We start from the raw sequence: 144,179 nt of genomic DNA, 5'->3' as shown, positions 1-144,179 counted from the left end.
TGTACGGGACTTAGTTGAGTCCACACCTAAAATCTATTTAAATTAGATTTAGTTGCAAAACTTTAGGGATAAATCTAGATTTTAGGGGTGTTGAGTTATTTAAGGATATTTGAGTCTAAATTGGTTTAATTAATTTGTATAAATTCTCAGGCCTCAAAGGCGTTGAGAGGGAGTCAATAGAGAGGATTCTTTTGAGATTGGTTAGAGTTAGTGTGTGGCTTAGAGTGGAGTGTGAATGTAGTTTTTGTTTTGACGGTGATCTATTCTTATGTAATTAAGCTAAAAGCCGAGACTCTGTTTATGAATGTTTCATGCACAATTTATAAAGATTTCGTGAGGATTGATGCATGTTTTTCTGTGTAATTAATGGAATTGGCTGCGATCTATGTGTAATTTTATTGTAAACTGTAGAATTCCCGTGTTTATTTTAAGTCTGTCACTGTCGACTATTGTGAACTGAAAGAATTTTTAATGAAAATAAAGGGGAAGGAAAGATTTCACGGAATCCACTTAGTGGAATCTTTTGAACAGATTTAAAAGTATATCGGTTGTTTTGTATGGCATATTGGGTCTGGCAAGAGAATCGTATCAGATTGAAATGAAGTTCATAAATTGCATTTCATGTCAATTGGATGTATTACATATCACATCGCGCCGGAGAACCGTTCCATGTCATTGCATATGTCAATGGAACGGATGCGAAAAGTTTATTGAACTGATTTGAATTGAGATCGGGTCTGGATAATATCGCATAATTGACGGGAATGCGATTTTCAACCACAACGATTGGCGATCTCTGATTATATCGGATCGAAGCAGCGGAAATTTGTATTGCATCGGAGTTGAGTGGATCGGTAGAACCACCGATATTTATAAAATTGGTTGTATAAGTTTTGAAACCCATATATGTGGACTGATGTGGAATGTATATAATTTTCTGTATGGTTGTATTAGGTGTTGCAGCGGGATTGTTAAAGGTGTCGATGGTTGGAGAACCCATTGGAACTACCGATGTGTGAATTGATCTGGGCGTTGCATCAAGTCAGATCTGTAGAAACTGTAATGCATTACATTGTTAGTGATTGTTCGATTAAAATGAAGGAAGCAGATCTGATCAAATGCAGAGTAAGAGGGTAGAAAGGCAGAGTTGAACCAGTGGCATGAGACTGGTTTGCAGTGTTAAAATGTAGAGAGAACAGAATTGGGTTCGTGTGATATAAATGCCAAGATGCCTGCAGTAAGGTGCAGATTGAAGCTGGAGAGTTGAAGCGGAGAAAGGCGTTCAATTATGAGGCAGATTCTGAAATTGGATTGAATCCCCAATGACGCATAGGAAGTGCTGTTGAATTCATTCTGAGAAATGTTAATGGTATGAAAATTTGCCAGGTATTGAAGATTTGATTTGGGCATTTACTGAGATGCATTCTATATGCATTAGAGAAATTGTGATTCTGGGTTTGGCAGGGTAGCCTGCCATCATTTTGGTATCAGAGCGAGAAAGTTGCCTGGTTGAATTTGCAATTATGTATGTTGTATGTGGGTTTTGATTACAGGAACGAGCTTGTACGCTGGTGTTTTTCGGATTGAAGAGCGCACATTAGTTGAGCGCAGAAGCGTTGTCGAGCTGCAGGTGAATTGTGAAACAGCTTTAGAAATCGATCTGCAGGTTGAAGAAGGGCGTAATAAGGAGCTGAGTAGAATATCGATCTATAAAATATTGATTCTGGTTGTGAAAACGTTGGCGGGTTCGGCTTTCAAGTAGATTTTTATACCATTGTAATTGCAGAACATTGCTCAGACTTGGAAACAGTGCAAGAGGTTAATCCATTCGATGAATTGGGTTATTGCCAGACATGATAAATAATGCAGATGTCGAATTCTCTAATTGCCGGAATGATGTTTTGCAGAAGTGTTACAGATTCAACGGAGGAAGACAGATCGATTTACCTAAATCGATGTTAATTTGTGTTAAATTCCCTACACAAGGAGTCAAGCACATAGAGGAAGCACTGGTGAATTCATATGGAGTAAGAATGCAGAAGTTTCATTAGAGATCGATGAGTTTGCTTTGAAGGAGCAGGTGATATTATAGCAATTGATCATTAGTATTTTATTCTGCGTTAACCTCTGTTTGTAAGCGATGAAATTAATGGTGAAGCACAGAGAGTTAAGTTTGTTAAAGAGGAAACAGATTCTCCGCGTGTAAGAAGTTGGAACAGAATGTGCAGAGGCAGAGGCATAATTAATGTGCTGGTAAGTCGTGGTTAATGATTCGGCTTTTGAATAAATCTGAATTTTATATAATTACCATAGCAAGAGAACTGGGAGTTAAATGGTAAAGGCGTTTAGTTAAAAGGCGGAGTTTGGAGACCAAATCGAATCGAGGATGCAGAACAAAGGTGAAGTGTGAAAGCGTTGACCGAACTTGCTTAAAGTGGGGGCGCATTATGGATTTGCACAAGTGTTGGATAAAAGCCCCATTTTGTTTAACATATTTGTATTTATTGTAGCCAGGCAATGATTGCATTGAATGGGATCGGTTTGAAATAAATCGAGTTCTGAAATCAGACTGAGCATCAAGCGTTCCGCTGAGTTTAGAAGGATGCAAGAGAAGAAAGTAGCAATGAAACTGATTCATAGGTTTATTTATGAGGAGCTGAAGTATGAAGCCTGCGTTATAAGGAGAAGGCGCAATATGAATTGCGTCTATTCGGTTGATATGTATTGCAATTTGTAGCAAGAGGTTGTCAGAGATTGGTTTGAAAACAAACAGAAGCCAAGCGCAGGAGTTGAACTTATGGGAAGGATTACTGAGAAGTGGATTAAATGAATTCCATACGTGAACAGATGCAGTTCACAAAGGAGGGGAAGATGACTGTTGATAGTCATTTTCAGAAATTTGATGAAAAGTACGAGTGGGAGAAGGCCGAAATAGCAATTCAGCTTGAATTGTTAATGGAGCTGTTGTAGGAAAATGTGAGAAACCAGACACATGGTTGGACCATGAGAAAGAAGGTAAAGTGGCAGAAGTTGCACGCAAGAAGAGAAAAGCAGGTAAACATACAGTTGATGGAGGAGCCGAGGAAGCTCGAGCAGATATTGAGTTGCAAAGAACTCAGAGAGGCTGAGTTGAAAATGGATGTTTCCATTTGTGGCCCGGAACATGGCAAAATTCTGGGTGAAGAGATCAATGAGGAAGATCTCATGGACTATTGGGATAGTTCATAAACATTTGAAGAGGTAATGACGAGAGAAATAGGTAAGGCTATGAAGCCTTGTAAATTTTCTCATAGTTCATGTATGTTTGCAGGATGTGCGACAGATGGTGAGCAGTCTGATGGAACTGTCACAAAGGAAAATGAAGTTCTTGAGGTAAATTCTGGTAGAGGATTCCTTTCAGAGAAGGAATGTGATGATTGGTCAACAAAAAATGAAGGTATGGAAAGTTGTGTAAAATTTTCGAGTTCTACTCCAGTTGAGATTGTTCAGTTGTATCGGAAGTTAGATCTTCAGAGGAGAGAGTTGGAAAAGTAGAGGATCTATGTGCAGGGAAAGTTGCTGAAAGACAAAGAACAGGGAAATATTTTCCAAACAGATGATGTGAAAGAGGGACTAACTGATAGTCTCGCAGAGGAATTGAATCAGCATACTGATGTGTTGATGGATGAGGGAATTTCAGAGCATCATACTGAAATGTTGCCAGCAACAGAAAAAGAGGCACTAAAGCCTTATGTTTTTTATTCTAACAATTGTTTTGTGAATGCAGGTATTGGTACTGAAGAACATTTGACTCAGTTGAGCAGTCAAATGAAGGGAGAAGAAGTTCTCTATTCTAGAAGACAAGAGGGTGAGGATGATTGGGTGGCAGTCAGAACAAAAACAAGCATAGAAGCAAGAAGTCAGCAAGTGACAGTACAGATAGAGAGAGTAAAAACTGAGCAAGCCGTCTTAGCTCAGAAAACGGCAAGAAATCAACAGCCGAGAGATTTATTGGACCGAGAAATTGAAAGCATCAGAAGACTGATGATGAAGTTGTCTCAGAGTCAGCAAACAGCAGCAAGAAAGCAGAAGAATTTAAGCAAGAGAAAGAAAGCAAAAGATTGTGAAAGCATAGCTAGTGGGGAAATGTAGCATAAAATGTGGAAACTTGGAGAAAAACAATAGACAGAAGCAGTGACAAGTGGAAAGTTACAGCACAAGATATGGGATCTAGGAAAAAACAGATCTGAACACATGATCAGGCGATCATGATTAATTTCCACCTTGGGAGTCTGATGCAGGAGCATCAAGGCCAATTTTCATTTTTTTCAATATGTAATAAGGGGGGTGTGACATTTTAATTGTTTTATTAATTAATTTTTTATTTTCAAATAAAATAGGAGATAAATTATAAAAGTGAGGATTTTGTAAATATTCTTCTACTAATTAAAAGGATATGAGAGAAAATAGAATTAGGTAGAAATTTTAGGAAGTAGAAATGCTATGTACGGGACTTAGTTGAGTCCACACCTAAAATCTATTTAAATTAGATTTAGTTGCAAAACTTTAGGGATAAATCTAGATTTTAGGGGTGTTGAGTTATTTAAGGAGATTTGAGTCTAAATTGGTTTAATTAATTTGTATAAATTCTCAAGCCTCAAAGGCGTTGTGGGAGAGTTAGTAGAGAGGATTCTTTTAGATTGGTTAGAGTTAGTGTGTGGCTTAGAGTGGAGCGAAAAGCTCAGAGTGGAGTGTGAATGTAGTTTTTGATTTGACGGTGATCTATTCTTATGTAATTAAGCTAAAATCCGAGACTCTGTTTATGAATGTTTCATGCACAATTTATAAAGATTTCGTGAGGATTTATGCATGTTTTTATGTGTAATTAATGGAATTGGCTGCGATCTATGTGTAATTTTATTGTAAACTGTAGAATTCCCGTGTTTATTGTAAGTCTGTCACTGTCGACTATTGTGAACTGAAAGAATTTTTAATGCAAATAAAGGGGAAGGAAAGATTTCGCGGAATCCACTTAGTGGAATCTTTTGAACGGATTTAAAAGCATATCAGTTGTTTTGTATGGCATATTGGGTCTGGCGAGACCATCGCATCAGATTGAAATGAAGTTCATTAATCTCATTTCATGTCAATTGGATGTATTACATATCACATCGCGCCGGAGAACCGTTCCATATCATTGCATATGTCAATGGAACGGATGCGAAAAGTTTATTGAACTGATTTGAATTGAGATCGGGTCTGGATAATATCGCATCACTGACGGGAATGCGACTTTCAACCACAGCGATTGGCGATCTCTGATTGTATCGGATCGGAGCAGCGGAAATTTGTATTGCATCGGAGTTGAGTGGATCGGTAGAACCACCGATATTTATAAAATTGGTTGTATAAGTTTTGAAACCCATATATGTGGACTGATGCGGAATGTATATAATTTTCGGTATGGTTGTATTAGGTGTTGCAGCGGGATTGTTAAAGGTGTCGATGGTTGGAGAACCCATTGGAACTACCGATGTGTGAATTGATCCGGGCGTTGCATCATGTCAGATTTATAGAAACTGTAATGCATTAAATTGTTAGTGATTGTTCAATTCAAATGAAGGAAGCAGATCTGATCCAATGCAGAAAAGAGGGTAGAAAGGCAGAATTGAACCAGTGGCATGAGACTAGTTTGCAGTGTTAAAATGCAAAGAGAACAGAATTGGGTTCATGTGATATAAATTCCAAGATGCCTGCAGTAAGGTGAAGATTGAAGCTGGAGAGTTGAAGTGGAGAAAGGCGTTCAATTATGAGGCGGATTCTGAAATTGGATTGAATCCCCAATGATGCACAGGAAGCACTGTTGAATTCATTCTGAGAAATGTTAGTGGTATGAAAATTTGCCAGGTATTGAAGATTTGATTTGGGCATTTACTGAGATGCATTCTATATGCATTAGAGAAATTGTGATTCTGGGTTTGGCGGGGTAGCTGCCATCATTTTCCCAGTCCATAACATAGCCATGAATTGCAACCTCCATTAATGGGACCATATCTATAGAGAATTTAGCAGAATCATGGACTCCAAAGAGTCTGCACATCATTGCACCAGCATAACAATAAGGAGATGCCAATGAATCTACCGAGTACATACCCGATGTTTCGTGTTTGTGCTTAGTCAGAAAATGCCTCCATTCTTTGATAGGGTCAGATTCAATGTCGTTCTCCTCGGTGAAAGCCTCCAAAAACGCTTTGTTATACCGCTTCTCCAACTGAGGTTAATGGTACATTTGTTTAAGATCCTCTGCTCTAAACAACCTGAACACTTTTCCATCAGCTGTAGAGAATGTCCTGTCTGTGGTCGCAATGCTTCCAACAATCCACTTGACCACATCATTATAGGGCAAAACCTTGGCACGCACTGCTATTCTATGTGGATATAAGCAGGCCGATTCCTTCAGAGTATTCTCTGATTTGCTTGTGGAATCTGTTGTATCTTCTTCTTCGAGTTCTTTAGGCTCCTCCACTTCTAGCAAATTGTAGATACTCTCCAAGGATGCTTTTCCTAAGCCGAGGCAGGTGGTACCTGATATCAAACCTTTCTTATTTGGTTCTGGTTCTTTGACTACATCAAGGGCCTTGGTTTTCTTCAACTTCTTTCCCATTTTCTCTGGATTCATCAGCTCAAAGTAGCTTTGCATAGACAATGAAAAATGTAACAAAGAAATATACCCACTCAAAACTAATATGAAATGAAAAGAGTTATGGTAATTCACATATGATAAACCAAATGTAATTAAGTATTACCACAGTTGAAATCCTCGAAGGATTCACCCTTAACTGCAAAATTAATGACCTCCATAATCGCCAATCGTAGGTAATAAATGTAATAATTATCCATCATATCGCACATATGCTTGATGGTCCTTTATAAAATATCTTTTGATCTTCCCGATCAGCGATCAACGATAAATCGCAAATCGCAATCGGGAGGTTCATCGGTGAGGCTTAATGCTTTGGGCTGATAGCCCTAGCTGCGATAAAGGTAAGGAATATAATAAGGCAGAGGAATAATCAGCGGATCATTTGATTTATTGCTTTTTTGTTTATTATTCCCTTTAATATTTACGACCACTAATAATACCTTTTGACAGTCACTTCTTGAAACACGCGCCTTACTTTATGATATCATAATTGGGAATTCGAAAGGGCTTTTGCTATGTCTCATGTGATATGTGTGATCGCAGATTTCGATTACTTATCAGATCGGAGGTTTAGTATAGACCTTCTGGGATGCATCCTTCTTTAACTTTGCGATATGCGATCTCCGATCGCATTATCGCATCGGAGATTTGCTTATGAGGGATTTTCAAAGAAGGATATATCATATTATATCATATTTTAACAAAAGGTTTCGGATATTAGTTCTATCGGGTCAGACCTTTTGAAAAGGATTTCCATGTGTTATATAATTAAATCGAGGCATGTGATTATTATTGAATCATTGAATTCAACTAAGTCTTAAAAAGGGCCCTATTTCTATTTAAAGTTTTTTGATAAAAATTTAGAAATGGGGGGGTTGTTGTACAACACAACAAAACCCTTAACTGCTCTCTTTGTTAGGATATTCTGACACATAGGAAATAGTTAAGTACAACTTGGTTAGGTATAGAGTTAGGTATAGAGTTAGTGTGTTTCTTTACCTTGTACATTTTGTAACTTACAATCCGACGGTCACGATATGTAGTGATCTGACGGTTCATTCTCTCCTCAGTATTACCGACACTTGATCTGTGGCTTGACACCCAATTGGTCGATGATTTCTATTTAAAGCGCATGGAGGGTAATTTGTAGGGTAATCCGTCTATGAGAGAAGCTTATGTAAATTTTCATTCTTTTATTAATAAACTGCCTGAAGTGGCCGCGTTGGCTCAGGCCGTGGACTGTTTCCCTCTTTGAGGGTTTTAACCACGTCAAAAATATTGGTGTATTGATCTGTGATCTGGTTGTGAGCGGTGTCCTTTGGTATTCTGTCTGAGGAACTTACCCTGTAAATTCCTACATGGTATCAGAGCTATTTGAGGGTCGCATCCATTGGTGATCCAAATCTGAAGTCGGTAGAACTGCATTCGACTGCCGCTTCGTAGATCTATTGCGTCTGAATGCTTTCGGGCCGAGAGGACTACTCTGTTGTGTTGGGAGCATCTGTTCCAGTGAGGAACCCCTTTCTTTTCATGCGAAAAGGTTTCCGGTAGCCCTAGCTGCGTCATTTTTAAGATCTGGAGGTATACAATGTTTATTTGCAGTTTACAGTTATTTTCTCTCTGTATATTTCGGTTTCGGTTTATTTAGCCTTTTTTATTACCGGATCTATACCTTTCATTTCTGCGTATGCTCTTTTCCCTGCAACTCTGTGCGATCTGGGCAAATCAGAAACAGAAAGGAAGGATTTTTCTCATGCATATGCTCTTTTCCCTGCGCCTTAGTGTGATCTCGGAAAATCAGAAACATTGAGAAAAATATTTAGTTTCTGGCTAAAGCTAACTTTGAGCCCACAAGGTTCATTTTTGAAAATATTTAGTTTTTCGGCTAAAGCTAACTTTGAGCCGTAAGGTTCGTTTTCTTTGCATGTCCGTGTTGGGTTTTGTGTTTTTTGTTTTGTAGGGAAAAAGAGCTTTCTCAAAGCAAGCATGCAACCCAAAGCATCACCCCCCCCTCTCTCTCAAATTTTTTTTATAGCTCAATTGGTTCAAAGCTATTTTAAGAGAGTAGAGGTCTTGGGTTCAAGTCTCCATTTTGTGGGCGCAGACTTTTTTCATTTCCGCACATTCCCGCACTTCATCGGCAACTTCATCAACTTTTTTCAAAAATCCATAACTTCTTCATCCGGAAACCGTTTTTTTTAAACCAGCCTAATTTTTCGAGATCTATCCATTGGAACACTTAGTTTCAGCATCTTTAGCTTCAGTTTCCGTTGAAATGGAAAGTCAATACCAAGTTACCCTTGACAACACCAACTACTTCCAATGGTTGTCCTACATTGAGGATTTACTTAGAAGTAAAGGTCTCTACAGAATAGCCTCAGGCCAAGAAAAGAAACCGAAGGATGAAGATAAGGCTGCTAAATGGGAAAATAGGCAAGATCAAGCACGTGGATTGATAGGGATGTCTATTTCTCCAGATCTTAGATTCCATTGCAGAACTTGATACTCCTGATGAAACAATGAAACAAATCAATAAAGTTTTGGGATTAAAAATGAACTTAGAGCCCATCAACTTGAAAATGAGTTGCTTACATTAGACCCTAATAATTTTTCTTGCATTGAATATTTCTTGTCCAAGTTCAAGACCCTTAGATATCTCTTGGAAGGTGTTAAAGTTAAGAAAGAAGATAGTAACCTTATCTATTCCATTCTTACTAAGTTGGGACCAGCCTACTCTGTGTTTGTTTCCACCTTCCATTCGACAAGAGAAGCCTTCATTTCTCAAGGAACAGACTACAAGTCCCCTTCCTTTGACTCTTTTTGTGATTCTTTAATAAGATAACAAGAAAAACTCTTACACCTTGGTCTTCTAAATCTTGGAAACTCTTCCAAGAAAGCGTTAGCCGCCCAGCAGCAACCAAATTCAAAGAATCCTAAGAAGTCATATCCTAAAAAGAATGGTCCTAAACCAAACAAGGGTCCTAAGCAATCTCAGCCTCAAAATGAAAAATCATTTCAACAAAATGATAAGACAAATAAAAACAAATGGAAGAAGACTGATAGACATTGCAACTTTTGTAATCGAGATGGCCACTTAGAATCCAAATGCTTTAAGAAGATGGAAGCCTTGGAAGCAGTGATGAAGAAACATAACATCCATTTGGAGCAATCTTCAACTTCAACTTCATCTTTAGGAGTGGCACTTTCTACATGTGGTTGTCAAGCATCTCGGTCTGGCTATGCACTAAATGTATCTTCTTCTTCTCATTCTCATGAGTGGCTCATTGATTCTGGATCTTCTTATCACATGGCCAAAAACAAAGCCATGTTTTCATCTTTAAATGATTATAACACCAAAAATATATATGTTGGTGATGATAGATCTCTTATTGTTGTAGGGACTGGAACTGTTCATCTAGACAATGGTCAGTTTAATGATGTATTATGTGTTCCAACCTTATCCTGCAACCTTCTATCTATATATCAGATAACTCATTCAGGTGAAGGTAAAATCGTTGAATTTTCACCTCATGATGTTGTAATCAAGGACCTAAGAGATCCTAAAAAGATTTTAGCTACTGGCATTGCTGATGATTCTACAAGGTTGTATAAGTTTCACAACTTTGGGTCATCAAATCTTCCCTCAGTATTTGTTGCTCATAACGATGAAGTGAGCAAACTTTGGCATGAGTGATTTGGTCGCTTAAACTATCGCTCCGTTCAGCATCTATGTAAAGAAAAAATGGTGACAGGTCTTCCTATGGTATCTTGCAGAGATGGTGTTTGTTCCGGATGTGTACTCGGAAAACATCATCGGGATAGTTTTGAAAAATGTGCCTCTTGGCACGCCTCAGCCCCTTTACAGCTTGTGCATAGTGATTTATGTGGTGCACTTCCAGTTGTGTCATTCTCTGGCTGCAAGTATTTCTTAACTTTCATTGATGATTTCTCCAGATGCACTTGGGTATACTTTTTAAAACTCAAGAGTGAAGTATTTAACACATTTTTGGCCTTCAAGGCCTTTGTTGAAAAACAATCTGGACATCAAATTCTTAAGCTAAGATCTGATAATGGCGAAGAATATGTTAAAAACACATTCATCAAATTTTGCACTGAGAATGGAATTCAAATGCAACATACTGTTCCATATACTCCACAACAAAATGGTGTAGCTGAAAGGAAGAATCGCACCTTAAAGGAAATGGCTAATTGTATGCTACAATCTAAAGGACTTGGTCTTAGTTTTTGGGCAGAAGCAATTAACTGTGCAAATTACATAATAAATTGCACTCCTACTAAGGCTTTAAAGAATATCACTCCAGAAGAAGCATGGAGCTCAATCAAACCAGATGTAAGTCACTTTCGTGATTTTGGAAGTGAAGCGTGGGCCCATATTCCAGATGAAAGGCATAAAGCTTTAGAACCTAAGAATGAAAAATGTACTTTTGTTGGATATTCTGAAGATGTCAAAGGCTATAGACTTATTCCATTTAAGTCCAAAAATGTTATCATTAGAAGAGATGTAAAATTTGATGAAAATATATCGGCCTGCGAGCCTAGTCCGGCGGATGTGCCACCTCTCCCTATCTCTTCTACTTTTGAAAACATTTCTTCTTCAGATGATGAAAGTGAGGATGAAAATCCTCCCCCACCATCTCAGGATCCTCCTTCAGCTCCTCAGCTTCCAAAATGGGTTCATGCTACTCGAGATGCAGCAGGTGATCTTGCCGGTGATCCTACAGATCAGTGACGCACACGTTCTCAGTTTGACAGAGCCTCTTCTTTACTGGCTCAAGCTACAATAAATTATGATCCTGACACCTTTGCAGAAGCTTCAGGCCATCCAGATTGGGAAGCAGCTATGAATGAAGAATATCATTCATTATTGGCAAATGATACATGAGATCTTGTTCCTCTACCAAAGGGACGAAAACTTGTTAGATGCAAATGGGTTTACAGAACCAAGTATGGACCAGATGGGAAAGTTGATAAACATAAAGCTTGTCTTGTTGCTAAAGGTTTTTCATAGGTTGAAGGCATTGACTACACTGAAACCTTCTCCCCTGTTGCCAAAATTAACTCTATCCGCCTTGTTCTTTCCCTTGCTGCCTCGTTCAAATGGGAAGTCCATCAGATGGATGTTAAATCTGCCTTCTTGCATGGGGACTTGCATGAAGAAATCTACATGGAACAACCCATTGGCTTCATAAAAACAGACTCTAGCCTTGTATGTTGGCTTAAGAAATCCCTTTATGGTCTCAAGTAAGCTCCTCGAGCTTGGTATGCCAAAATGGATAGCTTTCTTTTAGAATCTGGCTTTTCTAGGTGTCATTCTGACAATACTATCTACACCAAGAAAGTGGACAAGTCTCTTATCATTCTTGTTCTTTATGTTGATGATCTTATCCTTACTGGTAGTGATCCCAACCTTATAAACCATGTGAAGTCCAGCCTTAAAAAGAAATTTGAAATGCAAACTTAGGACACTTACATTATTTCCTCGGTCTTCAAGTCTTGCAATCCAAGGAGGGTATTTCCCTTTCCCAGTCCAAGTATGCCTGTGATATTCTACACCATTTTCACATGGAAGACTATAAGCCATCCCCTTCTCCCTTTCAGTTTGGAGTCAAACTTTCAGTCACTTGTACTTCTCCTGAAGTTGATGCTACCTTATACCGTCAACTTGTAGGAAAACTTCTGTATCTAACCCATACTCGACCTGACCTTTCCTTTTCCATTGGCCTTGTTGCTCGGTTTATGCAAAACCCACGTGAAAGTCATTGGAAAGCAGCTAAAAGAATACTTCATTATGTTCGAGGTACAGTTCAGTTTGGGATTCATTACAGTGCCGAAGCATCTCCTCTATTGGTTGGCTTCACTGATTCCGATTGGGCTGGTGACCCTGATGATCGGAAGTCTACTGCCAGTTATGTGTTCACTCTTGGTTCAGGACCTATTACATGGGCTTGCAAGAAACAAGGTGCCATTTCTCTTTCATCAGCAAAAGCAGAGTATCGTGGTGCCGTAGAAGCTAGTAAGGAAGCCTTGTGGCTTCGTCAGATCCTATCAGAGTTTGGCTTTCAGCAGCAGCATCCGACTACACTTTGGTGTGATAATCAAAGTGCCATTCAACTATGCAAAGATCCAGTCCAACATCATCACAGCAAACACATTGAACTGCACATGCACTTCATCAAAAAGCTCATTCACGACCATGTTCTTGAAGTGCAATATTGTTCAACAGATGATCAAGTTGCAGACATCTTCATAAAGGCTCTCACAGAGGGGAAGTTCACTAAACTTCGATTTATGGTTGGAGTTTATGAAGTTGTCACTAAGGGGGGATAGGCTCTAGTGCCTCCTTCCTTCTCCTATTGTGTCATATCTGTAAATCCTTCAATCCTATCCCAAGTTGTTCTTAAGGGGGGATGTTAGGATATTCCGACACATAGGAAATAGTTAAGTACAACTTGGTCTAGTATAGAGTTAGGTATAGAGTTAGGTAAAGTGTATTTCTTTACCTTGTACATTTTGTAACTTACAATCCGACGGTCATGATATGTAATGATCCGACGGTTCATTCTCTCCTCGGTATTATCGACACTTGATCCATGGCTTGACACCCGATTGGTCCATGATTTCTATTTAAAGCGCATGGAGGGTCATTTGTAGGGTAATCCGTCTATGAGAGAAGCTTATTTAAATTTTCATTCTTTTATTAATACATTTCCTGAAGTGGCCGCGTTGTCTCAGGCTGTGGACTATTTCCCTCTTTGAGGGTTTTAACCACATCAAAAATACTGGTGTATTGATCTGCGATTTGGTTGTGAGCGGTGTCCTTTGGTGTTCTGTCTGAGGAACTTACCCTGTAAATTCCTACACTCTCACCCTGAGTGAAGCCCTTTCACCCATCTGTCTTAAAGATCTGAAAAACACTATGCTCTCTTGTCGTTGGAACATTCCCTTTAGAGAGTTAATCTGGTTTTGCTTCCTTATTGTTTGACTCCATAGCCCAATGGTCTAAAATAAATCATACTATCCATTTGTCTAAGTGATCCCACCACCCAATCTCAAATAAAAATCAAAACCCCTTGAACAATCATAACTAGCCTAAAAGCATCTTAACTAAAACCAAGTTAAATTTGAAAGAGATAGCCCTCTCTGAGCATCAGGAAGGCTAGGTCCTGATCTCCAAAAGCGGTTTGTGGTTATCTCTATTATTTCCTTCTTTTGTTAATTTTTCAAAGGAAATTTTGGAGTGATAACACAAGGATTCAGTTGATCGATAGATCACTCATGATGAGCAGAGTCGTGGCAGAGAGTGACATAGCTTGCTCTTGGGATGACACATGGGGGTTCACAGAGGGTTTCATCATATGGGGAGGCATACATTCTCTATTGTTGCACAGGTTCAGAGCTAGATTTGGATGGGTAGGCCTTGGTGCTATGGAGATGCCTAGGCAGGATTTGTCTCACCTCTTTCAGTATTCCACCATCGAGTTCCAGGAGAGCTGGATACTGTTTGTGCATGATGGGGACTATGACATAGTCAGAGTAGTGTAGCATTAGCATGGTGGCACCACTCTGGGACTAGTAGGGAACTGGGGCATCACAACTCTTCACAACTCAATAACCTTTAGGGATGCGCCAGTTACTGCAGGGGAAGATCTTACATATCTTCCATTGGGCTTTAGCAAGTCACTGATGGAGAAAGGGACTTCTGGTACTTTCACCGGGCAGGATAGTGAGTGGAGTGAGGGGAGCTTCATGTTGACAGGATGGCCTGGGATCCTGGTATTGAAGTTTTCTTTCATACCAAGATAGTGCTAAGGTTAGGGATGATTCAGTCACACATCTGGGACCTTGGCACATGTTACAATGATAGGGGGAGCAACAGTTAGAGAGGATGTTGGTTCAGGCATTGCTTAAGGACAAGCAATCTTTGGAGCATTGGAAGAACTTGCCAGATGAGGATGCCACTTGCGAGGGTGAGCACATATTGGAGCACCCAACTTTGAGGTTGCTTGAGGGCAAGCAACATTTGGGAGGGGAGGACTGTCATGTCCCTTCTCAAACACATTTGTAACAGGGTGCTGCTACACAATTTTTCACAATTTTGGCTAAGGAAGAGAACCCACCATTTTCGACTTAGGGACTTAGGAGGCAACTCGACTTAATTTGGTTGCTAGTGGAATGTGGGGGCCACCCACATGGGAATTCGAATTGGACCATTCGAATAGCTTGGAGGGAAAGTCGAATAGGTGGATGGAGGGGCCCACATGAGGCAAGGGAGGCCCAAGGAGTTATAAGGAGGGAGCAACTCTCATTTTGGGATTCATTCATACATCTTGCAAAAAAAATCACTTGACTGTTCACTCTACTATTTAGCTGAATCAAATGGGTGTTTAGCCACGAATCTCTCAAGCGAGAGATTCAACCTCTACTTTGGGGGACCATCCATGCCCACCTTAGAGAGGCAGTTCTACAATGATTTCAGGAGTTCTGGGGCAATGACATAGCACCACCAACCAGAGTGGAGAAAGGAGCGCATATTTCTGGGTAGCCAGGAAACATGCAAAGGGAGATTGAGGAAAGCATAGATCTAATTTCTTGTTCGGGAGCTGGGGAGATGAGGTAGCAGCATTAGGCCAACATTCTTGCTGGGTTTTACAGCCAGTTAAGCCAACATTCTAGCAATTCAAACTACTGGGCTGGGGGACAACACAGAGGCCACACAACATATTTTTGTGGTACTTGGGAGTAATTGAGTTGGGCCAAGAGATCATCCGAGGAGTCAGTGATTGGATAAAATGGGTGAACTCAACATTTTGGAGAAGTTTTCAGGTGGATTTACAGGCAGTTTCCAGCAAGTCGAAATTTTAGCATTTTCCTCAAGGAATTTAATTACAAAAGTATCATTTGCATTTTTAACAGGTATAGCCTCTACCCATTTGGTAAAATAGTCTTAGAATCCATCTATTTTGATTACTTGAATGTGGATGAATCTCCCCAATGAATTCCAACCCCCATTATAGAAAAGGTGCCTGAACCAATACTAGAACAAGAGGGAGTGTTGACAACTTCTATTTCCCTGCAAATATCTGACATTTGCTACAACTTCTAACTCTTACTCCAACTTCTTTAAATAGTGTGGGCCAGTAGAAACCTACTTTTAAAATTTTGGAATCAGTTTCTCTCCAGGCATAGTGTCCACCACAAAACCCCGCATGGAACTGATCTATAATTCCCTATGTTTCATTTTCAGTGAAACACGACATAAGGATATTGATAGGATCTTTCTAGAATAGATTAGCATTGATAATATAATATTTAACTGATAATACTCCTTCCTTGGAGATATTATTCCCTAGTAATTTCCCTTCCTTTATGGCAAATAAAGACTTCTTTTGATTTATGGATATTCCATATTCTTTGCGCCTGTAAAAAACCTTACTCAAATGTTTTAAATTATTTTCATCAGAATCGGAGAAAACAATTAAATCATCTAGATAAATGATAGTGAATTCAGATGTCTTACCAACAAATTCTAGATAAAAGGCTCTCTGTAAAGTGGCTCCAGTGTTTTTCAGTTCAAATGGCATCCTGGCATACATGAATGTACCCCAAGGAGTAGTAAAAGTAGTTTTTTCTTGGTCAGCTTGATTCACCATAATCTGGTTGTAACCAGAAAATCCATCTAGCATAGAAATCCTATTTGCACCTGAAACCTTCTGAAGTATATGATCCATTTTGGGCAATGGGTAGGTATCCTTTAAAGATGATTTGTTCATGTTTCTGTAGTCTACACATAACCCAATTACACCATTTTTCTTCCTAACAGGAACTAGGTTAGCCACCCAGTCAGAATACCTCAAAGGTACTATGATATGAGCATCGAGCAGCTTTTTAACTTCTTTCGCAACGGTTGGAAGAAGTATTGGATTGATTCTTCTTAATTTTTGTTGGAAGGGTTTTGCCTCTAGTTTTAAATGAATTTTGTGCTCAATCAAATATGTATCATAATTTTTTAATTCATTATAAGACTAGGAAAAAATATCTTTGTAATTTTTAAGAAGATTCAAGTATTTCGTTTTAACATCCAAAGGCAAAGATGATGATATTTTAACATTTCTAACTTCATCTAAAGTCCCAATATTGCACTCTTCAATTTCTTCTTCGGGTGAATTAGATAAGGGGTTTTTGGAGACATCATTATTATCAAATAGTTTTCCCAATGGAACTAATCCTTTGGGAATAAAATTATTAGATAACTTAATGACATCATGATTAAGAATTGTAGGACTAGATGAAGTGTATGGGCTTTGTTGATTTGATTCTTGGACATCTTTTTGATCTTCTTCAATTTGCATATTTGAAAATTCATCAATGACTTGAAGGAAAGATTTTAACTGCTCATCATCCTCAAAAGTATGCCAATGTTTAAGGTTAGTGATAATTGATGGTCTGTACTTGACTTGAATCTGATGTTCCAGTAATATTGGCTCAGGGATTTTGAAAGAGTTTGCTGAAACAACAAGTGAACCAACATGAACTTTCTTGTCCTTGGGTATAGCAATTATGTTAAATACTTGAAAGCAATTTTCAGTTGTACCCCAAACTTCATTTTTGTAAGATCTAAGTCTTGGGTGCTTTTTTTGACACAGGTTTCTAACTTGCTTGACTATTGGTTTAGAATCAGAAAAGACACTCAAGTTTTGAACCTTTAGACGCTTAGCTAGTTCAAGACCAAGAAGAAAAGCCTCATACTCAACCACATTATTGGTGACTTTAAATTCAGGTTTACATGATTGAGTAATATTTTCTTTATTTGGTGAGATTAAAAAAATCCCTGCTCCTACTCCTTCATTTGATCAAGATCCATCAAAATAAAGTTTCCAGATATTTGATTTACAATTTTAGGTTTGGAAACTGTATTTTCGATGGTAAGTTGAGTGTTTGATGAATTTTGAAATGATAACTGAAAGAAACCAAAATCCTGATCTACTGTGTAGATGGGGTGATTTTTAGCTTGATCAGACCTGCAAATAGTTTAGAGGAATCTAACTTCCCCATATAACCTTAAATGTTCACCTCCATAGATTGGAATAGTAGCAAAAGACATGTCCATCTAAAGTGATCTTCCAAGTTTAGCATAGCATGATCTAGACATAAGCATGCCAAACTTGGCAAGAATATCAGTGACAACTATGTCTAAGACTACACTCTTAACACGTATTTGGGCTAAGTTCACAACTAGGTCTTTGATCAGTCCTAGGCATGGTACTTTCTTTGAATCAAAGGTGTAGAGATCATGGTAGGAATGAATAACTTCTAACTAGAGCTGGTCCATAATTACCTTTGGCATAAGATTATGAGAAGCTCTAGAGTCCAACATGAAGTTATATAAGATAAAATCATGGACCTTTAAAGTTACGTAAAAAGGTGGAACAAATTTCATCAATCATGTTAGAACTAGGGCCAAAAACTATTGAGGGTTTTTCATCTTGTAAACTAATAATATCTCCCTCAGAATCTATACTAGAGTATTGTATCCATTTAGACACTTGATTTTTATAACTAGGGTTCTTGGAAAGTTCAGCTAAAGGGATAGGAATCTTGACTCTTTCCAATTCTTTCTCAATATTAAAAGTTGTCAAAATGGTTTTATCAAATCAAAAGGTTTCAGTAGATAACTCTATAGTTTGAGGTGTTGGAGTTTTTGTTTGGATAGATTTTATTGTAGGTTCAATTATAGTTGTAGATTTTGGAGGTCTACCTGGGCCTGATCTACATCTTAGATCATATCTCTTATTTAACTATGCAGTCAAAAATTCAAAAAATGCTTGATATTTGGAAATTTGAGCATCTCCTTGCTCTTGTTCGAAAGACTAAGGGGAAGATGCAGGCACTACAACAATTTGTACTACTGAAGAATCAACATTATTGATGTCTTCAGTAATTAAAGGCCCTGCATCATGAGGTCGTTGATCATCAATCAACAATGGTGGTTGGATGTTTTTATCAGAACCTGGTCTCTGAAGGATCTGCATTTCAGGAGCTCTTCGAAATTGAGTTTGAGCTTGAGGCCTAACAGCAGTCTGCTGGGTAGTTCTAGGTTGTGATTCAATTTTAGAAATCATATTAGAAAGGTTTCTAAGTAAAGATGTGATTTGGAAGAAGATGAGTCATCAATCCTAGATTTTATTTTTCTTTCTTCTTTCTCTATTTTAGCTTTAAGTTTGCTAGAATAAGACCTATTAGCTTCAACCTCAATAGCTATCGTTTGCATATATTCTAATGTATGAGATAGTATTTCTCCCTTAATGACTGCAAAGTCATCTTCAAATGCTTTGGAAAATCTAACTTTTGCAGTTGCTACTGGTGGCTTACAATTAGGAGGAATTTTATGATAGAATTTATTAAATCTCTTGATAAATTCAGTCACTGGTTCACCAGGTTTTCTCTTCAATTCTTCAAATTCAGTGAGAAATTAGACAAGGTCCTTCTTTACCCCCCATTGATTTTTAAAGATAGTTATAATCTCATTCCATGTTCTAATAGAGGCAAGTGTAAGTTTTCTAAACCAAATCCTAACATTTCCTTCTAAGGATTTCACAAATAATCTCATATAAACATTCTCATGTTCTATGTTCATGTTATCTGCAAAATCTAAGAAAGCTACTAAATGATCTTCTGCTGGAGGACCAGTTTCACCATTGAATCTTGGTAAATGATTTAGATATCGATCAAGAAAATTTGCCAAGTTTTGAGGAAGTAATAAAGCGGCATATCTTGCTTGTAAAATGGGTTGAAAATCCATAGTGGAAGGTGGAGTCTAGGGTGATTGAGTAGATGATGAAGAAGAAGAGGATGAAGATGAAGGTGAAGGAGAATCGGGAGGAGTATTAGTGTGTGGAGGAGAGAAAGAAGGAGGGGACCTCCTTAAGGATTTCAAAGGGGTTTTAATAACCAACTTCTAAACTCCTGATGGAAAGTCTTCCTTATTTTCAAACAAAGGATTTGAATACACAGAGAATGTCTCTTCAAGATTAGTAGAAGTTGATGGAATAGAATAAGTAGTTGGAGAGATGAAATTTGTAGGCTTGAATTCAGGTAAATGTAAAACCAATTCTTCCTCAGATGAAGGTGATTTTATAGGAATGGATGGCACTTGATATGACTCAAGTGAATGGATTAAAAACGCTGATGGAAGATCTACTCCTTTTGAATGGAGTTCAGAAACCCTAGGAGGTAGTTCAATCAATCAGGATTAGATGGAACAAATGAAAAAGGATCTACAAATGATATATCTTTAGAGTGTTGCGATAGGTCACTGGTTTAAATCTTCGTGGGTGCTTATATATATATATCTATCTATATATATATATATATATATATATATATATATATATATATATATATATATATATATATCTTTAGAGTGTAATGTTGAAGAATAAGAAGAGGTTTGAAGTCTTCTCATTAAAGAGGCTCCCCTAATAAGTCTCTTTGGATCTGGTAGAGGGATAACAATCTTAGAATCAGAGCATGATCTAGTATGCTTAAAAGGAGCTAGCCTGAAAAAGTGGAATTTCCAAGTGAAAGATTTTAACCTATATCTAATCCTGTATTCACCTTAAAGGAAAAGATAAAAAAAAAATTCTCCCAGGGAAAATAAATATTTCAATCCTTGGCTCCCCGGAAACGACGCCAATCTAATGTTGTCCTTTGAGATAACTCTAGGTCAATTAGTTATGACAAAGAATCAATAATATTTTGTTGTTTTGAATTATTGGATGATCGGTGAACAATTTATAAACAAGTTCTTTAAACTCAGATAGATTTACAAGTAAAATAAAAGGTTGTTCTTTAATTGCACATAGTTAATTTGATTTTAATGAGGTGGAAAAGTAGAGCATAAAGAAGAATAATTCATTGAATATTCAAACTGAATACTTAACAAACTATGAGAAGAGTTTAATAAAACGGTGTTTTCTTAATCAAAAAAATATAATTAAATTGTTACAGATAGGTGGGATAATTTATAATTAAAGAGGAACTTACAATAACAAACAGTTCTGTAAATTATTCTCCTATTATAAACAAAACTTCACAAGGGATTCAAAATAAGACTAAAACTTAATCAGATTTTGCCCAGATTACTGTAAAGACTTAATTTATATGAAGAAAACATAATGAATGAATAACATGAAATAGAACTCACTAAGAAATAGACCATATGAGATAAATCCAGAATCCTTTATTATTCCAAAAATATGCTCTGGCTTAGTACAAATCTGCTTGATAGCTTGTTCAAGGGTTCAACCCATAATAACTCAAAGGAGGAGTTATTTATAAAAAAAAATTGAAAAATATCTACGATCTGTTGGAACAACATAGCAAAATAGGAAAAAATTACAAAAATAGGACAACATTGTAGGAACCGATAAACCATTGAAGATGTGGCTCTATCTTTTGGGAATTTGTTGATGATTTGGCCTGAAAAAGCTAATGAGTTTTCATACTGTTAGGATCAGAAATTACTCAATGGTATCACACAATTGATCCCATCTTTCTTCACTTGGGGTTTCCAAATTCACCATCTTTCTAAATATTTCAAGCACTTCTGTGTACCTCTTGAAAGTTGGCTTGTTAAGGAACAGATGTCTAATTTCATGCTTGATGGTCAAATCAAACTCCAAGGCTTCCATAAAGGCCTTCCCTATTATATTTCCTTTGATTCCTGTAAACTTGGCTCTATCCACTGCAATAGTATACAATTTCTTGCAATAATATTCTAATTTGATCAATTTATCATTTAGAGCTAATAATCCTAGTAGTCCTTTCCCATTTAAAATATTAAATTTTAAATGAAACCTTTGGATACCAATATCCGGGGTTTGACATTTTGTTTCTAGTTGGTTAATCAAATTCTTCTTTTGTCATACCTTCTTAATATCTAAGATGGTAGTTGTTCTGTCAGAAGTATTTATCTCTTCCAGTCCTTCTCTGCTTTTTGAATTTAGAACCTTTATCATATCTATGACTTTTGTTGGCTTGGTCTTCAAAGCTTCTTTCTGTTCTTCTATTTATGCTTTGCATCTGGTAATGAGTTCTTGTTGCTCAAAATTATTTGTATGGATTTCCATACATCTGTCATAGATTGGCTGATGTGTGTCCAAATATTTTCCTTGGCTTGGGCCAAAGTACCTACCATTAGGGACTCACTTTCCAACTTCTGGATCTTAAGTTCTAGTCTATGGGACTTCTGCATATCCTCTACATACAAAGTATCATTCTTGACTTTATGAGATTCTAAATTTTGGAATTTTTGCAGTAACTTCTCATTTTCTTGTTTCTGTGTGGCTAATTCTTGTGATAATTTTGTTGGATCAGCTGTTGTTGATGTAGACTTAATGATGTTTATGATGAACTAGGTTTTGTACCAGAAACTTCTATTGGGACTATTGTGACTGGAACCATAGGACGTTGTGTTGCTTCTTTCTCCTTTAGTAACTCTTCAACATGCTCTTTCATTTTCTTTAGTTGTATATTTTTCTCAATGATAATCTTAAGCATTTCCTCCTTTTGTTGTTCATTTTCTACTATGTCCTTAGTTAGAGGATATTCTGTAGAGGGAAGCTTTGACTATTTCTTTAATGCAGCAATGTCTGCATCTTTATTTTTGAGGACTAAACCTGCAGCTTTGGCATCTTTTGGATGATATCCTACTTTAATCACTAAGTCCTCCAGTGCCTTTACTTTGTTATCTTTGGCTAATGAAGAAATATTTTCTATCTTGAGCTAAGACTGAACATTGGATAGGGCAGGCCTAATTTTGGAAAGAGACATAGATGTAGTTGTCATGGTGGAAAAAAACATCTCACCAGTCTATTTGTGCATATCCATCTAGTCAATTGGAAGGATTTTCTTGGCATCAAATGAAAATAGAGTCTTTTTATAATATGATGGAGACTTAGGAAATGGGATTTGGTCTTGCAAGAAATCCATCTACATTCTGCCTTTCTCACTGTCGAAAGAAGAAAGAAGCCTACGCTGGGAAGTTGATGTTTGTTTCTAGAATTGGATGTTTACGTTAGACTTCAAAGTCTTATTCTTCTGTTTAATCTCAAGGAACCTTGAGAATATGTTCTGATCATCCGAGGAACTAGTTCTTGTGGACCGAATGATTTCTAGAGGTTCCCTAGAAGGTGAAGCTATAGGAGGAGTTCTTGGAACACTAGCTCCTGCTGATGTAGAATCTTCTAGATCTCTGAGATCAATTATTACTATTTGATTTTATTCTGTTGATGGTGTCAAGCCAATCTTTGGCTTCTTCTGTTGTAAAATGAATCCTTTCATAATCTCTTTCAGAAGATAATGTCTCCTCTCTCACCCTTTTCTATTGCTTGCTCTGAGCAACTGGATTTTGTTCATTGTGGGTGGATAAAACATATTCATCCGCCTCTTGAAGTGTCCCATCAGCCCACTTCTCTTGATTCGTGAACTTTTCTATTTCTAGTCTTGGAGTATGATTATAGGGAGTCATTTTTAATTCAACTCTCAAGGAAGAAATTATACCAAAAGGGTCATAAGATGACGTAAATATATGCTGGGAATTCATTTTCTTTAACAATGTATCAGCCTCAACACCAGCTGATCTAGTGTTGCAAATGAATGATATAATCATTGACTTGATTTTAAATTGATCTTTCCTTTTTCCTCACATAAAGTGCAGGTCGTCCATGTTGATAATCTGCCTAATATATTCCAGAGAAAAGATTCTCATAGGAACATACTTGGGCAGCTTATATGGTGCAAGCTCGCAACCATATGTTATAGCTCCAAATCTCACCCTTGATATTTGTGATGCTGCATTTATGGCCTAGGGCGACCCCTCCTTCTAGACTTGATCCAAATACTTAAAAATTAGTGTTTTATTCCTTGTACGCGACATTGCCCTGAGATAAACGCGTGTGTACACGGCTTAGTGTATACCCAACCCACGTATATGTCTTAAAACACTTAAAAAATTAAATCTCATTAATTTCAGGCGAAGATCATGGGTTTTACCTGTTGATTACCTATTAGTGCTCATGGCCCCAACCATTCCCAATGAATTCACAACTAAAAAAATAATTTGGGAGAAGTATAAAAAGGCTTCAATGGGAAGGCCTTAAGGGGGAGAGAAGAGAGATAATTACTCTGCTGAGATTATCCCTGATCAAGTCTAAAAATCCCTGTGCTTCTAGCACTTCCCCCACTACAGGAAACCCTTGTTTCCTTGAGTTTTGATGTCATTTCACTAGTTGATATATCCTTGTGTGAGTCATGGAAGGAGCCTTTTGAAGACTTGGGATTGGATGGACCCAGAGGACGGTTCCACTTGGAGCCAGCGAGAGGAAGATTCAGGTGATATCATTCCTTGTTTTGTTTTAGTTATCTGCAATATGCATATGAAGTTATTGGTATGGTTTACATATGAATAATTGTTTCAATGTATAATTAACCATCTTTCAATATGTTATGAAGTTGATTTCTATATGATACTTTGTCCATTTATTGCTATGCTTCTTTGAATTGGTTGTTTTTCAGGTTCAAGGATCGAGAGGAACTCCAAGAGGGTTTGAACCCTGGCTAGATCTACCCGAACAAAGGACCCCCAGGTGCACATCTCTTTGCATAGTTTTCCTATTTAAGTATCATGTCTGCATGGAATTCTTGTCTTTTACTGTAGATAACTCCTTGCTCTGCTAGGGTGTTGACCCAAAAACCTAGGGGACTTAGTCCCTCAATAGAATTGGCGACTCCACTGGGGACAACAATACTGTTGTTCCTAGTTTGGGTTAATTTAAGCCAATCAGGGTTCAATCATTGGTGTTCTTGCTGTAACTGATTTGTATGTTCCTGTAGGAACTCAGACTTTAAGTCTAAGCAGTTTCTTCAGATCTCTTTTTTGTTTTTTCTTGTGAACTGTCATACACGCAGTTTTGTTAGGTTACAGTAGCATATGTACGCAAGTTTCCCCATATGAACCTGCGTATACGCAGGTTTCTTTGGGCTGAATTGTGTATACATGAAATTATGTATTGACACAGTCACGTATACCCTAATTTTCCAAGATTTTTTCAAGTCTTTCTGTCTCAGAAGATTTGTTTGCTGGTTTGAGTATTTCCTAAGCAGTCAGTTTTTGTTTTCAGTCCTTGGTTTTGCAGCAAGTTTACGGTTTTGAATTCTCTCCTGTTGTGGAAAGTTTTGGTCTTGTTTTGTTTTGTTGTAAGTGTCATCATTTGTGTTTGAGCACATGAGATTTCTTTCTGAGAATCTTGGTTGTTCTTTCCTTCCAGAGCAGAAATATTGGTTTCAATCTTTGTGATCTTCTTGCTTTGTGTCAAAACTGCATCTTGTGGCCATTTTCCTTTCTCGCTTTTTGAAAGTTGTTGATTGACGATTTTGAAAGTTGTCTTTCTTGGTCTTTTGATCATTGTCACCAATCTCTTTTTGTTGCTTTTTGGTCATTTGGGGCATCTTGAAATACCTATTTCGTTGATTTTTCACCCATATTGAGTTGATAACAGGAAAAGTGTTTTTGTTGCCTATTTTTCGGTCTTAAAGTCTTCAATAGTATTTGGAACGCTTTTGAAAAGTTGTGTTTTTACTTTTTTGAAAAAAAAAATTCTTAAAAACTTGGTTTTTTCTTTCTTTTGCCTTGTTTTGATTTGGTTTCTTTTTGTGAGTGAGAGTGCATTTTGTTTGTCTTAAGATTTGCTTTTAGTGTTTGTACAAAAATTAGTATTAGGAACTTATATTCTATCTGAACATCTAAGGTGGCTAATTAGAAGCGATAAACAATTTGCTTTCATTCTTTGATTTAGAGTAATCTTAGCTTTCTTGCATCTTCATTACACCGTGCATTAGGATAGTTTTGCATTGTTAATGCATTAGTAATCTTTTTAGTTTTTGCATATGTGAAGTGTGTTGCAAGAAAAGAAAAGAAAAAGTTTTTGCTCTATCAAAGTTTCGTAGAACCCAAGTAGAAGTTTCTTTTCATTGAAAGAAAAATTATTGCATTCATGTAGTTACTTTTTCTTTGTTTTTGGTTGAGTCATACACACATCATCAGTTTCACTTCCGTATTGTCCCTTTGACTTAAAAAGAACAGCCCTTAAAAACAAGCGCTAAATAAAATATACTAGAACTTTTTTTATATTTTCAATTTAGACACACCAACAAATTTTAGGATATTTAGGGCCTTGGATTAGGTGAGTGGAGAGAAAACTCTCCAAGGCCACTTTAAACTGTCAAACATAGAAGTCTAAATAAAGAGTCAAAATCCAATAGTGTTAGGGAGACCAAGAAAGCTCTGGATCTGGGAGTTAAGCACGAGGGTTTTTGAAGATAAGGAAGAGAGATACCCCCTCTCCTACTTGTCGGATCTTACCTCAAGACTATTCCGCCTGGCTTCTAACATGAGTTGGTAACCTTAGTTGCTTATCCTAGGGATCTACATGGGTGGCTGTGGATGGGAATCCCGTGGCACCTGAGGTTGAGGTTGTATCACTCTCAACAGTACTTTTGGAGGGCACCCTTGCGAAGCTCGGGGGCTTGCACTAGCACAAGCTATTGTTTGGAGGTCAGGGTAACTTCCTATGATACCTTCGTTGGTAGGCCTAGGCTGTCATTATCCCAGACTATCTTTGGAAGGCCCCTACTTCACTTTCTTGTATTTTGGTGTCCAGTCCTCATCACCCGGAGCGGAAATAGTTGAAAGTTGTTTAAGTGGCTGACTTCTTTTAGGGACTTTATAGTTGAGTGCTCTTTGCTCCTTGTATATAGTTGGCTTTAGGTATTTTTGTCTAGTCACCTTTTAGACTTGGTATTTGAGTGACTGACTTACCACTCCGCCGATCTTGAAAGGCTTTTGGTTGTTCTTTCGAAAGTTGTGGAGTTGCCTCCTCAAGGGAAAAGGTTTTTATTGTGTGTATATCTTCCTTGAAAAGTTATTTCTACATTTCCATAAGGCAAGGGTCTATGAATCAATTAGATATGGCTTATATTCCTATGGAAACCAGCCAAGGCACCCTCCCAAAAGGTGATCCTTGTGATTTTTCTTTCTTTGAAAATGTTGGTACTCCCTTGATGGCCACCTTGAATATTCTTGGATTGAATGTTGGACTACCAGTGTGGCTATGGTCCACTCTGAATATTCCAAATGCTCTTGAAGCTTCTAAATTGAATTCTTTATTCAAGGGCATTGCATGGATGTTAATTGTTCATCTTCTTTCAAAGAGAAATCTAGCATTCCTTTTTCTCCTCCTTCTTGTAATAAGAAATATAAAAAGAGGAGAAAGAGGAAGACGAAGAAGAAGAATAATTCTATCCATTCATCATCAACCTTTGCTAGTCATGTTGGAGATCAGCCTTTAGCCACTGCAAGTCATGTTGGGGGCATAAATCTAGTCACTGCAAGTCATACTATCAAAGAGTCATCAACCTCTGCTAGTCATGTTGAAGATGAGTTGTCAGTCGCTGCAACTCATGCTGGGGGCACGAGTCTAGTCATTACAAGTCATACTAGCAAGTCATCATCAACCTCTGCTAGTCATGTTGGAGATCAGCCTTTAGCCACTGCAAGTCATGCTGGGGCATAAATCTAGTCACTGCAAGTCATACTAGCAAAGAGTCACCGACCTCTGCAAGTCATGTTCAGGACTCTCCGCAAACCACTGCTAGACATGTTGGTGGAATGGAGGTTGATAAGAAACTTGGATGTAGAAGTTTTAAACCTAAGTTCCCTTGTAAGATATTCAAGGGAGACCATCTTACTCATTTATGCCCTAGTATTCCAGAGGTACAAAGGATATGGTCCGAGTCTGAAAGTTCTTCTACTCCTGGATCTGATATGGTTTCTCAACAATCCCATCAACCATTGTTTGATAATGTGGTAGAGCCAGTGCAATCTCTAGTTGATTGCACTCCTCTTTTGGGGGGTGAAGTGCCTAACAAAAGAGTCTTTTTGATCTCTAGTATAGAGTCTTTTGGTATAGGGTGAATTCTGGCTTCTTCAGATGTTCCCCCTCCAAGTTCTAGGAGTGTCTCCTTTGATTGGGATAATCTTGTCGAGCCTCATCTTCCTTCTGCTACACCTTTCCAAATAAAGGTCAAGGTTAATTCCACAAATGTCTATCAATGTATGGTGGATGAAGGATCCTCTGCAAGTATTATATCCTCTTTGACTTGGAAAGCTTTGGGTTCCCCAAAGTTGTTGACAGCTTAGAGTCAGTTGTTAGCCTATGATAGAAGACCTGGTGAATCTATGGGTGTTCTTCCTCAATTGCCTATTACTTTAGGTGGGAAGACTGTCTTAATCGATATGTTGCTGGTTGATAGCCCTTTAGACTTTAATATGCTACTTGGGTGTGATTATGTCTATGCTACAAATGTTGTGGTGTCTTCACTCTTTAGAGTGATGTGCTTTCCTCGTAAAGGGAATATGGTCACTATTGATCAGCTTACATCTAATAATCACCACCCTAATTCGACCTTACTGTAGAATACCCCTTGGTTTGTTCCAAGTGTTCAAGTAGACTATACCCCGCCACGGGTGAATTATGTGGCATTGAATCCTCAATATTCAATCGCTTCTCAGAAGGATCCTTTGAATTATTACTCTCCTTCTTGGGACTTGGTCCCAACTGTTGACCGAGAGATTCTTCCTATAGGGACATGGGACCCATTAATTCCCTCTTTTGATCCTTGTAGTCCTCATGATTTCTCGGAACTTGATTTGCCTTCACAGGAGGAACTCTTTGAAGCCATGAGTTTTGACTACCAAAGGAGTCCTTGGCCTGAGCCCTACAAGTGGTTTGTCCAGAAGAACTATTATGCGTAAGCCGCAAGGTTGCGTGGTTCCCTGTACCATATTGTATATATAAGGTATGCATTTTCAAGTTTTGTTTTCTATAACACAAGATTTTATATGAAGTTTATATGTGGGATGTATTAACTTCTTGTCTAGTGTTCCTATTTATGTTTACAGAACTTGGAAGATTTCTCCTTTGGAAATTTTTATGGTTGGTCCGTTCTGACAGGTATTGGTTCTCGAAACTGGCATATAGGTTAGGTTTTTCCACCTGCATTGTGCACTTATCAGTTTCCTTTCCCATTTTGGCCTTAGGATCGACCCCACCAAGTTATGGTGCGGAACCTTCTCATTGCTTAGAAGTATCATGACTTGTGTGGTAGAGCCTACCTTATCATGGGTGCCCTAGTTAGTACCTTGTTGTCACTTGGCACTCATGCCGATTGTTTTTTCCCTAGGCTTGGGAGTCCTCTTTAGTCCCGCCATGACTTATGCGCTAAAGACTCATTCCTCTTTGCTTCTTCTCTTCGTTCTAGCCTTATACCCTAGAGGCTCCTTTTTTTTGAGTTGTACTACTACATTGCATTTTAACCATTTGCACCTTTTGGCCTTGAGTCGACTTCACTTGGACTCGTGTTTAAGCCACTTTTTGACCATGTCTTCTGAAAAAATCAAACTTGCAATCCGTAGCTTCTGCAACTTGACACACCTTCAAACCCATGGAAGGAACATCCCTTTGGGTTTCCTTGACCAGTTTTGCCTCCCTGCATTGAGCATAGGAATGTTCCCGTCCCAGGAACTAGATCATCTATTTCACTGAAACTTGTTCTTTCCACTGTACTATAGCATTCTTTTATTATTTTCCAGCTTAATAAAAAAGAAAAAAAAATTATATATTCCAAAAAAGAATGGGAACGGGACAATATTTCCATTTATTGTTGGTAGCTAGAGTCGTGTCGCCCTTGAACAAAGCACTCAAACAAAGTGTCTCTTCCTTTTGAGTGGGATCTAGCTTGGCTTAGGTATGCCGTAACCTTGTTATTTCAATCCTCCTTCGATTGGTTATCTCTTCCAATCATATGGAGAGTTCATTCATACCTCCGGCGTGACAAGCTTATACAAAGTTATCATATGCTGCCACAAAGTCATCATTTGAGTCGTGCTTTTGTTCAAGGGAAGTAAGCCTGAGTTGTCCTCTCTGCGGTGTCTCTTGACCTATTTTTCACTCGGCCATCCTTGGTTGTCAGTGTCTTGTCTATCATCAGATCAGTTATATTGGTCCTTTACTCATGCTGGTTTGATAATGTCTTCATTGAATTCTTGTTGGCGGTTCTTGTCCTTATTGACGACGACATCTTTCTCTGAGGATAGGCCTAGAGTTGCACCCTGACCCTATTTTCATTATTGATAGGTCACCTTGTGCTCAACATCGATCAGTATCATGGGTCTTTGACTGAGTGGTTTCCCTTGTGTTCGACGTCAGCTTACATTATCACACATTGGGATTCGTGCAATACCTTGGTTTCCATTTGACCCTATTGGTGGATACCTCACCTCTGTGTCAGCTTTCATTATTGATTGGTTCAGAGGGTTTCTGTCATGCGCTAGCTACATCTTTTGTACGCCGAAAACGTGCTTCGGTTAGGTTACTACATCTTTTTGGTCCAATTCCTTCCACATTATTGGCATACGTGTTACACTCGCGCTAGATTGATGAAGGATGCCTTAATGCCTTCCTTCTAGCAAATCTTTCCCTATCGAATACGACCCATTGCTTTAGGGCAAAGGTCTAGAGTCCATTTGGCAATACCTTGGGCTTTGTAGTCATCAGTAGCAGATCTTTCGCTATCGACAATGGGAAACCATCATTGTCTCCTAATTGATAGATTCTTACAGGTGTTCGACTTCAGCTCATTTATTTGCACTTGTTAAATTGTACTGGGTACCTTGATTCTCATTATCATTATCGGTGAGTAGTCTCGTGTTTGTTAATGGTATACATCAATGACCAGTAATAAAACGATTTCTCACATGGTCGACTTCAGATCATTTATTCCCATTGTGTAAAAATGTACCACGGCGGTCGGTGAAGACCTCAGGTTGCATAAGCATTCTTTGGTTCACTTGACAGTTGCTCATGTTGCTGCTAGTTGACACTATTCCACATTATATGTTGCAGTCCTTCACAACAACATCTTATATGCTGGCATCCGAGTTGCGATGTAGTACCATATTATTCCATCATGTTCATTTGGTACTATCGGGATCATTTTTTGACATCAGTGATCAGCTCCATCCTTCAGCTTCATTGATCATCATCTTATATGTGACATTCAGACATGTACTTGTTCGATCGTGATCAAATGATCCATTATGTACTTTCAATTCCTTATACTTGTATACACAGTGGATCCACTTGTACTTTATATGCGGACATGCTTTACTTTCTCTGAGCATGGGTATGCCTACCTCAGATAATGTTTCTTTCTGATCTCCTTTTCTGGCTTGGCAGGCTGAAATCTGGTGAAGTCCTTCTCAGTTTTTGACAGGTTTCCTTTCCATGTACTTAATACATTTCAGCCATCATGTACCCCTTCTAACCTCATATAATGGGTGCATCTTCTATAGCTCCAAATCTCATCGTTGATATTTGTGATGCTGCATTTATGGCCTAGGGCAACCCCTCCTTCCAGACTTGATCCAAATACTTAAAAAACAGTTTTTTATTCCCTGTACGTGACATTTCCCTGAGCTAAACGCACGTGTACGCGGGTCAGTGTATACCCAACCCACGTATATGTCTTAAAACACTTAAAAAAATTAAATCTCCTTAATTTCGAGTGGAGATCACAGGTTTTACCTAATGATTACCTATTAGTGCCTGTGGCCCAGGGAAAATTTTAAGACCCCCCCCTAAATTTATAAATATAATGAATGGGCGAATCTCCATGGTATAGAGGAAAAATGGAAGGCGATTTTATCAATAATATAATATGTATATATAATTTTTTGGCGAATCTCTCACCAGGTATGGCAAATATTTTACTCAATTATAAAATCTTGTAAGACCTTGGCGAGTCTTTCACTAAATAATAAAACTTTGTAAAGTCCTAGTGAATCTTAGCATAGGCTACAAGCTGGTTTAATTCCCCCATTTAAATAGGCTACATTCCAGGTGAATACCATGGGTCAATACCATGTGCCATTTTTATTTTTATTAATTCTAATATTAGGGTTAATAATGGTTTTTTGCATGGTATTAATAACAATCTAGTCCATGGTATTTGTCCCATAGTATTTTGGCCATAGGTTTCACCTAAATATAACCCATTTTTTGAGTGTTCGTAAATATAAGGTGACTTATGGAGTAAATATAAAAAAATGTTTTATTTGTTTACCATACCTCTCGTTTATTTATATTTTTATTAATTTACCATACCTCTTTTACAAATATGGTATTTGGCCCATAGGATTCACTTAAATAAAACCTCTTTCTTGAGCCTTCATAAATAGAATGAGGGTTATGGACTAAATATAAAAAGAGGTTTTATTTATTTACGATACGTCTAGTTTATTTATATTTTTATTTATTTACCATACCTTTTGAGTAAGTATAAAAAGACGTTTTATTTATTTACCTTACCTCCACTTTACTTATATTTTTATTTGTTTACACCCTTACATGTATATAAGGTGACTTATGGAGTAAATACAAAAAATGTTTTATTTATTTACCATACCTCTCATTTATTTATATTTTTATTAATTTACCATACCTATTTTATATATATGGTATTTGGCCCATAGGATTCACTTAAATAAAACCTATTCTTGAAAATGGGCGAATGGATTCACTTAAATAAAACCTATTCTTGAAAATGGGCGAATGGAAGGTTGTAAGTCCTAATTTCAAGGGCTAAATTTACCTTTTTTACCCTCTCCCTTAAAATAAGGTGGGCTATTTGAGGTGATTTGTAAAAATGTACTATGATACAAAATATTCGCCCACTAAAAATTTAAAACCCCTTAATTTCGCCAAAGGGTGAACATTCGCCCCTAAAATTATCCTTGCTGTGGCCCCAACTGTTCCCAATGAATCCCCAACTAAAAAACTACTTTGGGAGAAGTATAAAAAGGCTTCAATGGGAAGGCCTTAAGGGGGAGAGAAGATACATAATTACTTTGTTGAGATTATCCCTGATCAAGTCTGAAGATCCCTGTGCTTCCAGCACTTCCCCCACTACAGGAAACCCTTGTTTCCTTGAGTTTTGATGTCATTTCACTAGTTGAGATATCCTTGTGTGAGTCATGGAAGGAGCCTTTTGAAGACTTGGGATTGGACGGACCCAGAGGACGGTTCCGCTTGGAGCCAGCAAGAGGAAGATTTAGGTGATATCATTCCTTGCTTTGTTTTAGTTATCTGCAATAAAGAAACATTTGTATTTTTCCGAAAATCAATCTTCTTTATGCATATGATGTTGTTGTTAGTTTACATATGAATAATTGTTTCAATGTATAATTAACCATATTTCAATATGTTATGAAGTTGATTTCTATATGATACTTTGTCCGTATATTGCTATGCTTCCTTGAATTGGTTGTTTTGTAGGTCAAGGATCGAGAGGAACTCCAAGAGGGTTTGAAACCTGGTTGGATCTTGTTATGCTTCTTAACCTGCAAAGCGAGACCCAGACACAGAAATAGCGAAGAAAAGATACCGAGACATAAAATATGCGAAGAAAATATACCCAGAGCACAGAATAGCAAAGATTTTATTATCCAGAGAGAAATGTTCACAGGCCTCTTCGAGGGGGCAACCTCCAATAGAGCAGAGCTCGATTACAAAACAAGACACAATCTCCTCGCAGGGAGTCTCTATCCTTTATATATGCAATATCTATCTAATACTACCGCCCATTTGCAACTAACTGTGGTCCCGTCATTAACTGCGGGTTAACCACTTACAATTATTAATATGGGCTTTATTGACTCTAACTAATACTACCGCCCATTTGCAACTAACTGTGGTCCCGACATTAACTACGGGTTAACCACTTACAATTATTAATATGGGCTTTATTGACTCTTGACTATGACGTGATCCCATGACATAAATAAGGGGGTTAGGGTGGGACACTAACATGCCCTCCCCCTTAAGACTAGCCTTGTCCTCAAGGCTGAAGCTGCGGAAACTGCTGAAGAATAGCAGCTGGTTCCCAAGTTGCATCTTCCGGCGAGGTGTCTTTCCATTTGACGAGGACTTCCTTAATCACGCGGCCACGCAGGTGCTTGTCTCGTGTGTCTAGAACCTGTTCAGGTTGAAGCCATATTGATCCTTCTTCATCCAATTCCGGTAGACTGGTTTGAATACGGAAATTGTTCCCAATCACTTTCTTGAGGCACGATACATGGAAAACTGGATGGATTTTTGCTGTAGGTGGCAAAGCCAGCTTGTACGCCACTTCTCCAATGCGCTGAAGTACTTGATATGGTCCGTAGAATTTTGGAGAGAGCTTTTGACAGCCCTTGTCTTTGAGTGAGGTCTGCTTATATGGTTGCAGCTTCAAGAAGACCTGATCCCCTTCTTGAAATTGGCGCTCTGAGCGATGTTGGTCAGCCTATTGCTTCATACGGTTCTGAGCTTGATGAAGATTCTCGTGCAAGTGTGCCAACATGGTTGCACGGTGTTGTAAGAGTTGATCCACTGCTTGTACTTTGGAGCACCCCGTTAGGTAAGAAGTAGGGGACGGCGGAAGTTGTCCATAGACTGCTTCATAGGGAGTCATTTTGGTGGTGGCATGATAGTTGGTGTTGTACCACCATTCCGCCAGAGGTAGCCACTGTGCCCAAAGGTGTTGTTTTTCTGAAGTGAAACACCTAAGGTAGGTTTCTAGACATTTGTTGACTGCTTCGGTTTGACCATCTGTTTGTGGATGATATGAGGTACTGAGTTTGAGTTGCGTGCCTTGTATTCTGAAGAGCTCCTGCCAAAAATTACTAGTGAAGATTGGGTCACGGTCGGACACAATCGAAGTGGGCATGCCGTGCAATTTGAAGATTTGATCCATGAAGGTTTGAGCAACCAAAGTAGGTGTGAATGGTTGGGGTAGAGCGCAAAAATGAGCATACTTCGATAGTCGGTCTACGACCACCATGATGACTGATTTGTTCCCCGACTTTGGAAGACCTGTAATGAAATCCATGGAGACCTCCATCCAAATTGATGCCGGAATGGGCAATGGTTGTAATGTGCCTGGTGTGTTGACTGTTTCTCCCTTGTGGCGTTGACAGACGTCACATTCTGCTACAAAAGTAAGGATGTCCTGTTTCATACCAGTCCAAAAAAATGATCGTCTGGTGCGAGCATATGTCTTCTGAAAGCCCGAATGTCCTGCAATGGGGGAGGAGTGCAATTCTGCCAAAATGCGACTTTTGAGGGTGGAGGTTGGTGATATGACGACTCTGTCCTTGTAGCAAAGAATATCATTCTGCCACGAGTAGCCTTTGCTAGAATTAGGATCTGCCTGTAATTGAGAAATGAGTTGGGAGAGCTCAGGATGCGAAAACCATTCCCCGCGAGCCTCTTCAATCCAGTCTGGAATGGGGAGGGATATTGCGAGCAGAGTACTTTCCTCCTCAAATTGGCGTGACAATGCATCTGCTACCTTGTTGTCTTTCCCTTTCTTGTAAATGATCTCATAATCATAACCCAGCATTTTGGCTAACCATTTATTTTGTTGAGGGGAGGATAGGCGTTGCTCCAAAAAATATTTGAGACTGTGATGATCTGTGCGGATTTGGAAACGTCGCCCCAACAAGTAAGGTCGCCAGGTCTCCACTGCATGTAAGATGGCCATCATTTCCTTCTCATAGGTAGATTGGCCCAAGTTCTTCCCACTTAGTTGTTGGCTGGTGAAGGCCAATGGTCGCCCTTCCTGCATTAATACTGCTCCAATACCTGTTCCCGAAGCATCAAATTCGATGACAAATGTTTTGGTGAAGTCCGGTAGTGCTAAGACCGGAGTGGAACACATAGCGGTTTTGAGAGCGGTAAATGCCTGTTGTGCCTCGTCGTTCCAGAAGAATGAATTTTTCTTGAGAAGTTGCGTCAGGGGCTTTGCTATGCGGCCATAGTTGCGGACAAATTTACGATAATAGCCTGTGAGACCCAAAAATCCTCTCAAGCTTTTCAAGGTCTTAGGTTGAGGCCATTCTTGCATTGCCTGAATCTTTTTGGGATCAACCTTGACACCTTCACGGCCCACAATGTGGCCTAAATACTCAACTTCTTCCTTGCCAAACGCACACTTAGACATTTTGACAAATAATTTATGCTTGTAGAGCAGTTGCAAGAGGATATCCACATGCTTAAGATGTGCCGCCCAAGTGTCACTATAGATGAGGATGTCATCGAAGAAGACTAGGACAAATTTTCTGAGATATGGTTTGAGGAGGTGATTCATAAGGCTCTGAAAAGTGGAGGGGGCATTACAGAGACCAAATGGCATGACCAAGAACTCATAATGGCCTTCATGAGTTCTGAAAGCTGTCTTGGGAATGTCCACTTCCTTCATGCGGATTTGGTGGTAGCCTGAGCGAAGATCCAATTTAGTGAAGAATTGAGCCCCATTGAGTTCGTCCAGCAAATCGTCAACCACTGGGATGGGAAATTTATCTTTGACTGTTAACTTATTGAGGGCCCTGAAGTCTGGACACATCCGCCACTCCCCATCTTTCTTGAGGACCATGACGACTGGAGATGAGTAAGGACTAATACTGGGACGAATGACACCTGCTTCCAACAATTCCTTGATGATTTTTTCTATTTCATTCTTTTGGGTGAACGGATGTCTGTATGGCCGCACATTTGGGGGTTGGACCCCTGGGACCAATGTGATGCTATGATCATGTTCCCCTCGCGAAGGTGGAAGTTCATGAGGTTTGTCAAAGACCGTCCGATGTTTATTCAAAATTTGTTGCATCTCAGGATGAATTGGCGCAGACATGGTATCTACTACCTGGATGGAATTAAATTGAGCTACTACTCCATGATGGCCCTTTTTTAACAATTTTTCCATACGATGCGAGCTTATGATAGAAGGGGCTCCTGCTTGTAGCCCACGGAGGGTATGTGTGTAGTCGTTCTGCTTAAAACTCATATATAACTCCTGGAAATCCATTGTGATTGGCCCAAGAGTGCGGAGCCATTCCGCCCCTAGGACAATGTCGCAACCCCCCATGTGTATTGCAAACATGTGGGTTTTCAATTGATAATCCCCCATTTGAATTTTGACATTTTCACAGCGACCTTCACATTTCATTGTGCCTCCATCTGCAATCTGGACTTGGAAGTTAGAAACTGCTCGTACATAACAATGCGCTGCTTCAGCGATCTTTTGGTGGATGAAATTATGGGTACTTCCACTATCAATCAAAACTATTACTGGCCTATGTTTAATAAAACCCCTGATTTTAAGAGTTTGAGGGGAAGAGATTCCAGCCAATGCATGCAGCGAAATCATTGGTTCATCAGATACCATCTCCTGTTGGTTATCTTCTTCGGTTGCCTCTGGTTCCTCAAGTGGTGGATCGTCCTCGGCGGAGCTGTATTCAGTGGCATCGATTTGAAAAAACTTGTGCTCTTTGCATTTATGACCCGGGGAGTATTTTTCATCACAGTAGTAACATAGTCCTTGCCTCCTTCTTTCGGCCATTTCTGCAGGTGACACCTTTTGAATCTTGAGTGTTTGGGTCATATTGGGAGCCTGTGAGGGACGACCTTTAGCGGCAAAGTTGAGGCGGCTGGATTGAGCTGCTAATGCCCGTTCCACCTTACGGGCTATCTGGCAAGCCTCGTTCCATGTGGGGGGGTGGTGGAGTATAACCTGAGCTTTGATGGCTTCTTTAAGACCGCTGATAAAGCATTCCATGTAGAATTCATCTGTGAGAGCCTTAGTGCGGAATGCTAAGGCTTCAAAAGCGGTAATATATTCATCCACTGTACCCGTCTGTCGGAGCTTAGTCAGACGCCCCAAGAAAGAGTCTTCCTGTTCAAAGCGATTTTGTAGAGCTTTGGTAAATTGGCCCCAACTCTAAAATTGTCCATTGCATCGCTGATACCATTCCTTCCATTCCCATCGTTCACTGTCCAAGTACATGGTGCCCACCATAAGCTTAGACCCCTCATCTACGATATGATTCAATTGAAAATACTGCTCCATTTGTGCTAGCCATGCTGACGTGTGAGACCCGTCAAATTTATGCATATCCAACTTGGGAGGTCTCTGATTGGGTGGTGGGTGGGTGTGCCATATGTGAGGAGAGTGGCTAGATTCCCCCTCAGGGTAGTCATGGCCCTTATACTCCTCCTCGTGGGCTGGCATCTTGCCCTTGTCTGTTAAGAGGCCCTCTAATCCTTTGAGAAGAGTTTGCATCTGTGCCATCGTAGAGTTGATGAGGTGCACCTCTTCTTCTAGTTTGTCCATCCTTTCAGCGGCCATTGCTTGAGCGCGAGTTTCTACCATACACTCGGCTGACGAAAATTTGGGACCGCCGAAATTTTTTTACTAAGAATTGAATGGTACCACCTTGCTCAGCTCGTCGTCCTGATTCTGATGGGCTAGGTCACCAATAAACACCCCGGCAGATCCCAGACTCTTTTTTTTTTTTTTTTTTTTTTTTTTTTTTGGAAAACTCCGAACGGAGTTTTACTCCTTTCTGATCAATACTGCAGTCACCAAATCCTCAAAATGTCAATGCCACCAAAAGTCTTGCGAAAATCATATGCAGGTACAGGAACCCTTCGCAACTACTCCGATCTGATAGATCTGAGATATCTGAATGGTGGAACACTGCTGCTGCTGATCTGAAATATCCGATCTGGTGGATCTAAGAGATCTGAATGGTTGAACAACTGCCTCTCCTGACTGGAATAGATGATGTGTGATCCCCCAATAGAAAAGGGAACTATGGTCTTGGGGAGTGTCAGGTGCTACAGATCGCAATATACATAAGGGTCTGACAGTAGTACTCGGCCCAATGTTTCAGGGCTCTAACTAAGGAGGATCGACCGTACCCTTAGCCGTACAACCCGACTACCCTATCGTACGGGCGAGTAATCTCTCCGAGTGCTGTTCTCGGTGTACTGTAGCAACAAGACGGCCGAAGTTTTATCTATGGCGAGGTTTCAAGGGAGCTAGGGGGCTTCCTATATACCCAGAGGGTACGTGGAAGACAGTCCGTGCGCGGTTCTGTCTAATCCGCTACTACTCGAAGGGGTACCCACAGGGGTTACAAGGGAGTCCAACAGATGTGACCACCTCTTGTATTTCCTGCGTGCATGCCTCCCCAAATCCGCAGGTTTATGCGCTTAACGACAGATCCCATGGTTTAAAGACGCCGGAACACGTCTCTAGCCTAAAAAAATTTTGCTAAAATTTGGAGATCCCACCGAGCCCTGGAAAGTGCTCTGATACCACTTGTTATGCTTCTTAACCTGCAAAGCGAGACCCAGACACAGAAATAGCGAAGAAAAGATACTGAGACATAAAATATGCGAAGAAAATATACCCAGAGCACAGAATAGCAAAGATTTTATTATCCAGAGAGAAATGTTCACAGGCCTCTTCGAGGGGGCAACCTCCAATAGAGCAGAGCTCGATTACAAAACAAGACACAATCTCCTCGCAGGGAGTCTCTATCCTTTATATATGCAATATCTATCTAATACTACTGCCCATTTGCAACTAACTGTGGTCCCGTCATTAACTGCGGGTTAACCACTTACAATTATTAATATGGGCTTTATTGACTCTAACTAATACTACCGCCCATTTGCAACTAACTGTGGTCCCGACATTAACTGCGGGTTAACCACTTACAATTATTAATATGGGCTTTATTGACTCTTGACTATGACGTGATCCCATGACATAAATAAGGGGGTTAGGGTGGGACCCTAACAGATCTACTCGAACGAAGGACCCCCAGGTGCACATCTCTTTGCATAGTTTGCTTATTTAAGTATCATGTCTGCATGGAATGCTTGTCTTTTACTGTAGATAACCCCTTGCTCTGCTAGGGTGTTGACCCAAAACCCTAGGGGACTTAGTCTCTCAACACCATATACCCTTATCTCTGTATAGTTCTAGTATAAATACCAATCACCAGTTTTAGTCTACTCACTTAAGTGTAAAATCCTCTTTATTTCATCTCCAATCCTTGCCTCTATCTTACCGTTGAGAAGTTGTGCCACTAGTTGTGTGAATGTATCCATAAAATCTGAGAATGAAGAGCTTGTGGAAGTTGACCTGACTATTTTGGTCTAATGAATCACTAATTTATTCACTCCTTGTTCATCCTGTTTGCTGAGCTTGATGGGAAAAATATATCCCTACTGAAAAAGTAACATGTGGACAATTACAGAGTTGTAGTTGAACACTCCCTATATAGTGAGATTCATGAATTGTTTATGTATATTATCATCTAGGAACTGACTGTAATTATACATGAATTTTGGTTGTTGATCTTTGTTGAAGATGGAAACGAATCCAAGGATGGGTTCATCAACGAACTGATGATATGGATAACCTAACAAGTAGGAAAGCAGAGAAATATAATTCCTGGAGGCTTTAGGAAATATGGAAGATGGGTAGGGTGGGTTCCTTTTTGGTAATTGTGAATCCTCAGGCAAAAATATCTCAAAGATTTGGACTCTCTGTGGAAAGATTAGCTTATGGTACAGATCCATAAGTGTTTCTTGTGGAAAATGGCTGAGAGGGTCTAATTGAGGAATTAGGATCATATGGTTAATGATTTCAGCAGAGATGGTGATCCGAATCTCTCCATTCTGAGCCACCACTGCTCTTTTTACGGGGTCATATATGGCTTAGCACCAAATAATCAAGTCAGGGAAATCATGTGTTTTTGGGAAGTTGAAGAAAGGCAACAATGATTCCTAGAATCTGATTGGGTCTTGTTGGTCAAGGTATTTTTTTTTAGCCATAGGTGCAGTTCCTGGAAGTTGAACTTATACTTGGCATCTACAATCTTGAAAAGGGAGTTAGCGAGGGGAACATGGTCAAGATCGACCAGGGTGGTGTTACCAGCACTTTCTTTCATATTCTACTTTTTAGATTTCCCTTTTGGGGCCATGCGATAGATAGAAGAATGAGATGTAAGATGGTTATCATCTGAACGGATAGTAGGTACATTGTTTGACTCTGCTGACAGATTGATCAAATGGCAAGAGGTTTTGTACAAGGAAACTGTTTCACCGACAACCAACAGTAAAGATTCAAACTAAAGTTAAAAAGAGATGGGTTTAGGTTTATTTATAGCATGCAGGGTTTGGCTAATGGTTTATTTTATGACCGTAGCGACTTTAACGTTTTAGGAGCAGAGCTATAACGGACGAATATAAAGAATGGGTATGACATCTTGGCAATGCATATGTGAGGTGGCAGCATATATGTGAGGTGGTGGTGTTTGATTGGTCAAGGGATAACGGTTAAAGTGCGGGATGGAGAACCATTGGCAGAAGAAAACCATTGGTGGATTTCAGAGAGGGTAGCAAATGGTTTGTGGTTTTGAGCGGTGGGGGAGTTGTGAGATTGTGATATGTAAGGTTGGGGCACCTTCCATTAGAACCACGTTTTGGACCTCCACCCCCCACGTTAATAGGAAATGGTTGAGGTGTGTGTGAAGTTTCTCCGTGCCGTTGATCTGGGCAAGGAGTAAATCCATCATTCGATGATGCGCGTTTTTATTTAAAGCTGAGAGTATGTTTTGTTGACTAATGACTTTGGCCTAAACAAATATATGCACCATATAACATAAATTTTAATGTCAAAAGATTTATAACAAATATTAATACCTTTAAAGGGAAATTAATCATCAATTAGTAAAAATTTAACATTTCTGGTGTGGTGCATTTAAACAAGTAGCCTTTGAATTTATTCTTTTTGAAACCAAATCTTTTATTTTCTTTTATTTGCCTAACATTTTTTGTTTTATTTTTTCTCCATTCTTTAGGGAAACTAACTCCTAACATTTTATTTGATATGGATATATATAAGATGTACAACTATCCTAACATCTTTTTATTTTTTTCTTTTTCATTCATATCCTAACTTAAAATTTTGAATTCATTTTTGACAAATATAGTAACTTATCAAAACCAAATAATGTTACAACAAGAAAGACCCTTGAAATTTTTCATCCTGATGAAGTTGGAAAGCCTAGGAACAAGAAATTCAACCAGGGAAAATGGAGGTGATGTACACGATTCTGATTCACATGTTAATATGGATGTTTCTTCTCATTGTGAACTGAATTTGTCTATATATTTTGAACCAAATTCCTTCAAAGAAGTATCTTCTCATGATGAATGGAAAGAAGAGACGCAAAAATAATATGACTCCTTGATAAATAATGGCACTTGGAATCTGGTTGACCCTCCATTAGGAACCAAACCAATTAGATGCAAGTAGTTCTACAAGAACTTGTACAAAGCTAATGGCTCACTTGACAAGCACAAAGCTAGGATTGTGGCAAATGGTTTTGCATAGAAGGAAGGCGTCAACTATGAGGAGACTTTCCCCCCACAACAAAATGGGCTACCATCCAAATACTCTTTTCCTTGGCAGCTTAGAATGGTTGGAAAGTCCATCAAATGGATGTAAAAACTACTTTCTTGAATGGTCCAGATATTGGAAAGAGAATATTTTTATATCCTAGCCAGAAGGATTTGTTGTGAAGGGCCAAGAACACAAGGTATGCAAGCTTTTGAAATCATTTTTGGCCTCAAGAAAGCACTATGAGCCGGGTATGAAAAGTTAACTCAGCATCTTCTGAAACTCAACTTCAAACATTATGATCTTGGTGATGCAACTTTGTTTGTCAAGAAAGTTGGAAAAGTAGTTGTATATCTAGTGGTGTATGTAGATGATATTTTTATGACAGAGAACAATGAGAGTAACATTGCATCCATAAAGAAGGAATTGATGAAATATTTTGAAATGAATGATGTGGGCTATGTTCACTACTGTCTTGGTATTGAAGTAACTCAACATCCAAAGTTTATATTCATCTCTTAGAAGAAGTACATTGGAGATATTTTGAATAGGTTTGGCATGGCTCAGTAAATATTTTGACTACTCCAATGGAACAAAACTTGAAGCTCACATCCATTCAAGGAAAAGAATTTGAGGATGCAACAAAGTATAGACAACTTATAGGAAGTCTCAACTACCTGACTACTACTAGACCAAACATTTCATTTTTTGTTGAATCCTCTCCACGTTTATGCAAAAGCCTTGTGAGGGACATTTATCTTCTGCAAAAAGAGTTCTAAATTACTTGAAGGGAACTCAAGGCTTTGGACTCAAGTATACACAGGTGGGTGACTTCAACTTGATTGGATACTCTGGTTCAAACTTCGATGGAGATAAAGAAACTGGGGTATCCACTTTAAGATATGCTATAAGTCTTGGATCAGGAGTTGCCTCCTAGAGGTCACACAAACAATCAGCTCTAGCAGATTCCACAATAGAGGAATAATATGTGGCAACAATTGAAGCAACAAAGGAAATTGTGTGGCTTAGGAAAATTGGAAGATTTGCAGGTGAAACAAGCTCATTCAAATCCACTCATGATTAACAACACTTCTACAATAAAGTTGGCCAAGAACCCAAAGTTCCATGATCAAACAAAACACATCAATAGAAAATACAATTTGATTCAACATCATGTTAAGGCCAAGACAATCCATCTACGTCATTGTTCCACAAATGAGCAGATTGTAGACATCTTCACCAAAGCGCTTGGACTCACCAACATCCCTTCAGATTAAGGGGGGAATGTTGACACCTAATCCTTGGGATTAGTAAATTTATGTAAATAATGTAAATAGAAAATAAGGAGATTAGGAATATGAAGAGACACTTGGAGGTGAAGCCCAAGAGTCTCTCCCTCCATGTATATATCCATGAGCAATCTTAATGAAGAAACACAATTCGCATTGTGGAGTTACCTCTCGGTCTAACATCATTGTTCACAACAATCTCTTCGATCCCACACTTGCCAAATTTTAGAAAATTCCTAGCAACCTAGCCTCATCCAGGCCTCTTGAACTGTGCATTGTGCATCCTCAACGCTCAAGTAGTGACCTTGTCTCTTGACACTGTGCAATGCGCAGTCTCTACCTCCCAAAAATTTGCATTTCACAACCTCAATGCTCAAGCCTAGGATTGTGTATTTCGCAACCTCAATTCCAAAGCCAAAAAATGTGCATTTCACAACCTCATTGCTCAAGCCCAGAACTACACAATCATGCCTTCCAGCTAGGCCTAAACTATGCATTACCTAGTCTCTAGCCTCAAAGCTCATCCTTGAGCTCCTGAACTACGCAATTGCAAAATGGCCCAGTCTCTCTTATCTCCCAAAACTGCACAGTGTGCTCTCCCAGTGCTCATCCCCTCAGCCTGTCACACTGATCTCTATAATTTCACAGTTTTCTCTCTCAGCCTAGTATGAACTACGCAATATGTAGTATCAAGGCTCAAGGCTCCCATTGACTTCTTGAAATGCGCAACTTCACAGTCACTGAGCCCTTTTCCCAGCTTCCATCCAATTCCATCTTAGTTAATGGATCAATATGCATAATCTTGGACTAGGGGGTTTTCAAATTGATGTCATCTCTTCATGATTAAATTGAAAAAACAAGTACCTTATCATGCCATAGAAAGATGATGAAGAGGGAGAAGTGGAGAAGGAGGACATACTAGAATACACACATAGATTAGAAGAGATAAGATGATCATTAGATGAGAGGATGAAGGAACACCAAACTATAACAAAATATGAAGATCAAGATCACATGGAAGACTCCTCATCTTCAAGTCATGAGGAGGAGGAGGAAGAAGAAAATGTACCATATTTTCAAGAAGACACAAAGAAAAAGGCATCAAGAAGGACAGCTTGGCACTATCACATCATCATGTAGTCCATGTCATCAGTGTCATGTCGTTTCCTATCACAAGTCACCATATGCCACATCATTATTGTGGATTATGTAATTACCTATTCAAAGTGTATTGTAAAGTGGAAGTCCAAAGGACAAATTTAGAATATGAAGAGTCATGTAAATTCGAAAAGTCATAAGAAGTCAAACAGTCATGAGGGTGGTTGAATAGTCACAAGGAAGGTGAATAATCACCTCTTAGTTATATATACACCCTCATTGTATGAGAAAAAGGACTTTTCACCTTGGCTCCTCTTGCAAGGAATTAGTGATCCAAAATGGATTCAGCATAGCCTCCAAATCAAAAGTCTTCAAATACAGGTGAAATTGGAATCATGTTGAAGTGCTTGTTAATACAAAGCCAACGGTGCAAACAGTGTGTAAATCCGAGTTCAGATGAAGAAATTAGAGCCAATCAAGGATTAGGTCAAAAAGGCAATGCCTATATCAGTAGGAAATGTGGCAACCTGGGAAAGAGTCATAGGTTTTTGATGATGTTAGCACAGAAGGTGATGTGGCAGTTTGCGATTGGTTCATACCACAGGCAATGGGATCAGCGAACAAGAGTGGAGATCATCCAATCAAAGGAGATCAACGCATATCACGTCGAAATATGCAAACAAGTTATCCTAGAAAAAGGATGCGATAAAGTTATGCAAAAGACGTTAAACTCATTTGAGTTCAGGCAAAGAAGTGGTAAGTGGTTTATTGCATGCCTTCAAGATAGGAAATGGTTTTCCAAAAATCTGTGTGATTCCACTCAACTATCGACATGTAGCATCTCGAAATTGCTTTCTCGCGTGCCTTTGAAGAATTAGCAGACGTGCTAGTTGGAGCACGAGACCACGCAACAGCCGTCGGATCCCTCAATACAGATCAACGGTGTAATATCTGGAGTAGTTGATGAGTGGGATGTGATAGCCGTCATATTGTTTGATCTCGAGATCAGCACCAATAAAAGGCCAGACAGTCGGGGTCCACCCCACACCCACCAGTCCTTTGGCTTATAGTATGTTTCTATTATAAATGTATTATTCCGGATTTATGGCAATTTCTAACTGTATGTGGTATATAAATACCATAACAGAAAATTTGATAGGAGAGTGTGTTGTGAACCATTCCAAGGGGTCTGGAGGTCAGAGTGACCAAGTACGTTCAAGTGTATACTCATTTCGACTCGAAGATTCGAGCTGAACACAGCGGTGAGATCCTTTTTCATGTTTGAGACTCTGTTTTTGAGCTCACACCTATAATAACTATTTGAAGACATAATAAAGAGGTTAGCACTAGAAGCTAAAGGACCAAGAGACACAGCCAGGAAGTCTAGTGAACTCCTTTATCAATTTTGGTTGTGTTGATGTGTTTGATTTTGTTTTTATAATTGTTTAAGTTTTTATGTTATTTGCAATCTTATCGATCCATTGCACTAAGTAGCATAAGCAACTTCACACAGTCTATATTATCTTTTTCAATTTTGGATCAAGTGGTATCAGAGCTTAAGGTTTTTAAGGTTTGACAAGTTTGTGTGGAGATTTGAATGCTTACTAGGTTGAAGCTCAGACGAGGTGAAGGTGAACTTTCTGAGGTGAATCCAGAGATTGGAAGGGTCTTTTCACGAAGAAGGATGGCAGATGAGACTCCACTTGGGTCAGAATCCTAGTTCTTGGATAGTTTCATGACGATACGTGAAATGGTGGAAGAGATGTATAATGAGTTTAGAAAGGGAAAAGGTGAAGGAACTTCATCACCTAGACCATACAAAGGAGCAGAGGAACCTTTTCTCTTTTCCCCTCCAGATAAAGAGGATAAAGAAGATAAAGGAAAAGGAGGAATGCTTCCTCCACCATCTCCTCCATCATCACCATAATCATCATCATCATCGTCTTCTTCTCATAATAGTAGTTCTTCTAAGAAGAAGAAAAAGAAAGCCTCTTTGATCAAATTAGATGTAAAATTTGATTTGCCAATTTATGATGGAGAAATTAATGCTAAAAATCTTGATATTTGGATAAGGCAAATTGATGTATATTACAGGGTGAAGAAAGTTGATTCAAAAAGGAAGAAGATCCAGCTGGCTAGCCTTCGACTTGGAGGAACCACACTTGTGTGGTGGGAAGTCAAGACACAAGCAAATCTCCAAAAGCATGGTAAAATCATTTCAACTTGGAATGAATTTGTTTCTGCAATTAAAAAGAAATTTTATCCTTTGGCTTATATGCAACAAGAAATGATGAGTTGGAAAACACTACGTCAATTGAAGGGTCAAAGTGTTCAGAGTTATACTTAGGAATTCCGTAAGAGAGTGTTGAAGCATATCATTGGACTCACCAGAGACATTGCTAAAATATATAGGTGGTCTTCATAGTTATTTGAAGCATACTATACTTATGTTTAATCCCACTAGCTTAGATGATGTATCAATTCAAGCAACTCATCTAGAGGCTAGAGGTAAAAATGTAACCCCAGATGTTGGGAAATCATCCAAATCTATTGAGAACAAGAATAAATGCAAGAAGAAACTGTAATGGAAGGAGAGGACAAAAAACATGGTGAAGAAGGATAAACCTTCATGCACTCATTGTAAGAAGGAAGGACACGATGAGGCACACTGCTAGTCTTTGCATCCAGAATTGAAGCCTAAGAATTTCGGGATTAAAGAAAGAATGTTGCTTCTATTCAAAAGGACTTGGGATCAGACTCAGGTGACGAAACAACGGTTACAGATATAGGTATAAAAGGTTATCATCTCTAGAGAATGCAGAGATAAAGAAGCAGGTATAGGAATTGCTCGATAAACGGTTTATTCGACCAAGCACATCACTATGTGGATCACCTATTGTGTTAGTGTGAAAGAAAGACGGTTCATGGAGAATGTGAATTGATTTTAGAGCACTAAATAAAATCAAAATAAAGAATCATTATCCTCTTCCTCGTATTGATGATTTATTAGATCAGTTAAAAGATGTAGTTTACTTCTCTAAATTAGACTTGCAAAACGACTACCATCAGATCATAGTTGCAGAACAAGATGTATGGAAAACTGCTTTCAAGACAATGCAAGGACTTTATGAACAGTTGGTTATGCCTTTTGGCTTAACTAACACTCCTGCTACGTTTATGTGAGTCATGAATGATGAATTTAGACCATTTATTGATGATTTTGTAATAGTCTATTTAGATGATATTCTTGTTTTTAGTAGGACATGGGATGAACATGTAAAGCATGTAAAAAAAAATTTAGAAGTTTTAAAAAGAGAAAATCTCTATGTGCAACTGTCAAAATGTGAATTTTGTAGAACATCTTTGAATTATTTGGGTTATATTGTAAGGGGTGGTGAATTGAAGATAGATCCCTCTAAGGTCGAAGTCATTGTAAAGTGGCCAAAACCCAATATTGCTATAGAAGTTATAAGTTTCTTAGGGGCAACACAATATTGGAGAAAGTTTATTGCTAACTTTTCTTTGATTGAAGCTCTTTTACATGCTTTGACAAGTGTGAAACAAGTGTTTCAGTGGGGAGGAAAACAACAGAAAGCCTTCGACACATTGAAATAAAGGATAAGTACAGCGCCAGTACTAGCACTGCCAGATCTTCAACATCCATTTGAGATTGAGATAGATGCAAGTGAATATGCCATGGGGGCAATGTTGATGCAGCATAGAAAGCCTATATGCTTTCATTTTGAGACATTTACATCAGCAATAGTTAAATCCTACATATGATAAAGAAATGTATGCATTAGTTCAGAGTGTTAAAAAGTGGAAACATTACATAATGGGTAAAGAAACAATCATACATACAGATCATCAACCACTTCAATATTTACACTCACAAAATAAATTGCAACAATCAAGACATTATAGGTGAATGGGTTTTCTACAACAATTTCATCTTGTTATTAGATATAAGAAGGGCATACATAATAAGGTTGCAGACATGTTATCAAGACCACTTATAAATGCATCCACAATACTTAAGCATAATTCAGTAATTCATGAAAGTTACATTAAACAAAATGCTCAAGACACATATTTTAAGGATTTACATGCAACTTTAAGTCATGGAAAGAAGGTAGAAGAGTTGGATTATTACATAAAGCACAAACTCTTATATCATTTGGGAAAGTTATGCATTCCACAAACTGAAAGAGTTAACATAATTCGAGAAGCACATACTTCTCTCATATCAGGTCATTTTGGTGTAAGTAAAACAGTTGCACAATTACAAAGGTTCTGTTATTGGCCACGAATGAATGAGAAAGCTTCTAGATATATCAAAGGATGTACTATGTGTGCTATAGGAAAGCCAAGTAATAGAAAATTAGGCGTGTATACTCCACTTCCAATTCCTTCTCGTCCTTCAGAAACTGTTTCCATGGATTTTGTTGGGGGATTGCCAAAGTCTAGAAAGGGTCATGATTATTTGTATGTAGTTGTGGATAGGTTCAGTAATATGTGTATTTTGATACCATGTAATAAACAGGTCACAGCTGAACAAACTGCAAAGTTATTCTTTCAAAATGTATGGGTTCATTTTGGGTTACCCACTTCTATTGTATTTGATCGAGATTCTCGATTTGTTGGGAAATTTTGGTCAAGTCTATGGGAGTTAATTGACACAAGGTTAAAGAAGAGCACGACATTTCATCCACAAACAGATGGTCAGACAGAAGTGGTCAACAGGACAATGATATAGTTGCTTCGAGGATATTGTAGCAAGCATCCCAAACTTTGGGATGAGCATTTTTGTTATGTTTAGCATGCTTACAATCATGAAAAACATTCTTCTACTCAGAGATCTCCTTTTGAGACTTGTTTTGGTTTTCTACCAAAGTCTCCCTTAGATTTTGTCTTTGGTAAAGACATAGCATTTGATGGACATAGTGATGTGGACAAAGCAACCAAGTTCATTGAACAAATCCAGGAAATTCATTAGGCAGTATAGGAACAGCTGGAAAGAAGCCAATCAAAGTATAAGGCATGACATGACAAGCATCGAGATGAGCATAGTTTTCAGGTTGGTGATCAAATCTAGTTGTACATCAGAAAAGAAAGACTACAAGGGGAAGGTGAAAAGTTGAAACCAATTAGATATGGTCCTTTCAAAATACTTGATAAAATTGGTGAAAATGCTTTCCACCTTGATCTACTAGCTTATATGCAAATCTATTCAGTCGTTAATGTTGAAAACTTGAGGTTGTATGAGCATTCATTGATTGAAGATCCTGAAGAGCAAGGTCAGCTACCTTCCATTGAGGATTTGTTGCCCGAGTATCTCAATGAGTTACAGGAGGACAAAGTTCTTGACAAGAGGATAAGAACTTCGTGATGGGGGAATGTTGAGCATCTTTGAGTTGGACTCAAAGGTACAAATCCAAGTAAGGCACGATGGATAGAGATTGGAAAAGTGAAGGAACTTTATCCTCACTTTCTCGATAGCTAAAACCAACTTTTGGTGGACCAAAAGCTTCCAGTGGAGAATAGTGATCCAAAATGGATTTAGCATAACCTCCATATCAAAAGTCATCAAATACAGGTGAAAGTAGAATCATGTTGAAGTGCTTGTTAATACGAAGGTAATGGTGAAAAAAGTGTGTAAATCCGAGTTCAGATGATGAAATTAGAGCCAATTAAAGATTAGGTCAAAAAGTCAATGCCTACGTCAGTAGGACATGTGGCAACCCGGGAAAGAGTCACAGATTCTTGATGATGTCAGTGCAGAAGGTGATGTGGCAGTTTGTGATTGGTTCATACCACAAGCGATGGGATCAGCAAACAAGAGCGGAGATCGACGCATATCACGTTGAAACATGCAGACAGGTTATCCTAAAAATCGAACGCGATAAAGTTATGCAAAATAATCTAAACTCCTTTGAGTTAGGGAAAAGAAGTGGTAAGTGGTTTATCACGTGCCTTCAAGAAAGGAAATGGTTTTCCAAAAATTTGCGCGATTCCACTCAGCGGTCGACACGTAGCATCCTGAAACCGTTTTCTCGCGTGCCTTCAAAGAATTAGCAAACGTGCTAGTTGGAGTGCGAGACCGCGCGACAAACATCGGATCCCTCTGTAGGAATTTACAGGGTAAGTTCCTCAGAAAGAATACCAAAAGGACACCGCTCACAACCAGATCACAAATCAATACACCAGTATTTTTGACGTGGTTAAAACCCTCAAAGTGCAAGGAGGGAAACAGTCCACGACCTGTCCCAACGTGGGTACTACAGGCAATTTATTAATCAAAGAATGAAAATTTACATAAGCTTTTCTCATGCACGGATTACCCGAACAATGACCCTCCATGCGCTTTAAATAGAACTCATGGACCAATCGGGTGTCAAGCCACGGATCAAGTGTCGGTAATACCGAGGTGAGAGTGAACCGTCGGATCACTACATATCGTGACCGTCGGATTGTAAGTTACAAAATGTACAACGGTAAAGAAACACACTTTACCTAACTCTAACCTAACTCTATACTAGACCAAGTTGTACTTAACTATATCCTATGTGTCGGAATATCCTAACATCCCCCCTTAAGAACAACTTGGGATAGGATTGAAGGATTTACAAATATGACACAATAGGAGAAGGAAGGAGGCACTAGAGCCTATCCCCCCTTAGTGACAACTTCCTGAACTCCAAGCATATATCGAAGTTTAGTGAACTTCGCCTCTGTGAGAGCCTTTGTGAAGATGTCTGCAACCTGATCATCTGTTGGACAATATTGCACTTCAAGAACATGGTCATGAATGAGCTTTCTGATGAAGTGCATGTGTAATTCAATGTGTTTGCTGCGCTGATGCTGGACTGGATCTTTGCATAGCTGAATGGCACTTTGATTATCACACCAAAGTGTGGTTGGATGCTGCTGCTCAAAGCCAAACTCTGATAGGATCTGACGAAGCCACAAGGCTTCCTTACTAGCTTCCACGGCACCACGATACTCTGCTTCTGCTGACGAAAGAGAAATGGCAGCCTGTTTCTTACAAGCCCATGTAATAGGTCCTGAACCAAGAGTGAAGACATAACCGGCAGTAGACTTCCGATCATCAGGGTCACCAGCCCAATCAGAATCAGTGAAACCAACTAATAGAGGAGCTGCTTTGGCACTGTAATGAATCCCAAATTGTACTATACCTCGAACATAACGAAGTATTCTTTTAGCTGCTTTCCAATGACTTTCACGGGGGTTTTGCATAAAACGAGCAACAAGGCCAACAACAAAGGAAAGATCAGGACGAGTATGGGTTAAATACAAGAGTTTTCCGACAAGTTGACGGTATAAGGTAGCATCAACTTCAGGAGAAGTACAAGAGACTGAAAGTTTGACTCCAGACTGAAAGGGAGAAGGGGCTGGCTTACAGTCTTCCATGTGAAAATGACGAAGAATATCACAAGCATACTTGGACTGGGAAAGGAAAATACCCTCCTGGGATTGCAAGACTTGAAGGCCGAGAAAATAGTGTAGGTGTCCTAAGTCTGTCATTTCAAATTTCTTTTTAAGGCTGGACTTCACATGGTTTATAAGGTTGGGATCACTACCAGTAAGAATAAGATCATCAACATAAAGAACAAGGATGATAAGAGAGTTGCCCACTTTCTTGGTGTAGACAGTATTGTCAGAATGACACCTAGAAAAGCCAGATTCTAAAAGAAAGCTATCCATTTTGGCATACCAAGCCCGAGGAGCTTGCTTGAGGCCATAAAGGGATTTCTTAAGTCGACAAACAAGGCTGGAGTTTGTTTGTATGAAGCCAATGGGTTGTTCCATATAGATTTCTTCCTGCAAGTCCCCATGCAAGAAGGCAGATTTAACATCCATCTGATGGACTTCCCATTTTAAAGAGGCAGCAAGGGAAAGAACAAGGCGGATAGAGTTCATTTTGGCAACAGGGGAGAAGGTTTCAGTGTAGTCAATGCCTTCAACCTGTGAAAAGCCCTTAGCAACGAGACGAGCTTTATGTTTATCAACTTTCCCATCTGGTCCATACTTGGTTCTGTAAACCCATTTACATCTAACAAGTTTGCGTCCCTTTGGTAGAGGAACAAGATCCCATGTATCATTTGTCATCAATGAATGATATTCTTCATTCATAGCTGCTTCCCAATGTGGATGGCCTGAAGCTTCTGCAAAAGTGTCAGGATCATGATTTACTGGAGCTTGAGCCAGTAAAGAAGAGGCTCTTTCAAACTGAGAACGTGTACGTCCCTGATCTGTAGGATCACCGGCAAGATCACCTGCTGCATCCCGAGTAGCACGGACCCATCTTGGAAGTTGAGGATCCTGAGAAGGTGGGGGAGGATTATCATCCTCGCTTTCATCATCTGAAGAAGAAATTTTTTCAAAAGTAGAAGAGATAGGAAGAGGTGGCACATCCGCCGGACTAGGCTCGCAGGCCGATTTATTTTCATCAAATTTTACATCTCTTCTAATGATAACATTTTTGGACTTAAATGGAATAAGTCTATAACCTTTTACATCTTCAGAATATCCAACAAAAGTACATTTCTCACTCTTAGGTTCTAAAGCTTTATGCTTTTCATCTGGAATATGGGCCCATGCTTCACTTCCAAACACACGAAAGTGACTTACATCTGGTTTAATGGAACTCCAAGCTTCTTCTGGAGTGATATTCTCTAGAACCTTAGTAGGAGTGCGATTGATTATATAATTTGCACAATTAATTGCTTCGGCCCAAAAACTAAGACTGAGTCCTTTAGATTGCAGCATACAATTAGCCATTTCCTTTAAGGTGCGATTTTTCCTTTCAGCTACACCATTTTGTTGTGGAGTGTATGGAACAGTATGTTGCATTTGAATTCCATTTTCGGTGCAAAAGTTGATGAATGTGTTTTTAACATATTCTCCACCATTATCAGTTCTTAGCTTAAGAATTTGATGTCCAGATTGTTTTTCAACAAAGGCTTTGAAGGCCAAAAAAGTGTTAAATACTTCGCTCTTGAGTTTTAAGAAGTATACCCAAGTGCGTCTGGAGAAATCATCAATGAAAGTTAAGAAGTACTTGCAGCCAGAGAATGAAGCAACAAGAAGAGGACCACATAAATCACTGTGCACAAGCTGTAAAGGGGCTGAGGCGTGCCAAGAGGCACGTTTGTCAAAACTGTCCCGATGATGTTTTCCGAGTACACATCCGGAACAAACACCATCTCTGCAAGATACCATAGGAAGACCTGTCACCATATTTTCTTTACATAGATGCTGAAGGGAGCGATAGTTTAAGTGACCAAATCGCTCATGCCAAAGTTTGCTCACTTCATCATTATGAGCAACAAATACTGAGGGAAGATTTGATGACCCAAAGTTGTGAAACTTATACAACCTTTTGGAATCATCAGCAAGACCAGTAGCTAGAATCTGTTTAGGATCTTTTAGATCCTTGATTATAACATCATGAGGTGAAAATTCAACAATTTTACCTTCACCTGAATGAGTTATCTGATAGACAGATAGAAGGTTGCAGGATAAGGTTGGAACACATAATACATCATTAAACTGACCATTGTCTAGATGAACAGTTCCAGTCCCTACAACATTAAGAGATCTATCATCACCAATATATATATTTTTGATGTTACAATCATTTAAAGAAGAAAACATGGCTTGGTTTTTGGCCATGTGATAAGAGGCTCCAGAATCAATGAGCCACTCATGAGAATGAGAAGAAGAAGAAGATACATTTAATGCATAACCAGACTGAGATGATTGACAACGACATGCAGAAAGTGCCATTCCGGAAGTTGAAGTTGAAGTAGGCTCCACATGGATGTTATGTTTCTTCATTGCGGCTTCCAAGGCTTCCATCTTCTTAAAGCATTTAGATTCTAAGTGGCCATCTCGATTACAAAAGTTACAATGTCTATCAGTCTTCTTCCATTTGTTTTTATTGGTCTTATCATTTTGCTGAAATGATCTTTCATTTTGAGGCTGAGATGGTTTAGGACCATTCTTTTGAGGATATGACTTCTTAGGATTCTTTGAATTTGGTTGCTGCTGGGCGGCTAACGCTTTCGCGGAAGAGTTTCCAAGATTAAGAAGACCAAGGTGTAAGAGTTTTTCTTGTTCTCTTATTAAGGAATCACAAAAGGAGTCAAAGGAAGGGGCCTTGTAGTCTTTTCCTTGACAAATGAAAGCTTCCCTTGTAGAATGGAAAGTGGAAACAAATACAGAGTAGGCTGGTCCCAACTTAGTAAGGATGGAATAAATAAGGTTACCATCTTCTTTCTTAACTTTAACACCTTCCAAGAGATATCTAAGGGTCTTGAATTTGGACAAGAAATCTTCAATGCAAGAAAAATTATTAGGATCCAAAGTAAGCAACTCATTTTCAAGTTGATGGGCTCTAATTTCATTTTTAATCCCAAAAACTTTAGCGAGTTTTTCTAATGCTTCATGAGGAGTCTCAAGTTCTGCAATGTGGAATCTAAGATCAGGAGAAATAGACATCCCTATCAAACCATGTGCTTGATCTTGTCTATTTTCCCATTTTGCAGCCTTGTCTTCATCTTTTGGTTTCTTCTCTTGGTCTGTGGCTATTCTGAAGAGACCTTTACTTCTAAGTAAATCTTCCATGTAGGCTACCCATTGGAAGTAGTTAGTGTTGTCAAGAATGACTTGGCATGGACTTTCCATTTAAAAAAAAAAAACTGAAGCTGAAGATGCTGAAAGTAAGTGTTCCAATGGATAGATCTCGAAAAAATAGGCGGTTTTAAAAAAAACGGCTCTGAAAAAGGCTTCCGGATGAAGAAGTTATGGCTTTTTTGAAAAAAATTGTTGACGTTGCCGGCAAAGTGCGCGAATGTGCGGGAATGAAAAAAAAATCCACCCCCACAAAATGGAGACTTGAACCCAAGACCTCTACTCTCTTAAAATAGCTTTGAACCAATTGATCTATACAAAAAATGAGAGAGAGAGAGAGAGAGAGGGGGGGGGGGGGGCTTGGTTTGCGTGCTTGCCTTGAGAAGGCTCTTTTTCCCTACAAAACACAAAACACAAAACCCAACACGAATATGCAAAGAAAAAAGAACCTTGTGGCTCAAAGTTAGCTTTAGCCAAAAAACTAGAAATTTTAAAAAAAATCTCAAAGTTAGCTTTAGCCGAAAAACTAAATATTTTTCTCAATGTTTCTGATTTTCCGAGATCACACTAAGGTGCAGGGAAAAGAGCATACGCATGAGAAAAATCCTTCCTTTCTGTTTCTGATTTGCCCAGATCGCACAGAGTCGCGGGGCAAAGAGCATACGCAGAAATGAAAGGTATAGATCCGGTTAAAAAAAAGGCTAAATAAACTGAGACCGAAATAAGCAGAGAGAAAATAACAGTAAACTGCAAAGAAACACTGTATACCTCCCGATCTGAAAAATGACGCAGCTAGGGCTACCGGAAACCTTTTCGCGTGAAACGAAAGGGGTTCCTCACTGGAACAGATGCTCCGAACGCAACAGAGCAGTCCTCTCGGCCCGAAAGCAGTCAGAAACAGCAGATCTAGGAAACGACAGCCGCATGCAGTTCTACCGGCTTCAGATTTGGATCACCAACGGACGCGGCCCTCAAATAGCTATGATACCATGTAGGAATTTACAGGGTAAGTTCCTCAGAAAGAATACCAAAAGGACACCGCTCACAACCAGATCACAAATCAATACACCAGTATTTTTGACGTGGTTAAAACCCTCAAAGTGCAAGGAGGGAAACAATCCACGGCCTGTCCCAACGGGGGACTACAGGCAATTTATTAATCAAAGAATGAAAATTTACATAAGCTTCTCTCATGCACGGATTACCCGAACAATGACCATCCATGCGCTTTAAATAGAACTCATGGACCAATCGGGTATCAAGCCATGGATCAAGTGTCGGTAATACCGAGGTGAGAGTGAACCGTCGGATCACTACATATCGTGACCGTCAGATTGTAAGTTACAAAATGTACAACAGTAAAGAAACACACTTTACCTAACTCTAACCTAACTCTATACTAGACCAAGTTGTACTTAACTATATCCTATGTGTCGGAATATCCTAACACCCTCAAGACAGATCGACGGTGTAGATTGTCTGGAGTAGTTGATGAGCAGGACGTGATAGTCGTCAAATTGTTTGATCTCTAGATCAGCACCAAGAAAAGGTTGGATGGCCGGGGTCCACCCCACGCCCACTGGTCCTTTGATTTATAGCCTATTTCTATTATAAACGTATTATTCCATGTTTATTGCAATTTGTAATTGTACATGGTATATAAATACCATAACACAGCAAAGTTGACAGGAGAGTGTGTTGTGAACTGTTCCATGGGGTCTGGAGGTGAGAGTGACCAAGTTGTTAGGATATTCCGACACATAGGATATAGTTAAGTTCAACTTGGTCTAGTATAGAGTTAGGTTAGAGTTAGGTAAAGTGTGTTTCTTTACCGTTGTACATTTTGTAACTTACAATCCGACGGTCACGATATGTAGTGATCCGACGGTTCACTCTCACCTCGGTATTACCGACACTTGATCCGTGGCTTGACACCCGATTGGTCCATGAATTTTATTTAAAGCGCATGGAGGGTCATTGTTCGGGTAATCCGTGCATGAGAGAAGCTTATGTAAATTTTCATTCTTTGATTAATAAATTGCCTGTAGTACCCACGTTGGGACAGGCCGTGGACTGTTTCCCTCCCTGCACTTTGAGGGTTTTAACCACGTCAAAAATACTGGTGTATTGATTTGAGATCTGGTTGTGAGCAGTGTCCTTTTGGTATTCTTTCTGAGGAACTTACCCTGTAAATTCCTACCTAGTATCGGAGCTATTTGAGGGCCGCGTCCGTTGGTGATCCAAATCTGAAGCCGGTAGAACTGCATGCGGCTGTCGTTTCCTAGATCTGCTATTTCTGACTGCTTTCGGGCCGAGAGGACTGCTCTGTTGCATTCGGAGCATCTGTTCCAGTGAGGAACCCCTTTCGTTTCACGCGAAAAGGTTTCCGGTAGCCCTAGCTGCGTCATTTTTCAGATCGGGAGGTATACAGTGTTTTTTGCAGTTTACTGTTATTTTCTCTCTGCTTATTTCGGTCTCAGTTTATTTAGCCTTTTTTTTAACCGGATCTATACCTTTCATTTCTGCGTATGCTCTTTTCCCTGCGACTCTATGCGATCTGGGCAAATCAGAAACAGAAAGGAAGGATTTTTCTCATGCGTATGCTCTTTTCCCTGCACCTTAGTGTGATCTCGGAAAATCAGAAACATTGAGAAAAATATTTAGTATTTTGGCTAAAGCTAAGTTTTAGATTTTTTTTTAAATTTCTAGTTTTTTGGCTAAATCTAACTTCGAGCCGCAAGGTTCTTTTTCTTTGCATATTCGTGTTGGGTTTTGTGTTTTGTGTTTTGTAGAGAAAAAGAGCTTTCTCAAGGCAAGCACGCAAACCAAGGCCCCCCCCCTCTCTCTCTCTCTCTCTCTCAAATTTTTTGTATAGATCAATTGGTTCAAAGCTATTTTAAGAGAGTAGAGGTCTTGGGTTCAAGTCTCCATTTTGTGGGGGCGGATTTTTTTTTCATTCCCGCACATTCGCGCACTTTGCCGGCAACGTCAACAATTTTTTTTCAAAAAGCCATAACTTCTTCATCCGGAAGCCTTTTTCAGAGCCGTTTTTTTTTAAACCACCTATTTTTTCGATCTCTATCCATTGGAACACTTACTTTCAGCATCTTCAGCTTCAGTTTTTTTAAAATGGAAAGTCCATGCCAAGTCATTCTTGACAGCACTAACTACTTCCAATGGGTAGCCTACATCGAAGATTTACTTAGAAGTAAAGGTCTCTTCAGAATAGCCACAGACCAAGAGAAGAAACCAAAAGATGAAGACAAGGCGGCAAAATGGGAAAATAGACAAGATCAAGCACGTGGTTTGATAGGGATGTCTATTTCTCCTGATCTTAGATTCCACATTGCAGAACTTGAGACTCCTCATGAAGCATTAGAAAAACTTGCTAAAGTTTTTGGGATTAAAAATGAAATTAGAGCCCATCAACTTGAAAATGAGCTGCTTACTTTGGATCCTAATAATTTTTCTTGCATTGAAGATTTCTTGTCCAAATTCAAGACCCTTAGATATCTCTGGGAAGGTGTTAAAGTTAAGAAAGAAGATGGTAACCTTATTTATTCCATCCTTACTAAGTTGGGACCAGCCTACTCTGTATTTGTTTCCACTTTCCATTCTACAAGGGAAGCTTTCATTTGTCAAGGACAAGACTACAAGGCCCCTTCCTTTGACTCCTTTTGTGATTCCTTAATAAGAGAACAAGAAAAACTCTTACACCTTGGTCTTCTTAATCTTGGAAACTCTTCCACGAAAGCGTTAGCCGCCCAGCAGCAACCAAATTCAAAGAATCCTAAGAAGTCATATCCTCCAAAGAATGGTCCTAAACCATCTCAGCCTCAAAATGAAAGATCATTTTAGCAAAATGATAAGACCAATAAAAACAAATGGAAGAAGACTGATAGACATTGTAACTTTTGTAATCGAGACGGCCACTTAGAATCTAAATGTTTTAAGAAGATGGAAGCCTTGGAAGCCGCAATGAAGAAACATAACATCCATGTGGAGCCTACTTCAACTTCAACTTCCGGAATGGCACTTTCTGCATGTCATTGTCAATCATCTCAGTCTGGTTATGCATTAAATGTATCTTCTTCTTCTTCTCATTCTCATGAGTGGCTCATTGATTCTGGAGCCTCTTGTCACATGGCCAAAAACCAAGCCATGTTTTCTTCTTTAAATGATTGTAACACCAAAAATATATATATTGGTGATGATAGATCTCTTAATGTTGTAGGGACTGGAACTGTTCATCTAGACAATGGTCAGTTTAATGATGTATTATGTGTTCCAACCTTATCCTGCAACCTTCTATCTGTCTATCAGATAACTCATTCAGGTGAAGGTAAAATTGTTGAATTTTCACCTCATGATGTTGTAATCAAGGATCTAAAAGATCCTAAACAGATTCTAGCTACTGGTCTTGCTGATGATTCCAAAAGGTTGTATAAGTTTCACAACTTTGGGTCATCAAATCTTCCCTCAGTATTTGTTGCTCATAATGATGAAGTGAGCAAACTTTGGCATGAGCGATTTGGTCACTTAAACTATCGCTCCCTTCAGCATCTATGTAAAGAAAATATGGTGACAGGTCTTCCTATGGTATCTTGTAGAGATGGTGTTTGTTCCGGATGTGTACTCGGAAAACATCATCGGGACAGTTTTGACAAACGTGCCTCTTGGCACGCCTCAGCCCCTTTACAGCTTGTGCACAGTGATTTATGTGGTCCTCTTCCTGTTGCTTCATTCTCTGGCTGCAAGTACTTCTTAACTTTCATTGATGATTTCTCCAGACGCACTTGGGTATACTTCTTAAAACTCAAGAGCGAAGTATTTAACACTTTTTTGGCCTTCAAAGCCTTTGTTGAAAAACAATCTGGACATCAAATTCTTAAGCTAAGAACTGATAATGGTGGAGAATATGTTAAAAACACATTCATCAACTTTTGCACCGAAAATGGAATTCAAATGCAACATACTGTTCCATACACTCCACAACAAAATGGTGTAGCTGAAAGGAAAAATCGCACCTTAAAGGAAATGGCTAATTGTATGCTGCAATCTAAAGGACTCAGTCTTAGTTTTTGGGCCGAAGCAATTAATTGTGCAAATTATATAATCAATCGCACTCCTACTAAGGTTCTAGAGAATATCACTCCAGAAGAAGCTTGGAGTTCCATTAAACCAGATGTAAGTCACTTTCGTGTGTTTGGAAGTGAAGCATGGGCCCATATTCCAGATGAAAAGCATAAAGCTTTAGAACCTAAGAGTGAGAAATGTACTTTTGTTGGATATTCTGAAGATGTAAAAGGTTATAGACTTATTCCATTTAAGTCCAAAAATGTTATCATTAGAAGAGATGTAAAATTTGATGAAAATAAATCGGCCTGCGAGCCTAGTCCGGCGGATGTGCCACCTCTTCCTATCTCTTCTACTTTTGAAAACATTTCTTCTTCAGATGATGAAAGCGAGGATGATAATCCTCCCCGACCTTCTCAGGATCCTCAACTTCCAAGATGGGTCCGTGCTACTCGGGATGCAGCAGGTGATCTTGCCGGTGATCCTACAGATCAGCGACGTACACGTTCTCAGTTTGAAAGAGCCTCTTCTTTACTAGCTCAAGCTCCAGTAAATCATGATCCTGACACTTTTGCAGAAGCTTCAGGCCATCCACATTGGGAAGCAGCTATGAATGAAGAATATCATTCATTGATGACAAATGATACATGGGATCTTGTTCCTCTACCAAAGGGACGCAAACTTGTTAGATGTAAATGGGTTTACAGAACCAAGTATGGACCAGATGGGAAAGTTGATAAACATAAAGCTCGTCTCGTTGCTAAGGGTTTTTCACAGGTTGAAGGCATTGACTACACTGAAACCTTCTCCCCTGTTGCCAAAATGAACTCTGTCCGCCTTGTTCTTTCCCTTGCTGCCTCTTTAAAATGGTAAGTCCATCAGATGGATGTTAAATCTGCCTTCTTGCATGGGGACTTGCAGGAAGAAATCTATATGGAACAACCCATTGGCTTCATACAAACAGACTCCAGCCTTGTTTGTCGACTTAAGAAATCCCTTTATGGCCTCAAGCAAGCTCCTCGGGCTTGGTATGCCAAAATGGATAGCTTTCTTTTAGAATCTGGCTTTTCTAGGTGTCATTCTGACAATACTGTCTACACCAAGAAAGTGGGCAACTCTCTTATCATCCTTGTTCTTTATGTTGATGATCTTATTCTTACTGGTAGTGATCCCAACCTTATAAACCATGTGAAGTCCAGCCTTAAAAAGAAATTTGAAATGACAGACTTAGGACACTTACACTATTTTCTCGGTCTTCAAGTCTTGCAATCCCAAGAGGGTATTTTCCTTTCCCAGTCCAAGTATGCTTGTGATATTCTTCGTCATTTTCACATGGAAGACTGTAAGCCAGCCCCTTCTCCCTTTCAGTCTGGAGTCAAACTTTCAGTCTCTTGTACTTCTCCTGAAGTTGATGCTACCTTATACCGTCAACTTGTCGGAAAACTCTTGTATTTAACCCATACTCGTCCTGATCTTTCCTTTGTTGTTGGCCTTGTTGCTCGTTTTATGCAAAACCCCCGTGAAAGTCATTGGAAAGCAGCTAAAAGAATACTTCGTTATGTTCGAGGTACAGTACAGTTTGGGATTCATTACAGTGCCAAAGCAGCTCCTCTGTTGATTGGTTTCACTGATTCTGATTGGGCTGGTGACCCTGATGATCGGAAGTCTACTGCCGGTTATGTCTTCACTCTTGGTTCAGGACCTATTACATGGGCTTGTAAGAAACAGGCTGCCATTTCTCTTTCGTCAGCAGAAGCAGAGTATCGTGGTGCCGTGGAAGCTAGTAAGGAAGCCTTGTGGCTTCGTCAGATCCTATCAGAGTTTGGCTTTGAGCAGCAGCATCCAACCACACTTTGGTGTGATAATCAAAGTGCCATTCAGCTATGCAAAGATCCAGTCCAGCATCAGCGCAGCAAACACATTGAACTACACATGCACTTCATCAGAAAGCTCATTCATGACCATGTTCTTGAAGTGCAATATTGTCCAACAGATGATCAGGTTGCAGACATCTTCACAAAGGCTCTCACAGAGGCGAAGTTCACTAAACTTCGATATATGCTTGGAGTTCAGGAAGTTGTCACTAAGGGGGGATAGGCTCTAGTGCCTCCTTCCTTCTCCTATTGTGTCATATTTGTAAATCCTTCAATCCTATCCCAAGTTGTTCTTAAGGGGGGATGTTAGGATATTCCGACACATAGGATATAGTTAAGTTCAACTTGGTCTAGTATAGAGTTAGGTTAGAGTTAGGTAAAGTGTGTTTCTTTACCGTTGTACATTTTGTAACTTACAATCCGACGGTCACGATATGTAGTGATCCGACGGTTCACTCTCACCTCACTATTACCGACACTTGATCCGTGGCTTGACACCCGATTGGTCCATGAGTTCTATTTAAAGCGCATGGAGGGTCATTGTTCGGGTAATCCGTGCATGAGAGAAGCTTATGTAAATTTTCATTCTTTGATTAATAAATTGCCTGTAGTACCCACGTTGGGACAGGCCGTGGACTGTTTCCCTCCCTGCACTTTGAGGGTTTTAACCACGTCAAAAATACTGGTGTATTGATTTGAGATCTGGTTGTGAGCGGTGTCCTTTTGGTATTCTTTCTGAGGAACTTACCCTGTAAATTCCTACACAAGTACAGTCAAGTGTATGCTCTTTTCGACTCGAAGGTTCGAGCTGAACACAGTGGTGAGATCCATTTTAGACTTTGTTTTTGAGCTCACACCTATAACAACTATTTGAAGACATAATAAAGAGGTCAGCACTACAAGCTAAAGGACCAGGAGATGCAGCCAGGAAGTTTGGTGAAATCCTTTATCAATTTTGGTTGTGTTGATGTGTTTTATTGTGTTTTTATAATTGTTTAAGTGTTTAAGCTATTTGCAATCTTATCGATCCATTGCACTAAGTAACATAGGCAACCTCACACATAGTCTGTAATACCTTTTTTAATTTCAGATCAAAAGTTCTTTTGAGGAGCAAGGAGTGGCTCCAAGGCTCCACTATTAGAGCTAGTGATATTCATTGTATACTTATGTCTTGGAACTTTTACTTAATAACATAAGCTGTCAAGGCCAACATGTTCTTCATGAATGGATTATGGATATTTGTAAGACTATTTTGTAGATGTTTGTATTTCAGTTTGCTTCCATCTGTGTTAAAGTAGTTAACTATTTCGGTTATTTTAAAGCTTATCTTATTGAGAATGTATTGTAATGGTTGTTATTGTTGTCTCATCCTTGTGGACTAATCTACGGGATACTAGACAGATCTTTCTCATTGATTGGTTGTAATGACTGTCACATAACTACAACCGAACACTCACTAGGCACACCTTATTGCTTTTCGAAATCACCATTGCACTCATCTCGCATGTTGACAGTCGGAGACAAGGAAAATATATAAGAATACATGGCAACTAGGCTGATATTATGGATTGGACTTTTATTCCAAACAGTGTCAGGTCTAATTGGGACTTCACGTCGGGGAGACCCCTTGGTTGACAGATTTCCAACACCATCAACACCACCTACATCTCATAAGCTCTTCTAAAAGCATGATATCATACAATCCTAAGAGTGAGGTAAAATGTCAGAATACAATGTTCAATGCATGGTTATTGGCATTTCTTAGAATTGACGTAACACAACATATAACAAAACAATGGAAATGAATGCATACATCAATTAAAGGAGGCATTGAAAACTATCATACATCACATGATGCAATTGCAAAAGGAGAAGGGTAGAAAACATATGATTTTCAACACTATATGACAATTTCTAAGAGCATGATGAGCCCAATATCCAATGAAGGATATAGGTGTCAAATGGTTCCGACAAAGCGTGGTAGTTAGGTGCTAGTATGGCTAGGCACTGAAGATATTTCACTAGGAATTTCTTTGATTAATGTCCAACGCATATTTCAACAACCTAAAATTAAGGGATGAGGTAACTAGATTAGCAGCTAAATGTGCATTGGCAATTCTATCATATGGTAAAGTGGCTATAGATAATAGGGCATCATTGAATCTTATGTTGAATTAATAACACCGGCATAAGGACAATCTAAAGGTGCAAGAAGGATTTCAAGTTACTCCAATTTGGCACCAAGGAATTATTCGTGAAGATGGAAGTTCTAGTTATGTGCAGATAGTGAAGACCACATGTTGGGAATACAATACCAGCCTTATATATGGATGGGGTGATGTTACTTCTAAAAAAAGGACATGATAAGTTGGGTAGCAATGTTTCTTGTTTTTGAATCCATTGGAAAATAGGGATGGCAAGTGGTATTTCCACAGGAGATAATCAGAGGTATGAATTTTAGGATGCACCATCATATTCAGAGAAGAGTTGGGTGATTCATTTCCACAAATACAATTCCTACTTCTATGCAATGTGTTTGAGAATGTCGTTGGAAAGGCTGCATTGAATGCAGGTGTTGAGGTATAACTGAAAATGATGTCAAGTCACAATTCAGAGATGTGCTCTTAGTGAACTCATAGGAAACGAACAAATTTTTTTCACATGTTGTAACCTAGATCTCTAACCAAAAATGTGACCTATCTAGAAGTTTCAACTATGCAACCTCTGTAGGTTGCAATCTCTCCCACTAGGTCACCAAATCACATTTCATAGCCTCAGACATGAAGCTAGCAGGTGCAACTTTCTCTCCACTACGACTATTAGATTGGTCCAATTCGTTGCAACCATCCAAATCACAAAACCGCAATTGTAAGCTTTAGAAATTGAACCCAAATATGTGGCCTCCATTATAGTGTAATCACGCGACCTCCATAATTAGCATTTTCTTGTGACCTCCCTTACTCTCTAAAATGCGATCCGGCTCATGCAACTATTCATAAGTTTCACTCTCCACTTGTGACTTGAAGGGTCAAGCTTATAAATAAGGTTGGAAACAATCCTATGTAGGTAAATATGAGTGTTGGAGAGTTGTTTGACCAGAAAAGTACTTCGTTGGGTACCAAAATTATTACCTCAATGACTATTCATTCTAAGAATACACCACATTTTTGTAGCATCAGAAAAGCCGATAGTTATTTACAATATCAATTGGGAGTTGTTATATAGCAATGTGAATCTCAAGGGAGTCAATAACATGTGCTCTTCCAATTCAATTGTTTTTTTCAAACTACAATTTTCCTCTAGAAAAGGAAGAACCAATGTAATAGTATTATGATGGCATGCAAGAGGAAATAACATTTTAGGATGAGGGGGACAAATTTTTATATATGGTGGAAATGAAATACGAAGCTCTGAAGTTCTAATGGTGTTGGGTCTAAAATGGTCTGATGGGCTAAAAGAAAATTAACTTTTATTTCACACTTACATCTTGAGCTTCATGGATCCTTTGAAGACATGATATTGTTACCAATTTTTGGAAGCTTGTGGAACCATTCATCTTCTTGATTTCTTGTACTCACAAATACAGACTATTTACATGCATATGATGGGGCTAACATATCATAGTCCTCTCTCAGTATAGAAGAGGAGAGGTATCCCATTTCTCTTCTGCCTTTTCCCACACAAGAACCATTGGTTGAACCTTGTGTAACTATCACAAAACTTGTACGTATTCCTAAAATGTAAACACTTGTAAAATATTATCACAACTTCCTTTTGCATTGAAATCTATTGTATCGTCTTTTCTATCATCTAGCACGAAGTGGGCTGACACTAGTAGAGTCCAAAGTTCAATGTAATTTAATAAGAGTTCCAATGTGGATATTATTTACATAAATGGGCATGAAAATAGAGTTATTAAGTATGGGATGCATTAGTGCCTTTTAGGTCTTCTTTGTAGAGTAGAGAATGAGGTACAAAATTTCAATTTAAAGAGGAATAAAACACCCATATAAGCATTGGAGTTTTACAAATTTCAAATATTTTGGCTATTGGAGATGAGTAGGGTTTTGTGTAGCTTTACAAGCTCAGATCCAAATTTGGTGAAGTTGTCTTGTTGTTACATAAGCTAGAAAGAAATTCCATGTTCTACATTTTGGGAATGGTTTCCAATGCATTGCTATCATTGTTATTCATCAATCTCCAATTCATTCCTTTGCATTCACAAATTCAACTCGAGCCTGTGTTACTTATAAAGATGGGTTCACAAGTTTCAATCATTGATCTACATTCATTTTTAATTTTGTTCATTAGGAAATGTCTTCCAACATTGTATCTATCCCAGATGAGAGAAAATTGGTAGTTTTGCTATTGTTTGAGCACACCAAAGGAGATCATCTTTAAATTACCTTCAGGTTTATTCATACATATATCAACAATTGCATATCCATTCTTTGTATATCATGAGAGGCACAACAAAAGAGCACCTTTGGTGGAAGTAAAGGTTGAGTCTCAAAGTTGGAATACAATGGATGGATTGATGACTATTATGCAAACTTTTCACAGTTTTCAATTAGTGAAATGTACAACAAATCCACTTTCAACACTTGTTCCATGGATGATGATGATATGGTTGAAGAAGCTTAGGGATACCCTAAAAAGGTCACTTTCTATGACAAAATCATTACACAAACAGGGACTGTATGTGGGTCCAATTAATGTCTTTCTTTCAGTCAATTGATTGTGTTTTAATGTATTATTTGTTGATAAACATGTATAACCATTGAAATTTTCTTGCAGGATGAAGAAAGATGAGGATGTTGACCTATGTGAGGAAAGTTAGGGTTTCTCACGGAGGTTGTGCAATTAGGGCTTTTGTGAGCTAGAAGACCAAATCTATACAAGCTTCTAGAACCTTTAGAAATATGAAAGGAACAACATCAAAGGTTGGTTAGATGCACGTGAAGCATAGTGGTAGGAAAATATGCTTGTTTTTTGACCTAGAAACAAAATTTGCATTAAGAATCCTAAGGTTTCCAAGAACCCTCTGGACTCGCTTTATGTGTCCTATACTATTATAATGTAAATATTTCTCATCATAATGCTAGAAAATATGTTGACATTGATCTGGAATGTAATAGCCATAATACATGAGCGAACAATAAGGAATTTCAAGGATCAAGAGGGTAGGTGAAGGGTCATAATAGGTGAATAGTCACCTCATTTCTATAGGTATGCCCTCAAGCCCCATTTGTAGGGGGGATTTTAGCACTTGAGTTAGGACTAGCATCAAATATATTATTTGTGGTTGAGAGCTAGAGGCACTCATCTCTTGGTAGGTAGTAGGGTGAGTTGTGCTAAGGCTAGGGTTTTACATTAGATAATAGTATGAGCAACCCATGTTCCATTGTTAGGCTTTAGTGAATTGCAAGTCATGTACTTGTATTGGTAGCACCATTAATAAGAAGTATTAATTTATGGCATTGATTCCCATGCTTACTCATAGTGGTTGTATTGGTTGTCTGATATTTTAATTGTATTTGTACATGTTCTTTCATACAGGAAATATGTTATGAACTAGTTTGTAGTTGTTGCATGTTTGTTTTCTTTTGAATTTGTGCTTAATTATTCCACGCCATGTCAGTGACCTATTATGAACTAATTTGTAATTAACCTCTGACATGTTCTTGTTATTGTATGTTTGAGGCAGTTTTGGCTCACTAATCCTTCTCATGGCATACATATTATTATTGTTGTTGTGACTTTCTTGTACCTCTTTCTGAAGTTTGTCAATCTTGGGTTGACTTTGTCTCATGGTCCAGGCATTTAATTTTTGTCCTTGCTCTAGCATCTCCTCATTTGATATATAAGAGTGAAAAAATCATTTTGGAAGTCAAACCCATATATCGAATGGAGCTCCTATCCCAAACAGTGTGAGGTCTGATTGAGACTTCACCATGGGGGAGACCCCCTATCTTTTGGTTGAACATCCAACACCATCAACATATTTTTGGTGCTATAAGGAGGGCCAGATGATAATCAAAGCCCTTTGAGCCTGTATTTTTAGTTTCATGTCTTTCAATGGATCTATCTCAAATCTCTATCCTCAGTTGTTTTTCTAAGAACCTTAATCTTTCAATGCCCGCAGAAATAATCTATCACTTGTCGTAGTGGAAGTTTGATGGCAAAGGTTGAACAACGGTATTAGGACATATGTGTCAACTTATTTGTTTCTGTCACTCTAGCAAAATTTATTGTAAAGTTCTTATAAGTATATTGTTTACCCTCATGCTCGAAGGTCATGTCAAGTAGTGGCACCACACATTAACTATCGCTTTAATCAATTCGTTCGAGCAACCCATCAACAAGCTCTGTCAAGCCTTTGACAAGTACGATTTTCAATATGTATTTAAAAGGATAAATCAACTTAGATTGAAACCCAAAGAATGGTTGGAGGATTTTTCTGCTAAGTTTGTTCATCTTTCCTATGAATTTTCGAAAAGAGACATGGATTGCACGTATTTGAGTGAGAAATTTCACTGATTGGTTTTTCTTTCTCTACAACCATTTCAATCTAAAAGAATCATAATTATAATGATCATCATGATAATATCTAAGTTTCCCATCAGCGATATCTTTCCTATTTTTGTGACTCGGGAAAAGCCTCAAGCTTCTGGGGAGGAAATTATTGCCTCTCAAATTTCCATCCTCCTTTAGATTCATTACCTAATAAAATTTCAATCATTGATAATTTAAGTAATGAAGAGTGTTTCCAGGATGAAGAACCAACTTGTCTTGCTTCCAAATCTCCCATACATCTTGTTGATTTTGAACCTCAAGACCAAGTTGATGTAACATCTCTCCATGTTAATGAGACCCAACTTGAGCAGGTTAAGTATATACCAAAATCTATTCGTAAAATTCATTCACTTGTTGGTAATGAATTATGTCTTATCTCGGATAAAATTGAATGTCCTATCAATTCCGCGAAGCATATCATGTGTGTTGATTCATTTCTTTCCCAAGTTGACATCAATGTCTAGGGTTTCAGTTTTGAATTAAACTTAGTTGAAAATGAGGCCTCTTCACCTAGACCTTTTCATTTTTGTATCTTAATTTGTTCCATGAGTTCGATACACAAGAATTTTCTCCAAATTATTCAAATCTTTATCCTTTCAGGTTCAATTGCAAGCATCTACATGAGGGTGATGTTTCATAACCAGAGGATAAGGACATTGAATCCTTGGGTCAGAATTTGTTCAAATAACAATCTTTAATAGGTAAAGAGGATGATTATATATTCCCAAAGGTTCAAGGAATCCCTCTGTTTTATTCATAATCTTCAATCCTTTAAAAGTCTCATATGTCACATGCCTAATTTTATCAAATTGGTGACTTTGATGACTATCACCAAATCAATAATGTATTCACTAATACCGTGGATGATTGTCGTTCATACTCACTTCTCGATATCATGAAGCCACAAAATTTTGATGATCAACCTTCTGAAATCTTGGGGACACATTAGGAAGTTGAGCCACTTTAGCTTTCGTTGATGGTTATGTCATGTTCTCATGTCCTTGATGAGATCCCTAAACTAGGTCCAATTAGGGTTTCCTCGTATGATTCCCATATTAGTACCATCTCACGTGATGAAGGCTCATTTTTGTAATATTTTGACATGCATCTCTCCTTATACTCTAATTTTTTTATTGATGAAAGTATAATGACCATGGTTTCAAACCCTTTTGATTCTTACCTTGTCAGTGTAGATTGCCATCAAGTACCATATATTGTTATATTCCTTTCCATTGTATGCAAGCAAGAAAAAAACATTATTCAGTTCATTCGTGAGACTCATCTTATTGATTCATCTCCATTTGATATTTTGGACAACTAGTCGGTAAATACTAGAGCATCTAATCGAACCAATAATATATTCACTGATGATTTTCCTATCACATCTGATGATGACTGTATTATTTCATATTTTGATCTTATGAAACCACCATTATTCAATGGTCTACCATTTGAGGATTCAAAATTGTTTTAGGAAGGTGAGGCACTTTGGCTCTTGTTGATGGTTATGCCAGGTCCTCACATCCCTAACAAAATCCATGAACAACCTCAAATTATGGTTTCTGATATTACGGTTTTCACACTAGAATCCTCTAGTGTCTCAGCTGCACCTGATGGATGTTGATCTTTGGAAAATTGTGAGGGTCATCAAGCTGATCATATTCAATATCATGATAGGATTGTTGACTAGCTTGAAGAATCTTATATGGAATATTCCTCTATTAGTGAGCAACATCTCATCTCCCTTACACGTGATTTAATGTTAAGAATAAATGAATGCATATTATGGCCAGATGATCAAGGTTTCCTAATTTATCATTATGTTTACCAGTATAGGGTTGTAGCTTAGATTGAATAGTATTTTCTGGCAGATTTTCCTGCCAGCAAGCATGACCTTATTGTTGTTGTGCATGTTTTACAAGTAAGCACTTTTGTTTTTGCACAATAATTTTTAATGGCTATAATAGCCGACATACGTTTTTTTGCAAGTCAAGAACTGCTACGATGGATGCATTGGAAGTTTGATTTCACATGACCCAACCTCCTCTCTAGTTAAAGTCTTAGGTTTAGGCTAGTTTAGGGTTTACTAATTAGGGTTTACTTGTCAAAGTTTTCTAATTATGGTTTGCTTGCTAGGATTATAGAATTTTCTCTACAAATCAGCTAGCTCACTGATATCATGTAGAAATTTCACGTGCAAATCAAATTGATATATGCAATGTACTAAAGCATAATACTAGATCTACATCTACCATAAACTTTGCGAAAGCTAATAAACCATGAGAAACATCAATCATGAACACATATAACTGATAAGGTGTTAGAGCCTAGATTTGCCTCAGGCTGAAAAGACAAGGTTCTAGGTCCACATCAAACCACGCTTAGCCTCGTAGCTAGCCCTACGAAGACAGGAGAGGGCTCTCTCTGGGTCAATCTCAATGAAAGATAATTGATGGGGATTGAGATGACTGATTTAAAAATTGATATTAGGCTAGGTATAAAGTGCAAAGTTTTGATTTGATTTTTTGGGGGTTTTATTGGAAAAAAGGGACAGGCAAATTTTGGGTCCGGGGATGAGGCCAGATTTTTGCAGAGTTCAGGTAGGGGCAAGATAGGCAGTAGTTTTGATGCTTTGGATTGAATGAATGGGTGGATCAGATTGGTGAGGAGCCAAGAAGGGCAAGAGGGTCTCAAGATTCCTCCTCAAACAGATGAAAACATGAAGAATTAAACAAAATATCCAGGCAGAGCATAGAAATCCAATGAATTCTACCTTAATCACTCATTTGTTTAATTGGAGAAGACAAGAGAAGGGAAAATGATACACATAAACATCAGTGAACTTAAAAATACATAGAGAAACACACCATCAAAACATAGAGCCACATGGATCCCAACAAGTGCTGCAAAACCCTAGTCTTTCCTTTGCCAAAATTGCAAAAATGAAATGTACAATAGGGTGCCAAGTAATCTCAAGTATCCAACCCTGAAAATGACTTACAAATTACATAATATAGACAAGCCAAACCTATTCCCTTGCCTCTAGGGGTCGAGCTCATAATTCTAGGAGTTGTTTGAACTAACTCTAAACAAGGAACTGAAATCTAGGTAGTCAGACAACTTACCCCTATATGCTAGGAAACTGATTCATTCATTTAATTTTCACATGTTAGTGAATGAATCCTCTAGAACAAGTAAAAATGTGCCAATAGTACATCATGGTTATCAAATTACATCATGAAAGGTCAAGAGTAACATCAAGAAGCAAAACTGGTCAAAACTGGGTGAATTTCTGAGCTGAACAGTGAAAAACAGGCAAAAATCCTCTATGCGCCACGCCTGATTCTCTATGCGTCGCGCCACTTTGGAGCTGATTTTGTGGCACTTACTGAAGTCCAAATTGAACCCAAGTGTGCTTTTTGGAAAGCCCTACATGTCTACTTTCCAACCCAAGTGGAATTTCTGAATTTGGATGTCATTCTCTCCTCCAAAAATTCAATCTCCCAAGACTGCTTCCTCTGTGTCAAAATAGGGGCAGTGAGGTCATTTTTTGCATGTTTTTGACCCTTTAGGCAACCCAGAACTTGATGAAATCCTTAGGTAATCCATGAGCATGCATAACATTTGATAAAAAATCCAGAAATACAAAGTTTTCCTCCAGAGGACCTCCCAATTATAAGTGTGTGCCAAGTGGCGCTACGTGTTGGGCAGAAAACCCTGTTTTAAAGCCAAAAAATTCAAAATTGACAAAATTTTCTTCAAATTTCTCGAAATTTGGGCTGTAGGTCCCCAATCAAGTACCATGCTCATTCAAAGAAGCTTTGGCCAAAATTTGGAGTCGATCATGCTCCTTTTGCCTCTTTTGCTTCTTTGTCGCGTTCTTCAATCTTGCCTTTAAATTCCTTATTTGTGCCTTGGAACTCATATATCGCGCCCTGTAATGGAAAACCATGTGTCTCAACAATGCTTTATCCCTATCGGCCTTGTCCAGCAGTCTCTCCAAGTGGATGTTTATTCTTTCGAGCCAAGACTCCCGATCATCATTAATCTCTTGCTCCAATGAAGTGAGCTCAATCCTCCTCCTTTGTGCAGCTTGGCGATCCTCACGGATGTTTCGTAACTCCATGATTGCTTGTTGATCTTCAAGTTGTTTGTTCCTCTGCTCAAGTATTTCATAGTCCACTTAGCCCTCTTCAAGTCAAGGGATAAGGCTTTGATCTCTGTTTGTTGCTCCTGGATGATCTCTCTAAGATGTGCACTTTGTGGGCCTGTATCTGTATCATCATCATGAACGAGAATGAAGTCAGTATCTTGTTCACCTGAAGGCCCCTCATCCTGTATTGGCCTCTTGCCTTTGTCCTATACCTGTGGTGCTGATGGAGGAAGCGAGGCCCCTTCCACCCCGAGTGGAGATAACACTCACTTTGCTGCTGCAAACAATCCTCTCATGCCTCTCTGATATGTAATGAATACCGGCACACTAATGGTCTCATGGCACTCATACTGATGAGAAGGTCCCCCTTTCTCATGCCCAACTTCTGAAAGCCCCTGTGAAGCTCTGAAAATATCATGGGAGATGAAATCATCCCAAGTGATACCCTGCAAACCAAGTTGATGCACAACAATGATATTGATGAGCGCATAGTGGTAAATGTTGTTGTACTGCTATTCCGGGGTCTTCTTCTGCACAAGAGTGGTCATCCTCTTGATGTTTTGGCACATGAAATATGGAATGTTCATGAATCTTACTCTTGTGAAATGCATCAATAACCTGATATGGTATGCATAGAGGCATGAGAAGTGACCTTCACAACTGAAGTATCTCATAATGAGGCTCATCAACGGCGCATAAGATTCCTTCAGAAACTGAAATGGGAATACTCTCATGAGCTGCTTCAAATAGCTAGGCCTAATGTAAGGTTCATAATATGATCTATCCAGCTACTGCCCCTTGTTCCACTCTTCCCCTATATTCGGTATCCCGGTGGCCTGAGAGATGGTATCTGGTGTCAAAGTAAAGTTTACTCCAGCAAGAGTAACATGACTATCATGCAAATGTAAAATAAACAACCGAACTAACTTCTGATGATGCTGGATCTGAGCGATCCTCTCACAATACTGAAAGCATGAAATTTGCTTAAAACATTTCATTGCAAGCGGGCAGGCCTGCAATTGAGTTAAGGAAGTAGGCTCTTCTCTGACATGTCTGCCACCTTTTCGAGGCCTTCTCAGCACATTAAGCTCAGTGGTTGAGTCACTGCCTTGCTCATATGATGAATTTGACTCTGTCATGGTGTTGGAATGTGTATGTTGAGTGGGTGTTTGGTTTGGCAAAGAGAAATAGGTGATGTGTTTTCAATGCCAATGTGCCACAGGAAAAATGAGGGATTGTGAGGAAGAATATGGGACAGTGGGAAAAGTGGATGATGGAGCTTTCCAAGTGAAATTTAAAATGTGCAACAGTCACTTTGAGGGATGTGGGAATTTAGGGATTTTGAAAGTGATATGGGAAAGGGAGAATGATTGGGAATGATAGGATCTTAGGATATGGAAAACGGGAAGCAGGGATGGGAGGTTGGAGGATAAGGGATTAATTGTAATGACAGGATTATGAAAAGGGAAGGGATCACAAGTGGGAAAATAAACTTGGCACCAAAATTATAATTTGAAAACACCAATTTCTCAACACCAAAGGAGCAACTTTCAATATATAGGGTTTATATTCTCACACCTTGAACCTTTGAATATTCCCTCTAAACGACACCCCACACAAGTTAAATTGACTAGAAGAGCTCTTGAACTAACTTGGAGCAGAAGAAATTGTGAGTTTTGATGACCAAAGTGGCATGAAACTGGCATGTAGGCTCTGTGCGCCATGCAGCTTGGATGCATCGCGACAGTGTAATTTTACACTATGGAATTTCACCCGATGCGCCGTGCAACCTGTGTGTGCCGCAACCTCCTCCAATGCACTGCGTGGCCCTTCAAACACAATCTCGGCTCTTCAAACAAGAAACTCGCTCCTCTAAACCTCAATTTGATATCCTTTGACCTCTTGGCACAGCAAAATATGTTTGAAGCCATGAACATGGCTAATGGAGTGATGGGTTTGATATTCATTGAAGCCCGATGAGTTTTCTGTGTTAGAGGTTTCGTGCGCCGTGCACAAACCCAGTGTGTCGCAAGGCCTGGATGTGCCACACCCTTTGGAAAATGCACAGTGTATTTCGGCTCTATGCGCCGCGTTGTATTCCAACACACAGTCGGCCTTCTAAACTCAAAGTTTCGTCCCTTGAAACTCCAACATTGACTTCTCTCTTGGATTTTTAAATGTCTCTTGATGCAAATGGATTAAAAACTTGAGAAATATCTTATATAGAGATGGATTAAATTTTTGCTTCTCAATAACCCATTTTGTAATGTTTTTAACTTTGGCACTTTTTGCATTTAATACAACTTCTGTCTTTTCAAATTTCCTTCTGATTTTTTACTTGAATAATGAATCTTTTGGTGATTGTTGCAGAGATAATGGCATGTTTTGAAAAAGGAATACCAGGGCTGTGCCTAGAGATTTCAACAACTAAATAATTCTTAAAATTACATGGCAATTTATTACAAAACGGAATGACGAATTTTCTTCAAAACAAAGTTTTGAAGAAAAGTCATAGTCGAGCATATGATAATGAAAATATTGAAACTGAAAACTTATTAAGGACATCCCTCATGAGTCATGCTGGCATTATTGGACACTTTGAAGATAGAATTTATGAAACCCTAGACCTAGTGACTAAAATGACTCTGCTGATCAAAAGACTAAAACAAGACTATAAGCGATTTTAAAACTTGATTTGGATGGAAAAACCTGATCCAACTATGATGAGGCATGAGGGGTAATGAATGACAAGACCCTTCCGTTAGATTATGGCATGCTCCTAGCGGAATGCAACTGAGTGAATCGAGCGAGACACCTAAAAATGAAATGCAATAAGAGAACTGATCTCTGACGGAGGGATGTAAAGACCGACTCTAACAGAAGGAATCAATCACACATAACACAGAAGAATTTATCTGGGAAAAGCACCAACCTAAAACCCCATCTCTGTATTATCAATCAAGTGGAAAGCCTCAACAACATACAAAAAGAATCAGCTCAAAAGCTATCTTTCTCTCTCTGTACTCTGATGATGTAGCTCATGGACTATCTAGGCCTGTATATATAGGCTCCACAAGTCCTCCAAGCCCATATTTCCTTGTGCAGTTTTGATTGGGGTCCAATTACATAACTTGTGTGAATTGGCCCAAATCATACCTGTTGTCACCTCAAGTCCAACTACGCAGTACTAGAAGGAATAATATTCCTTCGTCATGCAAGGAATATTCACTAGGAATATCCTAGCAACTGACTGTACACTGTTCCTCATCTGATCTCAACTAGGTCTCTGTCTTAACTACCATGCATCAGTTATCCATGAGTGAATACTTAGTTATCTGAAAATACCAGTTGTCACATGCATGCAAGCATCAACAAACTAAATCTCATTAATTTAACAACTTGTTAAATTAATCTAACTAGACTTGACTAAGTTAAACTAAGTCAACTGATCCTCTCAATATAGAACTCATCCTTAATTCCTCAATCAGTGGAGCAAATCAAGGACACATTCCTCAATCAATGGAGAAATTATTGCATGTTCTCACAAAGGCTTCAAGTTTGATTTTCCTTAACTAATTAACTCAAACTCAATTAATTAATTAATATTCAAACCGCTGGTAAGACGAAATTCGAATTTTACTTCCTATTTCTAGTCTAGGGACTGACTAAAATAGGAATCCACACTAAACTGCTAAAAATAGAACTTCTATTTTTAGCACTTCCATTTTTCATTCCCTGTTGCCCAATTCAACATTGATGCCCAAACTACTATTTTTATCACTTCTATTTTTAGCAATTTCTTGTTGCCAATTTTCAACAAGGATTTTATTTATGGTTTTAGGGTTTAGATATGTTTTGTTTGTGTGTTCTTTATCGTAGGTGGTTATTTTTTTGTATGACCTTACTCATTTATCATACATAAGAATTGCATAATTATTTTATTTCAATTAGTTAATTTTTCAATGCTTTGTGTTGTCCTTATTAAAGTACATGTAGTTCATCCTACTGCGTTTTATCATGCATTAATATCCTTGCAAAGCATACATCAGTTGTTGACTTAGCATCACAATTTCTCTCTATGCTTGTTACCACTACATGAGCCTTCACAAGCGATGCTCCCTACTAACAATGCATATCATCTAGATCTTTCCTCATCCTTCCTTTGTATATGCTCAAACCCTAGAAGGATAACTTTTGCCTGTTTTCACATGTGGAAGACCTAAAAGACCTTCCCCGGTCACGTTGTCCTAATGTTGAAATCCTAACCCTAATGGTTTCCAGTGGCTATGGTCACTTCTCTAAGAGGAAACATCTCTTTGAACCAGTGATCAAAAATGCATCTTGAATATCTTTCTTATGATTCTGACTCATTAGCAAGGAAAATATGAATAAGTGCTCATGGGGAACCTTAATAATTTTAGATGACCTATATCTGTAACTTAAACATTATGTCTAAAATGGTCCGAAATGTTTCTAATCTATTATTTTTATTGTTCACGTATTAGTCATAGATGAGATGTATAAGCCTTCCATGAGGAAAAAAACCTCAAGCAAAAGATCTTTCAATTTCTATGAAATAAGGAACAACCTCTCTTGCCCATAAAATAAGTTGGGATCCCTCATCTGCCTTGGCAAAATAAATGCCTAATAATCGATGTAAATTTGCATATAAAGAAAGTCAATTAAATAAAGGTTAAAGGATTGAGAAAGGCTTCCTACATAGAGAGGTGATACAAATGACTTCAATGGGGTATTGAACATGCTTGTTGGCAACATAGAAACGTTTGTGATTTCTTAACTAACTTTGGCAGGGTAATGAATAAGCCTGCTAGCAACAAAACAACACCTGAAACTCTCTTTAAATTTTTTTTTACAATAATCCCTTTTACTTTTTCTCTACATCATAATTAACTATTTCCATGTGTGGATTTCGATGCTGTGTTTAATGACTAACATGACTTAGCAGAGACATAGGGGGAGGGAATATTCGTAAAAGGTCAAGCAACCCTAGGAGTATCCATTGTTTTTGTTCAATACTTCCTTGCACTCTTATCAAGAATCAATATATTGTAGGGGTGTAGGCAGAGATAATGGATCTTACCAATGATTCACCAATTATTGAATTCACAAGAACACCAAAAAAAATTCCTATTACTAAAGTTTTTGGGTCCCCCCTGCGCTTGTCCAAGATCCAATAGGTTACACTTATCACTTTGAATTTTGCATTGACATGGTCATTTGCAATGCATATTGATGCTTGTGCTACGATGATGCATATGTATTTTTCTTCTAGTTTATTGATCTTATTCATGAATTAGGGTTTTAGGGGATTTGATGCATTAAGAGTCTTATGCATCCTTGAGCCTTTATTTTTTCTACAACATGCTTTCCAGTAGAGTAGAGACACATTTTATTAATGGCCATGGTATCACCCCATCTATATTTGGGTTCATGAACCCATTACCTCTCCCATGCATCTTTAAAACCTATATTGTCTTGATTAAAGATCCAACATTGCCTTGAATTAATCATCACTCTCTAGAATGAATTTTCACAAATACTTCAAGGAAATCACATTGTAATTGCATCATGACCATGAGCAACACATAATATCAAAGTCACTTAGAATTTATGGTTCCATTAAATGCCTAAATTATAGATTGGTGTCCAAATTGAAGTATTATTTTCTCAACCAATACAATTTATAACATCTTAATTTGGATTATTTATGGTTCATTGTCCTTGAGCGAATTATTTTTATAATTTTATTTTCTTCCCATGCTCGCAATGAGAAATATCACTTTGGTAAACTAACTTGTTCTTTTTTCATCTTCTTTTCAAGAGATTAAGGGAAGGTGGCTTATATGCACATAAAACGAGGCAACACTTGTATTAAATAAAAACCTTGAGATGGAACCACTCAAATGTGAATGGAGATTTAAATTAATTCCACCTAAACCTCATGAGCTCTTCTAAAAGTACAATATCATACAATCCTAGGAGTGAGATAAAATGTTAGAATACAAAGTTTAATACATGGTGTTGACAATTCTTAGAATTAATGTAAACACAACATATAACACAACAATGGAAATGAAACGTGCATCAATTAAAGGAGGAATTGAAAACTAGCATAGAAGGCATGATGTGATTGAAAAAGGGGAAGGGAAGAAAATATATTCTTATCAACGTTGGATGACAATCACCAAGAGCACAATGATCTAAATGACCAACATAGGATGAAGGTGTCAAACACTTCAAATAAAGTGTGGCATTCAAGTGCCATTGTGGCTAGGTGCTAAAGAGATTTCACTAGGGATTTATTTGATTAATTATCAACACATATTTCAACAACCCGAAATTGAAGGATGAGCCGACTAGATTAGCAGCTAAATGCTCGATGGTGGTGCTAACATATGGTAATGTGGCTGCAGATAATGGGGCATCATTGAATCTTGTGTTGAATTAATAATCTCATCTTAAATATCACTCAAAAGGTGTAGGAAGGATTCAAGTTACTCCAATTTGGCACCAACGATTTATTCATGAAGATGGAAGTTCTAGATACATGCAGATAGTGAGGACCACACGTTGGTAATACAAGGCCAGACCTGTATATGGATAAGGTGATTTTGCTTCTAAACAAAAGGAAACGATAGTTTGTGTTAACACCCAGGTTGTTCCCTATGACTCCCAAGGGAATACGGCCGGGGTAACCACTAACCAATCTTTGGATCACAGCTTCTAGCCAAACTGTGATCAGAGAGGGCTCTCTCTTTATGATTTGTCTCTGTTATGATGGTGTTTTAGGCTAGCTATTGTGCTCAGGTTTTGGTTTATGTTTTTTGGTTGAAGGATTTCTTTTAGGTCTTATGATATAGTGTTTAGATAGTATAATACCATTGGGCAATGGAGTCTGGAGTTGTGAAATGATCTGATACGCTGTATTGGTGGTGTTCAAACTGCAGGGCCTATTGTGTATTTTAGACAGACAAAATTGGATCAAATGGTGATGTATGTCAACCAACAGAAAGCAATTAAGAATTTTCTATTAAGTTGCTGGGATGAAGGTGAGCACACTGCACAGGAGCAAAACTTGAATTCCTGTGACAAAGGCCACTGTGAAAGATGTATTCTGAAAGTGCAGCAATTAAGAATTACACTTATCTAGATTACAGCTGAAGAAAACATTCATAAACAACACAGATTGAACTCAGGGTACTCAGCGAATAAATCCTGAAAGCCATTCTTTTTCCTTGTTGCTTAGTATTGAAATTAGATAACGTATATGGATTTTAACAAAACAACTGATTAACAGAGAGAGATACAGAGACTTATTGTATGGTGAAATACACAGGAATCCAGCAGTTATCAACGGACACCAGAACGCATCCAACACCTCAGAAATCCGAGAAATTCCATTGCTTTCTCTATTAACTTCTGAAAGGATTACAGCATAAGAACTTCTTCGGGAGAAATCAACAACAACCCTCATCTCTAGTGCGAGGGCTCTATAAATACAAAACATCTTTACAAAATATCAAGGCGTTGAGTCATCTGAGAAATAACTCTTTCACCAACTTTGTCATTACAGCGGAGTAAAAGTTAATGCTTCCTTTAATACAACATAAATGCTCTTGCATTTGTCAGAAGATATTTTAGCTTTGGGAATCCAACGAGTCGGTTGGAGTGATCCGCATCAATGCTGAAGAAGGCGTTGTGGAGCTGTTCCACTGTCTCTTCTCAGCTTGGACACCTGTAGATTTTCCTTTTGCTGTGCTGGCTATGGGCTTTGCTGAGTTGGCTCAGCTTTCGTCTTAAATGCCTGCTGACCGAAATAAACTGTCCTGTGCATGACAATTCAGTTTTTCTGTAACCGAAATTTAGTGGATGGCCTGCTGTTCATAAAATCATTTGAATTGCCTTGACCCACCAGTCCTGTGGCAGCAATTGATGCCTGAGAATGGCCTCCATTGTTTCCTCTGCCTCTGTATATTTGAAAAAATTTGGGGCCACATCAAACAAGTGATTAATTTCATTCATTATAAAAAATAGATTTTCTATCTTACTATAGAAATCCTGCCCTGTAATAGGTCCTGTGTCTTCTGAAGTGCTGGCCCTCTCATTGATCTGTGCTGAGGCAAAAACATTTACTCTTTTAGCATACTGTTCATGGGTGAATAATTTCCCTCCGCTGTTCAGTAAGCTAGGGAGTCCTCTGTTCTGCAATACCTGAAATCTCTCCATGAACCTGTTTACCTCAGTGTGCATATCCTGAGTTCTTCTGTCCAGTGTTTGCACCAAATTTCTCAAAGTAAGCACCCTCTTGATCATTTGAATAGTCTCAGTTCTGTTTGTGATTCCAATGGTAGCTAACTGAGAGCTTGTCCTATTATTGAGTACATTGATCATTCTGGTGGCCACTTCAGGCATATTGCTCAATGCAGCTCTTGCTCTATGGACCTCCTTTTGTGCTTTTGGGATGAGATCTAATTGCTCATGGATTGTCTCAATGTATTGCCATTGATTTGTAATAGATTGGCCAATATTGGCCCATATCATTGCTCTGACTTCAGATACAATCTTATCCAATCTGAGCTCTTTTTCCAGCTCTTTGATTCTGTCATTAAGAGCCTTGATCTCCCTGCCCTTTTTTGCCACTTCTCTTTTTGTCTTATCATGCCTTTCATTGACCTTGGCCAGCTTTTGTCTGGTTTCATGCAGCTCTGTCATCTGAGCTTCCAAGATTTGTATTTCATTCTTTAATTTCTGCATGTCTAGGCTATGTGCCTGTTCTGTACTTGTAGGTGCTGCTGAAGTGGATGTAGCTGTTTGTTCAGTTTGTTGAGGTGGAGGCACAGTGGTAGGAGTAGTGTTCTCAAGATTGATGACCGGGGGAGGCTGAGAGGTCTGGCCCTCTTCCCTTTGCTTTAGTGCTGCTTGCAGTGCCGCTTGTGCGGCCTCAGACTCTCCTAATTTTTCTTGTGTCTGCAGGAGCTGCTTATATATAGATATTAGCAGATCTGTGGCATCCTTTTCCATCCTTTGTTGGGCTACCTCATCTGTTTAGGGGTGAATGGTAGCTGGGAGTTTGACTTTCTTCCTTAATGCAGCCATGTCAGCATCCCTTAGTTTCAAGATCTCCTGTATCCCTTTGATGTCATTGGGGTTATGCCCAATTTCCACGATGATGTCCTCTAGGGATCTTATCCTGTTGTCTTTGGCCTGAGATGAAGCCCTTTCCAATTCTAGTTGGGAGGCTGTAGCATTGAGGCTGCTTGTTAATTTGTAATTCTCCAACGTTTTGTCTGCCAAGGAGGCATACACCATTTCACCAGTTTGCTTGTGCAGCTCAATTTTATCCATTGGGTGGATGTCCTTGGCCAGGACCTCTAGATTAGTCCTGAGATAATCTGCAGTAGATTGTGGCTGGAGTGCGGTGGGTATGAAGTGACTCATAGTCAACTTGCCTTCGTCCACATCAAAGGCAGCCATTAATCTTTGTTGGTTGGAGGGAGCCATTTTCAACAAATGGTTATATAATTTGACTTTCATGGGTTCACTCCTTCTTTTGATGTCTATAAACTGCTGTTTGATGCCTACCTCTCCTTCCCTCTGTTGGCTGGAGGAAGTGACCTGTCCTCCCATGGTTCTGTCTTGTTCTTGGTGGAAGGAACTGACCGAGGCTTCCCTGCTGGGTGGGCCCATACCCATTGCTTGTCTAATTGCTGCATCATCCTCTGAGAAGTCATTTAACCTCTGTCTCTTCTCCTCTTGGTTGATGGATGAAGTCATGGGTGTTTCTCTGTCCCTTTTTCTACTTAGGTCCTCCTTCTGTGGAGTTTGAAGGACCGAGGCATCAGTAATGTTTTCAGGCCTTGAGTGTTCTACATTTTGGGCCTGCTGCTCAGTGGTAGTTGGGGTATCTACCACTCTTTCTTGGTGTAAGGGCTGCTGTGTTTCAGGTTGCCCTTCTCCTTGCTGCTGTTGTTGTTTTTGTTGTTGCTGTTGTTCTGCCTGTTCTTTCTCTCGCTGCTCTGGCTCTATCTCCATCACCTGTTCTTTTCCCTTCTCTGATATATTTCCAGCAACTCTTGTAGCTTGCTGTTGGGCGGTTGAAGAGGATGTTGCTGCTCCAATTTTTATGCTTGGTAGTGAGCTGACCTGTGAATAAAACTCAAGGTCAGCCATTTTCTTTATGTTTCTTTGAGCTCTTTGATTAAGCTCTTCTTGAGTAACAGCTTCTTCTAAAGTCCCTCTCCTCCATTTACTTTGATTGGCATGTTTTTCTATGTGAGGAAGGCTGCAATGATCATAAGCAGACAACTTGTATTTAAGCCTCCTCATGGTAATGAAGTTGTTAGGGTCATAAGGTTTCCATAGGAAGCTGTATTTGAGACCAAGGCCCCCAAGTATTCTATCTGCTTCCTTCCACCCTTCCTCCCTTTCGTTATAGAGGAAATGGCCAAGTTGACTTTTGACCTTTAGCTGTGCCTTGTTACCTTTGCCTGAAAAGTGGAACATATCCACAAAGCCAAACTGCCTGAAGTATTCTAAGGCAAGTAGTCTCATAAGCACAAATCTGGGTAGTCTAAATGGGGGCAACTCACACCCATATATTCTGATAACGGTGTGGTGTTGGTAGAAGTACCAATCCCCAATGCTGTATGCTTTTGATAAATGCAGGAGTCTTTGCATCTCATCTGTCAATCTGGGAGGAGGTGAGCCCAAAAGTAGAGTCATGGCTGGATGAATGAAGTGATCAATGAACTCACAGTAGGTGTATGGAGAATAGAAATTGAGGTGGAAAGCAGATGTCCAGTACACCACCGATCTCAAATTTCCCTGTGCATCTTCTCTTTTCATTGGGAAGGAGAACTTCTCATGCTGGAAGTATAGAAGCAAATGATATATGTAAGAAGTGTATTTAAATACCCTATCTCTTGATAGGTTCATCAACTGCTCATGCATCTTGTCTGAGATGTATGTGGCATAGTCATAGCAGACTGGTTTTCTTCCTGGAGAAAACATGAGCATTATGTGCATAACCGTTTCATCCACATATTCCACTGAATCATATCCCAGGATGGGACTGATCATGTCAACAAGGTCCAGGCCCAATTGGTTGAGGTAGACATAGTTGATGGGAGGGATTTGTACAGTGTCAGCTTTGATGAATAACTGGTTAAGCTTTGTAATTTGGGCCTCTGTCATTCTGGCTCCCTCCATTATCAAATTAGCTAGTGATAGAGGGACCAACTTCTTATCTGTTTTGAACTGCAGCATCTCCCTGATGGCTTCAGGGGTAATGAAAAACAGAACTGCGCCTGAAGAATCAAGCACTGCCCTCTGGGATGCATCATAATACTCAGCACATAAGTGGATGAGTTCTGGGAATTGGTTGACCTGTGGTAGCTTGAAGATTGGGAGAGAGGAATCCCAAATTCCCAAGATGTCTGTCCCATTCTGATGTTGGATTTTGATTTCATTTAGTATTTGGAGATGAAACCTGCTCCTGCTTAGCATTTCTTCTGATATCTTATAGTCTAAGTCAGCTAATGCTTTCCAGCCCAATGCTCTGTGAGGGGCATTCAGAGGAGCTACATTGAGGGCTATAGGAGCCACAGGGGGATCCATGGTTCTTCTTAGGATTCTGTTTTTCGAGGACTGGTGTTACTATGCAAAGTAACACAAACAACGCTTTTTCTGAGGAAAATGAGAATTTCTGAGGACAAAGAGTGAATGGGAAAGGTTGTAGCGATTGAAATGCTGCTTTTGAGTTAATAGGTGAGTTGCAGACCTGAGCAGAGTTTGTTTTTAGGCAAATTAGCTTCTTGCAGGTGACTGGTTCACGATTGCGCGAACCAGTAACAAGTTTACGTTCAACTTGCCCAATGTGGCCCTATAAACGTGTAGTGGCAGCTCTGGTTTGGTCTGAATGCTAGTTCAGTGGTCCTTTAATGGTGAATTTTGAGTTTGGAGGTCTGTTACTAGTTATACCCGAAATTCAGTGAAAATGGAGCTTTAGAGTGCAAATGAGAAGTACCTGTAGAATCTGGTCGGTTAGAACTTGCTAGCACTTTGAGGGATGGACGTTCTAGCGGTCCGGAAGTCTTTTCCACGGCTGGTGCAGGTTTGGACGTGAATTTACATGCAGAACAAACAACAAAGCTTGCGCCCAAAAATAGCAAAAAACACGATTTTTGGCATAAATATATCTTTTGGTGATTTTGGCGCGTTTTCGCACTGACGTCAGCATGACGTCACCGGTGGGTCAGGGTCGGATGACGTCATCCGGCCAGGTGGCGGCCTCTGGTTGGTCCACGGGGACAGTGAGATGGCAGGACAAGTGGAGCAGTGGTTGAGCGGAGAAATGATGCGACGGCGTACCTGGGGGTGACGTGGGTTGACAGAGCAGTGACGTGGCGGTGAGGTAATACAAGCGGGAATGATAAAACTGGAAACCGAGGCGGTTTCATATCGCACCGCCTACGGTACGGTGGCGGTATGCGTCAGTGGTACCTCCGATGGGCTGTGGAGTGAACGCGTGGCTGCTGCATGACGTAGCCAAAATACGGCCGTCGGGAGATATCGTTCGGGCAGCGGATCGGCTCCGATGCTGTAGTGGCCGTCGGATCTGGAGGAGCAAGATCTAACGGTTGTCGGGAGTTTGACGTGACAGGAGGATAGTACAGGTAATGATCGGGCATCGGAAGGGGTCCGATGTGATAAGGGCTGTCGGATCTGGATTTGCTTGATCGGACGGTCATCGGGAAGGTGAAGCGATAACCAAGTATGGGGAAAGGCAGAGGCCTATTTTAATATTGTCCTGGGGATCTGTGCACTGGCGGACGCTTTGGAACAGTGGATTTTCATGATTTTTGTTTGAAAATAGACCCGCCCTTTAGACTTAGGATAAGAGAAAAATGTTGGTTTTTTGATGTTTTTAGCCATTTTGAAGCGGGTAAGGGTAGAAATTGGGCTTTTAGGGGGTTTTTATGTGCAAATGGGGTTTTAAGGTGAGAAAATGGATTTGTGAAGGGGAAAGGGGTTTTGGGCTTAGGTTTATCAAGATGACCAGGTGTCATTTGATCCCTGACACGGGACTATATGGCTATAATGCCCAGGGGGAGGGATATTTATACAAAATTTGGGGTTTATACACCATGGTGTTAGTAATATTAGGGAAAAGGTGATATAAGGGATCTATATAATAGAGTTAGTGTTAGCATGGATGATGGAAGTGAATGGGGAACAAACACTAAGTTCATTTGAAACTTACTTTGTTTAGGGAGTAGATCAAAATGAAAAGATCTTTAGACAAGAAATGTGGCTTTGGATAAACAAGAATCATTATAAAACCATGATCTTCCTCCCTGAATCTCAGCTCATAGAGGGATGTTAGCAAATGAAAATGAAAGGGGGAAAGAGGGAGGTTAGTTATGGTCCTTGCTGCAACTTGATGAATATGCACACCTTGTCACTTGATAGACTTTGCCTTGGTAATCATAGTCACCATCCCTGCAATGGTGAAGGTAGCCTTTTTCTGCAACCACCACTACCTACCCAACTACTTTGCCTAGCATTTTTTGTTTCTTCTTGGAGGGTGCACTTGAACTTGCAGACCCTTACTTGCCTTTTCTTTTCTTTGGCTTTTTCTTTGTTATTTCTATCTACTTCTACCCTTATCTCTTCCAAGGTCCCAGATTAAGCTGTTGGGAGCCTTTCCTTCTCTACCTGAACTAGTTGTCTGCCAAGATTAAGCAGTTTGGACAGACTCCTTTCTCTATTCTATAACTGAAAATTGAAAACATGGCATGATCCAGATTAAACTGTTGGATCATCCATCAAAATTGAAACAAGGTGATCAACATTGAAACACTTTACACACCTTTTGTTCTCTAGGAAATATGGGATCTTTGTGACATCAAAGCAGAGCATATTTGGACTTTCCCTTGCCAATCATGAAATATGAAACCTATTGGTATAGGTATCTAACAGTGGCTCCACATGGGGATGGTGTTTCTTTTGAAAGACCAAGAACAGCAGGTCAGATTGCCTTGCTCCATTGCTGCCTATATCATCCTTGAAGTTTGCTGCTTTGAAGTGCCAAATTTTGTGCTTCCCTTCTTGGTAGACCTCTGATTCTATTTACCTTTTGCTGGTTAGTCAATAACTTGGAAACTGCATTTTTACAATCTAAACAGAAAATAATATGTACATCTGCATATATACAAAGGAACCTCAGGTTGCACTCATGGGAAATAGTCAAAATAATGCTTCAGCATCCTGCCATTGACAGGACCTTCATCCAAGTCAGCTTCAGTTAGACTTTTGAGGAAGTAAGTGTTGTTACCTTGTACTGCTTGGACAGCAAATGGTCCTCTCCAAAGGGAATCAAATTTTCCATGCTTTCCCTTTTCTTCTCTTCTTGCATCCCACTTTAGGACTTTGTCTCCCACATTGAAATCTTTTGCTTTGGTTCTCCTGTCAAAGGCCTTCTTTAATTTTTCTTGTAACCCTTGAACTCTGCTGAAAACCTGATCTCTTGTTTGCTGCAGACATATGATTTGATTTATCCTTCTTTGCATATCATTAGGTTCGGCTTGGTTTTCTTGAAGAAGCTTCATAACAGGCACTCCTATTGATGAAGGAAATTTGGCTTCTAGTCCATAAACCAACTCATATGGGCTGGTCCCAATTGATCTTTTTGTTGTTAGTCTATCTGCCCATAAAGCATTGACTAGTTTCTTATGCCAGTTCTTTTTGTTCTCTTCCAGCACCTTTTTTATGATATTCACCAGGCTCTTGTTAGATGATTCAGCTAGGCCATTTCCTTGGGGATAGTATGCAGTAGAGTGACCCAAAGTAATATGATATTTGTGGCAGAAGTTTACCATTTTCTTGGATCTGAAAGCAGCAGCATTGTCTGTTATTATTTTGTCAGGACAGCCAAACCTAGCCAGTATGTTGTTTTCCAAAAACTGAATGATTACTGAGTCATTTGCTTGTCTGCATGGGGCAGCTTTGATCCATTTGGTGAAGTAGTCTGTGGCTGTCAAAATCCATCTATGTTGGCCTGAAGATGAGGGATGAATTTCCCCAATGAAATCCAAGCCCCATTGTTGAAAAGGTCTCTCTGTTGCAATGGGTCTTAGGGGAAGTGGCAGCAACTGTCTTTTGCCCTCAAACACTTGGCATTTGTGGCATGAGGTAGTGAATTTCTTGACATCAGAGAACATGGTGGGCCAGTAATAACCAGCCCTCAGTATTTTGTCCACAGTGGACTTCCAGTACAAATGTCCACCGCAGTGACCTGCATGAAATTCTTCCATGATTCTGTTAGTTTCATTTTCAATTAAACAGTGCAGCAATATACCTTCATGGTTTTTCCAAAGCAGATTTCCATCCATCACACAAAATCTTGATGTTTTCATTTTTAAGAACCTACACTTAGTTCTGGACAGTCCTGGGGGAGCACACAGGTTTTGTAATACATAACAGATGTCAGAGTACCAAGGGGATTGTTCAAAGGCTACATTGATCTTTGGAGTCGCCAGCTCTGTTTCACTGTCCAGCTGATTGATATCTAGGGCTTGGAAATTTGTTTCTGTCATTAATTTGGCCAAGCCTTGCCCTTTTATTAGCTTTGTAGGTTTTATTTCAATGTCAAATTCTAGTATGCTGGCAATCCATTTTCCTCTTCTGCCCTCTAAGTTTTCTTGGGTGAGAATGTCTTTGACAATAGGGCTTGGTACATAAGCCACAACATGGGAATAAAGGATGTAAATCCTAAAGTCTTTAATGGCCTTAACCAAAGCATAGGCTTGTTTCTCCATAATTTGATATTTTAGAGGTGCATCTCTAAGAGCCCTGCTGAAGAAGGCAATAGGCTTCTCATTTCCTTGGTCATCTTTCTGTAATAAAACAGCAGCAATAGTATGCTGGGAGGCAAAAGAGAAGATAATGAATTCTCTGTCAAACTGAGGATTGGTTAACACCGGGGTTTGAGTGAGGGCCAGCTTTATACCTTCAAAGGCTTGCTTTGCTTCAACTGTCCATTTCACCTTTGAATCTTTCTTTAGCATATTGTTAAGTAATCTGATCAACTCGGCTAGATTTGGGATAAATCTCCTTAAAAAGTTGATTTTTCCCAAAAATCCTTGCAATTCTTTTATATTTCTTGGGTGGGGCATTTGTAGGATAGCTTGTATCCTATCTGGATCAATTCTTATGCCATCTTTAGAGATGATGTGGCCCAATAGTTTACCTTCCTCTAAACCAAACAGGGATTTTTTGGGATTCAACGAAATTCCATATTTCCTACATGTTAGGAAGATCTGTCTCAAATGTTTCAAATGTTCTTGGTCAGACTTGGAAAAAGGTGTGAGGTCATCCAAATAAATGACAAGGAAATCATGAATCTCCTTCGCGAAAGCAATATCCATTGCTCTTTGAAATGTTGCCCCAGCATTCTTCAACCCAAAGGGCATTTTAACATACTTGAAAGTTCCCCATGGGGTTGTAAATGCAGTTTTGTTTTGATCATCAGGGTGTACTAGGATTTGATTGAAACCCGAGAATCCATCAAGTAATGAGATCCTTGAGGCCCCTACCACTCTTTGGAGAATATGATCCATCTTAGGTAAGGGATAGTTGTCTTTGAGGGATACTTGGTTCAGATTCCTTAAGTCCACACACAGCCTAATTTCACCGGTCTTCTTTCTTGTAGGGACTAAGTTGGATATCCATTCAGAGAATCTGATTGGTGCTATGATGCCTGCCTTAAACATTTTTTGTACTTCTTGTTCCATTGCTGGGAGAAGCATAGGATTGATTCTTCTCAATTTTTGTTTAAAGGGCTTTTGATCAGGCTTGAGAGGGATGGTATGCTGGATAACAGAGGTGTCATAGGACTTTAGGTCCTCATAACTCCATGCAAAGACATCCTGGAACTCTTTAAAAAGGTCAATGTATTTTGGCTTTTGATCAGGAGGTAAAGATGCAGACAATTTAATTATTTTAGGTTTGTCAATTGTACCTATGTTGTACTCTTCTATGGCATTGTTGATGGGCTGCATTTTTGGCTTGCTGGGAACATCATTTGAATTAAAAATGTCTTCCAAAGGAGCCAAGCCAGCGGGTAAAAAGTTGTCTTTCAGCTCTATGATTTCAGCCTCAGCGCTGGTCACCTCTTCACAGTCAATTTGGTGAATTTGCTGAATGTTTTCGTTGTTGAAACTGGTTGGATTCAGTAATTGTTTTGTTGTTCTAGGTGATATTGGATGAACCATTTGTTGAAACAGTATTTGTGATTGACTTGCTTTGTCAAGCATTTGTGTTTGACTTGCTGACTCAAGTATTTGTGATTGACTTGCTTTGTCATTGTCAATATTTAGTCCTGAAAATTCTTGCTGCAAAGTCAAGAAATTGTTTATTTGCTTGTCATCATCAAACACTTGCCAATCTTTGACATTGTTTGGAATGGAGGGTCTGTACTTGACCTCGGCTGTGAAGCAGTTGTTGGGTTCCAGTGGAAATTTGAAAGTGCTGGCAAATGTTGCCAAACTGTGTGCATGGAGATTGTGGCTCCTTGAAATTTTTGTGATAAGGAACTCAGAGAAAGTGTTCAATATTTCAATTACAGCGGACCTGTAAGACCTCAACCTTTTGTCATTGGTGACAAAGCTTCCTTTCACTTGTTGAATCACTAGATCAGAATCTCCCATGATCGAAACTGTAGGAGCTTGTAATGCCTTTACTAGCTTGAGACCTAGTAACAGAGCTTCATACTCTGCCATGTTATTAGTGCATCTAAAGTTTAATCTATAAGCTCTGCCTTCTGCATGGGTTTTCTCTTTGTTATGTATCCAAACTCCAGCTCCTGCCCCTAACTTGTTGACAGAGCCATCAAATTCTAGGAACCACAGGATATCTTGCTTGACAGGAGATTTAAAAATCGGTTCATGGGATGGCAATGTAAGCAGGAGTTGGGGTTTTTTCTCTAGCTTGTCTTCTAGGGCAATTTCATCACTTGATTGGCTATGCTTGGGATTTAAAACAGCAGCAGTATTTAGTGTTTGTTTAGCTGCTGTTTCGTGGGTGGTGATACTTTCATTTGAGTCCTTTTCTTGTATGAATGTCTTGGTTTCAACTTCACCTTGTAAGGGAGTTGTGGTGTCATTGAAAAGAATGTATGAGTCTATGTCTGAATGGATAGCATATATGGGAAAATTTTGAGGCTTTTCCTCACTGCTGACCATGTATTTCATCAGTGTTTCTCTATACAGTCTTTTTGGTTGCCCAAAAACAGAGATGGTGGCATATGACATGTCTAATTGTAAGGAACCTTGGAGTTTAGCTCCCCATGATCTTGATAACAGCATCCCATACTTGGGTGGGATGTCAGCAACTACCACATCCATTAGGATTGTTTTATTTGGGTATTGAACTAGAGACACACATAAATCTTTTATGAGACCTAGACATTTGACTTGGCTGGAGTCAAAGGAAAACAGGTCCTTATATGGTCTTGTTATGTCTAGGTTCAGTCTTTCCATGACAGCTTTTGGCATAAGATTGTGAGATGCACCTGAGTCAAACATTGCATTGTGTAGTACTTTATCATGGATGTGTAAGCTGACATAAAAAGGTAATACTCCTGCAACTGCTGTTTTTCCATCCACTTCTGGGCCAAACAGTAATTCAGGAGTGTCATCCAGCACATTGACATCATCTTTGCTGCTAGTGAGTTGTAGAGATTTCTTGATCTGTTGTTTATAGATGTCATGCTTAGCTAATTCTGAGAGGGGAATCGCTATCTTTAGTTTGCCAATTTCTGTACCTAAGTCAAAAGGTTTATCAGATTGGGTTTTGGGGTTATGGATAACAGTCCTTTCTTTGTTGATCAAGTCTTCTTGTTGGTTTTCATCTTGACTTTGAGGCTTGCCCTTTTCACTCATCTCATGAGGAACAGAGTTTAGATTAGAGCAAGAGGATGAAGCTGCCAAAGGCTGCTGTTGTGGTGGCAATGGTTCAATGACCTCATCAACCACTATTTCTTCTGCAGGAGGATTTGTTTTGTCATTAGGTTCTGTGACCATGGTTTTCTTAGGCTGCTGTTTATCATTTATTTTTTGAGGCTGATTTACATTCACAGTTCTGCTCCTTAGCTTGTACTGTTTGTGGACTTCATAGACAGCAGTATCATAGCCTTGTTTGAAGTCAAAGGATTCTCCTGATTTAGTTTGGAATAGTTCGATTTCCTCATCCTCTTGATCTTCTTGTGTTAGAAAAACTTGGCTTTTACCATCCAGACCTATTAAATTAATCTCAGGATCTTCATTGGGCTCAGTTGATGTTGAAGTTTCTGCATAATTTTCTTGGAAAGGGGGTCTTATGTCTTGGTCAACATTGGCCTTGCCAATGGCGGGGTTTTGATTTCTCCTAAAATTTGGATTCCTAGGAGGATTGTTTTGTGGTGCTTCCCATGATGCTTTTCTCTCAACCGATTCTACCCTATCACCCAATCTTTTCATACCATTAAGTATTGCATCAAGTTTTTGATCAAGGGCTGTAGGTTCTTCTTTGTATATGCTTCTCTTTTCTAATCTTGCCCTGTTTCTTTTGGCAATCAGGTTTGCCTCCACTGTGACAGCAGCCTTTTGAGCGTCTTCAAGGGTTTCAGGTTCTCTTTCCTTCAACTGATATGCCATGTCAGGATCAAATCCATCAGGGAATTTGTACAAAGCCAAATCAGGAGGAGGTCTTAGGTTTTGTGGTATTGCATTGTACACATTGTTGAATCTAGCACAATACTCCAGAACGGTCTCTTGCGGACCTCTCTTGATTGTTTCATATTCAGCAAGTATGTGCAGAGGATCTTTCTTCTTCTCCCATCTGGTAGTAAAGGCTTGGTACAGATCATTGGGAGTTGCAATGGAGTTTGCATTCAGGGATCTAAACCAAGTTCTTACATCCCCGGTTAGGCTTTGAACAAACATCCTCATTCTGATACTGTCATCATCTATTTCATAGGTCTCAAAATGGTCTTGCATCTTCTTGGTATGCTGAACAGCTGTTAGAGAGCCATTAGAGTCAAAATATGAGATTTTGCTTTGGTAATCTTGAGGTAAAGCTGCAGCATTAGCTGGTATCTGCAAGGGTGCATATCTGTTAGCCATATTTATGGGATTTAGAAGGTTGATAGGAACAAGCGGGACAACAGGGATCACTGGTATAACAGGGTTAATGGGATGAGTGGCTAGTGGGAAACTGGTTAAAGGAGTATGTGCAGTGGATGAAGGTGAAAGAGAAGGACTTTGAGATGTTGATGGTGAACTAGGAGAACCTGGGACAGACCTAAAGAGGACTTTAAGTGGAGTAGAAAGGTTAGGAAAATCTTCAACTGAGGTCAAAATGGCAGGCTGGTCCTGCTTTTGTTGCTTCCTGATGTTTTTTCGGATGGTATTTGGATTATCAACAATGATGGGTGGATTAGGGTCAGGATTTGCCCTAGTGTGCCGAGGATTTTTCTTAGGAGCCAGTTTCTAACTGTTTTTCAGGACTTTTATAGGAAATTTTTATATATGCAAGGACTGGATAAAGATTTTGAAATGGCTCTATATGTTTCAAAGCTAAGATGAAGATTCCCTATCTAGCTCTTCCCTAAAGCTGTCACTGTGAGACAGAAACAGTTCTAAGGCCTCTTGGCTGGTTTTGGGCTTGATGATAGCTTTGGGAGACAGATAGTAATTGAAAAAACCTAAGTTCCCCAGTGGAGTCGCCAATAATGTTAACACCCAGGTTGTTCCCTATGACTCCCAAGGGAATACGGCCGGGGTAACCACTAACCAATCTTTGGATCACAGCTTCTAGCCAAACTGTGATCAGAGAGGGCTCTCTCTTTATGATTTGTCTCTGTTATGATGGTGTTTTAGGCTAGCTATTGTGCTCAGGTTTTGGTTTATGTTTTTTGGTTGAAGGATTTCTTTTAGGTCTTATGATATAGTGTTTAGATAGTATAATACCATTGGGCAATGGAGTCTGGAGTTGTGAAATGATCTGATACGCTGTATTGGTGGTGTTCAAACTGCAGGGCCTATTGTGTATTTTAGACAGACAAAATTGGATCAAATGGTGATGTATGTCAACCAACAGAAAGCAATTAAGAATTTTCTATTAAGTTGCTGGGATGAAGGTGAGCACACTGCACAGGAGCAAAACTTGAATTCCTGTGACAAAGGCCACTATGAAAGATGTATTCTGAAAGTGCAGCAATTAAGAATTACACTTATCTAGATTACAGCTGAAGAAAACATTCATAAACAACACAGATTGAACTCAGGGTACTCAGCGAATAAATCCTGAAAGCTATTCTTTTTCCTTGTTGCTTAGTATTGAAATTAGATAACGTATATGGATTTTAACAAAACAACTGATTAACAGAGAGAGATACAGATACTTATTGTATGGTGAAATACACAGGAATCCAGCAGTTATCAACAGACACCAGAACGCATCCAACACCTCAGAAATCCGAGAAATTCCATTGCTTTCTCTATTAACTTCTGAAAGGATTACAGCATAAGAACTTCTTCAGGAGAAATCAACAACAACCCTCATCTCTAGTGCGAGGGCTCTATAAATACAAAACATCTTTACAAAATATCAAGGCGTTGAGTCATCTGAGAAATAACTCTTTCACCAACTTTGTCATTACAGCGGAGTAAAAGTTAATGCTTCCTTTAATACAACATAAATGCTCTTGCATTTGTCAGAAGATATTTTAGCTTTGGGAATCCAACGAGTCGGTTGGAGTGATCCGCATCAATGCTGAAGAAGGCGTTGTGGACCTGTTCCGCTGTCTCTTCTCGGCTTGGACACCTGTAGATTTTCCTTTTGCTGTGCTGGCTATGGGCTTTGCTGAGTTGGCTCAGCTTTCATCTTAAATGCCTGCTGACCGAAATAAACTGTCCTGTGCATGACAATTCAGTTTTTCTGTAACCGAAATTTAGTGGATGGCCTGCTGTTCATAAAATCATTTGAATTGCCTTGACCCACCAGTCCTGTGGAGGCAATTGATGCCTGAGAATGGCCTCCATTGTTTCCTCTGCCTCTGTATATTTGAAAAAATTTGGGGCCACATCAAACAAGTGATTAATTTCATTCATTATAAAAAATAGATTTTCTATCTTACTATAGAAATCCTGCCCTGTAATAGGTCCTGTGTCTTCTGAAGTGCTGGCCCTCTCATTGATCTGTGCTGAGGCAAAAACATTTACTCTTTTAGCATACTGTTCATGGGTGAATAATTTCCCTCCGCTGTTCAGTAAGCTAGGGAGTCCTCTACTCTGTAATACCTGAAATCTCTCCATGAACCTGTTTACCTCAGTGTGCATATCCTGAGTTCTTCTGTCCAGTGTTTGCACCAAATTTCTCAAAGTAAGCACCCTCTTGATCATTTGAATAGTCTCAGTTCTGTTTGTGATTCCAATGGTAGCTAACTGAGAGCTTGTCCTATTATTGAGTACATTGATCATTCTGGTGGCCACTTCAGGCATATTGCTCAATGCAGCTCTTGCTCTATGGACCTCCTTTTGTGCTTTTGGGATGAGATCTAATTGCTCATGGATTGTCTCAATGTATTGCCATTGATTTGTAATAGATTGGCCAATATTGGCCCATATCATTGCTCTGACTTCAGATACAATCTTATCCAATCTGAGCTCTTTTTCCAGCTCTTTGATCCTGTCATTAAGGGCCTTGATCTCCCTGCCCTTTTCTGCCACTTCTCTTTTTGTCTTATCATGCCTTTCATTGACCTTGGCCAGCTTTTCTCTGGTTTCATGCAGCTCTGTCATCTGAGCTTCCAAGATTTGTATTTCATTCTTTAATTTCTGCATGTCTAGGCTATGTGCCTGTTCTGTACTTGTAGGTGCTGCTGAAGTGGATGTAGCTGTTTGTTCAGTTTGTTGAGGTGGAGGCACAGTGGTAGGAGTAGTGTTCTCAAGATTGATGACCGGGGGAGGCTGAGAGGTCTGGCCCTCTTCCCTTTGCTTTAGTGCTGCTTGCAGTGCCGCTTGTGCGGCCTCAGACTCTCCTAATTTTTCTTGTGTCTGCAGGAGCTGCTTATATATAGATATTAGCAGATCTGTGGCATCCTTTTCCATCCTTTGTTGGGCTACCTCATCTGTTTGGGGGTGAATGGTAGCTGGGAGTTTGACTTTCTTCCTTAATGCAGCCATGTCAGCATCCCTTAGTTTCAAGATCTCCTGTATCCCTTTGATGTCATTGGGGTTATGCCCAATTTCCACGATGATGTCCTCTAGGGATCTTATCCTGTTGTCTTTGGCCTGAGATGAAGCCCTCTCCAATTCTAGTTGGGAGGCTGTAGCATTGAGGCTGCTTGTTAATTTGTAATTCTCCAACGTTTTGTCTGCCAAGGAGGCATACACCATTTCACCAGTTTGCTTGTGCAGCTCAATTTTATCCATTGGGTGGATGTCCTTGGCCAGGACCTCTAGATTAGTCCTGAGATAATCTGCAGTAGATTGTGGCTGGAGTGCGGTGGGTATGAAGTGACTCATAGTCAACTTGCCTTCGTCCACATCAAAGGTAGCCATTAATCTTTGTTGGTTGGAGGGAGCCATTTTCAACAAATGGTTATATAATTTGACTTTCATGGGTTCACTCCTTCTTTTGATGTCTATAAACTGCTGTTTGATGCCTACCTCTCCTTCCCTCTGCTGGCTGGAGGAAGTGACCTGTCCTCCCATGGTTCTGTCTTGTTCTTGGTGGAAGGAACTGACCGAGGCTTCCCTGCTGGGTGGGCCCATACCCATTGCTTGTCTAATTGCTGCATCATCCTCTGAGAAGTCATTTAACCTCTGTCTCTTCTCCTCTTGGTTGATGGATGAAGTCATGGGTGTTTCTCTGTCCCTTTTTCTACTTAGGTCCTCCTTCTGTGGAGTTTGAAGGACCGAGGCATCAGTAATGTTTTCAGGCCTTGAGTGTTCTACATTTTGGGCCTGCTGCTCAGTGGTAGTTGGGGTATCTACCACTCTTTCTTGGTGTAAGGGCTGCTGTGTTTCAGGTTGCCCTTCTCCTTGCTGCTGTTGCTGTTTTTGTTGTTGCTGCTCTGGCTCTATCTCCATCACCTGTTCTTTTCCCTTCTCTGATATATTTCCAGCAACTCTTGTAGCTTGCTGTTGGGCGGTTGAAGAGGATGCTGCTGCTCCAATTTGTATGCTTGGTAGTGAGCTGACCTGTGAATAAAACTCAAGGTCAGCCATTTTCTTTATGTTTCTTTGAGCTCTTTGATTAAGCTCTTCTTGAGTAACAGCTTCTTCTAAAGTCCCTCTCCTCCATTTACTTTGATTGGCATGTTTTTCTATGTGAGGAAGGCTGCAATGATCATAAGCAGACAACTTGTATTTAAGCCTCCTCATGGTAATGAAGTTGTTAGGGTCATAAGGTTTCCATAGGAAGCTGTATTTGAGACCAAGGCCCCCAAGTATTCTATCTGCTTCCTTCCACCCTTCCTCCCTTTCGTTATAGAGGAAATGGCCAAGTTGACTTTTGACCTTTAGCTGTGCCTTCTTACCTTTGCCTGAAAAGTGGAACATATCCACAAAGCCAAACTGCCTGAAGTATTCTAAGGCAAGTAGTCTCATAGGCACAAATCTGGGTAGTCTAAATGGGGGCAACTCACACCCATATATTCTGATAACGGTGTGGTGTTGGTAGAAGTACCAATCCCCAATGCTGTATGCTTTTGATAAATGCAGGAGTCTTTGCATCTCATCTGTCAATCTGGGAGGAGGTGAGCCCAAAAGTAGAGTCATGGCTGGATGAATGAAGTGATCAATGAACTCACAGTAGGTGTATGGAGAATAGAAATTGAGGTGGAAAGCAGATGTCCAGTACACCACCAATCTCAAATTTCCCTGTGCATCTTCTCTTTTCATTGGGAAGGAGAACTTCTCATGCTGGAAGTATAGAAGCAAATGATATATGTAAGAAGTGTATTTAAATACCCTATCTCTTGATAGGTTTATCAACTGCTCATGCATCTTGTCTGAGATGTATGTGGCATAGTCATAGCAGACTGGTTTTCTTCCTGGAGAAAACATGAGCATTATGTGCATAACCGTTTCATCCACATATTCCACTAAATCATATCCCAGGATGGGACTGATCATGTCAACAAGGTCCAGGCCCAACTGGTTGAGGTAGACATAGTTGATGGGAGGGATTTGTACAGTGTCAGCTTTGATGAATAACTGGTTAAGCTTTGTAATCTGGGCCTCTGTCATTCTGGCTCCCTCCATTATCAAATCAGCTAGTGATAGAGGGACCAACTTCTTATCTGTTTTGAACTGCAGCATCTCCCTGATGGCTTCAGGGGTAATGAAAAACAGAACTGCGCCTGAAGAATCAAGCACTGCCCTCTGGGATGCATCATAATACTCAGCACATAAGTGGATGAGTTCTGGGAATTGGTTGACCTGTGGTAGCTTGAAGATTGGGAGAGAGGAATCCCAAATTCCCAAGATGTCTGTCCCATTCTGATGTTGGATTTTGATTTCATTTAGTATTTGGAGATGAAACCTGCTCCTGCTTAGCATTTCTTCTGATATCTTATAGTCTAAGTCAGCTAATGCTTTCCAGCCCAATGCTCTGTGAGGGGCATTCAGAGGAGCTACATTGAGGGCTATAGGAGCCACAGGGGGATCCATGGTTCTTCTTAGGATTCTGTTTTTCGAGGACTGGTGTTACTATGCAAAGTAACACAAACAACGCTTTTTCTGAGGAAAATGAGAATTTCTGAGGACAAAGAGTGAATGGGAAAGGTTGTAGCGATTGAAATGCTGCTTTTGAGTTAATAGGTGAGTTGCAGACCTGAGCAGAGTTTGTTTTTAGGCAAATTAGCTTCTTGCAGGTGACTGGTTCACGATTGCGCGAACCAGTAACAAGTTTACGTTCAACTTGCCCAATGTGGCCCTATAAACGTGTAGTGGCAGCTCTGGTTTGGTCTGAATGCTAGTTCAGTGGTCCTTTAATGGTGAATTTTGAGTTTGGAGGTCTGTTACTAGTTATACCCGAAATTCAGTGAAAATGGAGCTTTAGAGTGCAAATGAGAAGTACCTGTAGAATCTGGTCAGTTAGAACTTGCTAGCACTTTGAGGGATGGACGTTCTAGCGGTCCGGAAGTCTTTTCCATGGCTGGTGCAGGTTTGGACGTGAATTTACATGCAGAACAAACAACAAAGCTTGCGCCCAAAAATAGCAAAAAACACGATTTTTGGCATAAATATATCTTTTGGTGATTTTGGCGCGTTTTCGCGCTGACGTCAGCATGACGTCACCGGTGGGTCAGGGTCGGATGACGTCAGCAGGACGTCATCCGGCCAGGTGGCGGCCTCTGGTTGGTCCACGGGGACAGTGAGATGGCAGGACAAGTGGAGCAGTGGTTGAGCGGAGAAATGATGCGACGGCGTACCTGGGGGTGACGTGGGTTGACGGAGCAGTGACGTGGCGGTGAGGTAATACAAGCGGGAATGATAAAACCGGAAACCGAGGCGGTTTCATATCGCACCGCCTACGGTACGGTGGCGGTATGCGTCAGTGGTACCTCCGATGGGCTGTGGAGTGAACGCGTGGCTGCCGCATGACGTAGCCAAAATACGGCCGTCGGGAGATATCGTTCGAGCAGCGGATCGGCTCCGATGCTGTAGTGGCCGTCGGATCTTGAGGAGCAAGATCTAACGGTTGTCGGGAGTTTGACGTGACAGGAGGATAGTACAGGTAATGATCGGGCGTCGGAAGGGGTCCGATGTGATAAGGGCCGTCGGATCTGGATTTGCTTGATCGGACGGTCATCGGGAAGGTGAAGCGATAACCAAGTACGGGGAAAGGCAGAGGCCTATTTTAATATTGTCCTGGGGATCTGTGCACTGGCGGACGCTTTGGAACAGTGGATTTTCATGATTTTTGTTTGAAAATAGACCTGCCCTTTAGACTTAGGATAAGAGAAAAATGTTGGTTTTTTTATGTTTTTAGCCATTTTGAAGCGGGTAAGGGTAGAAATTGGGCTTTTAGGGGGGTTTTTATGTGCAAATGGGGTTTTAAGGTGAGAAAATGGATTTGTGAAGGGGAAAGGGGTTTTGGGCTTAGGTTTATCAAGATGACCAGGTGTCATTTGATCCCTGACACGGGACTATATGGCTATAATGCCCAGGGGGAGGGATATTTATACAAAATTTGGGGTTTATACACCATGGTGTTAGTAATATTAGGGAAAAGGTGATATAAGGGATCTATATAATAGAGTTAGTGTTAGCATGGATGATGGAAGTGAATGGGGAACAAACACTAAGTTCATTTGAAACTTACTTTGTTTAGGGAGTAGATCAAAATGAAAAGATCTTTAGACAAGAAATGTGGCTTTGGATAAACAAGAATCATTATAAAACCATGATCTTCCTCCCTGAATCTCAGCTCATAGAGGGATGTTAGCAAATGAAAATGAAAGGGGGAAAGAGGGAGGTTAGTTATGGTCCTTGCTGCAACTTGATGAATATGCACACCTTGTCACTTGATAGACTTTGCCTTGGTAATCATAGTCACCATGCCTGCAATGGTGAAGGTAGCCTTTTTCTGCAACCACCACTACCTACCCAACTATTTTGCCTAGCATTTTTTATTTCTTCTTGGAGGGTGCACTTGAACTTGCAGACCCTTACTTGCCTTTTCTTTTCTTTGGCTTTTTCTTTGTTATTTCTATCTACTTCTACCCTTATCTCTTCCAAGGTCCCAGATTAAGCTGTTGGGAGCCTTTCCTTCTCTACCTGAACTAGTTGTCTGCCAAGATTAAGCAGTTTGGACAGACTCCTTTCTCTATTCTATAACTGAAAATTGAAAACATGGCATGATCCAGATTAAACTGTTGGATCATCCATCAAAATTGAAACAAGGTGATCAACATTGAAACACTTTACACACCTTTTGTTCTCTAGGAAATATGGGATCTTTTTGACATCAAAGCAGAGCATATTTGGACTTTCACTTGCCAATCATGAAATATGAAACCTATTGGTATAGGTATCTAACAGTTTGGTTAGCAATGTTTTCCTGTTTTTGAGCCCATTGGAAAATATACATAGAAAGTGGTATTTCCACAGGATGGATAGAGTGAGATAATCAGAGGTATGAATTTGAGGATGCACCACCATATTCAAAGAAGAAATGGGGCATTCCCTTTCCAAAAATATGGTTCCTGGCTTAATGAAATGCATTTGAGAATGTTGTTGGAAAGGTCACATTGACTACAGGTGGTGAGGCACAAGTGAAAATAATGTCAAGTTGTAGTTCAGAGATGTGCTCTTAGTGAATTCATAGGGGATGGAAAAATCTCGGTCATAGGTTGCAACCTAGACCTCTAACCAGAAATGTGACCTATCTTGGAGTTGCGTCTATGCGACCTCCATAAGTCTCAATGTCTCCCACCAGGTCACCAAATTTCATTTCATAGCCTTATAAATGTGGCCATAAGATGTGGCATGCTCTCCACTGCAACTAGTACAAGTCATTGCAACCATCTACGCTGTAAAACCGCAATTGTAAGCTTCAACAATTGAACCCAAAGACACGAACACCATTATTATGCGGCCAAGCAACCTATGTTATCACCCAAAAAATGTTCACCTAGCCATTTCTTACTAGGTGGATTGAAATACACTATGTAGGATTAAGTTTACCATTGTAAAACCCACTTCACCATAGGAAATAATTTAGTAAACCATTTTTCTAAATTATTTCTCATTGAAAATCCAAAAATCCCCATGAGAATAATTAAATAAATTGTTATTTGTTTAATATTCTCTAGAAATAATTATTTGATAATTATTAAATAATTATTTGATAGTTATTAAATAATTATGTGATAATTATTTCTTATCACGTTTGACTTAATCACCTTGGAATAATTAAATAAATCATTATTTATTTAATGTCCCTTATTTATCTCGTATTTTCCTTATGGGATCATTTTTAAACTATTATTTAATGATTATTTCTTTCTTAATTCTCACAGTGTGATTAATAAATTATTTTTATTAATTAATTACTTCAACCACTTTCTAAATAAATATATTTGACCATTTTGAATATATTTTCCCTCTTCAAAAAATGTAATACAACTGTTAGATTTTGATTTAGTTAATAATATTTTATTATTTTGTAATTCTCAATCTATTCCAATATTTTGTTATAAATAGAGGGATTTCTCTCCATTCTTCACCATGACAATTTTCATTGTCCCCATTATTGTCTCATGACATTTGATCTCCCCCTTGAGTTCATGCACCTTTTCTTTCCCATTTCATATTGAGAGAGAGAGAGAAGCACATTATTGAAGCGTAAGGTCAAGAAGGGCACATCCCACGGAGGGGGATCTATAGACCCAAGTTTATAAGGTATCCTTACCAGGTGTATCATTTTGATTGATAAATTTGCATATTCAAATTATCCATTGGGATGCTACACTTTTATTTGTGTTGTTATATGTTTCTATTTGCATGTTATCCTTTGTTACGGGGGTTTTCTTATGTTTTTTTTGCATATATGAAGCATAGAAACAACCATATTTTGTTGTTAGGGTTATAAGTCACCTATAACTTAAGTAAGTTATTTTCGCTCACTTGCAGGAAAAAAAATTGCACTAACAACCTCCATAAGTCACATTTATTTGTGACTTCCATTACTCTCTAAAATGTGATCTGGTTCATGCAGCTATTCACAAGTCGAACTCTCCACTTGCGACTTGAAGGATCGATATTATAAATAAATTTAAGAACAACCCTATGCGGGTGAATATAAGCATTGGAGAGTTTTTTTACCATAAAAGGACTTCATTGGGTACCAAAACTATTACCTCAAGGATTGTTCCTTCTAAGAACACAACACATGTTTTTGCAACATCATATAAGATGACAGTTATTTACAGTAGCAATTGGGAGCTTTTATATAGCAATGTGAATCTCTGAGGAGTCAATCACATGTGCTCTTTCAATTCAGTTTTTTAGGACAACCTTGCAGTTGCAAAGGAGGACTTGCTTACTATTTCGTGAATTGATGGCATTCAAAAACTTCATTTTCCATCAGGAGTAGTCTCCACCTTTTCCATTTGCAACATAAAGTATTCTCAAATAAATATTGAGGAGACATAAACAAACATTTTGTTCCCATCAGATGATAAGACATTTGAAATTATTTCATATCAACTTGATACTCATGAAAATGGATGTTCCATCCTCAATTGTTCATTTATAGATGACAATAATGAAGAGAAAGAAATGGTTTGTGCATGTTAGGCATCTGCAAATGGAAGTATCTTTATTGTTGGTTATGCGGAGATATATTATTATGGAATATTCCATTTGGTTCTTCTAGTAAACATCCTCGTTAAGGCATCCCCACTTCTTCAAGTAAAATATTTTTCCATACTACAATTGTCCTCTAACAAAAGAAGAATCCTTATAATAGCATTATGATGGCATGCAAGAGGAATGAACATTTTAGGAGGGGTGAGAAATTTTTTTATATGTGGTGGCAATGAAATAGGAAGCTATGAATTTATGACAGTTTTTGGACTGAAATGGTTGGATGGGATTAAAAAAAAAATGATTTGTATTCCATGCTCAGATCTTGAGCTTCATGGCTCCTTTGCAGACATGATACTATTACCAAGTGCTAGAAGCATGTGGAACCATCCATATACTTCATTTCTTGTACTCACAAATATAGGCTATTTACATTCATATAATGGGGCTAACATATCACAATCCTCTCTCAGTATAAAAGAGGAGAGGTCTCCCATTTCTCTTCTTCCTTTCCCCATACATAATCAAAACTTAACCAATCAACTAGAACAATTAGATCGTTGTAACTAGTACATAGAACTAAAATTAGAATGTTGCATAAACCCACAGAATCCACTACAACCATGATCATTTATTTGTCAAAATGTATATGTTACTTCACTTAAGGCAACCCACATTCATATGCTCTTTTTTGGAGAGAAACCCGCATATAGATCTTAATATACTGAAAATTTGAGCACTGCAATTTCTGAAAGGAACACTGAATCACACTCAGATCTATTGTAATACTTTGAACCAATCACGGGATTGTCTCTGATCTTCAACGACAATCAGCTAGTAATCTTAACATTCATCAATCAATTAATACCCAAATTCAACTTCAACATACAATCAGATCTACTTGAGACATTATCACTTAGCCCAGATCAACATGAGGACATCATTGACAGACACTAGAGAAATAACAACATTGATCAGGTTGATTAGTCATTTATGAACAGAAAACACCTTACTTTATATATGCTACTTTTTAGAGGCCAACCCACGTGTATAAGCATTTTTCTTGAGACCAACCAATGTATATATCTACAAATTTTGACTTAAAATTGTGCAGCTCTTGAAAACTTCAGAAAGACCCAGATCATAATAATCAAAGATAAAAACATGCGTCAATAATTAGATCTAGTCAATCCTTGAATAGATCATACAATGAATAGTCATTTCAGGTCTCATGATCCTGATCCATCATTGTATCCATCGGTGCATAATTATTTCAGATCAACATGATAATTATGGCCCTTACAATGCAAATATACTTCAGATTGAAGTATTCATCAAAAACTCTTTCTCTTGCACACTTAGCCCTTTGATCTTCACTTATTTATATAGTTTAGCCTTCATCCAATACCACGAGTCAAAACAACATTAGTGTCAGTGGTAATCTTTGACAGGATCAATATTCATTGTCGCGCTCATTACTATGGGCCAATACCATGGTAAGGACCCCTGGTATTTAGAATACCATGGTACAAAAACCATATGCTACTTTTCTTCACTGAACTCACATGCATACGCGACTTGGCTTAACAAAACCCGCATATAGTTCTTGAACTTCCAATTTTATCATTCTTCTGCACTAAGCCCTCTGAATTGTGATGCATTTTGTCATTCATTATGGTATTTTGTTGTATTCTTTCTGTCACTTTGGAGATAACTTGTGAATTTTGTTATAAGGGATTTTCCATCAAGTACAACACATGTATCATAATGCCAACAATCTCCCCCTTTGGACTTGATAGAAACCACTTGGTGTTTGGTCACCACAACTTGTAAATAACATCAATTCAAACATCAAGCTACTCTCCAAACACCAAGCTATTGTCCCCCTTTGACATCAAGGGAAAAGGGTTGACCATCTTGAAAGAAGACTTCCATATTTGAATTGCTGAATATGTTGAACTATTTGTTAGAAAATTATATATTACGGAGCAATGGAACACATAAAATATTACAGAAATATAAATACAGAAAACACACAAAACAAGAGAGACACAGATATACGTGGTTCACCCAGTTTGGGCTACGTCCACCCCGAACAGCCAGTCCTTCCTTTCTATTATCCAGCAAAATGAAGAGACACAACCTATAGCAAATCCGCTGTAATATCCTTTGTTTTCTCTCACAGTCTCACCTCTCTGTTTCTCGCTCACAGAATACACATCTATATCTCAGCCTCCAATACAATACCCTCATACAAAGAGAGGGGTTTCCTTCTAGGGCAAAAAAACCCTAAACTAAACATAAGTTCTACCGTCAGATCATCTGCCTAATGAACGGCCCAGATTGACTAGAAATTACTATACTTTTACAAGGCAATTTTACATTTGTTTTTAGCTTCAGGGGCGCTGCCCCTGAGCCCCTGCCGGGGGACCGCTGGCCCCTGGACCCCCCAGCCGGGGGGGATCGGCCCCCCCGGACCCCCGCGGGGGGGACAAGTCCCCCCCGCACCCCCCCTGCGTGGAGGGGTGTACAAACTTCCTAGGGTATACATCCGACTGAAACAAAGACCTCTGAACAATCATGCTCCACACACAACAATCTCCCACTTGGAGAATGATTGTAGAAACTCCACCACTGCTTCATTTGCTAGACAATGACTCCTCTTTGGACCTGGTTGTTTCTCATCTTCGTCGTCATCCTTGAAGACCAATTGAAACTGAGCATATTCTCAGTTTCTCCCTGGTTACAACTTTTGTTAGCATATCTGCAGGATTCTGGCTAGTGTGTATCTTTTCCAGCTTCAACTTTCCATCTTCCAACACTGATCGTATGAAATGGTACTTGAGCTGTATGTGTTTAGTCCTAGAATGAAATGCTGAGTTCTTTGCAAGATGAATGGCACTTTGGCTATCACTGTATAACGTGCCCATATCATGCTCCTTACCCAATTCACCCATAAACCTTTGTAACCAAATCATTTCTTTACCAGCCTTTGTAGCAGCAACATACTCTGCTTCTGTTGTTGAAAGTGCAACAACACTTTGGATTTTTGAAATCCAACTGACAGCTCTTCCATAAACAGTAAAAACATATCCTGCAGTGCTCCTCCTGTTATCCCTGTCACCTGCCATATCTGCATCAACATATCCCTTTAGAGAAATGTTTGCACCACCAAAGCATAATGCTTGATTTGTGGTACCTTTCAAATATCAGAGAATCCATTTCACTGCCATCCAATGTTCCTTTCCTTTATTGTTCATGTACCTGCTTACAACTCCCACTGCATGTGCAATATCAGGCCTTGTGCAGACCATTGCATACATTAAGCTTCCAACTGCTGATGCATATGGAACTTTAGACATATAATCCATGTCTTCTTAGGTCTTTGGGCACATTTCCTTACTAAGTTTGAAATGGCTAGAAAAAGGTGTACTAACTGGTTTTGCATTGTGCATGTTAAATCTTTTCAACACCTTTTGTATGTACTCATTCTGAGACAATGTTAAATTGCGATTTTTCCTATCTCTAGTGATTCTCATACCAAGGATTTGTTTTGCAGCTCCCAAATCCTTCATTTCAAATGAATTTGCCAATTTTATTTTGAGTACATTTATTTCCTGCATGTTAGATCCTGCAACAAGCATGTCATCCACATACAATAACAATATAATATAGCTGCCATCATTTTGCTTTTTCAGATAAACACAATGATCAGAGTGACATCTACTATAACCTTGTTCAGACATAAACTTGTCAAATTTTAGATACCACTGCCTTGGAGCCTGTTTTAAGCCATACAAGCTCTTCTTCAACCTACACACTAGCTTCTCCTTCCCTTTCACCTCATATCCTTATGGCTGCTGCATATATATCTCTTCCTCCAAATCCCCATGGAGAAAGGTTGTCTTTACATCTAACTGCTCAAGATGCAAATCTTTAGCTGCTACAAGACTTAAAATAGTTCTTATTGAAGTCATTTTAACAACAAGAGAAAATATTTCATCAAAATCAATACCTTTCTTCTGTGCAAACCCCTTCACCACAAGTCTAGCTTTGTACCTCTGTTTTCCTCCATCTTCTTCCTTCAGCCTGTAAACCCATTTATTCTTCAATGTAGTTTTTCCTGCAGGAAACCTGACTAAATCCCAAGTTTGTTTATGCATTAAGGAGTCCATCTCTTCTTCCATGGCTACCTCCCACTTCTTCCTGCTTTCAACCTACATTGCTTCTTCATAACATTCGGGTTCACCATAATCAGTCAACAATAAATAATATAATGAAGGAGAGTATCGTTCAGGGGGTCTACTTATCCTGGTAGATCTTATAACACCACTTTCAGGTGTTTGGGGTGCCTGTTGCTGTTGTGGTGGTTGCTATTGTTGATTATTATTATTTTCAGGCACCTTTACCTTTTCAGTGATTTCATCAAGAACTACGCATTCCTTGTTTTCTTTTTCCTGTTTCTTTTCCTGCAACTGATTCTTATACAAGACCTTTTCATTGAATATTACATCTCTGCTCCTAATGATTTTGTGATTTTCGTAATCATATAAGTGATAACCAAAATCATTAACACCATATCCAATAAAGGTACATTTCTTTGACTTTGCCTCAAGCTTTGTTCTATTTTCTTTATCAATATGGACAAAGGCCTCACAACCAAAAGGCTTTAAAAAAGAGTAGTTTACCTTTTTACCTGTCCATGCCTTCCTCCGAAACACCACTGTTGTGGGGAAAAATGCCTATGCAGGACGATCCTATCCACCTAAGGTGTGATAGTGCCTTAGCAACAAACAGAGACAGCTATTCTAGTATTCTTCCTTTATGAATTAAGAATGAAGAGAGATGGATGGACTAACTGGTGTCTTCCGTTTATCCCTCGATCCAGTTTCCCTTCTCTTTGAGGGTTCCCACCTACTTGCCTTCTCACTCGCCCAGCTTCAAGAGGTTTCTGCAAGATCACAAGAAGAGAACACTACACAAGACATGGATTCATATTCATAACTAGTTCAGGATTAGAAATAAACTAAACATACTAATGCAATCATACATCAAAGATACATCAGTATATAGGAGAAACCAAGATAGCTTTATTGATGAATAACAAGGTTCAGGAAGAGATACAACCCAGAGGGCTCCAATCCAGCATCTCCTTCCCAGCAAATGGAATTCCTATCTTCACCCCCTTCAAAGCATTAAGAACCCAATGATTCCAATCTCAAATCAACAACAATTCTTTGCAATAACAAAATTCCAGCCTCTAGATCTCATGGAGGAGAGATCCATATATAGATGTTTGGAGAGAGGATGAGTCAGCTTGAGATCTGACTAGTGTCCTCTCCCTCTGTCAGTTCTTGATTCCACTTGGAGGTTCTTGCTTCCACTTGGAGATTGGGAACCTCTTACTCATCACCAGTCGAATTCACTGAGGCAAGTGTCATTGAGGAAGATTCTGGAAGCTTCCTGGGTCTTGACACCTCTTGGAATGAACTTGCCATTTGTCAACTCTCATTCAGCGCACCCTGGTAGTGCTTCTACCTGCGTTGTAGTGCAGGTAGCCAGTGTTGACTTTGACATTCAGCGCAGACAGCTAGTGGAGCCACTAAATTGATCCTAAATTGACTTGTTTTTGAGCAGTTTCTGGTGGAGAACTTCTGTGAATTGCTGTGGTTTGTTAGCCTTGTTCCTCTAGGGGTAGGAACAACATGTTTAGGGACTTTGGATCCCTTAGATTATGGACATTTCATGCTTAATGCTGTAAGGCACAAAAATGTCTATAACAGTTGCCCCCTAAAGTATGAGGCCGTTTATCGGGTGAAATGCTTTATCAGGGGGATCCGAATTTCATCCAATGCTGGGAGGAGACCTGTAATAAGATACAATACAATACATTATTTTTCATACTACTTTCATGATCTAGCTGAGGCGGGCATTCCCATGCTCAGCTTTATAAATTCATTTTTCTGTACATAGAACAGACAATCGTCTGATGGTAGACTGATAATTTTGATGAAATTATCATCCTTTGAGTAGGATGATTATCTGCTGCAATGATGTACATGTCAATGTCTTTATCTTTTCTGAATATATATCGCAGCCCAGATGGATGAAACTAGATCCGGGGTCTTCAAACTCGTTCGATCTTCACTCTAAGTACAAGTCAATCCATGTGAGAAATGTTCTAAAGTCGAACATGGAAAGACATCACTTGATTACCGGTCAATGAGGTAAACCGTTAACAAGTGCGAGAGGAATCACCGATAATGATAATGACCCTCAAGGTACTGCAGTACAATTCACGTGGTGTGAATAAAGGACTTGGCGTCGAACACCATGCAAAATCTTTCGGTCGAAGGTCATTGATGTATACCTGTCGCCGGAAGTGAGAAACTTGCCATTGAGGCATGCAAGCTTCAAAGTACCGAAGGGGTTGTTCCTAGATCAACTTCTTGGATAATGCGCTGACGTCGACAAGAAGCGATCCATCAGAGGAGGGCCTTAATGAATCCCACATCAATGACACGGAACGGAGCTAATGATTTTGATGGAGGTGAAAACGATCTGTGACATATGATTCAGGGTGGCGGTCATGAAAGGATGAAGGATAATGTACGGCAGTGGATGGGACACGGTTGAATTTTCTGAACGAATTCTCTTGAACATATGGCGACACGGATGCGATGGATCGGTAGCATTACCCCAAATATGGATGGTATGGCAAGACCATGGATGTGACCAGTGAATGAAACAACCCAACCCGATTGTGGTACGGAGGAAAAGTGTCATGTTCAAGAGCGACTTGCTACCATCAAAGTTTTCTTGAGTTTCTCCCAATTTTTCCCCAGTCATTGCTGACCAGTACCTCTTTATTTTTGTCAAGCTTGAGGAGGATAACATATGCTTGTTCTATAACCTGCCCTTCGGGCAAGCCCATTGCTATGTTTTAACGAGCCTAGCGATAGTGAAACTCGTTCTCGTCTAAAGACAAGTTTGTCACTATTTAATGATTTTAACGAGTCTAACGACAAAGATAACTCGGTTCTTTTCATTTTTAGAGAGTCTGAAAAGATACATAAAGTTAACTCCAAAAGTCCTTTTTCGTCATCTAATCCCTTAAGTCCGAAAAAGTATAAAACAATACAGAAGGGATGAGTTTTCGATAGTTTTAACGAGCCGAATAAAACAAGCGCTCGATCTTTTTGTGCAATAATCCCTCAGGTCCAAAAAGATTAAAATCTAGAGGAGGGATAGCACTTCCTGTCTCTTTAACGAGCTGGAAGGCCAAGGACTCGACAATCTTTTCATATTTTACGAGTCAGATGAAAAGAGCTTAAAGAAGACTCGTCTTTTGAGGAACGAGTGATAAAACGGGTTAGCAGCTGATTCCATGTACAGGTTGGAATTTTCCAATCACGGCAGTGTCACAAGGATGGCTAGTGAAATCACTCTTCGCAGCTGTTCCTCAAAATGGGTAAACAAACATATGGAGGTGAACGATCGGCCAATGGAAAAGTGGAGGTGACGGGCAAACACGACCAAGGCTTTAATGGCTGATGATATTACATTCACAGTGGTTATTTACTGGGATAGTTCATTTTTTAACGAGCTTAAATGCGGGTGGAAACATTTGCTCGATCTTATGTTTATTTTTTAACGAGCATGAACTATGCGCTAAAACTGCTCGGATCTTGCGTTTATTTTTTAACGAGCATGAACTGTGTGCTAAAACTGCTCAATAACCCAGTCATATGATAAGAGTGTCTCATGTAAGATTCCATTTTTTATGGAGCTTGTGCCTTACCAAAGCTATGCCCCGCATCCTTTTGTTATGCAAGTTCGGAAACGACTAATCCTACGAGTTTAAAGGGTTAGACCTACAGGTTTAAAGGGAGGACCTAAAAATTTACAAAAATAAATAGCCGCCCCTTGCTTGCACTCCAAAAGGTTTGCATGCCCCCAAGCATAAAGTACGATTTCAAGGTTACCCCTCAATTTACAGATAAAACATTTGTTTTACCGGGAGAGGCCTACCTCTTTCAGGCTACCCAAAGATTGTTCTGTTATTCTTTCAACAAAACACTTCTTCGGCGATATCTACTGAAATAGACAAAGGTGAGTGACAACGAGCGCCAAACACATAACTTTGACAAAAGAATCTTATTCCAGAACAACCCCTCTTCCAACCACGGACGGGGTACGGACTAGTCATATTCTCCCGCGGAAACCTACCCTATACCCAAAGTTTTCCTGCCGAAGCAGACCAGGACGCATGCCCCCTGGGTTCCAGTCATATCCTCCCGGATTACTCGCGCTCATCAGGAGGACGGACCGTGGGTTGAGACATTTCTTGCGTGAAGAGACCATTTAGGGATGGTATACGACTATTTGCAATGCGTGATCCGGGAAATGAAAGCTGGTCCACGAGCTTGACCACTCTTCCTTCGTGCGGAAAACACATTACTCTAAAGAGTGAGGAGACGATGGCTCCCATGCAATATATATAGTCTCGTCCAAGGAGTAGGTTATAATCCAAGGGTCCTTGAACGACCATCACGTTCATTTGAACGGTCTTCCCTTTCAATGTGATGGGCACATTGGGGAGGATCCCTAAAGGTCGACTGGTTCCTTTATCGAAGCCTGATAGATTTCTCATTTCAGGCAAAAGCGCTGGCGAACCAAGCGCTTTCCAAGCAATAGAGGAAAGGATACTCACAGATTCCCCCTCATCAATGATAGTGCCAGCCATTACCATTCTGCATATTTGAACGATAATTCTGAATGGTATGCATGCTGGAAAACGGGGTCTGCCTAGTTGGTTCCAGTCGAACGAGACAACTACGTTGCTTGGTGGTGGGACCGAGTAGACAGCCGGGTATGACTCTGATGAAGTTCCTTCCTGCGATAAAGGAATGGGCAAATTGCCCCCTTGTTCGTCGGAGTCTGTGTTGATGAAGAGAATTCGGACGGTGTCGTCTTTATTCTCCTCTGTGATGATATCATTCGAGGATAGAGCCTCTGAAGGCAAAACCAGGTCAACTGCCGCCTCAACCTTTTGACTTTCGTCAGGTATGGATTCAAACGGCTCATCCTCAATGATAGGTGCTTTGGTTGACCACCTGGGCGGGCCAGCCAGGTTCTCAACTAGTGAAGGACTTGGCAGGAGTTTTTGATATCCAGGAGGAAGTTGCGCTCATAAAATCGGGTGATCTTCCAAAACTCTTTTAGCCTCGTCTAAGAAGGGACAACGGTGGATGGCATGGTCACCTTCACACAGTTTGCAGGGAAATCTAGCTTTCCCTCTCTGTCCTGTGGCTTCACTTTCACTAGTTGACGGTGTGCAGTCAACATGGCTGTCAGAGGTTGATGCCACCGAATTGTGCAAACGGGGAGACCAGTCCCTTAGTATCCTAGGGATGCAGGGACAATCTCTGTGGAAGTGGTCTCCCTTGCATATGACACATGGCGATTTAGGCCTAGTCAGTGCTGTGTGTGGATTTTTGTCAGACGACACGTGTTTGCCCCCAGTCGGTTTTGGCTCCTTCTTCTTCTTCTCTTTCTTCTTCTTTTCCTTCTTCTCCTTAGGAACTTGGTTTTTTGTTTTACCAATTCCTTCAAGCGAAGAGGAAGGAGGAGAGGAAGAATTAGATGAAGTAGAAGGCTGGTGGGCAACTCTGGTCTGGTCTAACTGTTGACTCGATTGTTCAGGAATAGTGGTGTTCTGAACGACATTGGTTGAAAAGAGCCAGACCGGCGGGCCAATTGTCAGTCCTGGAAGCGACAATGTGGCCATATGGGGTGCACCAACATCTCCCCAAGAGGAGAAGGGACTAGGATTTCCACCAAGGGGAATTCCTTGGTTGGTGGGTTCCATTTTTCAACCTAAAGATCAACGCAGGAATAAAGGGTGATTGTTCCGTTTAAAATAAATTTTAACGACGCTTTAGACACAAATTGCTTTTTCACTTTTAAAGAGTCGAGAAAAAGCTAAAGATGACTCTAGTCTCCTTCGATGTTTTAACGAGCCCGAAGTGACAAATGCTCGGATGGAATTTTTCCGTTATAGAGTCTGAAAAAGGCCAAAAGGAACTGCTCTGGAGTTCTAGGTAGAGGGTGTGCCAAACTTTTCGCAAAACCGCAGAATACTTTTTAAGGTACGGGTGGTCGATCTTCCTGAATGCTTTGTTCAGTGCATTGCGATCAGTAGGGCGGCCGACACGGCTTCCTAAGGATAAATGTTTTATGCCTATAGGGGTCTCCCAATATATATGCGACGGTACGTGGGAGCACAATCCGTACTGGCGCTATCGTCTCTCAGGAGGAATCACCCACCATCAACGAGATCGACAGTCACCAGGCTTTACGACGTCGGAACACGTCTCTAACCTAGACCTCTATGTTGTGCGTTATGTTGCAAAGTGTTGTTAAGTTCATTCAATTTATTTTAGGTTGATATTTTTAGAAGTTTTCCTTTTGAGGTTCACCACGAGATGTATGATACAATTCCTAAATGCAGTCTAAAGATGATAAGCAAGCTTTATATCTTTTCAACTTATGAAAATCCTAGCTACTAAGGGAAAAGAAAGACACCATCTTTTCTCAAAGAGCAATCAGCACACTCTAATGCACTTTTCCTAAATCAAACATGCAAACTATCAAGATGCAAATGCACAATGCAGGTGTTTGTTTTCTGATTTCTTATTATTGATGCCTACAAAGAAAGCTTTTTGTACAACTTTGAATTCGCTTTTAAATGACAAATACAAACAAGTTTACTTTTTCGAAATCAGAGAGGGTAGAAGAGATTACAACACTTAACGATTTTCGAAATGAATACTTGTTTCGACACTTAAGAGAGACAAACTCAAACCAAAAGCAAAAGTAAATGTATAATCAACTGCAAACAGCCAATGAACTCTCTCCTAAGATCACAATCAACAGATCTGAATCAAGGGCTACAGGATGACTATTTCACTCATGCAAAGGAAAACTGTAAATGACACCACAAACACATAAAAAACACTCACAGTCTTTTTGTACAAAAGGAGGCGGAATTTAAGCAGAGAAAAGGAGTTATCAGACTGGTACCTATGCTAGTTACAGGCTGCAAAAATCAGAGACCAAAACAAGGCAAAACAGAGCAGAGAACCCCAGTTGCACAAGGCCTAACTGGATCAGTGCAACCTCAACACAGGGGTTTTGACATTCAGCGCAGGTAACTTTCACGGGACCTGCGTTGAAATGCAGAACCTCTTCATAGGGTCTGCGCTGAAGGAGAAACGAGAGTTTCTCACTGGGTTCTGGGTCACAGATTGCTATTTAATCTACAGTTTCAGGCCAAATCAAAGCAACAAGCAAGGTACAATCAAAGGGATGCTTTGAGGGAGTACTAAGATCTATCACAAAGGATCATCAAATCATTTGTGAATCCACTTTTCAGATCATAGACAAATCCAGTGATTGGATCAAAGCAGCAACTGTCTACTTTGCATCTGAGAATAGCAGATGCAGTTCGATTGTTGTTGTTTAGTCTATGAAACAAACAATGATAGAAACACAAATAAAATGACTAAATAGATCTCCCCAGTGGAGTCGCCAATTTGTTGTGGGGAAAAATGCCTATGCAGGACGATCCTATCCACCTAAGGTGTGACAGTGCCTTAGCAACAAACAGAGACAGCTATTCTAGTATTCTTCCTTTATGAATTAAGAATGAAGAGAGATGGATGGACTAACCGGTGTCTTCCGTTTGTCCCTCGATCCAGTTTCCCTTCTCTTTGAGGGTTCCGAGCTACTTGCCTTCTCGCTTGCCCAGCTTCAAGAGGTTTCTGCAAGATCACAAGAAGAGAACACTACACAAGACATGGATTCATATTCATAACTAGTTCAGGATTAGAAATAAACTAAACATACTAATGCAATCATACATCAAAGATACATCAGTATATAGGAGAAACCAAGATAGCTTTATTGATGAATAACAAGGTTCAGGAAGAGATACAACCCAGAGGGCTCCAATCCAGCATCTCCTTCCCAGCAAATGGAATTCCTATCTTCACCCCCTTCAAAGCATTAAGCACCCAATGATTCCAATCTCAAACCAACATCAATTCTTTGCAATAACAAAATTCCAGCCTCTAGATCTCATGGAGGAGAGATCCATATATAGATGTTTGGAGAGAGGATGAGTCAGCTTGAGATCTGACTAGTGTCCTCTCCCTCTGTCAGTTCTTGATTCCACTTGGAGGTTCTTGCTTCCACTTGGAGATTGGGAACCTCTTACTCATCACCATTCGAATTCACTGAGGCAAGTGTCATTGAGGAAGATTCTGGAAGCTTCCTGGGTCTTGACACCTCTTGGAATGAACTTTCCATTTGTCAACTCTCGTTCAGCGCACCCTGGTAGTGCTTCTACCTGCGTTGTAGTGTAGGTAGCCAGTGTTGACTTTGACATTCAGCGTAGACAGCTAGTGGAGCCACTAAATTGATCCTGAATTGACTTGTTTTTTAGCAGTTTCTGGTGGAGAACTTCTGTGAATTTTTGTGGTTTGTTAGCCTTGTTCCTCTAGGGGTAGGAACAACATGTTTAGGGACTTTGGATCCCTTAGATTATGGAAATTTCATGCTTAATGCTGTAAGGCACAAAAATGTCTATAACAACCACCATCAAAGGAACTTGAAGGCCCTCTGTTTATTAGATAAACAATAGTATCTACAACATCTGCCCAAAACTGTAAAGGCAATCCTGCATGCAATCTCATGCACCTTGCACGCTCCATGATTGTTATGTTCATCCTTTCTGACACACCATTTTCTTGTGGTGTTCTTGGAACTATCTTCTCTCTGCGAATTCCAAAGTTCTGAACAGTACCTATCAAACTCTTTGCTGCAATATTCACCTCCATTGTCTGATCTAAGACACTTCAATTTCTTTCCTATCTCAATCTCAACCAAAGCTTTCCATTTCTTGAAAGTATCAAATACATCAGATCTATTCTTAATACAATAAATCCAAGTTTTTCTAGTTGCATCATCAATAAAAGTAACATAATAACGAGAGCCACTGAGAGATGATACCTGAGCAAGTCCCCATACATCTGTATGCACAAGCTCTAATTTTTCGCTCTTCTTTTCTTTCCCAACTCTGAGAAATCTGACTCTCTTCTGTTTTCCATAAATGCAATTCTCACAGAAATCCAAATCAACATTCTTCAAACCCGGCAACAAATTCCTTAAGTGAAGAGTCTTCATCCCCTTTTCACTCATGTGTCCGAGCCTATGATGCCATAATGCTGCATCTACTCCTTTGGAAGTTAAAGCATTAACAGAGTTAGAAATACCATTGCATAAATACAATGTACCAACATTTTCACCTTTTCTATTACCAGGGCTCCTTTGGTGACCTTCCAAGCTTTATCTGTGAAAGTTGTCACACAACCTTCACTGCCTAACTGCCCTGTTGAAATCAGATTTTTCTTTACATCTGGAACATGCCTTACCTCCTTTAATAGCCATTGGTTTCCATTTTTCTGTTTTACAAGAACCTTACCATTCCAACGATTTTATAGGGTTTATCATCACCCAGACGAACTTGTCCAAAATATCCTTGAACATAGTCATGAAAGTATTTCTTATCAGGTGTGGCATGGAATGAAGCCCCTGAATCTACCACCCAGGAATCAATAATATTTTCAAAAGAAAGAATCAAAGCATCTTGTAACACCTCACCTGTCACATTTGCTTCATGATTGTTTTCTTGTTGTGCATCTCCTTCTTTTCCCTTCCGAGATCTACAATCTTTCTTTAGGTGTCCTTTCTTTCCACATTTCCAGCACACTATCCCCGATCTGGACTTGGATCTGCCTTTCCTTGATTTACTGCGATATCCTGAGCTCTTTCCTCTTTCCATTTTTCTCTCTCTAGACTCTGCACTCAAAGAATTTCCTGATGTCTCACCAGAGCTTTTCCGTCGCATTTCCTTGCTAAGGATAGCACCGACAACATCATCAAACTTTAAAGTACTAGATCCAGAAATGGAGTTATTAATGGCCATTACCAAACCATTCCAAATTTCTGGTAATGATCACAAGAATAACAGAGCTCTCACTTCATCATCAAAGTTTACCCCTACAGAACTTAACTGACTTGTAACTGTATTAAAATCATTTAAATGGTTTGCAACAGATCCACCTTCCGACATATTCATATTAAATAACCGTTTCATAAGAAATACCTTGTTTGAGTCCGAGGGTTTTTCATATAGTTTTGACAACGTCTGCATCAAACCCTCTGTCATGGTTTCCTTCAAAATGTTGAAGGCGACTGATGCAGCAAGGCACAACCGTATTGTATTTAGTGCCTTTCTATCGAAAAGGTTCCATTCTTCGTCTTTCATACCCGTCGGCATCTTTTTTTTTCCACCCAATGGTAGGTATAGATCTTTCTGATACACATAATCTTCCATCTGCATCTTCCACAATGAGAAGTTTTGGCCGTTAAATTTCTCGACCCTAAACTTACCATCTTCCGCCATTACTCCCACTCGAACCAGGAACCCTTCTTTCTTGCGAGTTTATCAGCCAAATAGACCTTCGGCTCTGATACCAGTTGTTAGAAAATTATATATTACAGAGCAATGGAACACATAAAATATTGCAGAAATATAAACACAGAAAACACACAAAACAAGAGAGACACAGATATACGTGGTTCACCCAGTTTGGGCTACGTCCACCCCGAACACCAGTCCTTCCTTTCTATTATCCAGCTAAATGAAGAGACACAATCTACAACAAATCCGCTGTAATATCCTCTGTTTTCTCTCACAGTCTCACCTCTCTATTTCTCGCTCATAGAATACACATCTATATCTCAGCCTCCAATACAATACCCTCATACAAAGAGAGGGGTTGCCTTCTAACCCTAAACTAAACATAAGTTCTACCGTCAGATCATCTACCTAATGAACGGCCCAGATTGACTAGAAATTACTATACTTTTACAAGGCAATTTTACATTTGTTTTTAGCTTCAGGGGCACTGCCCCCGAGCCCCCACCGGGGAACCGCTGGCCCCCGGACCCCCGTGGGGGGGGCAAGTCCCCCCCACACCCCCTCGCGTGGAGGGGTGTACAAACTTCCTGGGGTATACATCCGGCTGAAACAAAGACCTCTGAACAATCATGCTCCACACATAACACTATTGAACTACTCCCCTAAGCACATGTTGAATTATTTGATCATGCTCCACCTGAGCACATGTTTAACTCTCTGATGGATGGAAAATGAAGTATATTACTGCTACAACATGGGGGAAAACCACCTGGTCCGGACCTTGAAATTAGCTCCTTTTCCGTTTAGTATAGTGGCTCTGATTGGGGATAATGGGACCAGTTTCCCAGAAAGGGTTGATTTGATAATGTTGATGGGATGATATAGGATGTAACGAGAAATGATTCAACTAAGTGTAATCTAATCTAACTACTAAACACATGCATATATCTTAATCTAACATTATCTAACTATAAATATACTCGGGAATAAAATACGATATGCGATCTACAATGATGTCTTACAACAATTGGTAATAAAGATCATTCAACTGCCAAAATAAATGAAATCATTTAATGATAATTGTTTTGGATAAATAGTTAGACAAAACAATTGAGAGAAATATATCGCATATAAAAATCGTTCATGTATTCAAAATGGAATCAGAGCTAACATCATACAAAAGTGCAATAATGCAAAACTATAATTCTGACTTTCATACATAAAACAATTGAAAGAAGAAGTATTGCTTAATACATAAATAAAACATAATCATATGATAAAAGTACCATATATGATAAGTCTTGCTCATGTGCTTCAGTAATATTGACCCAATCTCATTCAATCCAACACATTCTAAGAGTACAAAAGTGCATTTTAGTAGAGCATGCTAGATATTTAAAGAAAAATAGATCATGTTCCATTCATTTCATCAAAACCTCCTCAAAAGTACAGAAGTGTAATGTTTTGAAAAGTGTTTTTGATAAAATTTATGGACCTCTCTCTAAATTCATGAAAGCGGTTTAAATATTAAACTATATGTCTCAAAATATATTATTACAAAAATATCTGAGGAGGTTTCAAACAACCTTCCTCAGAATGAGTAAAAATAAAACTAAAATAAGTTAATGACTAGCTCCTTTGAACTTGATCTCTAAGGTCGCAAATATCATTCATTGGCTTGAGCTAAGGTGGTTGGCTGATTGTAGATTTTAACTGCCTAGCAAATATGGCATTTGTCAATGTTGGCACCATCTTTTGTGTAGAGGTTGTTAAACACCTCATAGTCATCCACTGGTTGTGTGGTTTCACTAGAAACTGCCAGTATGCTTCCCAATTCAAGATGGTTAGCTGTTTAATAGCCTCTACCTTTTCCTGCGTTATTTGTTTCCATTGCTTCTCTAGTTTCTTGATATTTGGTAGAAACCTTGGTACACACTCTTTGACAAGATTGGAACCATGAAGGTTTTCATTTACATCCTCTATCATGTTTCTTGTTGCTCCTGTTGCTATCGTTGTTTCCCTTTCCGCCTATTTCAACCGAGAATCACAATCTGTAAACAGAATATCTTTGTGAGACTTGTAGAAATTCTAATTGTAGATTAACCTGATAATGCAATATAACTAAAGAAAAATACTTTAATCTACTTCTACAATCAATTTTGCGGAAGCTTAAAAGATTTGAGCAAGATCAAGCTTAACACATATAACCAGAAGAAGAATCAATGCACATGAAACATAAAAGAATACTTAGGGGAAAGCCTCAGCTAAAAACCCCACTATCTATATTATCATACAAGTGGAAATATATCAGGATTACACAAAGCCTTAGCTCTCACAGCTAGCCAGCTCTTAGTACAATCCTCCTAGATGCTCACAGGCAAAAAAGGCTTCTCACAAACCTTCTCCTCTGCCCTCCAAGCATCCTATTTCCTTGCACAGTTTCTCCTGGGTGATCCTCCTATTACCAAGTGTAACACTGATCACGCACACTGATCTCACACCCTGTAAAAATGTGCAATCCTCAAGGAACCTTATTCCTTTTGCATGGATAAGTTTCCTTTATAGGAAAACTCATGCAACTGATAGTAACCTATCCTTGACATTTATCTCAACCAGGTCTTTCTCTGAATAGACATGCATGAGTTTCTGATAAAAGAATCTTCAGTTATCTGGAGTACATGTGTTGAATACATACATGCATTAACTGATTGAACTCACAATTAGTTTCTCAAACAGTTTGGAACTAATTTAACTGGACTTAACTCAGCAAACTGAGCTAACCAATTACAACTCAAATATAACTCAATCTTATCTCCTTAATTAAGTGATAATCTCCTTAATTTAAGGGATAACTATTTCATGACTTCACAAAGACTTCTAACTTGAATTTATCCAACTAATTAATCCATAATGAATTAATTAATTATTTTTCAAGCAGCTTGTGAGATTAAATTCTAATTTTACTTCACAATTTTAATTCAATGACAAATTAAAATTGGAATATTCTGGATTCTATTTTTAACATTTCTTGTTGTTAGTTTCAACAAGACTCCTCCAACTTTGGTAGGTCAGTCCAATGTTACTTGGGAACGGGAGAGAAAATGAGGAGTGGGAGCGAAAACGGGTGTGGAAGCGACATTTTCAAAAGCTCCCGGTTTGGGAGCAAATCCCGGAGCGTTTTTTATATAATATAATATATATATATATATATCTATATCTATATATATATATATATATATATATATATATATATATATATATATATATATATTATATTTTTATATTTTGATACATATATGTCAACAAAAACATGTAGAATTATGAACTAGATATAAAAAAAACATAGATTGAACCACATAACAACAATCATCTAGAAGTTATAATCTTCATCAACCACGTCCACAAGTTAGTAACATAGTAACATACAACATATTGAATCTCGTGATTCATCAATCTTAAAGTTTCAAGCTTTCAAAATTCAGTATATAACATTTATCATCATTGATCACCAAAGTTGTACTTGTAAGCTAAGTGTAACCATTACAACAAATAATATCTAACATGAAATGAAATGTTATAAAATGAAATGAAACAACTTTCAACTTTAATGAGGCATCATATTCATAATTCATTACTAATGAGTTATAATTGCCAACTTCAAACTTAAATTGTAATATATTGTTTAAAAAAATATCATAATAAATATGAAAGAGTCAATAGTTATAAAAACTACTAGAAACTAGAAAAGACAAGTAAATCTATTATCTATTGCTTATGCTTGGGCCCCTTGCCACCACGAGAAATGTCTAGTTTTTTAGTCTTGTTGGAAAATCAGGATCTTTGTCATTAATATCACTCTCTAATCATTAATATCCAGAGGTATCTTTGTCATTACATCTGTATCTTTATAGGTATCTTTGTCATTAATATCACCCTCTAAGAATTAACATAAGATAGAAAAATCATAGCATGTCAAGTCAAGATTTTGTTTGAGTGATGCGTACATTTTTAGGAGGGTCATGATAGAGGAGTTCGAAAACCAATGTCACTAACATCAAGGTACATAGAGGGATTGGTGCTTTTGATTAAATACGAGTTCCATACCCTAATACATGACAAATTCAATGGAAACATTGCAATCCTAAAATCCTGAAAAACTAATAAGTCTGCTGGATTTTGAATGAAATCTAAAATTCTACTTTCTCCATATGAAATCCAATGAGGTCAAAACCACTCTCAATCATTAAGTTTCCCCACTCAAAACTTATTTATTTCTTTGAAAAAAATTTGCATTTGGAACATTATTGCAATTTTGTTTTGTAAAAAAGGCTAAGCGCTCCCGAAAAGGCGAGGAGCGTTTTCTTTTTTTTTTTAAGGAGCGCGCTCCCAAAATCGCTCCCTTTTCGGGATCAAGTTAGGGAGAACACTCCCAACCTACTCTCAAGTCGCACCCACCCAGAGCACGGATTGGGAGCTGGATTGGGGGGGGAGGGGCGCTCCCCCGTAACACTCAGTCAACCTTTCTTCTTTCCTTTGATTCTTTCCAGGTGATAAATTCATAAACCATTTTGTGGATTTCTTCATAATCAAGCCTCGTATCAATTATTTGGTTCGTCAATTTATCATTGGTTTTGCAATAAGGATTTATTTGCGAAATCTTTTGGCAGAATACTTCCTCTTGTTGCATTAACAGGGAATTCAGGCTAACTACTTCTTTAATGAATTCGTCAATTTGCGGGTTGTCTTTGAATTTATCTATCATGGCTTTTATTTGTGAATCCTTTTCTGCTAAGCTGGCCTGGTGTTCCATCCTCATCTATTCGAATTCTCTTTGAAGTTGGGCTACCTGTAATTCTTCTTGTTGATTAGTTTTTTCTTGGGCTAATTGTTGTTCTAGCAGCAGAATTTTATGTTCCTTTTCCTTCAATAGAATTCGGACTTCAATCACCTTGTCAATGGTGGTTATGGCATAATCTCCTGCAAACTGCGATATCTTTGTGAGATTCTTTGATGGGTCGATAGGCGTGTCCTTCCACACAATATCAATTGGTTCATTATATGTAGTCGTAACAATAGTGGTGTCCAGTTTCCTTTTCTTCCTTTGTCTTTTCACTACAGCCTTGTGGGTAGGACTATAGAATATATCTAATCAAGGTATTTCCCTAATTCTTAAGACAATTTCATAAGTAGGAATAGCAGGAATAACCTCGCTGTCCTCGGTACCTATAGCTCTTTCCCCTGTTGTGTTTGGATTTTCTTTTTGCTGGGTTTTCTTGGGAGTTTGCAGTTCAAATGTTTGATCAATATTTGTGTCTGTACAAATATATTTATTGAACTACTCCCATTCTTATTCTAGGTCAATGATTGGAGATTTTCCTGACTAGGTTGAACTAGAAGCAACCTCTGCCCTTTTCTTTGCTAATGCCTACTCGGTCGTCTCCTCCGTGCTTTCAGTTGTGTCATTCTCAGACTTTTTATTTGTGTTTCCTCCTCCATTTTGAGATTGTCACTCTGAGTGCTCTGACTCATGAGTTGAATTTTCTTGGGTTTCTTCTTCAGAATTATCTTTGGAACTTCCCTCCAATTTTACGCTGGGATTTGGCTCCCTTATTGGTTCAATCTACAGTAGGTCCAATGGGACCTTTGACAATCTCTTATTTTTGTACACATGGAAAGCATTAATATCTTTCGGGGTCAAAAGTAGTGATTCCATATGCAAAACTTGTGAAAATGTTTTTGCTTGTAGGAAGAGGTCATCAAAGGCATCCTCTTCATGCGTGAATTGTTTGACTTTTACCATAGTAGTAAATTCATTAACAGTACCATTTGTGTCGTATTTCCTTCCCAGAACTGTAGCCAATTTCAGATACATAATAATCTCTGCTTCCTTCAATGCATGTCCATAATTGTGTAGTAAAAAAGCACCACATTATAATAGGAAGGTTGGCCAAATAGCTTTCTTCTGATCTTTCAGTCCTTTGGTTAAGCCACCTTCCCCTGCAGTCTGGTAGGCTATTTCTCTAGCCAAAATTTTGTCAGGGACATAATATGGGAGGACATGTGGTGAAGAAATGCTCCCAAAAACTCTAATGTAGGTGAATGTTTCTTCCCCAAACCATCTGGCTACTGGCAAGATATCTACGTCCACCTCTTAAGAAAACCTAGGGGTTGTTTTTATCAAAAACTGCTTTATGATAGGAAGCATAATACCTTGACAAATTTTTAAAAAATGGGGGTGGAATTGAGATTCCCACAAAATTTTATGGTATATGTGGATGGGAAGCTGGTTTTGTACTATCCATTTCCATCCCATATTTGGAAATTGGGAACTAAAACAAATTACAACCATAACAAAAGCACTCATAGAGAAAGGGGGGAAATCCTTAAAGAACGACTTCATTTACTTGTATATTCCACAATGGTCTTTTCCAAATTTTCTGAAAAAAATTGTGCCCATTTCATAATCATTGCATTAGCTACTGCATCTATTAACAGGAGCCATTCTATGGAAAATTTGGTGCTAACGGGTATACCGAATAACCTACATATCATTGTTGCTTTGAAACCATGAGGGGGAGAAATGGATGCCATTGAGTACATACTAGTTTTATCTCGTTTTAGTTTTCCTCTGCTTGATCTGCATGTCTGTGTGATGTCTGACAGTCCTCATTTTCTTTAGCGAATTTCTCAAGGTACTATCTGTTGTAGAGCTTTTGAGGCTCTAGTAACTAGTATATTAGTCGTAGGATGTCTGGTAAGAAAGACCCTATGACCTCTTGCCTTTTATTCTTGAATCTTCTGGCTAATATGTCTACCTCATCAATTACCCATTTGACCATATCCGAGTATGGTATTATCTTTGGTCTTGCAGTTATTCGATGCAGGAATGAACATGATGTTTCGAAATAGGAGGCATCATATTACTCCTAAGCATCAGCCGTGGCCTTTGTTACCAGTGGCAAGGGCTGCTCTTCTTCTAACAAGTTATACATGGCCTCCCATCTCGTAGTTCCTCCATCCTTGTTGCATGTGGTATCAGAGAAAAGTGGTACCATATATGATTTCTCATATGCAGTCGCCTTTCCCTTCTTCGTCATTTTTTCTAACGATGTTTTTTGCAGAGGTTTCCTGAAATGGAGCAAATGGAATTTATCAGATAAACACAGGCGAGAATGATAATGAGAATTAAATGATACAGTTAACCTCAAAAGGTGACAAGAAAGGAGCTTTTATTCAAAATTCACATGAAAATATATCGTATCACGTCGAGCTGCTCTTTAACATAAATTACATTAAACTTATTAAATACCCACTAGGGTCTCTTATCATTGCCTTTATTACCCATTAAACTACCGCATCACAAACGAGAAGGGGAAAAACATTAAGGTGGTGACTTTAAACTATGAAAATGTCGATTTTGCGATTGCAATAAGATTATCGCAAAATCGCAAATCTCACTGTCACATTTTTGGTTATGTGTTTTCTCAGAGTTTTTTAGAATTCTACAGGATGCGAGATGAGCGGCATATTCTTTATCGTTTAGAGCATAGTTTTCTTAAATTAGTAATTACTTCATAAAGTTATTTTTACTAAATGCCAGACCTAACTTATAGTTTATAATATTTGTTTTTATCAGGTCCGGGTTCTATCGCACTTCGCAAACTCTCGCAGTTCATAAGATTGGAGTTTAAGTAAAGTGTTGTGATGCGATAAGTATTGACTTGCTCTACCATAATATCACATTTCGCATATTACGACATGCTTTGTGAGTTGTGTCCTTTGTGAAAGCCAATATGCGATTACAATAAGTGCTTCTTTTTACAATGAATACCTTAAGTCTTAGTTTTGAAGGAAAAGTCTAATAATTTCCTAAGTTAAATGTGGTGATCCTTTCCATCGCAATTTGTAGATTTTGGTTGTTAATTATACTTTGACACATTTGGTCTAGCTATATGCGAAAAGAGCAAAAATTGGTAGTCTTAAAGGGATTTTACTTGATATCTTGATTTATTTCTAAAAATTTAAAAGAAAGTTCCTAAGTGCTAAATTTTTCTTGGAGTGTTTTTTTATAAAGGGTCCCCATTTATTAATAGAATATTAACTATTAAATTAATAAATGGGGGGTTGTTGAATAGCACAACAATTGGCGATTCGCTAGAAGAACCAGTTATCTCTCATAGTTTTTTGAAATTTCTAAAACTTCCAAAATAAAGATAGTTCAGAAAATAGGAAATACATGAAATATAAGATAAGTAACATTTCTCTTAATAAGAAAACAAGATCCACCTAACTATCATCCATTTGATTATCCTCTTCAAAATGAAAATTATTTTGTCTAGATCAGTTTTTACTTGGTTTTAAAGATAAAGGAGGGGGCTCTTGCAGATTAGCTTTTAGATATACTCATTTGTCACAAGTAGAGCCTCTGCTTCCAGCAGGCATCCATAGCCTTGACAGGGTTACCTTTTAACCAGCGATGATTCAGTGTCCCATCCAGATAAGAGTGCAATTTTTAGAGATAAATTAAGATTCATATACTTACTCTTTTTTCTTTCTTTTGTGAAAAATTTAACCTTTTTCTTTTTCAAAAATTTTCATTTTTTATACTTAAAGGCCATTGTCTTGGTTTGGTGGCCAAAATTGACAATGTCATTCACTGGTTGTAACTCAACTGGACAAGCTAGCTTGTGATGAGGCCCCTTGTGTTTTGATTAAAATAAACTCAAGCCATTACCCTGTTTTGATATAAAATATTGGTAATTGTTGGCATTTTGGCACAGGTGTGGCGCTTCGGTACAGGTGTTGTCCTTGATGGAAACTCTCTTTGATGACAGATCTCAGTCCAGACTACAAGAATGAAGAGAAATTTCATATACGTAGGTTCATTAAGCCCAAGGTGCATATACACGCCGGTACGCTATATACTAAGTCGCGGATACGCAGGATTGCTATATACGAAGTCGTGTATACACGCAGTTTTATGAACAGAAAAGAGCGTACATGTCGAGAAGCTTCCCTTTGGTCCGTGGTAGTTAGTCCTCGGTACTTGAGCTTATGTTTTTGGACCAAGGTATCTCGACAGTCGTGTTGATCCCGAGTTTTGAAGTTGATGGTATTGTATTACTATGGTTTTGGCGCGTGGTATTGAGGAGGGCCTAATGCTATATAAGGAGAAGAAGATCATTAGGCTTGTGCATCGAAAAAGTCTTGAATATCTAATGAAGAAAGAGATCTAGTATGCAGGTTCTGGTTTGATGATACATTGCTTGATCTCAGCTAAGGAGAGATCACATCGGTTGATGGAAGGATATATCGGGATCAAATTGTTTGAAATGAACTATCGGTATATGGTTGATTATGCATATTTTTAGATCTGCATACTGACGCAATGTTATGTTCTGAGTATGACTGATGACTGGTACAGCTGCAAGTTATGAGAAATTATTTTTAGATCTGTACGCAGGTTGGCTTCGGTAAAAGCGCGTGTATACGCGGGTTTGTTTCATTGAAGTAGCATATATCTTTTGAAGCTTAATTTTTGGGTTGCAGTTGGGTCTGTCTGTTATTGCAGGGTTCTGTAGTCTACTCTGTGTTCTGGTGACTGGGTGTTGACAGGGTTTCAGTGGTTCAGTGATTCAAAGTTTGATGATGCTAGTATTGGTTGTTTTGTGCTTCTATGATTTGCTATGAAAAGTGAATGAATCGTGGTCTTCAGATTGAAATGTTGTGCTTCAGGAGTATCCAGTCTAAAAATTGATGAAAAGTGGTACCTGAAGGAAAGAAGATTGTAGGCCAGCACCTACGTACTAGTATCTTAGCTAGTACAAGAGCAAAGGGGGTTGGAGCTCCCTTCCAGGAGAGTTTGGAAAATGAGAGAAGGTTGTAGCCTGCATACTGGTATAAGGCTGCACCAGTACAAAAGATTGTAAACTGAAGTTTCTTATTAAAGAAAGATAGAGACGACTTGCAGCAGGTGGTTTTCACCCACATTGGGTTTCCACCTTATATCATGGTGTTCATGTGTGTGGCTTTTGTGTGATGATCTGTTCTGTTATACTGCACCTGTTTACCTTTAATATGGTTAATAATGTCATGATGCATTTACTGAAGATAAACTAACTGAATCATAAGATTTCTGGTTATACGCTGGTTGCTTTAGACACAGTAGCGTGTACACGCTAGTTCACTTAACTGAAGTAGCGTATATGTTTCTGAGTATTGAAAAGTTTTATTGATCTGATAATACTGATTCACCCCCCCTCTCAGTATTATTTCCAACAGTAATATCAGTTTATTACTTCCATATGAACATGGTAAGTCGGATCTCGATGAGACGTCTTATCCTTTAAGTTTAAGTATATTTTAGAATTACACTCTAAAAAGAGAAATTTTACTAGATGGGGAGAATCATTGACTCCTTAAGCATTCCTGAACGACAAATATAGAGTTGAGGATGCTTATCTGCAAAGAGTCTTTGCTTTGTTAAAGATACTTTTCTTGACTGATGCTAGAACAAAGGTTTATTTATAAAGTTGAGGCTTTACAAAGGATAGACGATTTTGGTGGGAAAACAAGCAAGTGTCAAAGAAATAGAACTTAGCTTATGTCTCAAATGCGAAAATTATCTTCTTAATAATAGCTTATGTCTCAAATGCGAAAATTATCTTCTTAACAATTTCTACTTATACAAGCGAAAATTCAAAATATAAAAGAGATTATTATTGAAAGGCCAAAAGGAAATGTTATTTAACTTTTATTTTCCTAGACAAAGTAAAGTCAATAGTGTACAGGGATAGAAGAGGTTATCTTCTATGAAAAATACTTCTTCAAAATCTGCCCATTAACAGGTAGAGAATCTCTCTTGCCTAATAAAGCTTTCAATAAAAAGGTTGATGGGCTGATTTGGTCCACAATATGAAATGGGCCAAGCCACATTCTTTGGAATTTGGTATGCTTACCTTTTTCCTCATGTGCTTTATCCCACTTCAATACTAGGTCTCCGAGCTGAAAGGATTTACGACTTACATAATTTTCATTAAATGAAGATTTCACTAATTTTTGATGATGTGCATGTATAATTTTGGCTTTATCCCTTTCTTCTTCGAGCTTGAGAATTTGTGATTGTCTTAATTTCATAGAAGAAGGAGTTTCTTCAATAAACTGAACCAAGGCTAGAGAGGGAATTGCTACATTTGTAGGGAGAACAACCTCTTTCCCATAGACCAAATTAAAAGGATAAGTGCCTATTGAGGACTTATGTGTTATTCGATCTGCCTATAGAGAAAATGTTAAATATTTGTGCTAGTCTTTCTGATTTTGATCAACGGTTCGTTTGATGATCCTTATGAGATTTTTTTTTGTAGATTCGGCCAAACCATTTCCCTGAGGATAATAGTTAGCAAAATATTTAAGCTTAAAACCTCTTTTAAGAGAAAATTTTGTCATATCATTGCCTGCGAAATAAGATGCATTGTCAAACATGAGGGCAGTTGGTAGACCAAATATGGTGATAATAAATTGGTTAATGAATTCAATGATGTTTTCATAATTGGATACCTTAAGTGGAATTTCTTCCACCCATTTTGTGAAGAAATCAATTGCCATAAGGATATATCTATGTTGCTTTGAAGAGTGAGGAACGATCTCACCTATTATGTCCAATCCACATTGTTCAAATGGTTTTTCAATGTTGACTAGTTGCAATGGTAATGCAGGTTTCTTCTGTCTTCCAGTAGCTATTTGAAAAATTTTACATTTCCTTACATATTCGTGTGTATATTTGAATAATTTTGGCCAATAATAGCCAGCGTGCAGAATTTTATGTGTTGTTGTGTCTCCTCCAAAATGTCCATGAGCTGGTCCATCATGAAGTTCCTGCAAAACTTTTTCTGCTTCAGATTTTTCAAGGCATCTAAGTAAAACAAAATCATAATTTTTCCTAAACAAAATTTCTTTGATGATTTCATATTGCTTAGATTTTATCCTCAAAGCCCTTTTTCTTTTGTAACTAATTTGCATAGGAGCATATCCATTTTTCAAGTAAAAGATAATATCATCATATTTAGATTCAATATCATTGAGGCTTACCTCACATATTTCTATATCGCCACCTGAGTCTTGTAATGCTGGTAAGTTGGATGCTTCTGCTAGAATTCTGCAAAAACCTTGACCTTTAATAATTTTAGCTGGTTTGATCTCAATGTCATATTTGTTAGGATATTCCGACACATAGGAAATAGTTAAGTTCAACTTGGTCTAGTATAGAGTTAGGTATAGAGTTAGGTAAAGTGTGTTTCTTTACCGTTGTACATTTTGTAACTTACAATCCGACGGTCACGATATGTAGTGATCCGACGCTTCACTCTCTCCTCGGTATTACCGACACTTGATCCGTGGCTTGACACCCGATTGGTCCATGAGTTCTATTTAAAGCGCATGGAGGGTCATTGTTCGGGTAATCCGTGTATGAGAGAAGCTTATGTAAATTTTCATTTTTTGATTAATAAATTGCCTGTAGTAGCCACGTTGGCGCAGGCCGTGGACTGTTTCCCTCTTTGAGGGTTTTAACCACGTCAAAAATACTGGTGTATTGATCTGTGATCTGGTTGTGAGCGGTGTCCTTTTGGTGTTTTTTTTGAGGAACTTACCCTGTAAATTCCTACATGGTATCAGAGCTATTTGAGGGCCGTGTCCGTTGGTGATCCAAATCTGAAGCCGGTAGAACTGCATCCGACTGCCGTTTCCTAGATCTGATGTTTCTGACTGCTTTCGGGCCGAGAGGACTGCTCTGTTGTGTTCGGAGCATCTGTTCCAGTGAGGAACTCCTTTCGTTTCACGCGAAAAGGTTTCCGGTAGCCCTAGCTGCGTCATTTTTAAGATCTGGAGGTATACAGTCTTTATTTGTAGTTTACTGTTATTTTCTCTCTGCTTATTTCGGTTTCGGTTTATTTAGTTTTTTTTTTTAACCGGATCTATACCTTTCATTTCTGCGTATGCTCTTTGCCCTGCGACTCTGTGCGATCTGGGCAAATCAGAAACAGAAAGGAAGGATTTTTCTCATGCGTATGCTCTTTTCCCTGCACCTTAGTGTGATCTCGGAAAATCAGAAACATTGAGAAAAATATTTAGTTTTTCGGCTAAAGCTAACTTTGAGCCGCAAGGTTCATTTTTTTAAAATATCTAGTTTTTTGGCTAAAGCTAACTTCGAGCCATAAGGTTCGTTTTCTTTGCATGTCCGTGTTGGGTTTTGTGTTTTGTGTTTTGTAGGGAAAAAAAAGAGCTTTCTCAAGGCAAGCACGCAAACCAAGGCCCCCCCCCCCTCCCTCCCTCCCTCCCTCTCTCTCTCTCTCTCTCAAATTTTTTGTATAGATCAATTGGTTCAAAGTTATTTTAAGAGAGTAGAGGTCTTGGGTTCAAGTCTCCATTTTGTGGGGGTGGATTTTTTCATTTCCGCACATTCGCGCACTTTGCCGGCAACTTCAACAATTTTTTTTTCAAAAAGCCATAACTTCTTCATCCGGAAGCCTTTTTCAGAGCCGTTTTTTTTAAAACAGCCTAATTTTTCGAGATCTATCCATTGGAACACTTACTTTCAGCATCTTCAGCTTCTGTTTTTTTTTTTAAATGGAAAGTCCATGCCAAGTCATTCTTGACAGCACTAACTACTTCCAATGGATATCCTACATGGAAGATTTACTTAGAAGTAAAGGTCTCTACAGAATAGCCACAGACCAAGGGAAGAAACCAAAAGATGAAGACAAGGCTGCAAAATGGGAAAATAGACAAGATCAAGCACGTGGTTTGATAGGGATGTCTATCTCTCCTGATCTTAGATTCCATATTGCAGAACTTGATACTCCTCATGAAGCATTGGAACAAATCACTAAAGTTTTTGGGATTAAAAATGAAATTAGAGCCCATCAACTTGAAAATGAGTTGCTTACATTGGATCCTAATAATTTTTCTTGCATTGAAGATTTCTTGTCCAAATTCAAGACCCTTAGATATCTCTTGGAAGGTGTTAAGGTTAAGAAAGAAGATAGTAACCTTATTTATTCCATCCTTACTAAGTTGGGACCAGCCTACTCTGTATTTGTTTCCACCTTCCATTCTACAAGGGAAGCTTTCATTTGTCAAGGAAAAGACTACAAGGCCCCTTCCTTTGACTCTTTTTGTGATTCTTTAATAAGAGAACAAGAAAAACTCTTACACCTTGGTCTTCTTAATCTTGGAAACTCTTCCAAGAAAGCGTTAGCCGCCCAGCAGCAACCAAATTCAAAGAATCCTAAGAAGTCATATCCTAAAAAGAATGGTCCTAAACCAAACAAGTGTCCTAAGCAAACTCACCCTCAAAATGAAAGATCATTTCAACAAAATGATAAGACCAATAAAAACAAATGGAAGAAGACTGATAGACATTGTAACTTTTGTAATCGAGATGGCCACTTAGAATCTAAATGCTTTAAGAAGATGGAAGCCTTGGAAGCCGCAATGAAGAAACATAACATCCATGTGGAGCATTCTTCAACTTCAACTTCAACTTCATCTTCAGGAATGGCACTTTCTGCATGTCGTTGTCAATCATCTCAGTCTGGTTATGCATTAAATGTATCTTCTTCTTCTCATTCTCATGAGTGGCTCATTGATTCTGGAGCCTCTTATCACATGGCCAAAAACAAAGCCATGTTTTCTTCTTTAAATGATTGTAACACCAAAAATATATATGTTGGTGATGATAGATCTCTTAATGTTGTAGGGACTGGAACTGTTCATCTAGACAATGGTCATTTTAATGATGTACTATGTGTTCCAACCTTATCCTGCAACCTTCTATCTGTGTATCAGATAACTCATTCAGGTGAAGGTAAAATTGTTGAATTTTCACCTCATGATGTTGTAATCAAGGATCTAAGAGATCCTAAACAGATTCTAGCTACTGGTCTTGCTGATGATTCCACAAGGTTGTATAAGTTTCACAACTTTGGGTCATCAAATCTTCCCTCAGTATTTGTTGCTCATAATGATGAAGTGAGCAAACTTTGGCATGAGCGATTTGGTCACTTAAACTATCGCTCCCTTCAGCATCTATGTAAAGAAAATATGGTGACAGGTCTTCCTATGGTATCTTGCAGACATGGTGTTTGTTCCGGATGTGTACTCGGAAAACATCATCGGGACAGTTTTGAAAAACGTGCCTCTTGGCACGCCTCAGCCCCTTTACAGCTTGTGCACAGTGATTTATGTGGTCCACTTCCTGTTGCTTCATTCTCTGGCTGCAAGTATTTCTTAACTTTCATTGATGATTTCTCCAGACGCACTTGGGTATACTTCTTAAAACTCAAGAGAAAAGTATTTAACACATTTTTGGCCTTCAAAGCCTTTGTTGAAAAACAATCTGGACATCAAATTCTTAAGCTAAGAACTGATAATGGTGGAGAATATGTTAAAAACACATTCATCAACTTTTGCACCGAAAATGGAATTCAAATGCAACATACTGTTCCATACACTCCACAACAAAATGGTGTAGCTGAAAGGAAAAATCGCACCTTAAAGGAAATGGCTAATTGTATGCTGCAATCTAAAGGACTCAGTCTTAGTTTTTGGGTCGAAGCAATTAATTGTGCAAATTATATAATCAATCGCACTCCTACCAAGGTTCTAAAGAATATCACTCCAGAAGAAGCTTGGAGTTCCATTAAACCAGATGTAAGTCACTTTCGTGTTTTTGGAAGTGAAGCATGGGCCCATATTCCAGATGAAAAGCATAAAGCTTTAGAACCTAAGAGTGAGAAATGTACTTTTGTTGGATATTCTGAAGATGTAAAAGGTTATAGACTTATTCCATTTAAGTCCAAAAATGTTATCATTAGAAGAGATGTAAAATTTGATGAAAATAAATCGGCCTGCGAGCCTAGTCCGGCGGATGTGCCACCTCTTCCTATCTCTTCTACTTTTGAAAACATTTCTTCTTCAGATGATGAAAGTGAGGATGACAATCCTCCCCCACCTTCTCAGGATCCTCAACTTCCATGATGGGTCCGTGCTACTCGGGATGCAGCAGGTGATCTTGCCGGTGATCCTACAGATCAGCGACGTACACGTTCTCAGTTCGAAAGAGCCTCTTCTTTGCTGGCTCAAGCTCCAGTAAATCATGATCCTGACACTTTTGCAGAAGCTTCAGGCCATCCACATTGGGAAGCAGCTATGAATGAAGAATATCATTCATTGTTGGCAAATGATACATGGGATCTTGTTCCTCTACCAAAGGGACGCAAACTTGTTAGATGTAAATGGGTTTACAGAACCAAGTATGGACCAGATGGGAAAGTTGATAAACATAAAGCTCGTCTTGTTGCTAAGGGCTTTTCACAGGTTGAAGGCATTGACTACACTGAAACCTTCTCCCCTGTTGCCAAAATGAACTCTATCCGCCTTGTTCTTTCCCTTGCTGCCTCTTTAAAATGGGAAGTCCATCAGATGGATGTTAAATCTGCCTTCTTGCATGGGGACTTGCATGAAGAAATCTATATGGAACAACCCATTGGCTTCATCCAAACAGACTCTAGCCTTGTATGTCGACTTAAGAAATCTCTTTATGGTCTCAAGCAAGCTCCTCGAGCTTGGTATGCCAAAATGGATAGCTTTCTTTTAGAATCTGGCTTTTCTAGGTGTTATTCTGACAATACTGTCTACACCAAGAAAGTGGGCAACTCTCTTATCATCCTTGTTCTTTATGTTGATGATCTTATTCTTACTGGTAGTGATCCCAACCTTATAAACCATGTGAAGTCCAGCCTTAAAAAGAAATTTGAAATGACAGACTTAGGACACTTACACTATTTTCTCGGTCTTCAAGTCTTGCAATCCAAGGAGGGTATTTCCCTTTCCCAGTCCAAGTATGCTTGTGATATTCTTCGTCATTTTCACATGGAAGACTGTAAGCCAGCCCCTTCTCCCTTTCAGTTTGGAGTCAAACTTTCAGTCTCTTGTACTTCTCCTGAAGTTGATGCTACCTTATACCATCAACTTGTAGGAAAACTCTTGTATTTAACCCATACGCGTCCTGACCTTTCCTTTGCTGTTGGCCTTGTTGCTCGTTTTATGCAAAACCCCCGTGAAAGTCATTGGAAAGCAGCTAAAAGAATACTTCGTAATGTTTGAGGTACAGTACAGTTTGGGATTCATTACAGTGCCAAAGCAGCTCCTCTATTAGTTGGTTTCACTGATTCTGATTGGGCTAGTGACCCTGATGATCGGAATTCTACTGCCGGTTATGTCTTCACTCTTGGTTCAGGACCTATTACATGGGCTTGTAAGAAACAGGCTGCCATTTCTCTTTCGTCAGCAGAAGCAGAGTATCGTGGTGCCGTGGAAGCTAGTAAGGAAGCCTTGTGGCTTCGTCAGATCCTATCAGAGTTTGGCTTTGAGCAGAAGCATCCAACCACACTTTGGTGTGATAATCAAAGTGCCATTCAGCTATGCAAATATCCAGTCCAGCATCAGCGCAGCAAACACATTGAACTACACATGCACTTCATCAGAAAGCTCATTCATGACCATGTTCTTGAAGTGCAATATTGTTCAACAGATGATCAGGTTGCAGACATCTTCACAAAGGCTCTCACAGAGGCGAAGTTCACTAAACTTCTATATATGCTTGGAGTTCAGGAAGTTGTCACTAAGGGGGGATAGGCTCTAGTGCCTCCTTCCTTCTCCTATTGTGTCATATTTGTAAATCCTTCAATCCTATCCCAAGTTGTTCTTAAGGGGGGATGTTAGGATATTCCGACACATAGGAAATAGTTAAGTTCAACTTGGTCTAGTATAGAGTTAGGTATAGAGTTAGGTAAAGTGTGTTTCTTTACCGTTGTACATTTTGTAACTTACAATCCGACGGTCACGATATGTAGTGATCCGACGGTTCACTCTCTCCTCGGTATTACCGACACTTGATCCGTGGCTTGACACCCGATTGGTCCATGAGTTCTATTTAAAGCGCATGGAGGGTCATTGTTCAGGTAATCCGTGTATGAGAGAAGCTTATGTAAATTTTCATTCTTTGATTAATAAATTGCCTGTAGTAGCCACGTTGGCGCAGGCCATGGACTGTTTCCCTCTTTGAGGATTTTAACCACGTCAAAAATACTGGTGTATTGATCTGTGATCTGGTTGTGAGCGGTGTCCTTTTGGTGTTCTTTCTGAGGAACTTACCCTGTAAATTCCTACAATATTCTTGTAGTGTTGTTACCCAATTCGCTCTTTTCTCACCTACTTCTCTTTGCATTAGTAAATTTCTCACTACTGAGAATGGGACTACTACCTTAGTGTGAGTTTTGAGAAGAAAGGGTCTGAAATGTTTTACTGATTTGAAAACAACGAAAGCTTGTTTTTCAATGTCTCAGTAATTTAATTCAGTCCCCTGCAAATTGGAGCTAAGAAAAGAAATTGGTGCTTCGATTTTGTGATCATTGACCTATGTCAATTTAGCTGCATATGATGTCTCGGAAGCAAAGGTATACAAAATGAAATGATTAGAAAAAATCAGAGTTGCTAAAGAGGGAGCATTTATGATTACTTGTTTAATTAGATTAAAAGATTCATGCTCAGTATGTCCCCTTTTAAAACTAAAAGTTTTCTTAATCATAGATTGGAAGGGTAAAACAATTCGTGAAAAGTCAACGACAAATCCTTTAACAAAATTTATCTGACCTAGGAAAGGTTGCATGGATTTTTTATTATGAGGCAAAGAGATTTCGGAAATTTCTCTTATCCTATCAGGATCAATGTGAATTCCTTCTTTGGATACAACAAATCCAAGGATCTTTCCTTCACTCAAAGAAAGAAAGATTTCTTGGGATTTAGAGAAATTCCATATCTCTGGCAATGCTCAAAGATTTGTTTCAAATATTTTAAATAATTATTGCGCTTTTTTGAATACAGTTATGTCATCTAAATAAATTACCACTGATTTATTCACCAAACCTTTGAAAGATATATCCATGTGTTAGGTCCCTATACTACTAGTGTAACCCCTTATTATTATTAGTACAACCTCCTTATTATATTGTTGTGCCCATGTAGTCCCCATATTTTTATTATTGTGCCCCATAGAAGTCCACTATTGTTATTATTGTGCCCTTACATTATTATTGTTATGTCGGCTCTGATTATATTATGACCCCTTAGACTCCTATATATAGAAAGGAGGTTTTGTCATTTGTATCATCCAAGGATTGTTCATTTGTCTAATGTAAAGGAGGTTTCCCCCTCGAAGAGGCTGAATTCTAAGGCGTTTATCTTTCTTTTCTATCTTTTTGTGAGCTAGTTTCATAACATTTGGTATCAGAGCTTTAGATTCTAGGGTTTTGTTGCTCCAAACAGGTCATCGTGGCATTTTCGCTATACCTGTTTTTTTGTTACATTTTAGAAGCTAAAAACAAAACCCATTTGAGGTGAAATCTTTCTGAGCCTAGGGTCTGAATTTCAAATCTTGTCTCACTATAGTTTCGGAGATATGATCTGAGGAAGTTAGGGTTTTTTCAAGCTCCAAAATTTCATCTAAAACAGCTCATCGTGGAATTTTTTCTATAACTTTATTGATGCGAAGTTTCAAAAGCTAAAAAAACCAATTTGAGAAGAAATCGATCTAAACCTTGGGTCCAAATTTTAGATCTTTTCTCGCTATATTTTCGGATATATGATCTGAGGAAGTTAGGGTTTTGGAAGACGCGCAAATTACATCCTAAACTGGTGACCTGGGGAAAATCACCATAACTATCTCCCTGAGCATCAGATTGCAATTTTGTAAGAAGTTACGAAAAGAGGACAGACTTTAGTTTTCTGCATATCAGTTTCAGGTACTAAGGTCCAAACATTGATACGTGGAACTTCATACAAGTTCGCTCTATTGAACTAGTCTATAATTAGGTCACCATGGGAGATTTGGCATAACTCTTCCTTGGAGAATCCAATCTTGATCATACTTGTGAGGTTAGAAAGGGGACTCGGAGGGCTACTGTAGGTCAGGATCTTAGAACTAGAAGATCCAAAATTACATAGTTACATTCGTTTCAAGATCGAGCTCCTAAAATCAAGAAAAGGCGATATGAGGAAGTTTGATGGCAACGATCCGGTAAATTGGATACTACAAATGGAGCAATATTTTGATCTACATGAGGTGAAACTATTACAAAAGGTACGTATTGCATCTTCATATTTAGAACCAGATCAATTTTTATGGTATAAAGAGATTTTTTCTCGTAAATCACTTGTTACGTGGTCAATTTTCACAGAGGAAATGATAGCACATTATGAGGATACAAAGAGAAACACCTTCTTTAGCCAATTGATAAATCTCAAAAAAAAGTGTTCAATGGCAAAGAACATTTAGGACTCCAAAAAATTTAATACAAGGGTAAATGATATTCCAGAGAAGCAAAGGATTGATGTCTTCATAGGGACTTTAAAGGATAGCATTCAACATGAGGTTCGTCTTTGGGAACCTGATTCATTGGAGAAGGCATTCAGGTGGGCAAGAAAAATTGAAAGCGAAACTATGAAAACAAGGAATCCCACCACTCATGACTATAGTTATGGAAGTGTTTTTTTCTCCTAGCCTTCCATAAACTACAAGGTTTACACCACAACAATTGGAAGAAAAAAGAGAAAAAGGGCTTTGTTACAATTGTGATAGCAAATACACTAAAGGTCATAAGTGTGCTGAGAAGAAATTATTTTACATAGATTATGAAGAGGAGGAAGATAAGGATCAAGAAACATCAAAAGAAGATGATATACACCAGGAACCAACCCCAAATAAAGAAGAAACGAATCCAACCATATCTTGTAAAGCATTAGCAAGAACTACCACTCCTCAAACTCTCAAGATAGAAGGAAATATCAAGAAGAAAAAGGTTCAAGAAGTGAAAGATCACATTGAGAAAGAAGAAATGAATCCGACCATATCTTGTAATGCATTTCCCGGAACTACCACTCCTCAAACTATCAAAATAGATGGACATATCAAGAAGAAAAATGTTCAAGAAGTGAAAGATCACATCAAGCATCAAGAAATGAATCCGACCATATCTTGTAATGCATTAGAAGAAATTACCACTCCTCGAACTCTCAAGATAGAAGGACATATCAAGAAGAAAAAGATTCAAGCAGTGAAAGATCACATTGAGCATCAACAACAAGTTCTCCAACTTTTAAAGGATAACACCACTTTGGTGCAGAATCAAATGAAATAACAGGCAGATCAATGACGCAATGAAATAAGTTTTGATGTAGGCGATTGTGTATTTTTATGGCTACATCTCAAGCAAGCTATTTATGAGAAGAAAATGTTGGCAATACTACATGCACTTAAGAAATGGCGACCTTACCTAATGGGAAGACACCTCAAGGTAAAAATGGATCATGATAGTCTTAAATTCTTTTTAGAACAAATATTATCTTTATAAGAACAAAAAAAATGGGTCACAAATATGTTGGGTTATTACTTTGAAATCATCTACAAAAAAGGGAAGAAAAATGTTGTTGCAGATGCACTCTCAAGAAAGGATGAGGATGTAGAAGCATTTTTTTGTGCTATTTCTATTATCCAACCAGATTGGATAGACAAAGCAAGAGATGAATGGAAGAAGGACGAAGAAGTGTGACCACTCATTCAAAAGTTGCAGAAGATCCCAATTCAAACAATATTACCAGAACTTGGCAAGGAAGGAAAAATCATATTGGAACCTGGAGCAATCACAGAAATAAGAACTCGACAGCTACAAAATTGATCAATTTCAGAGTATCTCATCAAGTGGAAGAACTTACCTGCAGAAGATTCCACATGGGAGGACAAGAATTTTATACAAAAGCATCAAGAACTTCTCAAGCATTGAGGACAACACTTTTTGAAGGAGAGAGGCATGTTAGGTCCCTATACTACTAGTGTAACCCCTTATTGTTATTAGTACCACCCCATTATTATATTGTTGTGCCCATGTAGTCCCCATATTGTTATTATTGTGCCCCATAGAAGCCCACTATTGTTATTATTTTTCCCTTACATTATTATTGTTATGTCGGCTCTGATTATATTATGACCCCTTAGACTCCTATATATATAAAGGAGGTCGTGTCATTTGTATCATCCAAGAATTGTTCATTTGTGTAATGTAAAGGAGGTTTCCCCCTCGAAGGGGTTGAATTCTAAGGCATTGATCTATCTTTTCTATCTTTTTGTGAGCTAGTTTCATAACACCATGGCTCTCTGAAATGTTGCACTAGCATTGATTAACCCAAATTCCATCTTTTGGTAGGAATAGTTTCCCCATTTGGTTTGAAATGTAGTCTTTAGCCAATCATATGGATGTACGAGAATCTGATCATAACTTGAAAATCCACCCAGAAAAGACATCAGTTCTGAGCCTGCAATTGATTGCAGTATTTGTTCCATAGGAGGTAATGGAAATTTCTCCTTCTAACAAGATTTGTTGAGATTGCGAAAGTGTATACATATTGGAATATCAGCATTCTTTTTCCTAACTATAACAAGGTTAGAAACCCACCTTGAATGCCTGACAGGAAAAATTATTTTGGCTTTGAGAGGCTTATTCAATTCAGATTTAATCTGATTTTATAAATTCAAATGAATCTTTCTCAACTTCTGTTGTACAAGATTTTCATCGGATATCATGGGAATGGTATGTTGAATGATGGAAGTATCATATGTCTTAAGATCTTCATAGTTCCAAGTAAAAAAAAGTGTATTTCTTTAACAAATGAAAAAAGGTTAGTCTTTCATCAGGTGTAAGACCAATTCCCAGATTAATATTTTGAGGTTTAAGGTCAGTTCCAAGATTAACTAATTCAAACCTCAAAGTTGAACTCTAAAGTTTTGAGTTAGTGGGTTTCTTTAATTTTTCCTTAAGATCATATAAGTCTTCCAGTTTAACCACAAATTTAGGTATGGAATTTGTGGTTGTTTCTTGCTTAAGCTGGCTGCCATGTTGATCTTCATCTATTATGTGGTTATCATAAGAACCTTCGGATGTTAGAAAACTTATGATATCCAGATCATTATTAAAAACTCACCCATTGGTGATATTGTCTGGAATAGAAGGCCTAAAAATTAATTCAATAGAAAAGTGATCAGGGCTATAATCTCCTGGTGGAATGAGCTTGGATGCAACATTAGCTAAAAGATCGACACTTGCATCTTGAAGTCTTGGGATAAGGGAAATGTTAAATGTTGTAAAATGAGAGCCGAGGTCTTGGACTAATGATTGATAATGTTTCAAATGTCTAGATAGATAGTGTATAGTATTCCTCACTTGTTTAATTACAATTTCCGAATCTCCAAACACTTGAAGATATTTGATATCAAGGTCGATGGCTTTGTACAGCCCTTGAACTAATGCTTCATATTCAACAGTGTTATTTGTGCATTCAAATTCAAGTCTGCATGCTAACATAGTTTTTTCCTCTTCAAGGCTAACCAATATGCAACCTGCTATAGTTCCATCATTAGATTTAGATCCATCAAAAAATAATTTCCAAAAAAAAGACTCAACTACAGGTTTATCTAAAAAATTTATACACTTAGAAGAATTTGTTTGAGAATAATTTTCTACTTGCAATATAACCAAATTTTCCAAAAAGGGTGAAGTATTCACATGAAAATTGCCTAGAAATGATTCAACTGAGTAATTTTCAATGATATTGTTGTTGTATGTGATGGGCTCATTTTCTCCTTCCAGTTCTGTAACAATATACTTTTGATGTTTCTCACGTCAACCCTTATTTGATTCAGCTAACTATTATAAGGAAACCACATATGGGACCAGTCGAGTGCGAAGTAGCCATGAAGTTTTTCCGACCAATCTCTACTAAGGATCGAATCGTAGAATTCATGGATATCAGCCACAAGAATGTCAATCACTTGACATACTTTCGGTTTTGATGAGAGTCTAATAGTGACTTGATTGATTTCTCCTATAACTTCAACTTGAGATCAATCTAAATGCACGATGTGAATGGGGTTCTACATTCAATTTCGCACAAACTCTTTTTGGTAGAATGTTGGATGAAGCTCCAGAATCAACCAAACAATTGTGCAATTTTTTATTGAAAACCTCAAAATTCAAAAGTGGAGGTGTATGGGATTTGGATCTTCCTCCTATTAGAGTAATATCAATTTAACTGATTTTGTCTAATGAGGTAATATGAGGTCTTCCCATTTCTTAAGCAGCTTGTGAGATTACAGAAATGGGAAGAGGAGAAGTAGGGACCGCTTTGAGCTCTTTGAGAAATATCTTTTGTTGATGTTTTTAACTTTCTAATCTCATGGAATGTAATATTTTCCCTAGTCTTTTTCATATCTTCAATGATGTTGTATTCTATTTCATCATATACTAGCAGAATTTTAGCTGAAGGTGAAGAATTTGATTGAGGAGTCATTTGAGTGGATTTGGGGGAATATTTCTTACCCATTGCTTTATCTTTGGGAGCTGGAGTTGATTTTTTCTATTTTTTATTTGTTTATGGCAAATCAATAGTGTTCCTACTCCTGGTTGCAATAGGTAATGCTTCTTGTGATTCTTCAGTAGGAAGAATGAAATCCCACATTCCTTGTAATTCAACCACTTCTTCGTCATCAGATTTCTCTTCAGTTGTTGAGGTTTCCTCTTCCTCCACATCTGATTCAGCATTTGATATTGTCTTTGGAGGTTTACGATCAAAGGGAGGATTTATTTTGTAAGGTATGTAAGCTTTCCTTGAAGAAGTCTTGGCTACCTATTTTTTAATGTCGACCATTTCATTGGACATAGTCTTAAGGACCTTTTGTAGACCTTCAAGATCAAAACGATCTTTAGGTGTTTTTTTCTTGGATTCGTCCCTGAAAGTTACCTTTTTGGATTTTCGTTCTTCTAATGCATTCTTCTTATCTAAAGCTAAAATGTGTTTTTCTACAACTATGGCTTCCTTCATGTTTTCTTCCAAAGTTGGTTTGGCATCATTATCGACAAAATAGTTTTGTTTGAGGGAAGAGCAAAAATGTACCATTCATTTTGAACTTCATCACTGGGTTTCAATGTCATTGGGATCTTATTCAATAACTTATTGAAATGTGAATTGAAGTCCTTAATTGGTTCTCTAGGTTCAGCTTTCAAGTTGGAGAGATCATTGAGAAGAGTAGTTATCGATCGGTCATATCCAAATTTGGTTAGGAAATGCTCTTGGAAGGCATCCCAACTATTAATGGAACCAAATGGTAATGAAAAATACCATGATCCTACTAATCCTTGTAAGCTATAAGGGAATAATCTTACAACTGCATCTTCTTATAACACTGCATTTAGATTTATGGACATCATGAAGTTATTTATGTGTTCTTTAGCAAGTAAACCATCATCAGGGTTGAATTCTGGAAACCATTTCATTGGATGTGCAGGTAGTGGATGTAATGGTCCTGTCATTCGAACATCTCCTAGATTTTTCCATTGTATTTGAGCCATTGTGGGTATCTATGTAGAGGAAGATGTTCCAGTAGTTGAAGGTGATTGGGTAGAGGAGGCTTGTGCTCCAATACCAATGTAAATCATGATCTAGACTTGTGAGGTGGATGATTGATCTTGTGATGAAGTGGATCGAGTGAATGAGGGTGTTTCAGGTGATGATGAGAGAATCTCACTACGAGCTTCAAATTGTGTTTTCTTAATTTTCCTTCTAGGGTTAGGTAGAGGAAATTCAATTGGGGGGAATCCTAAATTTTTCATTCTGCAATCTAGTTAACCTTTGAGAGGAATGAAACTAAGAAGAAACACTAGCTTGGGATAATTCAGATTCTTCTTGAGATAGAGAAATCCCTTGTAGTTTATGGATTAAAGACTGAATTTCAGGAGTCTCTGTAGAAGAAGATTGATCTAATTTCTTTGGGAAAACATTAGTGGATTCTAAGGATTTCTTTACAACTTCACACCTAGGATTAGGGGATTTGGAATGTGAACAAGAATTTGGAGGTGATGGTGAGGAATTTTTACTCTTAAAATGGATTTCTGATTTAAATTTTCTTGCCATTCATAGTTAAGCCCTCCTTCTAGTGCGAAAATGTTGAAGCCTTGAAAATCGTTGCTACAACATGGGGGAAAACCACCTGGTCCGAACCTTGAAAGAAACTCCTTTTTTGTTTGGTATAGTGGCTTCGGCTGGGGATAATGGGACTAGTTTCCCAAAAATGGTTGCTTTTATAATGTTGGTAGGATGATAAGGATGTAATGGGAAATGATTCAACTAAGTGTAATCTAATATAACTACTGAACACATGCATATATCTTAATCTAACAGTATCTAACTATAAATATACCTGGGAATAAAATACGATATGCGATCTATAATGATATCTTACAAAA

This window comes from Pinus tabuliformis, chromosome 4_1 (genome assembly GCF_031772625.1).
Source record: "Pinus tabuliformis cultivar Carrire ecotype Pingquan chromosome 4_1, CPIR1, whole genome shotgun sequence".
Classification (NCBI taxonomy): Eukaryota; Viridiplantae; Streptophyta; class Pinopsida; order Pinales; family Pinaceae; genus Pinus; species Pinus tabuliformis.
Note: the sequence above shows the minus strand (reverse complement) of the source record.